Source organism: Chironomus tepperi, unplaced genomic scaffold (genome assembly GCF_022539635.2).
Source record: "Chironomus tepperi strain 1889 unplaced genomic scaffold, CSIRO-AGI_Ctep_v1 contig_68, whole genome shotgun sequence".
Classification (NCBI taxonomy): Eukaryota; Metazoa; Arthropoda; class Insecta; order Diptera; family Chironomidae; genus Chironomus; species Chironomus tepperi.
In genome coordinates this window covers 325,609-459,066 of record NW_027226190.1, presented here as the reverse complement: position 1 = coordinate 459,066, position 133,458 = coordinate 325,609, and the positions used below count along the sequence as shown (strand labels likewise).

Below are 133,458 nucleotides of genomic sequence, written 5' to 3'. Positions count from 1 at the left end.
TTGGGAGCAATCGATGAAAAGTTACAGGAAATTCGTCACTTTCAGGCAAGTTAAGTGTTTGATAGAAAATCACACTCAAGAATTTTAAATGCTCTAAAAAAGTAAATTGTGAGAATTCGAAAGATTTTGAAGAATTATTTTAGTAAAATGCAACATTGTTGTGTAATGGCTGCAAGGTAGACCATAAAAATTATGAATTGCTAAATTAAAGGCTGGATCCGAATGTACTGTTGGTCATAGTGGCGATAAAGTGTATACTTTATCGCCAAAGTACTGCTTAATTATGCAATCAGCCAAGGTAATTCTTAATTGAGCAATCGCTTATGTGGTATTGAAAAATACTCTTTAAACCTTAGGGTATTCACTTATTACGTTCTCTTTTGAGGGGGTCTATGATTTTGTTACAGTCTAATCCAAAATTTTTTTTTGCATGTACATTTTGTAACGTGGGGGAGGGGGTCTAGAAATTCGTTTTTTTGGGTAACGTAAAACGTAAACCCTCAATAAGGCCCCATTATGGTATTTATGTTTTTTATTCTTTAGTTTTATATCCCTTTAATTTTCATTTTAGATGTTCTTATTTTGAGTTTTCAAATAGAATGAAATTCTCTGAAATATTCCTCGTTTTAAAATTAAATTTCGTGCCAAAAATTACCGAAGTTCAATCTTGAACTTCCTTTTGAATTTTGAACTTCTGTTACTTTTTAAATTCTAAATGACCGATATTTTTTGGCTTTGAATTTCAATCTCGAGTGGACTAGTTTTAACAAGTTGATGGTTAGTTAATGTTAAGTTGATGACTTGTTCAACGTATTGCCCACTCAAGAATTCTCAACACATAGCCATATAAAATCAAAATGAGAAACCCTTGATCCTTGATCCTACATAGTATTTTTGATTGATAAATATTTCAAATAGGGATTATTATAATGTAGTTATACCTAAACAGTCTGATCGAAGAAACATACTTACAAGTCATTGGTTTGAGTTCAACTTGACTTATACTACCGAATAGCACAATGTGTTGGCTAAGACACTGTTTAGTTGCATAGATAACGTAAAGATACGAAGTTGCTCTGAAAGAAATTTGATTAAGACTTACTTTATCTTTCTTAGGAAACACAAGAGATGCTGAAAAAACAATATTGTTCTTGATTGAAAGCTTAGCTAGAGTGAGGGGGTTGGTGTCATCTACGAGAGATCATAAAGCTATATAACCAGTGAAGTAAAGACTTAATTCCTGAATTTATTCAAATGAATTAAGACAAGTTCATTGAAATCAATAAGATGTTCGTTGATTGCTGGGATTAAACACAAAAATAAAAATCATTTAACAAATCAATATTTTGTTCATTCTATTATGTGTTTAACATAGACAAAATGATCTTGTGTTGTGGTCTTAATGCTGAATGAAAATATCACTTCACAATGATCATTTTTCGAAAAAAAAAGAAAAAAAAATTGATGAGATTTTAAAACGAAATGAAGAATAATAAAAAGCATTCAAAAATGATCGAATCGAAAATGGAGAGAGCAAATTGGTTCTGAATGATGAAGAAGAAGGAATAAAGAGAAGTGAAAAGAAAAATTCTTCTTGAAAGCAATTTATTAAATATCGTTATACACCATACATTTGTTTTTTTAATTCTGAAAATATCTAATAATAAATTTTAAACGTTAATATTATATTTCTATAAGCGTATTTTCGTCATATTTTCAAAAAAAAAAAACTTATTTCATTTAAATCTCAGCTATTATCTAAGGTTCATTATCTCACAAAACTTAGTAAGAAAAATTAGCCAAAAATAATTTTAATTTTATTAAAAACCATTTGTTTATTATTTTAAACATTAATTACATAGAACTAAGTAATAATTTATATTAAATAAATTTAAGATTTTACAAACTTTTTTAATGATTTTTAACTCTTTTTTTTAAATTTTTTTCAGAATTTTCTTTTTTTTTCATTCAATAATATTTACATCTTTCGAACTTTTTTATTTTCTTTTTTTCTGTATCTGGAGTTGTTGCTTAATGTCTATCGAGCTTTATGTTCTTTTTCATTTAAACAGCGACAATATTGATCCCTTGGATGAATTTCGTCAGATTTTTACACAATTAGATTTTGAAGTTTGAAGATTTATTTTGAAGAGTTTAATTAGAACATTTTTAAATATTTTTAAACTAATTTAAACTATTGTTATAGAAAATTTAATTCATAATTAGGAACTTTTTTGTGGATAAGTATGAAATCAAGAGTATCTTTACATTTATTTCTGAAATTCATTTGTGATTATTCGTAAAGAAGTTATTGGAATTTTCAATTTCGGAATCGAGTTGAGTGCAAGATCCAGGTTCAATCCCAGTATCCTAAAACTTTTAGTCCGCAGGTTGAAAACTCTAGATGTGATGAATTTGAACTTCCAAAGCTTCATTTTTTATCTTGTTAAAATAAATTTTTTGAATTTCTTGAACTTTAAAACGACTCGAATTTTGTATGGAAAATTCAACTGGACTCCATATAAAATTTAGGACGAATTATTCTACTTATTGTTTTACCACCGTCATTTATTACTTTATTAGTTTTTGCAGCTTAGGATATGAACAGTTTTACATAAGTCCCTAACAGGCAAAGAGCATGATTTTATGGTAAATTAATACCTAAAAGCGTTCTCCCTGGCGTTCTCGATGCTTAATATGGATAGAAGCTTTTGGTTAAACACTGTGTGGCATAGAACATTTACTTAGAAACAATGTCTTAGACTTTAAGTCAATTATTATTATGGGTTAGCAAAAACGTCTTGATCTTGAGAATATTTGAAAATTTTAGTTTATTCTGAACTCGATCTTAACTAAAACTGATACAAAACTCTGTTTTTATATATAGGTCGGACTTCAAATGTATTAATATGGTATTAGTGTTTTCTAAATCTTTAAGATTCTGTTTGATTAATAGAGTTGAACCATGAACTCCAGACTTATATATTTCCTGCATTTTAGATGCGCAGGCCTGCAATTTTGGATAAAACCAAATTAACAACAGAAGTCAATGGGCAGAGTCCAGAGCTCAAAGGATTCTCGAAATGTTTGTGAGGAATCAAATCGAGTTGACCCTACTGCTTATCAAGCATTAGGAGGATTAATTTTGAGCCTTAAAGATCGAATTTGTCAAAAATTGATAATTTTTTAAAATTGAGAAAAATTTGTAATTTCTACGAAAGGATCTTGACTTAAATTATTCCTTCAAAATCAATAACTAACTTAAATTCTCAGTCATTCAACCTGATTTTAGATGGATTATTTCTGAAGATGCTTAGAGTTCATTTATGTTTTATAGCTTAATAAATCTCTCAAAAACTTTTAATCGTTTCAAAATCTGACATAACTCCACACAATGGATCATGTGTAAAATTGAATAATTATATTTTTTTATCATTTTTTATTTCTCAATTGCAGTCAATTGTTAAATGCTTTATGTAAACAATAATAATGATGATAAGTGTTATTATTATCAATTATAATATGATGAAGAAGGGGAAATTTTCTGCTTAGTATCATCTTTCCAAGTTTTTTTTTTTAAAAATTGAGATAGAGTGGAAATGTTTTTGAGATATTTCCTCCCTAAATATAAATTCTTTATGTCATTGTCTATGTGTCGGACATGTAAATTGAATTGAATGGCCAGTTTTTTTTAGTTTTTTATCAATTTTTTTTTTTTTCATAATTTTTTTAATAATTTTTTTTTTGTTTTTTTTTTTTTTGAAAGACAATTTTTTTTGTATCATTTTATATCGATTATAGCTAAGAGAAATAGAGAGAGAATGAGAAGGGAAAGAAACTCATTAACGCGGACTTGTACTGCTATTATTATCATTACTTTTAACTGTTCCTAACATATTACTACCATTGTTAGATTGTTGAATAATTTTTGATGGTGTAGATACATTTTGAAAATTTACAGATGACGTACCAATTTGTGGACGCATTACTTGCGTCTGTTGGGTAAATGGAGCAGTTTGAATTCGTTGTAAAGATTTATTATTTGAGATAACACTTATTGATTGCTGTTGTGCTTGTGTTGTTGCAATTGAAGAAATTTGCTTTGTCGGTATTTGATTCTGGGTTTGGGTGCTGTTCTTGTTGGCACCAGCTTGTTGAACAGGAATTATATTTGTCGGATAGATCTTATTCTTACTATATTTTGCATAGATTACATTCTTTTCTCCTGTACTCTCAATCAGCATATTCATCTTATTTTCCATCTTTACTCGATGTTGATTTGGCGCTTGAAGTTTTTGTTGTTGCTGATTCTGCTGTTGTTGTTGCTGCTGTACTTGAGGTTGAGATGTTGTCTGATTTGTTCCTATCATTTTATCCAATATAATACTTTGCGGACTTGAGGACGGTATGACGAGTTTACCATGAGTACTCATGTATAGTTGTGATGGTGTTACAATAATCTTATTTGTGGAATTGCCACCTGATGATTGCATAAATGTTGTTCCAGAGCCAGATGTTGATGCTCCCAATATTATTGGCTTTTGATGCAATAAGCTAAATTGTTGTGTGTTCGATTGCTGATTCATATTGTTCGAATTTGATAAATTTGAATTTAAAGACGAAACTAAAATATTTTGCTGGCCAATTGTAAGATCTGAGTATGATTTCTTTATCAAATTCGCATCGTTCAATGTTGCTATGCTCTTGGCCTTATCTTGCGATAAACCCACCATATAAACTTGTTTGAACTTATTTTGATTCACTTAAAAGAGATAGAAATAGATAAAGTTATGATTAGACTCAGATTATGAAATATTTCATGGTATATGCTTACATGATCTATCAGCTGGACCATTAAGTTGCTTCCTCGGTGCAGTTGTAGTCAAAACAAAGGTATTATTGTCATACACAATTGACTGCATCTTTTGTTGTGATGGTGATGAAATAATTGTATTTCCGGTATTTACAAATTGTTGCTGTATTACATTACCAGCATTTGAAGTGTTGGCAAATTTGGGTATGCTATTACATATCTCTGAATTATTATTTGCAACAACAGTAGCAGTAGCCGGTGTACCATATTGTAATACATAATTATGGGATTGTAATTCAGCAATTGGAGCAACGATAGATGTCGTGGAAGTATTGCTGCTTGAAATAACTTGATCGTTAAAGTCTGACATATCATTTTCTGTTTTTACAGTAATTGTATTTGTATCAACAGCATCAATTGGTAATGTCTCGAGTTCCTTCTCTAACTGCTGTTGAAGGTTGATTTTCTCATTGATTAATTTGAAGTTACTACAGCCTATTTTACTATTATTATCATTACATGATAGGTAGTCAAGATAATCTATACTATTTAATATGTTACTGAGCTTATTATTTTGACACTTTCCATCGTCATTGATGTTGTGAACCTCATCCTCTTTTGTCGTGTGCTTAAATTCTGCAGTATCATTAGTGTTAAAATCAAAATCTCGTTCAACTGGCTCTGTTTTGATATTTACAACATCTGAATTTATATTTTCACCTAAATTGTGAAGTTCTAAACTATTGTTGCGACAATTAAACGTCATCGGTTGGGTTAAATAAGTATTATCAATACAATTAGTATTTTCAGTCTCATTTTTGCTATCATCTAGCAGCTGAAGTTCACATGAAAACTTCTTTGTGTCATTAATTAAATCTGATTCGAATATAACATCATCCATTAATGATTGTGGTGGCATTGGTTGGAAGTGGAGCCACTCATTTCGAATTTCATCCATTAAATCCTTATATACATCCTGCTCCGTCTCCAATATATCCTCATTACTATGTTGATCATTACTATTACTATCATTAACCATATTACTATTATTTAAAGTCATTGATAGTGTATCTGACATGACGAGATTTGTGTCAACATCAACATGTTTTTGGCTCGTATTTGCATTATTACTGATCGAGCTATTTGTACTGCTGATACAATTATTCATAGTATCAGAATTATATGAATTAAGCACACTCACATTACTATTATTATTCTTATTAAATAATTCACTTGAACTTAAATTATTGGCGATAGTTTTTAAGTGAAAACCATCATTATTAATATCATTACTCTTTTTACACACTAAATTCTTATTAATTATATTGGAACTTGCGTTCGCACTATCCAGCAATTGTTCAAAATCGTCCAATTTCTGATTTATAGCATCCGATGATGTTGATGATGATGATGTTGAAGATGTTGTCTTATCAATTGACGGTTGTGACATTCTACTTGAGACAACTCCTGTCGTTGCTGTCGTCGTCGTCGTCGTCGTTTGATCGTCACTTGTGTCAATTATTTTGGAATTTTCACTCTTTATCACAATGTTATTATTATTATTAATTAAAGGTTCGTTTAGTGATTTCAGGCTCACATTTGAGCCATCTATCGACGTACTGATTGCTGGTTGATTTACTATGCAGGTATCTTTTTCTTTTAATTCTTGATCGATATCATCGAATGTCTTCTCATTGTCAAATATTGTGAAGTCTAGTTTCGACCAAATATCGTCATAACTTGATGATGCTCTATCTAATAATATACGACCGCCTCGTCCCACTCGCCTTCTCGCAAATCCGATGCATCGGGGTCTAAAAACGGAAGAGATCAAACATTCAATATTTGGTTAGGATTTGTTGATGATTTATGAGTAAATATTGAGTAACTTACCTAGGATGACATATTGATGTTAAAGCAAACCGATATTTGGAATCACATATCTCACTATTCTCTTGAGATTCCCATGGCCAACTTCCGAAACTCTCAACATACGGCTAAAAGTAAATAAAATGATTTTTTTATTAGTTCCTTGACCTCAAACTAAGTGCTAATTGAAAATAACAAGATTGATGGCAATGTTCGGACATGAATCTTGTTTGAACCAGTATATCCATTAGCAAATTCACCCAGATACTCACTTGATAGTAATTACAATTTCTATTTCTCCTAAATGGATATATGCCCTCATCCTCACTCTCCGAAGCACCCAATTGTGTACTGAGGTCTTCATCGTCTGACGAAAACATTCCATCATAAGGTTCTAAAAAAGGAACATAAAATTAATGGTAAGTGATATTTATCTTTAGTTGCAAGCACTAAAAATGAGCAACATATTGGTTGGGATCTTCGTACCTGACGGTTTAATGACTTCACGTTGTGTTTTATGTTTCCGCTTCTTATACTGTCTTTTCTCCTTACGACTGCTACTCGTACTCATTCCATCGAAATCTCTCTTATTTTGTAGATGATGATGATTCAAATGCATACTGGCGAAATTTTGAGAGGAATTCCATTGGTTATTTTGTGATACTAAGTTACTTGATGAATTATGGTGATAATATTGATTAGAATATAATGGAGCGAATGCAGGTCTGTAAAAGAATTAAGGAATGATAATTAACATTTTTAAGGTATGGATTAATGTGGTATCTTTTTGGGGAAATTCATTTGAGAAATGACTTTGTAACATTTACTGCGTATTTCTCGTAATAAAAGTGCGTATCAGCTTTTCTTCTTGGAAAAACAAAAATATGCGGATTAAGTATGTTTACTAAGGAACAAGTCCTCGAGAAATTTAAGATGATGTTATTTAGGAAAACAAGAAAGTTTTGTTTCTGTGGAATTTAGAAGGAATATGAGACATGATAACAAGTTATTTGCTTAAATATGATTTCTGTGGAAATGAGATAAATTTAGAAAATGTCACTGAAACAGGAAATCATGAAGATTGAATATATCTCGATGATCACATATGGGGAAATATTTAAGGAATTTTCATGCAAAACATTGTTTAGAAGCATATAACATATTTCATTTAGGATGTATGTCAGTAATATTCAATCTATGCTTCTACATACTACCCTGAACAGCACAGCGTGTTCTTTAGAGTATAATTGACGGGACCTTGAGAGTCCGGACTTTAATGGAGGCGTTTGCACTATTTTTGGGAAGCGTCTCCACATTGGAGTCTTGTCAACTCTTGACTAGAGTATCGCTACGTATCTGTATGAACGGTAACTATCCTGATGGTACCGTGAGGGCTGATATCAACCCTTATTTATAGCGAGAAATGCGATTCACCGCATTGTGCTGTTCGGATAGTGTGTCAGAAGCTTCAGGTGTATCGCGAAAGGTATACCAAATTTGCACTAGATATGTGGTTAGCTATACCATTTTCCGAATAGGAAACAAAATTTTGAGGTTTCCAAAATTCCTTTTGACTCGATTTTTGAAAAGCATATTTTAACTGCTAGCTACATACAATCGAGATAGTCAGCTTTAGGCGTCATTTAATGGAGCCCAATGTAGACCATTACAATTGGTCTGCACATTCAGCGAAGTAAGTAAGCTAACAGTCAATTAGACCGCTTTTAGATAAAATATACTCTTTACATGTTATGGGGACCTTTATAATCCGAACAAAATGAGGGTGGCCGAACATTTTTTGTTAGATTAAGCTGAATATCACGAAGCCGGGTCTAATTTAACATTAATAAATGTGTCAAAGACAAAGCCTTAACTGAGCCTTTTTCATTTGCTCATGTATGAAATGAACATTTAGAAGAAGACCGTACGAACTGAGATTGCATAGCATGTCAGTTTGTGCCTATAATTAATCTTAATTCCATAAATTTACTGATACATAGGAGTAAATAAATTGTTTAATCCTATTTATCCAAGAACTTTTGTTCATTCAACTAGCATGGCTTAATAAAATTCAAATGTTTAGGACTAGCTCAAGAAGAAATCACAGAAATTTCCCCTCGAGCTACGCAAAAGTTTACGAAAATCCGCCAATTAAGAATAAAAAGGATCAATACGTACCTTGATTTCGTTGTTGAAGCAGTATATTCTGCAAGAAGCTGTCCCGAGAAATCCTTAGCTTGGTATCGTTTCTCGTAGATATCTATGCTCATTTGTAGCTCATCCTTTTTCATCTTCTCTCGTCGCTTCACCATCTCTAATAATTTCACTGCTCTCGATAAGTCTCGCCTAAAGGATATAAGGAAACGATTATCCTCATTCAATGGTTTCAAATCGCTTAAAAATTGGACATACCTTAGCTTAAGCATCTTTTCATATGAGGTCTCATCGTTCTTGCGGTTTTTACGTGTTTGCATTTTCTCTGTACGCCTCCTAAATGCTATGTAGGGATTATTTGATGCTGTATTACCACGACAATCTGTTTTTACTGACAATATCAGTGGGTGTTTCTACAAATAATAAGTTGGATATAGTTTTGATGTTTATGATACTTAATTCCAAAGACAATTATGCTTACCGTTTTAAGTCGCTTTGATACCCAGTAATCAAATACATCCTGACTCACTTCATTCCTCTTAACTAATGCTTTAGCATCATCTAATGAGCACACAGTTATCTTCTCTAGTCTGTCCATCATTTGTTCAAATTTATAAGGTGTCAAGTCAGTTTTTGATTCCGATTGCAACCACTGCTCATCGGAACTATCCATATCATAATCTGGTATGTCTTGTTCCAGTGATAACGCTAAAAGTGATTTATATTAATTAAAGATATGAATGGATATAATAAAAATTAATTAAATAATTACGTTGCACATGAATGAGTTGTCTTGGCATTTTAAAGTCGGCAGGATACATTTTATTATAGAAATCATCATGTTTCAAACACGTCACTTCTGGCGTTGGGATTATTAAGCCTGCAATTATTGCTCTTTGTAGATGATGTTCCTAAAAAATATTAAAATAATTAATAAAAAATTGTTAAAAAAAATTGCAAAAAATAAAAAAATATTTTTTTGTAGCCAGTTTGTAAGGAGGGTGAGCGAAAAAAATGTTCATATGTAAATAATAGGAAAACGCGCGGTAAAAATTTTGTTCACATGGTATGAAAACATAAATTAACATAAAAAGTTGATAACAGTCACTAAAAAATTTCATTAAAATGCTAATAAATCATAATTGTAAGGAAAATGTTGAATAAAGTGCGAATAATGGAAAATTTTATTTTAATTTTTAAAAAATTTCAGTAGTCAGCCATAAGTATAAATTTGGATTTGTTACATTTTCAAACATGGCTTCACATTGAAAACTTACAGATTCTTCCTCTTTTTCCATGCCACTGGGCATTTGTGGCACGGCCCGATTTATCGCAGAATACTCATGCAGGTCCGGTAGCTCGTCCGCAAAGTATATTGGCATCGGCTTTGAGGGATCCAGGGCTCTAGCCCTAAATGAAAGTTTTGTCGACATTTTTTCTTTTCTTCCTTTTTGTTGATACGAAATTTATTATTTTTTGTTATGTTTTGACTTTCGAGACCGCTGGACGGTCCAGCGGAGACCGAAAAACCAATCCTTTTGTTGTCTAGTTCATTTTAATTACGGTCTTTTTACAGCACTTAGTCACAATTCTTGTTGAATTAACTTTGAAAAATTTTGCTTGAAGAAAATTTTGCTTTTTTAAAGGGGTATTAACTAGTGTCAAACATGTTCCTCTCTTGAGACAATTTATGTTGCTTTATGTGCGATTTTATAAAATTTTATTTTCTTGATAAATTTACACAATAATTAATTTTTAAGGTAGCAATTAACACTATGCAACCTGTTTACTTAAAATTCTTTCACAAAATGATAAAATTAAATCAATATTTTGAAAAAATTCACTTTTTTGTTTAGATTTGTCTTAACATCAGGGCATTCAAATATGCTATATCGAACTACCTCACCTATTTTCAAAGTTATATAAAAATACGTTATGTTCGAAATACAAGTTTCCGCCTTTAGTGCGCATTATGTTCGAGAAAATTCTCACTTTCAGGTAGATTGTTGCATGCGGTTTGGAACAACTTTTCTTTTGTTTTTGTGATTGTTTTCATTTTCATCTGAAAAAGTTAAAGATTTTATGGATGAGATGCAGGAATTACTTACCTAAAACTTTATTCAATACTATTTTCAGGTACTTAAGACTTGCTTGAGACACAAAAAAATTAAAAACTTATTCCTTTAAATTTTTCAAATTTTTATTGATGCATGATGATAATAAACAGCATGATTAATATTGTATATTTTGCAAGAATAAATGAGGAAATGCAAAATGAGAGTAAACACTAGGCAAGAATTTTTAAATTTTAAGGTATAATCAAGTATAACATTTTATAACATCACTTATTCATTTGAATAGCTTCACAAGAGTTGTTCCCATATAGAATCAAAATTTAAAATAGACTGTCCATGCTTTGAACGAGTGATATTGACGACAATGTATTATATGCAAAATTTTAAATTTACTTACAACGTCCAATAAAGATTTTTATTAGTTTGTGCACGTAATTTTGTGTAACTTAATGGACATTCTATGGAAAATTTTTGATTTTATGGGGTAGATATGTAAATGAAATCTTCAAATGATACAAAAAATTTACATAAGGTTTAAATTCACTGATCAAAGAGAGCAGAAAATTTGTAAAAAAAGAAATATTTTTTGAGTTTAAGCAATCTTTAGGAAATTTTGTCAAAATTTAAACATTTTTATGGAGATTTTTTGATCTTTAATTAATCAGAATGCAAATCTTTAACAGTTCCTTTACTAGTCCCAGAGAGAATCACGGGACAAAAAAATTTTCTAGCCAGAATCACACACAAAAATGATTTGAAATCTGTAGAAATTTGGTTATTTATTACAAATCTCACACAATGGAACTCCAATCGAGTTATTTAAATTATAAACTTCACTAACTAGAGCTGCAAGTCAACTCGAATTTCAAATGATATTGTGTCGATTTTCCCCTATAAAATCTTAGTTGAATTTGAACTCTGACACTTGTTAAATCATGAAATTTCTTCATTATGATTAGTCGACCATATAACTAGTTATTAATCAAACATAATATCAGGGTTCAAAACTGCATGAATGTGGATCTTATATGAAAACAATTCAAGCATGCAATTCTTAGCCAAACCTACCAAGTTACATGGGATTTCTTTTCAAAATCTACAAATTTCAAGTTTGTAACCCGGGCGACAAAATTGAAGAAATTCTCTCTAATTTTCAAACTAGACATACGGTCGACTTATCGTAATCTATTCCACTCGCGAAATTTTCACAAAATTTTCTAAAGATTGCTCTAATAATTTTTTGTCTTCCTAATTTAATACAATAAAGTCTTTTTTTTAAGAAATTCGAAAATTTGTTGTCTAAAAATCTTATGAAAAAATATAAAAAATATTTTGATTGCATCTCTTCTCTTTTGTGGATCATTCAACTCTTCTATGAAATTTTACTTGTATTCTATTGGATCAATTTTCGTTTAATGAATTAAAGAACATTAAACATACTGAATATTCAAATATTGTTAGAGACAAAAATGCATTTGGAATTGGTATTGGAAATTAGCAACTGATAGTCAGCTTCAAAAGCCATCTAATGAAGGCCATGAATCACAAACGTTTTCTATCTGCAGCAAGCCAATCAACCAAATATTCAAACTTTTAATCATTCAATTTCCAATTCAATAATTCCAAATTTCAGCGAAAAAAATTATGAATAGTCTTAATTGTTCCATTGTATGCTGTCAAAATAAGCAAAATATTTTATCAGCTAACGGAAATTCCAGAACAATTGAGTAAGCTTTATGATTATAAAAATTTGAATTCACATCTTTTATAAAACAAGCACATTCGGCACATTTTATGAGAACAGTAAGCATTCTCTACACAATAAAATCCATTCAGTATTGAATATTCCCAAAAAGAAAGTAGATGCATCACAGTCAATCAATATTGACCATTAACTAGCATGTAGTAATTGTAATATTGCATATGTCAATTTCTTTAAATATTAACGTAAACTTAATATTGCATTCAGTTACCATGATTTGATATCAAAAATATGAAAAAATTCTAAATTTCTTTAACTAATTAAGTTTAGACGACTATTTGTTTTTCTCAGCAACTTCTTCCACGGAATTATATTGTCATCCTCATTAATCTTTTGATTCTCATGTCCCGAATCATAATCTGGCGTAGACTTTTGTTTAGAGTCCATCGTATCGACATCGTAGCTTTGATTTTCAGTATTTTCAATATTGTCATTGAATGGCTTCATAATTGACGATGATGATGGGGATGATAAGAAATTTATATTATCGATACTCATCGAACGATGTGCTGTACGAATTTTCCACGTATCGTTCATGGGCTTTTGATCTTCATTCGGTTTTGTTTGCCTATAAAATACATGATATAAACATATTGTTAGGTTTACATAATAATTTTTTATGCATCAATTTACGTGTAGTTAATTAAGCATTAATCAGTTTATAAATAAGTAATAATTATCATGAAATGACCATTGGTAGGAGTGGATTGAGAACGCATTTAAAACAGTTAGGAATAATTATAGTATTTGTAATTTGATTCACGAGTCGTTAATTTATTGAAATGAGAAATGTACTTATTTTGCTTATTGTATGTTAGGAATGGATTCATGACCCATGTGAGGTCGACTTAGACAAATTCTTGAGTTTGAGACAATATTTGGTAAACTAACTAAAGCTCTAACTTAAGATCTAGATCAAAGTTGTTTAAACATTCTGATGTACTACTGCATACTTTTATGTAAAGCCTGGACCGAATGCTTACACGGCCTGCGGTTCATGTCATTAATAAGACAGCTTGGTAGTACAATAGTGTGCCACAATACATAGTTTAGACAGAACTGTTCTGGATTATATTTTAATCCTTCTTATAATTTGATGGATGTTTAGGCAAATAACATGGATTTAATTAATATAAACTTTTCCATCAGTTAAGACAGTGTTTCTCAACTTATTTCAAGATCGACAAAAGATCATAGATCTGGGGTTAATTTTTATTTCACCATAATTTTTGCGAGTCACTCGAAGGCTTTGGTAGAAGTATTGACATATAGTGAAGATTGACTAGTCAGTAATGAATCATATTCACATTGACTCAGTTAGCTTGGTGACAGAATGTTTAAGGTACCAATGTAGCGTCGACTTTACAAAGCTTAAAATACTTAAGATTGAGCTATTCGATCAAGTCGAGTTATAGCAAATCATCATTTTTGTATGGACGCTATACCGAATCGAAAATCAGTGATCCTTCTATTTGAAAATGAAAATAAATTCCACCTTAGCCTTAGCTTGGGTGCTTGGGAATCACAGTATTTGTTTAACTATGCTTATACTTTGAAGGAATTGAAGAATATTCATGAAAATATAGATTAAGCACCAAAAATTCTCAATTTATTTTTCCAAGACTGAATTATTTTGCAAAAATTATTCTTCCAAAATTCCAGCATAACTTAAGCCAAAATTTACTAGACTAGAAAGCTTCTCGAGTTAAGACATTTCAGAATCAACAAGTGGACATACAAAGTGAGAACAAGATAGCCCCCTTTAATTACAAATAGAATAATTTGCTAATAAAATAATGCAACTACTACTACCTTAATTTATGTTCAGCTTCTTCTTTACGGGCAATTAAATCCCTCTTCCATTTCGGTATCGCAGACAATCGTCGATCTTCCGCTTCGCGAGCAAGTCTATCCTCAAATTCTTTTTTAGCCTTTTCCGCTACTTTCTTAGCAAGCATTTGTCTCTTCCAATCAGGTATTATATTTCCAAATGTGTCACGATCGGGAATCTGAAATTAATTAATTAAATAGAAATGCATTTAATTCACGAAATGTACAATTTCCAATTGATGGAACATAATATGATTTTTTTTTATAACGTAGTGCTTTAAGTGCATTCATTCAATTAAGTGATGTGTGAATAAAGAAAGACTCTTGAATGCATTTACCGTATCAACAAAATTTTCTATTGTAAACTGATCAGAATATACCTCACTATTGCGTTCCATTTTAGCACGCTCAACCTTCATTTTTTTTATGCCTGTTATATCCTTTGACATCTTTAATTCAGCAATTAAATCAATTTTCATATTTTGTGATGTATATTGCTCATTTGTTGATGATAGGCACTGCATGCTAATTGAACGCGTGGGTGCTGAAAATGTTTTTGATAACATTTTGTTATCAGTACGACGTAGCTGTACACTGTTTAAATCTTGTATGGATATTGATGCTAATGGTTGGTGCTGTTTCTTAATGATTGTGTCTTGTGATGAGCTACTTTGATTACGATTGACGGTATTTGATGGAGGCAATGGTGGTGGAATCGGAATATTTGACTCAATCTTCAATAAAAAAGAACAATAAAATTAATTTAATTAAAATTTATTATGATTGAATGTCAATTGGCAATTACCTTGTTTTCAGTATTCGTATTCAATCCACTTTCGATTATACTTTCAGTTATGTCTTGATCCGTTGGATTTAATACTTTCTCATTAAATTTAATTGGCATATATTCTTCTATATCTGGAGACCTTTTAACCATAAATAAAAACAAATTATGCATTATTCAGCATAAATCACTAAGTCTAATAACTGCACTATAACTCACCTTTTCAAGCCTGTTCCAGATCTCTTATCAGTTGTAATACTTTTTAAATATTCAGATGGCTTAATTAAATGATTTGAGCTATTTGAGGCACTATTCGGGAATGTTATAATCGGAAGTACCAATTGCTTGTTGACTAATCGTGGTCCTTTTGAGTCAATCGATCCGTTATACAAACTTTCTTGATCTTGATTCGTGAATTGCTCAACATCAACTGGTGAATTTAATATATTTGCTCTAGTTTGTTGCTGATGAACTCTTCCACTATATTTACTATTGCTGGTGTTGGTGTTTACATGCTCATCACTTTGATGGTGTAGAGTTTTATTGTTAATAAGTTTGGATTTCTTGCTCGCTGTACCGAATAAAAACGATATAAATAATTTGTGCTTAAGCTGTATTGTAACATTTCTTTCCGATTTACTGTGCATTAATGAAAACATATACTGTGTATACGTACATATCTATATAGAAAAAAAATTTATCTTTCTTTTGTTTTTTCCTTCATTCCAACAAAAAGTTTTGGGTAAGAAGAAAAATGTTGAAGCAAAAGAAAAAATGATTTTCATCAAAAAAGCGCAGTTACGCGATTTAATTTCGATTAAAAATATTATATCTTTATAAAATTCATTATTGCATAGTGTCTTACGAATATGAGAAATGCTTTATATAAATCCCACCCCATTCATATCTCACCTGAAATCATCGATAAACTGCGATTATTATTGCCTCGTACTAATTCACTCGGACGTAATGTCGGCTCCTCAATCACTTCCAAACCAGAATCTGATTCTTGATCTGAAGGAGAAAATTTCTTATCAGCGGATCTACTTCAACATCAAAGGAAATACTTACCATTGACTTGGTCTGAATTTGCATGATCATCAAGTGAATCATCGCTGTTTCTATAATTTCTTTGCATTCTATTATTCATACCAGAATGATTCCATTGAGGCAAAGGAGGTGGCAATGGTGGTGCATCAACTTTCATTGTTGGCGATGTGCTACTCATCATCACCTGATGATGTGCTTTAATTTTATAAGTTTCCTCATCTGGCGGTTCTACACACTCGTATGTTGAGTCTATGTTAAGCATGCGATGATTTTGATTCATTTCGGATATTGATGATTTTGGCTTTTCATATCTAATTGTTTGATTTTGTTCTTCTTCTGTTGATTTCTGTGAATGAAAAGTTTTCTTTTGAACCAGATGTTACCAAAATTTAATGGGAATTGAGCATAACAAGGTAATAACTTACGATAATTTTCATATTAGTTTGTATAATGATTTCGTGGCTTCTAGTTGAACTTGTACTAGCTGATCGACTATGTGAGCCACTGTCTCTCGAGCGGCTTCTTCCGCATGTCACTTTTGCTATTTTCGCTTCCTCACGTACTAAATAGATATCCTCATAATCATGATTCGAATTTTGAAATGTTGCTATTTCATTCTCTTGATAGTTGTTGTTTTTATCGCATGCGGCATTTTTCGGAATCATTTCATGTGTATCATCATCACTCACTGTACCACTGCTACTCGAATGAATCTCAGCTTGCACCGTCATCGCATTATTTTTACCAATTGACTCCTCTCGTACGCTTGTATCTGATTCGAAAACATCTCTAACTCTATTATAAATAACCTCATGTGGATCATGTAAGAAAAAGCTTTCACTGCTCTCGGTACCACATGGACTTGGTGGCGAGAAATTATTTCTCATTGGATTTACAAAGATTCCATCATTTGGAAGTGCATTATAGTATGGTGAGCAACTAGTTGATTCATATGCTGGCTTAACTGACATCAAATCCTAATGAAATTGTTATAAAAAAAGAAATTTATTAACATTTGCTGTTTGTTTTTTATGTAATTAATAATTTTTCGAATGAACAACACATGTGCTGCACATCGTCAAAATATGACGGGAAATATAATAACATACAGGAAGTTCTTTGGAAGTTTCACTAATTTTTGATGTTCTCAATGAAAGTCGAAATATATTGACAAGCAAGCAATGAAAGTGAAAATTTATTGGACACGAAAGAATACCTGATTGACTTATCACGAAGAGCTTGCAGCTACTTAATGTGTTTAATCAAGCAGTGCTTGATAGCGATTTTACTGTTGCTTTGGTTTTACAATATATCATTATGAAAATTGGATTAAGTTAACAATTTTCAGATATTCTGATACAGAAAGTTAATCACTGATTTATCAAACCTGTTTGCAACTTGATTTATGGCCTAGTTTAATTGTAATTAAGAACTTTTCACGTAATTTCAATGATAACTTTGATATTTATTATTCTTTGAAGTTCAAAAACAAACTGATGCACATTAAATATTATTTAAATCTCAAATGAACGTTATACTCACTCTCATTTGTTTATTGCACGTTGGTGGATGAAGATAAAATGGTTCGGAATCAGAATTTGATGATGAACATTTCAGCAGGAAATTATTATTTGTTGCATACTTTTCTGATCCTCTTGTTTTAAATTTATTGCTAGTCGACGAAGACATTGCCAAATCACTGTGTTGGACAAGCAAGTTCAAGCACTCCGTCTGTTGATTTTCAGCTGCATCATTAATTGGACTCTTTCCGTATCTAAAAGTGTTAATGCATAAAATGTATTGACATAACGGAATTGTTATTTTAATTAAATTTCATACTTATCAACTGATAATTTAGCTCCGTGGCTGATCAACCATTTCACAACATTCATGTGTCCTAATAAGATGTAATCAGAGTGTTACGGTAATTTCGATTAATTAATACAATTATATCACCTCTCGAAGCTGCAAAATGTAGTGCTGTTGCACCATCGCCATCTCTAAGATTTGGATCAACTCCTTGCTCTTCCACCTAAATTTTTTTGAAATGATGTAAGGCATAATATATGTGTTAATAGTATCTATGATGCTGTAATAATTATCAGATGCGGTTGTAATTTTTGATGCATCATTATTTTACGGGTGAGATGAGATATGCAGAAAATTTTATGAATTATGCATTCAAGTGCGTTAATAACTAGATTTTGAAATTATGAGGAGTATTTGGGATGGTTATGTAGTTGTAATCAGTTAGAGACTAAACGATGAACAATCAAAATTTTTAATTGATTACGTGATAAATGCTGAAATTGCAACTACATCCAGAAATTGAATTAAAGGCATTAAAAATCAGTGAATTATTAGGAAGCTTTGTATAAGTCGCGTAAAGGCTTCGTTCAATTTTCTTGACTGCTTTGGTACGGACATTGAAATTTGAGCGAGGCATCAATGACTCGAGTATTGAGCTTGATTAAAATATTGATTCCTGTCTCTAAAGCAGAAGAGGCAACCTATATGCCGTAAAAAATGATTGCAAATGCCTTAAACCTTATGTCGTGCGCCGTTTTGATCGATGCTTATCATCAAGTTGTTCCGCAAAAAATAAATGGTTGTCCACCACTGCCCTAAGGCATATTCTGCAAAGATAATGAACAACCTATCTTGAAAACAGCGCAACCTGGCCTTGACGACCATATTAAGCATTAAAAATGACTGGTCGGTCAGTCACCTCAAAAAAAGTTTCAATTCTCAATTCAATGACCTCGAGAAATTCATCAAAAATCACAAATGAAAACGAATAAGTGATAAATGGCATGGGCGTATCGCATCCAGTCGATAAACCGAGTCAAATTTTCTTAAGTTTTAATTAAAGCTAAAATGTTAAATGGTTAATTTACCGGTTGACTTATACCGATTCTTGTAAAATAAAATCGAAAGTTTAGTATTGTTAAGATTGGAACTGAAGAAAAATTCCACGGTTGAAAAACTAATTAATTTTTCTTTTGTCATGCGGAAGTACTGAAAATTTTGCACAGAAAATTAATAAATTTTTTTTTTACATCATCTTTTATGGACAATTTTTAAAGCAGCTGCTTGCATATCAGCATGTATAATAGTATTATGGGATTTGCGAAAATATACAACTGATTATCACATCTATGTACATGCACTTAGGTTAAAGACGTCAACAATAAAGTCATTATGGATTTTCAGATGTTTAATTTCTCCCGAGCGACACAAAATGAAGGAAGACTCCATGTGGACGCCAAATGACAGTCATATGGATTGCAAATGGAGACCTGGATGCCAATTGCCAGCCATTGGATGGAGACAGCTTCAATTGAGTGTTCATAAAAGAGGTTTTAGGAAGCCTTTAAAACTCCGTGTCGGACTTGTGTCACTCGGGATCCTTAAGTGCAATAAAAAGTATCAAATGATATGTGCCATATGGAGATCGTGAATAGCTTTTTTTAGCAAATTTAATCTGCAATTTATTGAGATGTGAATTTTGCTGCCTTTTGTAGCAACAAAATTAGAGAATTGATGGCGAAATTACTGCAATCTGCATATAATTTTACAGGAAGTATCAATTAATTATTCGAATTGTGCTATAATTAATTTTAATGCATAGTACTCGAGTTCAAAGCTTACAACTACTCAATTTTCACACAGTTAGTTCAACAAACTTTACAGCATATTCATTAAATTCTTACCATCCACTTGAGAATTTCCAATCTGTTCATTTGACTGGCAGCATGTAAAGCTGTCATTCCGTCTTTCGCTCTAACATACAGTGAACCTCCCGATTCAACTAAGAGTTTTAGAACATCAAGATGCCCTTCCTGCAGAATCAAAATAGATTAAAATCAGAAAACAGATCTAATATTCAATTAACTTACTTGTGCGGCAAGATACACTGGCGTGACATCGTTATCCATTTGAGTATTTGCACTAGAAGTAAGCAATTTATATAAAGAAATTAAAGAAAAAGACACAAAGAAGAAAAGAAATATGCTGCTTGATGGTCGTATCATGAGTTTTTACATACTACGTCAGTGGTGGACAACCTGTGTGCCGCGGTACACTAGTGGAAATGCCAAGAACTGGATGTCTTGAGCAGTTTCAATCTAGGCTTATCACTAATGTGTGCCGCAAGAAATAAAAGGTTGCCCACCACTGTACTACATACTTTATGCTTGCATCTAACTAGAACAGATGTAGTGAAAGCTTGATATCTAGTTTTAATTGACGATATTGATAGATATTTATATATAATAAAATTAAATAGTTGCTTGGAATTATAATATGTCTCATTATTATTAGAGAGAAAGTTTTTCATATTGTTTTCTTAATAAGCATTACCGCAACAGCAACAGCAGCGATCAACGGATAGATTATAATTTAATCCTAAAAATATTTATCTTAATCGATAGTTGCCTAACAATTGATGGCATTAATGACATTTGAAATGGAAATGTTTGATGCTTGTAATGCATACATAAATGAGCAGCTTGTTACGTCTGCAAATCGTAAAAGAAGTGATGTTCTAATTCATGTAGAAATGAAAATGAAACTTTTTTCTTGTTTGTGCTGTTGACCGCTGTTGTTCTAGTTTTAATTTCAATAAACTGGATCCAATTGAGAACGCGGGAGATCTCTTAAAGGAATTTAATTTTCTATTTTTTTTATTGCCTTGTTCTGATGATGTTCACCTATTTTTTTCGTATTGGATGTTTGTTTTGTGAAAGTGGTTTTCCTTTCGATTTTTAGTGACGCATTGGGAAGCAATAGAGACTGGATTTATGTGAGAGGTGAGATTCTTAAGTTGAAGATGCAGTAGCTGAATGGTATTTTATACTCAAGTTTATCATGATTGGAACAGGTTGAGATTAGTCTAAGATTAGTCAACCGTATGTCTAGTTATAAACTTGATCTTTAAGTATCTTGCCATGAAATGTCAGGATTATAACTAGACATATAGTCGACTTATCGCAGCATGTTCCACTCGGGTATATTAAACATTTTAAGTACGTTCTAGAAAGGTCTTTAAGCTCTGGATAGATACAAATTGGCAATAAATAATATTGAGCTCTAGAAGCTAACAAACATGCATTCAAATGCTGTCCACGTGATTGTCAAGTTTTATAGTTTTATTAACTATGTTACTATAAACTGTATGCTTACTATAAACTTGTCTAAGGACTTGGTCAAGGTTAAGATATCGGTGAATTGGCAGACAGATGTCAAGTTGAAAGTTTGAGCACAAGCTATTGAGAACAGTCTAAGGAAGATCCTGGATAAATAAATTGATCTATACGATCTGAGATAAAATGCATGTTAATATTTCATGCCTCAGTACTAGGATTTAACTATCATTTATGCATACATGAAGTAAAAACTGTTTACAAGCTCATCAATAACTCATCGGAAATCAACAACGGAACATCAATTGAATTGCATTTATTTCTTACATATGTTAATGCAAGCTTTTACATCAGCAGATCTTTGACCTACGACAATATTTATGTAATCAGGAAGTGTCTGCAGAAGTGCAAATAATCACTCGAAAGCTATACAACAATTAATGAATCAAATAATTTATTTTATCGGAAGTATCCCGGATTTGGGGTTTGGTCACTGCTATAAATCATTAATTAACCAGTCATAAATAATTAATTTTTTTAATATAAAATGTGTGAATTAATCTCAATTTTATTGATGAGGCTTGGCTAGATTTGTTGTTGGTGTTTTTAGTATTGGATTTTAAATACTTCATATTAGCAGATTAATGAGATTTTAAGAGATTTAATTTTATGATTTCTCTAGATATGATCATTCATTTTCTTGTAATTATAGCAGGATAAAAGATTAATTTGTATTTATTGATGAAAGTGAAATGAAGATTCTGATTGAATAGTACAACATAGTCGCTAGTTAACCGTGTTAATCGCAAGACGTGAAGGTGACTTGAAGAAACTCTAGATGCTGCTTTTGGTCATTTTTTAACGAAAAAATGAAATTTGTTACATTTCATTGCTTGGGTTAGGGCTTTAAAAGAACCACCGTAACGCTTCGAAATACAAATTTAAGACTCTCTCCCTCCCTAAGCGTTACAAAATTTGCGAACGTGCCTCAAATTGTTCATCTTCAATTTTATGATTTCAACTAATAAAGTGCACAGTTAAAAAGTCAGTCAAATACCCAATTATTCCAAAGTGGACAAATCTTATTTGTCTTATTTGTAGTAGACATAGGTAGAATGCTACCTAGGAAATTGTTGTACTTATATAGCACTAGAGAACTGCTCACTATGCAGTTTCTGTTTGTGCTAAGCAATGGAGTTACCTATTTCTTAGGTGGCGTTCTGCCTATGTTTACTACATCTTCTTAAAACATGATAAAGCGTATCACGACACACAACTTAACTAGACGTACTGCAATAAATTTACTGCAAGGAAGACTTCTTTACTTGCATTAAGTATTTTGTTAAAGCACTATAAAATTAGGTTTTGAGCAGTTTTGAAGCTCAATCAATAATATCAAAATAAATTAAACAATTCAATGTTCGGATTTCATCACCTTTCGTTTTTCGCGTGCCTAAAAAATATTAATCCACTAATTTATCATTGTTATTAATCTTCAAATCTATCCAATAATTCATTTATCTTCAGTTTCAATGCACAATAATCAGTTCTCTTAAAATTTTTGTGTAGAAATTTTCTCGCTCACTCAATAAGAAAAATCCAAAACAAAAGCATTAAAGACATCAAAATAAAGCAGACATAGCTGATCTAATTTAGACAAAAGAAAATTGATAAATTTTGATGAAAATAAGCCACACTAAGTACACTTGAAAACAAAAGTGCTCTGCTGCTGTTTAAGCATCTTTTTCAATTTGCTGGAAAAAATGTGTCATGATCTGATTTTCCAGCACGTCTATTAACAGAATGTATGTGAATGCTTATGCCTAAATTCATGGCTAAGTGCATCTCACATAAAGAAGATGTTTAAAATTTTTACGAGACAGTCTAACAAGATTTTTTAGGAAATTTGGCATGAAAAATTGTAGATTTGCTGTTATTATGAAAATATCGCGAAATTTCTGAAATGGAACAGCAGTTTTTATTGGTGTAAAATTGATGTTCAAATTGCCAGAAAATGTGCTATTTTTCGAAAATGATGATATCAATCATGTAAGTTCATGATTGCTTATGGCAAGCTTTTACTGGTTATTAAGCTAAGTATGTATGAATCAAGTGTAAATGCAATCCTAGATTTATTAAGTCTAAATAGCATGATATCGTGATATCGCTTCAGGATAACTATAAGCAGAGTCAATCTTGGAATCGAGTCAGTCGACTTCAAGTCTAAGATTCTAACGAAGTTCATTAATCACAATTTAATTTTGTCGAACAACATGCTGATTGATAATAAGGATCATTCTTTTTGTCTTAATGAGATGCTATCTTCAGAGGAGAGAAAATCTTTCTTTTAATGTATCGAATACTTCGAGATTGATTCAAATTCGATGTGATAACATGAAACCTTTGAAGGTCGTTCATTCGAATTCTGTCATAATTTGTGCTGTCTGAGAAGTTTAGATTTTTAAATTGCTAAATGTCGGTTGGTTAGGAAATTGATTTGGTCAGTTTCAGAATCAGACCATAGCTTGTTCAATCCCGACAGTATTTGTATGAACCTAAGCTATTAGGAATACTTAGAAATATTGAATATATCCTCTTGTTAAATGCATACTCGTTTTGTTAAATCAACAAAGAAAATAAGTAGAATTAGGCTCTCTTGATCAATATGTCATCCAGATTCAAAGGGTTTAGTTGACCACTTATATTATGGGAGTATGTAATGATGGGAGGTGATAAAATCAATTTGTCATCAAAATATGGTCATCAAAATTTGACTCCAAATAACATTTTTTAGATCTAAATGTGATTTGAAAACAGTCAGTCAGAATCCAAAAATCAGGATAATCTACTTTAGTGACATCGACCGACAGTGTTTTAGAAATGGTGTCGTTCGATTTAAAAGGAAGTCTGAATAAATAATAATAACATCAATAAGCCTAAACATCATTTCATTGAACCTGTCAACATTACATCCATAAAATCAATCTTAGACACCTCCCACGCCTTCACAAAAACAGTCAATAATATTCCAATTATAAAAAGTGATTCCCAAATTTTCCACGAATTTTCCGTCACAAATAATTTTATTAGATAAGATAATAGATACGCTTAAAGCTTGCTAAAGAGAAATAAAATTTTACACTTTCAATTCGTATATCTTATTGAAAAGAAGTAAATTAATAAATTATATTTTTTGAGCGTATTTTTTTCGGTAGACATCAATAAATAAGCATTTTCTATTTTATCACGTTTTGCGGATTTTTCATCGATGTTTTGGATTTTTCACTCATTTCAATCAAAAATGAAAGTTAATCGTATCATTAAATTATTATTTGAAGCTCTAACGTGTCATGAGTATAGCAATAGCAATAATAATATGAGGAAATATCTGTTTTGTGTAATTTTCCGGAAGAATATGCAGTTAAATATGGTAAATGTTTTCAATTCCTTTGTTATTTTCAAAAAAATTTAAGGTATGCCTTAGTTCTAGTTAATATATGCGATTGCGATTATGATTACACAATCCTAATAATTAAAATTCAATTTCATTCATATATTTAATTCAATTACTAGGAAAGACGCGATTATGGTGTTTAATTGAAATGCTCGAAATCAGGCTCGAAATGCACATTTTGTTTACCCATTTAACCAAGTATCATAATAGTAATTATATATGTTCATATTGCAAAATTACTCGGACCATAGACCGAAAACAATAAACAACGAAATTGATCTTTAGATATGAAATTACACTTGTTATGTATATGCGCTTATAAGCTATGATTAAGAGGTGTTATTAGAGATTTATTGGTGACTTGGAAAAACATGCTCCATTAAGAAATTAGATTATCGTTCATAGCAATTAAATTAAAGATTGAGATAATAAAGGAGTATGTGATTGTGAATTTTCCACCGGATTTTCCGGATTAAATGCCTTCAAGGCATAATTGATAGCAATTGAGAAATTAATCGTTTTAATACTTTCTAGAGTATGTTACATTGTATGACAGTGACCAGATGCATATACTTATACATCTTAAGTTGTATGTAACCCGAGTGACATGTGCTGTGAACCACATTTTTGGCGGTAAAAATGGAATGAAATCAATTGTCACTGTAGCTGTCAAGGCAACTTAGTGTCTTGCCTTTAAAAATACGACTTATCGGTGTCCTAACGAACACTTTGAACTTTATTTGATGATTCTCTAATCTAAGTACTGCAATGAAGTTTATGAGGTATAATAAGTAATTTTATGTGCCTGCCATTTCTGAGTGGGCAGGTTTATATCTGATTAGTTTATACCAGTTTATACATTTAGTTCTATGGATGACAAATCGCATCTAGTTGTCACTTTAATTAGATGAACAACCTGTATGCCACGGCAGACTTGTATGTTGCCAAAAAGTTTTGGCAAAGCCATGAAGCGTATGCCGTATGGATTTGGTTCATGGTATCCCGCGGTTCAATGGTGTCCCAACCAAGATGTCCCGCGAAAAATAAAAGGCCCACCCACAAAAATTTGTCAATTCGAGATTGTTTAATTGACAGTTTAGCCTATTGAGGGTTCTGACATGTATGTCATCGCCTATAATAACTCTCTTATACACAGTAAGTTTCACTTTCAATCCCAATAGTCGCCAGAAACTACATGAAACACATTTATAAACCAAAATAATCAACAATCACCGAAAAACTTGAAAAGAATCAGATAATCTTGAACAAAATATTAAAATCCCATTTTCCAGCATGCTACACATTCTTCTTAACAAAATATTTGATGATTCCTAATCTCAGTTATCTCTATGCTTCCATACATTTCCATTAAGAAAACATTATTACAATTCAGTTATGCACAATACATTGATGTGATTGATATGAACAGATGATGAACCCATTAAGATTACACTTGGTCGTGATTCTTAGCTGTTTATGATTAGAACTAATTATTTTTAACAGTTTGTTGAGAGTTGCTTTAAAAGCTCATTATGTTTATGGATTTTGGAATGTGTTTACTCGAGCAAAAGGGGGAACTTTTGGAATGGCTTTGTGCTGGTTTTGAAAGGAATCACGATTTGCAGAAATTTCCTTCTTATCTCTCACGATTGATCACATAATTGTCAAATCACAGTCACTTGAGTAGCTTTAGTGCCACTTCCTAATTTCGAACATAATAAAGTAACAAGGAACTCACGATTAACAGAGACATAAATCAATCACGATAACTACACAAAAAATATGTCCTGCTGAAATATTCAGCAAGCAAGCAGTGAAAATGATTTAAAAGCCCGTAATTAAAATCATTAGATACCCCCAATAAATAAAAGATATTTTTTTGTAAAAAATGCACTAATTAAAAATTGTATGAAAGTCATTAACAAAACAGCGATTAATCACATATCATACCTAAGTTTCAAAGCTTCTAGTTTCTCGGTATCATTACTATTTGTATTACTATGTTGACGACTTGACTTTACAGCCTTTTCTGGCAAGACATTATATTTATAATTTAATTTCGATGAAAATTCATAATCCGATTCAGAGGAATCACTCTTTATTGTCGCTTGTGGTTCAACAATTTTACTTTTCTTTCGTCTCCGATTCACCAAGTTAGGCATTTCTGATTACGCTTATTTAACCTTTTTTGTGATTCTTTTATTATTATTGTTTTGTGAAAATATTTAAAAATAATATTTCATCAATTTTCAGCATAAAATTTTTAAATACAATTTTTATACAATTCACTTCACCCTAAAACTTTTCTTTTTTCTTCTTCTGTACACACCAAAAAAAAAAGTTTTTAAATGAAAGAAGAAATAAAAAAAAAAAACTAAACTAAACTATAGGAAACAGTTTGCAATGCTTTCTCGTTTGAAGGCAAATACTGAATGAATTGGTAAAATGAGAGTACGAAGAAATAACAGTTTTCAGCATGAAAAAATACATTGAAATCGTTCCATATTCGATATGATATGCTCAAACATTTCATTACTTTCTGTTCATATTTTCTTTTTGTCTCCGTGTGTTTACGCTGGAAGATATTATCGCGCATATCATTAAGGATATGTGCTGTAAATAAGCTTATTATCAATATTGTAATTGCTTTTATAATCATCTTTTTTTTGTTGAATATTTTAAAGAAAGTGGGGCTTGATTGAGATTTTAAGGAAGTTACATTCAACTGTCAAAAATAATTTGAAATTTATTCAATTTTTTAGTACAGAATTTTTTAAAAAAATATTTATGAATTCAGCATTTTCTCAATTTTTGTAATAATTAGCTATTTACTCATGCTTCTAATCTATTAAGAAGATCAAGAATTACAGTCGGCATACTTCTATTAGCTTTTCTACTCATTAGTTGGTGATTTTGAGCTATTTTTGAGTAATTTAAATTTCATTGTTTTAGTAAACAATCAGAAAACATTGAACTTTTTTTAGGTTCAAAAATTCAAATTTTTGAAAAACGTTGAAAATTTTAAATATTTGAAAACCGTTGAAATTTTAAAACGTTCTCAAATTGATTTAGAGTTAAGTAAATTAGCCAATTCATTGATGAAGATCTTAAGAAGTGAAAATAAGAATGATTGGATGTAAAAGAAGTAGAAAGCTTCTAGCTTAATTTAGCAATTTAAAGAACATTTCCTCAATAAAAAGCAATTTTCAGTAGAAAATTGAATATCATGATTATTAACAATGAAAATCCTTTCGCCAATTCCCATTAATTGAATACTTCATGCATCTATCAAGTATTTGTCGTAATATTGTGTTTTAAAACCAGATACATTAGAAGTATGTTAGTAAGTAAGTATTCTATCACTCATGTCTCATCTTGCATGCACATCGTCATTATTCCCTCTTCTTATTTTTCTCATTTATTTATCGGTCAGTTGATGAAAGAAAATGAAATGGTATGTGCATGTTGGCAATGAAATTTCGCTTCTTGTTTACCTTATATCCCGTGACGATTCCAATATCATTTCGACACATTCTATACAGCCTCGAGCCGCAGCATAATGAAGTCCTAAACTTCTATCATGTGCATATGAATCTGCTGAATCGGCAATTGGTAATATCATCATCCCGGACTGATTGAAGGATTTTGAATGGTCATGATAAATTTTCCTTCTGTCAGCCAGATTTCTGGAATTAGAAACTTCACTTCACCAAATTTTCCAATTTTTTTTTGAACTTTTTTTAATTAATTAAAATCGCTTATTTAGAAGTAATCTGCACTATTAGACAAGAGAAAGTGTTTATAAATGCAATATATCCAAAGTGAAACTGTTTGTTTTGTATTATCTCAATTGAATTAAACAATAACAAGTATTTGATAATTAATTAAGAGATTCTTCTTATAAACTTTTTCGAGTATTCCACGTCTCACGAAAGATCTAGAGGCACTGCAATTCTTTTATTATGCACCACTTACAATTTGGTTAAAAATAAATTTTTTGGGAAACCGCAAATGCTTCTGAGACACGTCTTTAAAAAATGATCAGACGAACGAAACTAATTTTTTACTCTTGACTTAAAAAAGTTAACTTGAGCTCTCTAAAAAGCAGCGGTATAGCTTATTAAATCTCTCTCTCACGTGTTTTAACACTCAGATAACGCTTTTTGCTGTTTTGGTATGCATTGTTATTATTTTCTTTTACTTTTTTTTTCTCTTACTTTATAGCTACAGTTTTCAATTTTACTGAATTTTTACGAAAAAAAAGGCATAGAAAGAAACACTAAAGAATCATGATTTGACTATAGTTTTTCCATCCATCCGAACGTATAATCTTATTGAGAGAGAAACGATGGAAAAGAAATAAAGTTAATTGCCATTAATGCCATTCAATTGATTCGCGAACCTATAAAAGATGTATTGGGATTCATAATTCTTTTCAATTATCATTGAAATTAGCAAATATATTTCAACATTAGACTAATGAGTCTCAATAACCATTTACAAATAGATTTGTGTGTTAATAAAGTTGATCTTTTTTTTTGTGGGTAACTGTCACATGTTGAAGATGCATGGAGATAAAAACCAGTAAATAACGGATTTTTTAAATTTAAACTTTTGTGCAATCTGCTTTTTAACGAAACCTCTGTAAGAATTTGAAATAATTTTACCGTTGATTGTTGAAAAATAGTTCGTCCAATGTACTTGAGAATAGCCAGAAGCAACATAAGATCAAATAAAGTCTATGCTGTGCAAATATTTGATAAATATTAAGAATTCAGCGAGAAAAAAACATCTGTTTTTCATAACGGTCGAAAAAAATTCAAATTTATTTACATTCATAAAGTGTCCAACCCTTGAATAGAAAAAACACTGAAAAATTCTGTGAAACCATCATTTTATTAATTTTTTTAATTTTGACAATTTAGTCACAGAAAAAAGAATGTATTAAGGCGTTAATCATCCATTTGTGTACTTTCCAATAATCCTGCCATAATTGAAGCTTAAAATTTTTTATCAGTAGTGAAAAAAATGTTCTCAAATTCCTGTAATTTAAATTTCCATTGTCTTGCACCAAAAGATTCTGGCAGTGAAGAACTGCTTCCGACGTCATTAACTCATCGAGAACCTGTTATTTTAAATGTTTATGATATGGTGAATTGAAATTTTAATACAATATGGAAAAAATCCATTAAAAGTGAATTTTTTTTTCATCAACAAACTTTTCTTAATTCATTTTAGTATTGGATTAATGAATATACAACGAGTATAGGTATTGGAGTTTATCATTCAGGAGTTGAAATTTATGGATCAGGTGAGAAAAGCTAATCCAGCAATGTAATTTAATTAAATATTAATGAAAATTTATTTTTCATTTATAGAATGGAGTTACGGTGGACATCCATATAATTTTTCGTAAGTATTACATTGCATATTATCAAGTTGTAGATAAAATTAATAATCATACTTAATTCGTTTTCAGAGGCATATTTGAGATATCACCAAGAGAACATGAAGAGCTAGGAGAACAATTTAGATTTAGGTCTGTTCATTTTATTGTCTTTAGAATTCTCATTCATGCTTACAAAATCTATGATGAGACAAAAGAAAACGACTGCCTTTTGTCATTTGAGAGCTTCCTTTATTAAATTTCCTCATTCTATTTTTTTCTTTCCATTGTTCCATTACTGGATCTTTTCATATATGCAGACAAAGTATTCAAATAGGATCGACAGAATTTTCAGCGGAGGATATAAGGAGGATAATTGAAGAAATAGGAAATCAGTTTCGAGGCGATAAATATCATTTGATGAACAATAATTGCAATCATTTCTCATCTGCGCTTACGCAAATCTTATGTGGACGAGAAATCCCTAGTTGGGTAAATAGACTTGCTCACTTCTCATCGTGTGTTCCCTTTCTACAGCGATGTCTTCCAAAGTACGTATATCAATCAAATTTTTTATTAGTGGTAACAGTGGCTTTCCTTCTGATGGATGTGATAACGGATTTTTAAAATTTGAAAAAATTGAACTGAACGAAAATGAACTCTGTTTTACTGAACAATTTCGAACACATTTTGAAATTCACAAAACCGCTAAAAGTCGTAAATTTTACTAAAGAAATATACAAGTCGGTTTTACGCAGAATGTGCTTTCATCGTTCAGACAAAAAATAATGTAAACATGAATACTTTATGTATGTTTTACACGCGCGTACAACAGAAGCGGTTCCATAAAAAGAGTAAAAATGCATTTTTATAATCCAAAAGTTTGAACTCCACTGACCACGAAAAAATCATGTCAAAAATAATAATATCAGTAATATGACTTAACAGGGAATGGCTCACACCGAACGCCTTACAATGTTCAATCACGGCGATAAGAGAGACACATGATTCGGACAATAGTCCTCTTTGATTCATGAAAAGATATTTAAATGCTAATTAATAACAACTCAACATGAAACTTTCTATCCTCTTCATCTTAAATTAAATTAAATTAAATTAAACTAAAGTATATCTATCAATTAACTTTATAAATAAATAATAATAATAATAATAATACTGATTAACATTGAGTAATTAATAATATAATTAAATGAAAAATTGTGAGAGAAAAAAAAACATTTTTTTGCTTGTTGAAAAAAATAGTAGTTTATAGTTTAACGCACATTTTTGATGTGTATTAACGACGTAAATGAAATGATAAGATTTAAAAATTTAAAGAATTTTAATATATATTTAAAGAAAAATAACAAGAAAAAAATGAAAGTTTAATTGACGAAGAAAAAAAAACATTAAAAAATACGAAAAAAAAAATATAAAAAATTCAAAGAAAAATAATAAAAGTTAAGTGATCCATTAAAGAGAACATTCTTGCGTTTTAATTTAGTTAGATTATCTCCGTTAAATCAACAAATTTACAAACGCATGATTGTGTTGTCTTATGAATCATATTCCATTCATCTACATCCCAAACCCCAGTTTGTTGATCATTCAGAATATAGAATTTAATTAGTGCGGTCTCTCTACTGTCTCTTTTTTTTCTTTTTATTGTCTGGGGTCAAGTGTTTGATAGAATATAAGAATATAAATTGTGAAATATTCTGTATTTCATTTTTTTATGCTTAAACAAAGTTAATCATTTTTTTTTGTGTAAGTAGTTTAGTGTTTGTACAAAAGTAAACGATAGCGGACGGGACTGAATATTTATTCGCGTTAGTTTTCATATATGCTGTGACTCACATGGTGGAATTTCATAAAAGCGACTAGTTCAATAACACAGAGTTATTAGTTTTGTGCATATTTAGATAAAAAATGAATCATAATCATCTGTAAAATACTACATACGTGAGTTAATCACAGCAATGTTTAATTCCAAGGTTTTTAGTGATAGTGAGAATCAAAACATTGTGGAATTTAATAGTGATGATCACATTTACGAGAATGTTACAACGAAATATAACAAGTATGGAATATTGAATGGAATTCTCAGTGGATTTACGTCGAAAGCAAAAGATTTCAATTTATTACCGAGAAAACGTGACAAATACACTGAAATAATCAATGAATGTCCATCGCCAATGAATGAATTTAACTTTGCACAGTTTAGTGACGACATGTCTATATTTGAGAGGAATTTTGAATATCAAATGGATTATCAGAACTCATATACATCGTGCGAGGATGATAACATTTATGAGAATCTCGAATTCTTTTGCGATGAGAATTTTAACAACAGTTCATTAAATAATTGGATGTTGAATCTCACAATGGAAGTTGAGGAATATGATAGTGAAAATATTATGTTTGTTAAAAGCATCCCAAGTGTGTTTAGTGTAAAGAGAAAAACACTTGATTTTCATCGTAAACTCAACAGAAATCAAATCACATTAAATTTTCTCAAAATCCTTTGGAATCGAGAGAATAATGTTGATATAATGAGCTTATTACTACAAACATTTGCAAACCTACTGAGAGATCAAAATAAACAGTCATCGGTTAAATGTAATAGCACAGATTGTTCATCACTTGTGACTAAAATATCGACGGAAAAGGTTTCGTTAAAAAAGCTTAAAAAATCGAAAAAGAAAATTGATAAAAATAAAATTTATCAACAAAAGTTTGAGAATGTTATCTTATCTTCGTCATTAAATATATTAGTGATAACTTACAATAAGTCTCAAAAGTTTTACTTTTTACTCGCCTATAGTGAAATACTCTTCAAACTGCCAACAGGTGTCAAATTAAACCAAATTATTTATGCCATAAAAAATAACTATAAATTTAATTTCCGAACATATTTTGAGGAAATAGAGTTCTTTAAATATTTACGACGATTGTTGAATCACAAACTCAAACAGATACAATTGAACAATAACGTCGTCGACGACAGTGAGGAGGCAATAGAAAATAATAGCGAAAATATTTATCAGCAAATTTGGACGTGTCAATCAATATCAAATGATGATGATAAGCCAGTTATAATTAATAGTGAAAATATATATTCATCATTAGATTATGCACGCGTCGATGATGACAATGAGTGGGAGGTAGATCATGAATTTTCATTTATGAATGCTAAAGTTCTTATGACTGATGATAAAATGATGAATCAAAATAATTATTACAAGACTATATGGGTGTATTACAACGAAGAGAATCCTGATTATAACAGAATATTTTATGACTCGTTGGATACGAATTCAATTCATACTCTTAAAAAAGAAGACATTAAGAGAAATGATATCATAGATGAAGAGAGTATATATAGTGATGCTATAAGTTTATCCAATGACGTTGTCGAAGAGGATTTATTTAGTCAAGTTTATCGTAATTTACCAAATGACGTCAAGAAATGTGAAATTACTCAGAGTCTGTCTGAGTCTGTGGATGCATGGAAAGCTTTAATTCGAGCACCAAACTACTGTGAAGACGAAGAAGACTTTGTAAGAACTAAAATGGCATTTAGTGCAGTGTAAAAAATTGATGTTAATTAAAAGTAATTAAATTTTACAGTTCGTCAATGAATCGATCCTAAGTTCAAACTTTTCATATTATACCGATGTAGAGAATGATAACAGTCAGAGTGTAAGATGAGTTTTATTATTTGTTCCAATAATTTTTATTAATAAACATAATTGGATATAGGTCAATGTTCACAGTTCAAACTTTTCTCTACAATTAGGTAAATTAGTAAATTGTTTTATGGGGGTTGTACACAAATGACGTCATTTAAAAATTGGGTATTTCCATCTCCATATTCTTCACTCGAGTGGGACAATACCGCGAACTGCAGTTTTACCATAGAAATGAGTCGTTAGGATGTAATTTTGGCAACTTCGCGTCTTACCGTTAATTTGGTGATGCAGCGGTCGTTTAACGGGTCAATTGCCTAAATTTGTTCCATTAACTTCTGTCTTCCTATCAAATCAATTAACGACGTCATTTGTGAACACCTCCCTAATGAAATTCAATCATAACTGAGTATATTTGTAGATGATTCTCCTCCGGCAACCAAGCCTTCAAGACAAGAGAGCTATAGAAGTCTAACCGAAGAATATGAAGTCGTAGATAAGCCAGTAAGTCCACCTAAAACACCAAGAGAAAGAGGATTCCGTGATAGAGTAAAATCAAAGCTTAAGATTAAGTCTGGTAAAGCAGAAATCAATAAAACGTCCATTGAGTCCTTAGCATCAATCACTGAAGATGAACTTGTTATTTTCGGTGGAAATCTTGAGAAAGTCGAGAAAGACAATTATCATAAAAATGTGCCAAAGATTATCGTTGATTGTATAAGCATTTTAGAATTAGACGTAAATATAAAGACTCCAGGCATTTATAGAATATCCGGAAATAAAAATACAATCGATGCAATAAAGAAAAAGTTCAACGAGAAAAAGCAATCAAAAAAGGAATCACGACATGCGATGTTGCAAGATCAAGATGTACACACATTAACCGGTCTATTAAAAATGTTTTTCCGCGAACTGAAGCCTCCGCTGATGACAAAGCAAATATTTACACAATGTACTTCAGGTCTGTATAATTGAAGCTGATTAAAACAACAACATTTAATGTTCATATTTGAAAATGATAATTTTTTTTTTATTTATAGAGAAACATTCAGCAAGTCAAATGTGGAAAATTATAAGAGAGATGCCGATTCAAAATTATGCTACATTAAAGTATTTATTTAGGCATTTTAAGACGATTGAAAAATATCAAAATGAGAATCTAATGAATTCTGGTAAGCAATTTAAGGGTTGGTCGCTTATTATATAACGCTCTTAGGGAGGCGTGTTTCTCCTCTTAAAGAGGAGGGAGGAGGAGGGATCGCGGATCAAAGGTTGATTTTTCGCGTTACGTAATAAGAGAACAGACCCTTAATTTAATTCAAATTGCCGAAATTTTCTTTATTTTGACGAAATTTAAGTTTAATCCTAAACAGAGCTCGAAGTCGATTCAATCTTTATATGGAGTCGAATCGACATATCCATACAATATCCGAGTCGACTTAAAGCACTGATTTTAAGGCTTTTCTTTATAACAAATTTTGGTGTTGTTTACAATAATTTTTTTAACTAAATTTATCTTATCATTTCTTTCAGGTAATCTAGCGATATGCTTAGGATTATGCCTATTTTCAAATAGCTTTGGGGAAGTACCCAATCCTTACGATAATGATATATCAAAGTGCAATATGCTTTGTAAATATTTAATTGACAATTATAATGACGTTTTTGAAAGCTTTGAAGAGGCGAGTTAGGATAAGATTCATACAAAATGTGCCATACAAAAAAATATATAAGAGATTCTATTTCCATTTTTATGTATATTGAGATTTTATAAATTATAATTAATCCATCACTTAATTTCAAATTTGAGTCTTAGGCACCTTCACTACACATTTACTTTACAATATTTTAAAGTCTTTGATCATTCATATTTCTCCTCAATTAACTCAATTTATTGCTTAATTTAAAACTTAATGCATTCCTTCTTTTTGATATATGATTTATTGGTCATATTACAACTAGATTTACTAGACTAACTAAATTCTGATTGTTAAAAATAGGTTTTATTTTTAGAACAAAATGTTATTGTATTTAAGGTGGATATGAACTTTTGGACAAAATTTGATGAATTTTAGAGCAAAATCTGGGATTTTTCAACTGAAAGTCATGCTTTAATCACGCTTAGATAGTCATTGCGAATTATATGACTATTGACTTAACTGACCTATATTGACATTTTTTTATCTTATACCAAAGAACATACAATGAATGTGACAGATATTGGTCATCGTAAAATCATGACTAATCAAATATGTAATCTAATGTCCTTGACACAGTCTTGTACATGTTTGATATGAAATATAAGTTCACAAGAGTTCAGAGTGGACAAAAATACGTAAGAACTAGTCACCGACTGGACATTAATTTGTCATGAATTAGTTATGACGTATTTTTGTTCGCTCGGGAGATGTAAACTCAAGAGATGAAAAGTGGATATTGAATTGGCGAGACTCCGTGGAGAGGCACTTCCAATGGAGTCTGAACGCTAGTGGAGACGCTTTTTGGACTCTTGGTATTCGGAAACCCAAACTCTTCTTAACTCTCATATGTTACTAAAATGTACCTTATGTATTAGATTACCGTTCTTTAAGAACATCAATCTAATACAGATGGAACATTTTGGTTACAGTGTTTGGGTGGAACAATCTAGCATGAATAATAAAACATCTTCAATTTATTATTCTGTCACTAAATCAACTGCTCTTGGATTGAAAATCGGAAAGTGATACTAAGAAATCAAGTCAAAGTATGTCTAGACATGGCGTGTTTAAACATTACTTTGTTTGTTTAGGAACATTGTTTGATCAATCCGAGTAGCACAAATCGGTAAATCGATCCAAATTATTGTAATTTGGAATGACTCTGAAGGATCTGAGCCTGACAATTTAGAATCACTCTGGATATATTTTTGATTGCTTAATCGAGTACTTTCCGGGCTAGAGCATAAATTCAGCTTTATGAAATTTCAAAATCTCGCAATGTTGATATCCGAATCCATTCTACCAATTTAGAATCACGTCGACCTCCGGATATATTTTTGATTGCTTAATCGAATTGTACTTTCCGGGCTAGAGCAATAAATTCAATTTCACAACGGAAATTTCAAAATCTCGCAATGTTGATATTGAAAGAGTCTTCATTCTTTCAGATTTAGTAGTCAATATTTGATATTAAGTCAATATTTTTTTTAAGACAAATTTATTATTCTACGAATTTAGTCCCACACGCATAGATTGAAACCGTCTTGAATTATTTTGGATTCGTTAAAAATGATTCAAATTTGCAGTCGACTAAGTCGACTAAAACCGGCTAAAGCCGACTAAAGCCGCGACTAAGATCGACTAAAATGAAATTCTTACACTTGTGAAGTATATGGAATTTCATATAAAAATTCCTTTTTTTTTAATTTCCAACAAGCTTAAGTTCGAATCTCATAATATTTTTTGAATATATTTTCAAAATTTATCACTTTATAATTTCAGAGAAGTCTAATTTTCTTATCCTAAGATGAAAAACTCGCAAAAAAGCCGATTTTGCATAGATTTTCTTTTTAAAACGTGAAAAATTCACGAAAAATCCGACTTTTGCCTCAAATTTCCAATTATTGGATAAAAAACAATAGGAAATAATGAATTTTGCTTCAAATCTTCTTAATTAGTGAGAAAGCCGATACAAAACTTGGCTTTCCTGTGTAGTTTTTCACCCCAAATACAATAATTCATGCAAAACTTCAATTTTTTGAGAGTTTTTCATCCAAAAATTAGAAATTCGAGGTAAAATTTAGACTTTTCGTGAATTTTTCTTTTAATAAGAAAATCTATGCAAAATTTTTTTGGGAGTTTTTCATCCTAGGATAAGAAAATTAGACTTTTCGGAAATTATAAAGTTTAAAAATTGAAAAAATATTCAAAATCATTATGAGATTCGAACTTAAGCTTGTTGGAAATTAAAAAAAAAAGGAATTTTTATATGAAATTCCATATACTTCAGGTAAGAATTTCATTTTAATCGATCTTAGTCGCGGCTTTAGTCGGCTTTAGCCGGTTTTAGTCGACTATAGTCGATAAGAAAATTCAGAAATTTTTTAGTCGGCTTTAGTCGACTAAACAAACTTTAGTCGACTATAGTCGACTAACACCGACTTCGACCTCTGGTCAGGTGGAAAGTGTGGCCAGTTCGATAAAAAGTGTTTTGTAATAACTTAGGCTCCAAGTCGGAACATGGTTCCAGCAAGTAAGTAAGTAAGTATGGTGCTGAAGGTAACACTTTGTCCTGCTCGAAATAAAACCAGAGTTGCAATCTGTGTGTTGTCTGTGACAGAAACTGCTTGTGAACAGGCAACTTGTATTTGCCTGCGAACAGGCAATGCCTGTGACAGATCTGTTGCCCTTGCCTGTCACAAGCACCTAATTTTGCAACTCTTAATAAAACCAATTCAGCTCAAAAATTCATCAAATTTTGTTCCAAACAATTCTACACCTCACAATTGTATCTTAATTAAAAGACAGATATTAATCTTAATTTTTGTTATGAAATAAACTAATTCTATAGAACACGCTAATTCGTTGTGGTGTTTTTACCTTTTTTTATATAAAAAATATTTAAAATTTGTAAAAATTTCTAAATTTTCTACAAATTGTTTTTCAGTCAATTCATTTAAGTAGTACCCAAAGTAATTTTTGGACATTAAATAGCAAAAATTAATTAAAATTTTGGAAAGTAAATTCTAATACTAAAGCGTTAAAAAGGATTTTAAGTAAGTAAGCACTTAATGTTTTTAAATATCACAAATTTACATGAATTATGACAAAAAATTCTTTAATTTAATTCCTAAACAAATGATGAGAATCCTGGCAACGGTGCTCGACTTCTAGCCATATTATTCATAATAATCTGCCCTCCATTTAAACTCATAACAGTACTTCCTTCAGGCTCTGAGTCTGTGTAGCTTGAATATTGCGTCTTTATATGCTGACGCTTCCATGACTGACGTAATGTATTATTAATATTAGCATAATGATTCACGAATGAGTGAACATCGGAATGTATGCTTTCATTTTCGCTTTCAGAGTGCTGGAACGAGATTTTATTTTAGTGATTAAGTAATGTGAATGAATGAGATGGGAATGAGTTTCGAGTTGGTAATTAATTTTTACAGCAGCTTCTTGGAAATTAATCGTGTCATTTCTGTTTTGTAAATCTGGGCATTTATCATACACATAATGAGCTCAAGACTTGAGGCATCGTAAATTATCACCCAAGGAGACAAAGAGAGCAGTTTTAGGTATCGTTGTGGTATTACTGTACCATGAAAGCATGCTCATTGTCTGTTAGGGTCAAATTGTATGTCTTGTCAAGTCAACTATACTTGAGTGATCTTCGAGCGGCACACTGCGGCAAATTTTCAATTGTCAACATCAAAAAGAGCCAAAAACAGACTTCAAGGTACCGTCCACGTAATTTTTAGTTAATAAGGTAAATAAACGTGACCCTAATGATCTACATGTGCCGCTCGGGATCCAAAAAATGTCTGGTGTTTCTGGAAAGATCCACAAAATCCACAATAATCAGCTCAAATTTTGTAACCGAGACTTGATTAGGTCAGGCATCTGCTTTATTTTTCTAGGGACGCTGCTGTACTTTTCTACCTTGCTGCTGTGTCCCGGAACCTCAAAATGTCCCGATATTTTGCGTAAATCCTCTTGCCACCCTTGACTTGATCGCCCGAGTGACACAATGAGGCGAATCGCATTTTTTGCTTTAAAAAAAGATCAAAATTAGCTATCACGATGCTGACATGGCCTCATTGCATCTTATCATTAGAATGGCGACGTTGCGGTGCCCCATTGAACACTTTATGCTGTACAGGTCAAGACTATTCTGTACTCATTTCGAATTGTTATTACAGCTGCTGTCTATTAATTGCCAACCCTAATTTACTATTCATTTAAATCTTACCTGTGACTCTGAACTACTAATCTCCGATGGCTTTTCAGTCACACTACTATCCTCTTCCTCATAGCACTTCAGACTCTCCTCATCGCTATGATATGCCACAGAAGCTGGCGATGGTCGAGGCGGACTTCTACCCAACGTAGCTGAATTACTTGATGATGATTTCTTTGTTATTGCACCTCCTTTACTTCTACCTATTGTACCAATTGTATTTGTATTAGCTGCTGCATTTGTTAGTCCATGACGTGATCTATACAATTCTAAAGCAAGTTCTTGTCGTTCATCTACAGACATTGCAATCGATTCCTCGAGAGTTTTTTGTGCTTCTTCTGAAATTTTAAATTTCTTACTTAATAAGCTAATTAAGTTCATGAAATCTCCCATAACTTACGTTTGTAATGCTCGCTCTTACTCTTTACACATAAAACAGCTATAACCATTATAATTACGATCGTTCCTACACATGCGATTGACATACTGCAATACAAAGATTACAAAATGTGTTAAAAATTCTCGGAATTTCCAAAAACCTTAAAAATCTTACCTGAACCATTGTTGACGATAAAAAGGTGTTTGTTGAAGATATCCATATTCTAAGTAAAGCTTTGATGGCGTCAATACAGGCTCGTCTGAGTATGTCGGCAATGAGATTCCAAAACGATTGTATGAACTTATTCTAAATTTATATACAGTTGATGGCAGGAGGGTTTGGAAGCTAACAGTCAAGTCTTCGGTATGTCCGTTATTGGATTTCATGACTACAGACCATTTTTTGTCGTCACGTTTCTGAGATTCAATTATATAGCCTTTAATTGGACCACGTCCAGATGGGCCATTTATCCATCGTAAATTAATATATGCAATACTTTTTGATAGCATAAGATCGGTGGGACTTAACGGACTTCCTTCTTGTGGGCCGGTTGTGATGTTGCCAATAATTGGCAAACCATAGTCAATAGTCTGAGCACGTACGGTGAATGTATATGTGACTTCTTCTTCCAAATTCTGAACAAGCAATTGAGTGTCTGTGACTTTTTGCTTGACTTGCTTGCTAAATTTCTCATTGTCTTCCGTCGTCTCATAAGTTACGATATATCCGATAATCTCTCCATTTCTATATTGTGGTGGATTCCAACTTACAACTAAACTATTCATCGTAATGTCGCTAAATGTTAAATTTGTCGGTGCCGTTGGCAATCCTTGAAGTGTTCTTACATTTATTGTATTTGAACGTGGACCATCACCGGCTGGATTAAATGCTAAGATTTGTATTTTATATTCTGTATATTTATCAAGGAATACTAAACTATGGGAACTGTATGATGCAGGAACAACTTCAATTTCCTCTTCATATTTAAGACCTTCTTCTAATGGCTGTGGTGAATTGATGACTGTATAAAATATTTTATATCCTAATAAATCTCCGTTCTGTTCATTGAGATTCGGTGCTTTCCATTTTAATCGTACTTCTGTACTTGATACAGCAACGGCTTCAAAATTTAATGGCTCGCCAGTTGGAACTGCTTCTCCGACATAAACGGTCAATGGTGGACTTCCGGGACCTAATCCTTGCTTATTGTATGGATAGATCACAATCTCATAATTCACATCCTGCGTTAAATCCTTTAGAACTGTAACATTTCTTTCAATTCCAGTCACGTCTAATTTTGGAATGTCATTTAATACTTTTGATCCAATAAAGTCAATTGGCTGATAAACAATCTTATATCCACCATCTGAATCTCCATTCCACATTGACCGATCTAATGGAACCCACTCGACTCGAACACTATTTGTAGTTATTGGAGTCAATACAACTCCAGTGGCAGCAACGGCTGGTGCAGCAGGTAAAGTTCTTACATCTATGCTTTCCTTACTATATGGTGATGGTCCAATGTCATTAATTGCTCTTATTCTAAATTGATATAGAGTATAAGGTTTAAGGTTTGTTATCGTGTATGAGGTACTGAATGGATCGATTCGTTCATTAAGTGTTGACCAGATTGCTTCATTTTCCTTAAATTGTACTGTATAGTAACGAAGTGGAGCAAATCCATCTCTGCCTGGAGTCCAGCTGAATGTGACTGCAATGATAGTTTGATATTTAGTAAGGATATTTGTGTATTTAAGGGAATGCTGTATTTGGCATGGCCGAAACAATGCATAGTGTTCCGACACAGTCCATGGTGTGCCTACACAGTCCATACTGTGCCGACACAGAGCATGATGTGCCGACACAGTGCATGGTGTGCCGACATAGCGCATGGTGTGCCAACACAGTGCATGATGTGCCTACACAGTGCATGGTGTTCCGACACAGCGCATGGTGTGCCAACACAGTGCATGATGTGCCTACACAGTGCATATGTAGTGTATCGTAGACCAAATATTGAGAAGCACTGGATTAACCATCACTACAAGATACTTACTCTGATTAGCCTGAATTTGACTCCTTGAAATTTGCGGCATCGACGGTGCTTGGGGCAGCTCTCGATTATTTGTCGTAAAGACTAAGGCACTTGCAGTTACGCCCCATCCAACTCTCGTTTGAGCAGTCACAGTGAAAGTATAATAATGCTCACTTAGCAAATTCGTTGCCCTAAATGTTCTGTCTAATGGTGAGAATTCTCGACTGAATTCAAGCTTATTTGACTCATTCATCATGTATGTGACTTTATATGCCAATATTTCACCATTACTTTCTTCTGGCGTGTCCCAGATGATTCTAGCCGTTGTGTAGGTGACGTCTGGGAATGAGACATTTGATGGCTTACCGGGAGTGTCTTCATAAGTTTGTGCTCGAACAGGTGGATAACTTAAAGTTCCGTCGCCAAGTCGCGTGTATGCTAATATTTGTATGTGATACTCGACAAACTGCATTTAAGGAAAAAGAAGTCAATGAGTTAATAAGAAAGAATGTCGACAAAAATTGCAAAGGTATGCGTGTTGTAAGACACGATGAGTCAGTCACATATTCTGAGAATATATTTACCTTTTTCAGTTCCGTAAGCGTTGCAGTAAATGTTTTATTATTCGGTATAGTTTTCTGCATTACTGGTATTGTGGAATAACCTGGTGCCCCGTAGAATACTTTATAGCCCTCAATTTGACCATTTTGTGCATTCTTTGGAATTTCACTCCATTGTACAACAATTGTTGTTGAAGATGTAGCATTTGCTTGTACATTTAGCGGACCGGATGATGGAACGGCTTCTCGTGTCTTTTCCAGTGCTACATTACTTTCAGAAGATTGTCCGACTTCATTAACAGCAGCAACGACAATTTCGTACAACGAAAATTCCTCTAAATTCTTAAGAATGTAGGAATTGGATGTTGGATCTTCAATCAACACGCTCGTTGCTTTGCCTTCCATGTCTTTTTCAATTAACTGATATGTCACATTGTAACCTTTTGGATTCCCAAACCATTCTGTAATTTGCAATGGAATCCATCGGACTCTTAATTCTGTCGCACTCATTGCACGAACTGTCACATTATATGGAGCATGTTTAGGTATAGCCTGAATAGTTTGGAAATCTTTTGTCGGCTCACTTGGCTTACTACGTCCAGCGACATTAACAGATATAACTCTTAATTTATATTGCGTGTATGGAAGTAAGCCTTTAACAGTTATTGTCGTGGCATCTGGATCTGATATTTCATCAATTTGTGTCCATAAGTCATTTCGTGCTGTTTGTGCCTCAACAATCCAATTGATGATTGACGAGTTTCCATCAAATCCAGGATTGAACTGGATGACTACAGAAAATGCTTCAATATTTGATAAAGCTAGTGCCTTCGGTGGATCAGGATTTACAGGTTCAATTCCAGATTGAATAACAGCAGTTCTTGGAACTCCTTTGCCTTTCGATGTCCAAGCTCTAACTTCAAACCAATAATGTGTCATAGCCTTAAGTTGTGAGACATGAAGTCTCTTTTCATGTGCTGTTAAGTTCACTTGCTTCATGTCTGTTGAGTCTTTAATCTTATACCTAACTTGATAGCCTTTAATGATTCCATTTTGTTCCTTTGGTTCACTCCATTTAAGAGTCAATTCTCTGTCTGAAACTCCTTCAAATTGCATATTTGAGACTTCTCCAGGAACGTCTTCTTCTGTCCTCAAAAGTATTGGACTGCTTTTAACACCATCACCAGGATTTGTGAAGCATAAGACAGTTATGTTGTAGTATGTGTAAGGTACCAGACCAGCTACAGTACAATTTTGTTCTTCTAATGGATTTATTAAATTTGGTGCTACTTTAATTGTTTTAACTGCTACTTCCTTCATAACATCACCGACCATTTCATTTTGCCATGCCTGAATCTTATATCCTTGATTTATTCCATTAATATGTTGCGGACTTGGTGGCTTCCATTTAACAAAAATTGCAGTTGAATTAATAACTTCAATTCTTACATTTGATGGTGGATCTTCAGGCACAGACTCTTTTGTCTTTACGCGTATGCCTTCCGAGTATATACCAACTCCCATATTATTATATGCAGCTATTTGTATGATGTAATCTTTCCATGTAATGAGATCTTGAATTAGATAACTTCTTTGTGCTTCGTTGGTTACATTTTGGTATGTCCATGGACTATCTCTATAGCCATTCAATTTGTATCTTAATATATAACCCAAAATCAAACCATTTCGATGTTCTTCAGGCACTGGCTGCCATTGTGTGATAATTTCTGATGATGATCTTGCTGATCCAACAATTGAGCTTGGCGGTGATGATGGAACTTCTTGTGGCAATAAGAGTGTATTGCTAGGCTCTGATGGATATCCTTCACCGACTTTATTGACAGCACTGACTCGGAATTGATAGTTTGTTGCAGCTTTGAGGTTTAAGATTTGAGCAGATGACTCACTTGCCGATACATTGCTTAATTCCGTTATCCAGTTTTGAAGATTATCAGGAAGTGGACCGGTATTTTCTGTTGTGGAATATAGTTTATTAATATTGATAATAAGTAGCAGTAAGCCGCTAATTTACATACCTAATTCCAATACTTCTCGTCGTTGAATTATATACTTCAATATTGGACTATTTCCATCAAATCCTGGCGTCCATGAGATATTTACTGTACGCAAGTCAGGCTCACTAATACGTATAGCTCTAACATTCGTGGGTGCAAATGGCAATTCAACGATATTAAGCTTCGCTGATCTCGATTCATTGCCAGCTGCCGAATCAACAAGACATGTGTATAATCCCACGTCGGATGCTCTCACTGCTGTAATTTCAAGCGTGCCATCTTCCTTCATTGAAAATCTTGAATTACTCGTGACTGGCTGAGACTGACGATCTCGGAACCAATTAATTGTATAATTTACATTTTTGTCGCTCGAGACTTTACATTGCAATGTGGCAGTAAGTCCTAACAAGACTGTCGTATCTACAGGCGGTTGAGTAATCTGAGTACGGACTGTAAATGATTTAATCAATTAAATATGCAAATTATGTCCAATAAAGTTTTAATTTAATTTACCCAAGACGCCCAGGAATGCTTCACCAGTTACACTTCCAGCCTCATTTGATCGTGTACATTTATAAGAACCTGTATCACTTTCCTGCACATTAGAGATGAATAAATTCCCATTTTCATGTATTTGTAGACGATTAGTTGATTGGATGATGATTGTATCTGTGAAATCGGAAATATCTCATGCATGAATCATCTGTGAATGTCGAGAAATTGACCAAAATTTACCATTATACATCCACTGTGTGTCAGGTGATGGAGCGCCGACTGCCTTACATTGAAATGTTACATCTTTACCGTCGAGAGTCGTAATATTTTGCGGATAAATTTCCATAATCGGTGACGATGCTAATAAAGGAAGGAAAAAGTGATTAATTTCCTCATTATAATCACTTAAAATAGCTTTTTTGGTTGTCTAATGCTCTAAGGCAGTGGTGCGCAACCTTTTTTGTGTCATGGCACACTTTGGTATGTTACACTCGAAATCGCACGTGGCACACGGTTCATGGCATTTGTAAGAATTTTTGGTATATTAGGGTGCCGCGACACGCAGGTTGCCCACCACTGCTCCAAGATTATGAAATGGATAATAAGCAAAATTCATAGTACAGCAATAACTCATGGAGATAATCGATTTTTTTCTAAGAAAAGTGCGATAAGTGGAAAATAAAATTCGTGACTATATACTCTATATAAAAATAAACCATAGCTAGAGTGCATCTATAAAATGTTCAGTACACGTGTTTAAGAAGCCTTTTTAATGAAATTTGTCACATCTCTTAGCAGCATAAAAATACATATGGTAATGGAATAGGTGTCGATAATATGCTCTAGAGGGTGCTTATTTAGCATATAAATTAACGATAGCAAGGCAAATTGTAATTACAACATCTACTTAATTCTACATTGTTTATGCTCAATTTAATTGATATAAAACATACTTTCAATTGCGAAAGGGTCCAAAAAAGAGAATTGAGAAGATATTAATGGGTGTTAACGTATATACAGCATTAATTACAGTTTATCGGGGTTTTGACTTTTGATTCAAATGATCGCATTTTTTTCGGCTATTTTGGCTAGATACTTTAATTAGGAAATTGGTGGATGAGAAATATTAGAGCCTGTACATGTTGTGACTTAGTTGTGACCTTGTTTAGTGGCAAAACTAAGTAGCAGGAATGTTCCTAAATGATCTAAAATTTAAGTATATCAAGTGGAACTGCCTTGAAATCAAATGCATGAATATCTATGCTAGTAAAGATTATTTGCTTAATATTTCCCGAGTAGCACATTACTGTAAGTGGAGTTTCCTTGAATTTTATTGGGAAACTCCTGGAAGGAAGCTGGTCAATAGAGACTGTATTGCATTTTGTATTGGCAATTGACAGATCGAAACCAGTGAAAGAGCCAGCTTTAAGCGTCATCTGAGGGAGGCCATTGATCACAATTGATCTTTATGGCCAGCAAAGTAAATAAGTCTAAGTAGCTGTCTAAGCAAGTAATATCAGATCAATATCAAATGACGTAAGCCTATTGAAACCAGCTAGACAATAGCGATGGAAATCAACTGTCACCGATATTTGAAGAGATATTCGTTGGTAAGTTAGAACTAGTTCGGTATAGGAATCAAAAATACGTTATAACTTGTATAAAGACAAGATTATATTTTGTTAATGACTTTATCTAGCGACATTTTGACCACTCGGGTTGATGCTCGTAGATGTTTCTAGGAATGTCTATTAAATAGTGACTACAAAACAAGGAATCCACATCTGATTTTTAGAGAAATGATCCACTTGAAGTATGTTATATGGGGATTTTCAATCAAAGAACTTCTTGATTATCAAAATCATTTCCGAGACACTTAAAATCGGGAGAGAAAGTTGCAATGCTGCACTGTCTACACCAATATGGCTGATTTTGAACAATTTTTATGTCAAAAAATGCGATTTTTCGCATTGAGCCGCTCGCGTTTATTACTTCTTTTGAGAAAAAATTGCTTCTAATCTCATCAAACTAGATAAAAATAGTTGAATAATCTCTAATTTCATAGTAATGCTATACTCGGGTATGAATAGACTGAATCTATTCAACTCTAAATTTGCTTAAAATGTCAAGTGCCTCTATTCACAAAATAAAATAAAACTAGTGCCGTCAAAAACGCTAAGTGATTTAATAAAGATAATTCCCAAAAATTATGTATATGCACACACAAACACACCCTATCACCTTCCATAAATCTACCACATCATTTTTTGTGCTGCTCACTCTTAAATAAGATCCGTGACATTATTTTTTCTTACAATTCTTTATATCATCAATGAATCCATTTAAATTTGCTGAATCCGAACCGATTATCCGAGGCTGTGCAAGACGTTTAAATCTTCTTGCCTCAGCATTAATGGAATTAATAATGAAACTTTCATCAACCGCTAGAGATAACATTGAAAATCAAAATTTATATATATATTTTTGTGTGTGAAATTTATGTTATTTCATACTGACTGAATCTGAGCTGTATACATACTTTTCACTTTAATCCAAACATATGATGATTTCTCGCCAGCATCATTTACTGCTAAACATTGCCACATTGCTGAATCAATTAAGTTTACTTTTTCGATTACCAACGTGTTATCATCCTTCATATGATATTCATTTGAGTTAAAGACATTGATTTCATCAGAATTTCGGAACCATTTAACGACTGGTGTTGGTATGCCGCTGACATCACATGGAATTTCTAATTGTGATCCATAATCTGTGACGATGTCGGTTTGCATTTGAGCATTAAAAGTTGGTGGCTCAATTACATTCAGCATTGCTTTTGAGATTTGGCTTTTATAATCTCCAGTCTTCATTTGAACTTTACATGAATATTCTCCAGCATAATCGATGTCCACAGAACGGAGGATAAGTGTCCGATTCCTCCATCCTAAGTCAAAAATTATATTTGCATTCTCAATTGGAATTTTATCTTTAAACCATAGCGTATCCATTAAATAAAGTGGCCTTGCATTTGCTACACACTCAAAGACTGATTCTTTGCCTTTAATTGCTGTTTTATCTTCTAATGGAATAATGATTTCAGGTTCGACATCAACATTCGGATCACCCGATATACTTAAATATGTAATTGGACTTAATTCATTTGTACCAAGTTGTGCATTAATTGCAAGAGCTCGAAATCCTTTACCATTATCGGAATCATCGACTGAGAAGACGACTAATTGATTTTTACTAGTTTTATAATATTTAACATCATTACTAGTGCTTCCATCAAGCAATTCCCAACTGACAGTTGGCTTTGGAACGGACTCAATTTCCTCTAAATCTAAGATAACGGCGTGGCCCGACTCGACATTTATTGTGCGATGTTGGTTACTCTTAAATTTTCCCATATCTGTATGTTACAAAATATTAAGTTAGGCTATATGAATGAAATTAAAGATGTTTATCTTGTCTTACATGCTATGACGACTTCACTTTTCTCACTGAAGATCGTTCCCGCATCATTTCGTGCCAGACATTGATAAAATCCAGAATCGTCTTTCTTTGCATTTGATATCTTATAAATTTCCTCATCTCTAAATTCTGTTAATGCTTTTCCATTTTTAAGCCATTGATATTGTGGCTTTGGACGACCTGATTATGTTAATTAAAATTTAAATTTTATTAAAATCTTGGATTTCCACATCATATTATTTTAGTTCATACCACTCGCTTTACAATGCAAAATTTTCGTTCCCTTTAAATGGGCTATTGTGCTCGATGTTGACGGCTGTATGTCAAAAACTGGTGGCCGTATTAAAGAATTATCTGAATTTGGAATTTGAATAAAAAATAAATAAATTAATTATGCATGTGAACATGTGAAAACGATGAGATAAGAATATTGTTGCTTTGTATGAATAATGTAGAAAAGTTCATTGTGCATGTGTTTAACACATTTTACATTTTAAATACATTAGTATAGAAAGTTGACGTTATGGATGATTAGAACGCTGTTTAATGCCGTAGCAGTATAAAGGGTTTTGATTGTTATTTTAATCATTTATTTTTAGCTGAATTTAGAACGTTTTGTTTCATTTACAAACCCTTTTAATGGTCTGTGGATTTTAGGAATGCGTTCATGTAAGCTCATGGCTTTCTAAGATGAATTTCAACCTAAATTTTTATTTAATTTCATCAAAAATTCATTTTCATTCAAATAACGCACAAAAAAGATTTGAAAATTCTTTCGTTAAATTTTGAACTTTGATTTTTGTAAGGTTTTGAACTTCAGAATTTGTAAGGTTCTAAAATGTTAATTTCTAACTTTCTTTTGTTAAATTCAAACAATAATCATAAAAAACTAACAAAAGGAACATAAATCGATGAATTAAGACAAGTTAAAATGTTAAAAGAGTCAGTGAGATGTAAGAAGTAATCAAAGAGATTAAATAATTAAAGCATTCATTGGATTTATTGAAGATTATAGAAGTTGACAGAAGAAAACTTGAAAAAAGTCATAAGAAATTTTTTAATAAAGAGAAAATGAACGAGATCAAAAGGTAAATCCAATTAAAAAAGAATGAAAGAATAAGAAAACTTGTTTCTTTTGTTTCAACACGTATTTCGGTCTCAAGGAATCATACATAAAAATTGATATAAAATCCATAAAACGCGGGAAGCTTAAATTTTTATTGAATTTTAAATGTTTAAAATTTCATAAGTCATAAAAAGAGCATTGCCAATTATTTCGAAATATAATCAATGGTTTGTTTAGATAAGATTCTATCCTAAATTTTCATCTAAAACATTAATTTAACAGTCAAAATGATCGAGAAGATCATTTCATCACCCACAAAAATAAACGAAAGAATAAAAAATTATATTTTGTCGATTGATGATTTTATGCAGCAGTTCATTTGACTCTTAATATCCATTTGCATTATCGGGCTTCCGTCTTGATCTAAATATAAATCTTTCACATCTGTTTAGTTGAAATTTCAGTTGTGAGAGAGACAGAGAGCGAGTACATTTACAAGAACCAAGAATGCAATGCAATAGAATAGAATACATGTAGCATGAAGGGAAGGAATAAAACTTCAATATTTTTAAAACATGTTTTACGTTTTCTCACCTATACAAATGCAACGCCTTTTAAAACTAAATGGTACGTATATATTCTTACATGATGCATTGCATATTCACACTAACTCCAAAAAGGAAAATAAAATTAATGTGAGTAACAAATTTTATTGTACGTTAGAGACTCAAAATTTATTTATGTCTGGGCATGAGAAAATTTTTTTGTTTACTAATAGCAACGACAGAATAATTGGATTGTTTTGGCTTCTCTTCTTGTAATTTACTATTTCTTTCATTTATTTTGGGGAGAAGTTTATAAAAAAAAGGGAATACAAAAATAGCAATAGCTTTAAACAATCTACATGCACGGTGTTGTAAGTTAATTTAATTATCATTCTATTTGTGAAGCAATAAAAGAAATATGTTAACACATACCTAGAGCATTTACACTAATTAATAATCCAAAAAGTAAGACAATACTGATTTCTCGTAGAGACTTCATTCTGTCTATCGATCTATATATTTTCCGATGTGCATTACTAAACTTTGAACTATTTTGATACACTTTCATCTTTATAATACTTTGTTGTGTTACTCAATAGTGATTATTATATTGTTAACAGCATAATTTTTCATTTTTTTAATCAATTCGATACTCAATAAACATTTTTTCTTCTGATCGGATAGACACCAAAACTAAATTGTAATATTTTAAGCAATTTCCTTATTTTTATTTATGTTTATTTCTCTTGCTGTTTCATTATTCTACTGTTTCTCAAGACTTAACACTAATATTGATGAAGATCACCACGACACACATAAATGACTCAATTAACGTTCGAAACAAATACACCTGAACATTTTTGTCGAAGAATTTCTGTTTAAATTCTTAAATTTTTAACTTTTTCATCAATTTTTTCAACTTTTAACTATTCCACAAATCATGTCTAATGCTTCTCTAATGATTATTATTAACTTTATGGTGAAAATAACTAAAATAATAATAATTTCATTCACGAACTAAAAAATGAACGATCTTAATAGTTTGAGAAGCTAGAGTAAACTGAGCTGGAATGGAATTGAAACACGATCTACCTTAATGTTTGTTTCATTTTCTCTTCTTGCATGTTTTGCAAGCTTTTCTTACTTCTCTTGACCATTTACTCTCTTTCCTCTCTCTCGTTCATGTACTGAACTTATTCCATGATATGATCCATATGTAAACATATGAGAAGTGTTGTTTTTGTTATAAATCTGGTCTAGTGCCTCATGTTGCGAATTTTATATTCGCACTGCTGATTTTAGATTCTTGCGAATTCCTTAAAATTTAATTTTTAAATCGTGAATTGACATAGACCATCCTTAATTAAATTGATCTTATGTTGATCCCTTGAAAGAATAAATGATAATTTGTAAAGCACGACAAAATTAATTCAAGGTCACTTTGATTAACATTGACCTAGTAGAAACACAAACTGATAATAATCAATGTATTAATAAAAAAATGTCTATCCGCTAAACATTTGACAGTCATTAAATAATGGTATATTTTTAAATTAAACTAATACTTTGAATTTTTGCTTAAAAATAGCTTAGGTTCCGTCATTTCATAATAATCATGTCGAGCAACATTAAACATTCTTCAGAAACATTTAGGTGTTTATAAAAAGAAGATATGAAGCTAAAAGTAGGATAAAAGGAGGATCCGATTTTGTATAGTACCTAGAGCAGTGGTCTTATGACTATTCTCCGAGATACACTCATATGTAGCGTTATGATCTTAGGTGGCGACGCAAATACTTTGGAATGTACATACGTAACGGCAGATTGGAGAAGACGAAGTCTGACTCTGTAGCTGACAAAAATTCAATTGCTTACCTTTTCTTGGTATCCTCTATTTACTGGTCTTTGCTGATCTTACAAATCAATTGTGACACATGACGTCCGATAGATCTCGTCTGAAGCTCATGTCAGATGTAACACTATCTCTATCAAGAGCTTCCTTCCAAGAATTTTTTTTTGTCCACTAGCTCTTTTACTTTCTAGAATGCCGGATTTATCGAGGCTAAAATCAGATTATCCTCTGTTACCGCTAAATGAACCGATGGCTTTCGAACTCTGTGATATGATAGTCGGGATATGTCCTCTATAGGATAGATTTAATGCCTATCCAAACGACCTTGATTAATTGATGATATTCTCACAATGATACTGTGTGAGCAACGATAAAAAATTTTGGGAATTAGAAACTGGCAGAAGATATCAAAATACAGATTCAGCTTCCAACGAACTCTAAATGCGGAAATGGGCCCTCGTGCGCCTTTCCCAAAGAAATAGCGAAAGTATCCCCACAATCAGGACAGTAATGGAAATATTTACAAATTTCCAAACCAAACATAAGCCACAGAATGCAACAGTCCTGCTTGCTAACAACGGCGACAGAATCTAAACGAACAAACAATATCCCCCAAATCTGATATCCGATTCGACTTCGAGTTTTGTTTCAAACTCTTTTCTGGTTAACACGGAAACCAAAACTCCCTTACAGGCAAAGAGTATGCTTTCATATTCCAGAAAGACCTAAGGTATCTAAATGCTTTCTCTTTGCCTGTTAGAGCTGTGACAAAAAAATTATTGGTGTCTGAAATACCAAGTGTAATGCTGTCCATAAAATTGAGCCACATTGTGCCACTCGTTTTTGGAACTGGGATGAGAAAAAGTTTAATAACCCATTTTCAGATAAGCTTCATTGTTAAGCAGTAATTAACATATTAAATGAAAATATTGTTAAACATCCACTAAATCCACAATTTACATTACTAAATGTTTGGGCAAAAAAAAAGTTTTCGGATATACAAACAAAAATGATTGTTTGTCAAAAAAAGAATAAGATGAACAAAGAGGATTCCTTTATGTCTTTCTGTATCATTTTTGATATTCTTCTTTTTTATTGATTGCTTAAGTGAAAAAGAATTTGTGGCAATAAATAATGTGAAATTTATTAAAATAAAAATTACAGGTTTTATACTTGAGAAAGAAGGAAATAGAGTTTATTAAGAAGCATACATTCGTTTGATTTCTTCCTTGTATCGTTCTTGGATGACTTTACGTTTAATCTTAAAAGCAGCAGTCACATATCCACCCTCTGTTGTCCATGTCTCCTTGCAGAGTGTTATAACTGCTGGTATTTCAAACTTTTCCAATTTGCATTTCTTTGCATGCTCAAAAAGCTCTCTAGCGACTTTCTTTTCAATTATTGGCGATGAGCATAGCTTCTCAAAGCTTAAATTATGAATATTTAAATTCTCGGCCATTTCAAATAGCATCTTTTCATTGGGTACAACTAAAGCGACACAATAATGTTTCGATGGATCACAATAAACACAAATATTTTCTACAATTGGACATGTCTTCATTTCAGCCTCAACTCTGCCTAATGAAACGTATTCACCGGCTTGTAATTTTACTAAATCTTTTTTGCGATCTACGGAATGGAAGAATGGTAAGTGTTAATTAAGTATTTTAAATAATTAGTCAAGGTAAGTAGATATTCTCATACAGCATAGGCTGGATCATTTGGAATTTTACATGCTAATAATGTAAACAATTAAATTTTGTCGCAAATATCAAAGGAAATATTATATTTTTGCTTTAGCTTGATAGATTTGGATATAATAAAGCACTTGCAATGCTTCTGGATCAACAAAATTCAACTTAAAGTAGAAAATTTCGTAAATTAAATTTTGGCAATTTTCCTTCAAAGTGTTAGTGTTTGCGAAAAATTCAAATTTGACCGTTGATAAATTCAAATTTTTGACCGTTAAAAATGACAATATTTCTGTATGAAAATTTCTAAATATCAGAGATCGAAGTCGACTTAGATTTTGTATGGATTTATCGACTAAACTTATTAATTGACAGACGGATGCTAGCGACAGAGCCAGCTTTATGCGTCATCTGAGGAAGCCATTGATCACAGTTGTTTTGTATGTCCAACGAAGTAAGTAGGTAATTAGTCCGATCAAATCCATTCAAAATCAAAGTCGACTTCGAGCTCTGCCTATACATCCTGTAATTTCCTTACCAATTATTTTTAATACTCCATCAGCGTGCATCTCTCCAACATCACCAGTCTTGAACCAGCGTCTGCCATTTTCTTCAAAGAAATTCTCCTTAGTCAGTTCAGAATTCTTATAATAGCCAGCGGCAACGCTTTCCGATCCGATAACAATTTCACCCTGAGGATAAGGTTTATTGGTAACTCGATAATTTCCCTCTTCCCAATTAACTAAACGTAAATCAACCATTGATGATGGTGCACCAACACGAGCATATGACATATCGTAACGTTCCATGACACATGATGCAGCAGTTGTCTCTGTCAATCCGTATCCTTGACAAACCTCAACACATAAGCATAAACGAATTTGTTCATGAGTCTCGGCAGATAATGGAGCGCCTATAAATTGAATAATTTTTATTTTATCATCAGTTTAAAGCATGAATGCGACGATAAATAAATGTGTAAATTTGTATATGTACACATAGACTTTGATCTTACCTCCAGATATAATAAGTCGTATTTTTCCGCCCAACAATCTATTAATCTTTCTGAATACGAAATAGTCGGCGATTGGAGAATCATATCCACGTCTATCCCATTTACACTTATAATCATAGGAATATCTAAACATAGCTTTCTGTAGAGGAGATCCCTTATTGACCTTATCAGTTATTCCCTTACAAATTCTATCTAAAATTAATGGAACTGCAGTAATACAGGTTGGCCGCAAAACTGATGCGTCTCCTTTTGTTCCTTTCATAATCTTAGTGCTGCTATCGATGAGAGTATTTGGTGATGAATATCCAATTGGAACACCCGTAAGGAGACCAACACTTTCAGCTAGTAATTCAAAAACATGAGCCAATGGCAAGAATCCTAATAGTACGTCGTCGGTGAAAATATCAACAACATCGCAGAAACATTTCAATGTGGATATACAATTGTTGTGTGTAATCAAAACACCCTGTATGTGTATAATTAAGAGTAATGAATTAGTGATTACTGATTGGATATAATGTGGGAGTTGTTCATATATGACGGCCATGAGATTTACATTCATTGTCATAATCTCTGAGCAGTACAATGCAGTCGGTACGTCTTCGAGTTGATGACAAGACGTGTAGTTGCTCTGATGGCACTGGGACTGCTGCTTCTTGCTTTCAAATGTGATTTTCCGTTAAAAAATCTCAAATTCCTGACCCTGATTTTTTCAAGGACGTCATATGCAAACAACCCCTAATTATCATCTTACCTTCGGAATTCCAGTACTTCCTGATGTGTACATGATAATGGCTACATCATTTTTAGTTGGTGGAACTGGGGCTGTAATTTATGATGTTATTTTAAGTTTAATGAGCATATTAAATGGCATTTAATCATTAATCAGGCGACTAATTTGCTATGCTGATTGATAAAGCTTCAGTTTACACAAATTAAGGCTGATATTCATCTTAACTTTCTCCAATTAGGAAGGTAATCATGTCCAGAAGCTTGTCAGCCTGGATAGCAAATTAGAATCATTAAGAACTTACCGATTGGATTCTTTATGCCTTGCTCAATGACATCAGAGTATGAAAAGGTGCGAATACGTTCAAATCCTTTCAAATCTGTTTTGACAAGTTGATCCTCGAAGTAGATGATGGTTGAGACTTTTGGTAATTTATCCAAAATGCATTTTAATTTTGGCATCAGTTCGTGAGATGTAATAACTGTAGATACTTCTGTTTCATTAACGCCATGTATAATACCTTCATCACCGAGAGTTGCGTAAATGGTAACAATTGAGCAGCTATGCTTGACTATAAAAGATTAAAAGATGTATGAAGCTTAAATTGGGCTAAATTCGCAAAAAAATATTTTCTTACATAAGCCATGTGCGGCAATCATCCATTCAGCTCTAGTTTCCGAAAAAATAACAACATTATCTTTTGGTTGGACACCCAATTTACGAATTCCATATCCAAAATTGCACGCTTCCTTTTCTACATCGACGTAACTCCTCCATGTATATTCACCCATCTTATATTTCTTAAACATCCGTCCATTCGGCTGCAATTCATCCTCCTCACTTAGTACTTGACGTGTGCCTAAACAATTCTTGTCCTTGTGTGTCTCGGCTATGTACTTCAATACCTTCTCTAATGTGTCAATATCAGCTTGAACCATTTTCAAATGCATTTCTCTTGGTGGATCAGTTGTTCGATATGTTATTTGAGTACTGTCGGAACTTATTGGTTTTGCCTATATACAAAGAAGGTCATTAAATGAAAAACAAAGCAAACAAAGGAAGGAAAAATTGAATTTTCCACAAGCTTAATAATTGACTTACCTTAACTCTTTGTGACCTATTTCGTCTTGCCCATGGTCGCTGGATCAAAAAGTATACAGGAAATGTGATGATATCGTAAAAGACACCAGCATATGATAATGCCTTAATAACACACTGAATCCAAAAGTTATTCATACTGTGCGGCATGAATGAAAAAGCGAAAATGAATTAGGTATGAATAATATTCACGTGAACGAAGCTCAAAGCTTATAACTCACTTATTATCTTTTTCAATGAACATTTTGAATACTATTTAATGTTGCTTTGATTAAAAGTAGTAGAAGCTTTAAAATCTATCTGAAAAATAAACATGTAACAGTAAATAAAAATAGAATTATTCAACACTTGAGTAAGGAAAAATAGATACAAGGAGGCCTTGAGTCTCAAATTTTTTTTCATCTCACGAAAAACTTTTCTCTTGTTATTGATTAAGAGACAGACAAAAATATTGACAAGTGGGAATCAATTGTGGCACTAAATAGTGAATTAAGTCACTGTCAAGTCACACAGGCATCCTTTGAGTAATGACATAGAAATTTACCTTTTAAATTAATTTTTTTTGCGTACAAGTCGTTAAAAATTACTTCCTACACATGAATTAGAGTGACTAGATCAATTAATTTGCTAAATCTACTGAGAGATTACGATAGTACGGTCACTTATGAGACAATTAATGAATTATTTATCATTAAATACTCTTATTTTAACTAATTTTATCTTAAATTATAATATAATAGAAATTCCTGCTTAACACTGAACTTTGTATTTTCTACTATGACGTCATATATCAGGCCACTATGCGAGCCAATCACAAATCGCGTCTTGAGCGCATCATTTAAAGATTCTGTCTCATAAAATAATAATAATACAATTTTGTCCCTGACCTACAGACTTAATTTATAGCGCTTATAGTGTCTGTTGATAACAAATACAATTAAAATGTATATCAAATAAGTCATCAATTTTATGACGAAATCGAGGATTTACATTATTTTTAAATGCTGTACATAAAGCGTCGCCTTAATATCATCCGATATCTAAATTGAGGGGGAAATTAGATATACGGATATTATCATTGCTTATTGACAAATATTGAATAATTCAAGTAGGCTTGGATTTATTTTAAAATCATTAATTAAACATTATCAATTGATAATTTTTTATCAATTTGCACGATAAAAAGTTGTGATGTCATTGGAGATTCCCTCGCAACTTCCACACCTTTAACGGCTTATGAATTTTTCAAATATAGCAGACAACCCCCTAAGCTAAAAATTCAAATTTTAGCATAACGGACATTTTGTATCGGATGGATTAAAAATTAATCAATGAGTTTGTATCGTGTGTAGTTTTCATGCGTCGCAATTAACGATAAAATATCATGAGATATTGATTACCTGTCAATTACATTAATTATTGGCATTACACATAGACATAATTGGCATTACACCATTAAGTCATTCATACTGGTTGGGGTGATAACAAATATTTAAAGATATATTTTTTTAAGGCACAAATAATTGATTGAATAACGATGACAGTTCAGAAATTATGAATATCTATGGATTGAATAACAATTTTTTCAGATACTTCCCAGATTATATCAGATTGAAAGATTTATCGCCAATTTATGCGTAGGATATAAAAGAAATAACAATTTATGTAAATTGACGACAATGACGACGTCGACATTGATGAAAAGGAACAAATTTTGATAGCCTAGAGGAGAGGCTTTACACGAGGATGATGATGAGTAAGCTATTAGAGAGAATTTTCATAAACAATTAGCCCAATTTGTGTCCACGAAAAAAAAAGGTGGTTTTGCTGTACGACTATTTAGGTCAGGATCACGTTATCAGGTGCAATGCATAGTAAAATCATCTGTATTGTTTGGATTGTGTAAATTTTGTTGTAGTGGATGAGCAACAGGAGAGAAAATTTTCCGAATTTCCCCTCTAAGCATTTTCGAACTTTCCCCAGTCATATACAACAATTGTTTTTTTTTTGATATCATCGCTTGGAAAATGTGCAATTTTTTAGTCTGAATATGATTTTAGGGGAATAAACAAGTGAATGAACAAAAAAATGGAAAAATTTCAATTTGCACCAAAAAATTTTTAGAAGAAATTTTAATTTTTAAAATATAATTAATAAGTGAAATTGTAGTTTAAAGTTGTGTGAAAATTGAAAGTGAAATAATTAGTTCCAAAAATTGAAAGGGTTGAAAAAGTTTTTTTTAAGAGACTCACCAAATTCATCAAATTCATTAAAAAATAGAAGCAAGAAAAAAAAAAGTTGAAAAAGAGAGAAAATTAAAATGAATTTTTAACGAGTTCACGCAACGAGGATAATGCACGATTTTGAGAAATGATTTAAAAATTGTAGCTCCATAGACGCTTGAGCTCGCATGAGGTTGTTGCCATCGAACATAAAAAAAAACTTTGAAAACAATTCCTCAAAGCTACTCTCACTTCTTCAAGTAGCAAGTCAGTCAGTGAAAATTTTTTTGGCAATGACTAGATGGTGAAGTTGTGAGCTTTTGTGTGTGGAAATAAAAAAAATAAGAAAAAGCTTTATTCGAATAATCTCTGTGGAATTTGTTATATTATCAATATATCATTTTAATTATATCTACCTATACACGCATAAAAAAGTATAGCTACACAAAAAAAAAGGGAAAAAAAAAATCTTATGTTCACTACACTCTATTGATTATCGATATCATGTATATTGAAAGAAGATAAAATGGATATGAATGAATCCCATTCAGACGTTAAACAAAATTGATTAATCTCTATCTTTTTTTTCCGTCACTTTTTAATCATCTATGCTATCCTCTTTTTATGTATCAAACAAGATGTTTGCAAAATTTAAGAGCGCAAACCAAACAAATATCAGTCCAATTGATAACAATCCAATTACACAATTTTTCGAGGTTGGAAAGTTAACTGCATGTGCAGGACCTGAATTAGTGTGGAAAATACATGAATCATTTCGTAAGAGCGATGGAAAGGTGAATAGTAATTATTCTTACTTTACTAACGACGATATGAGCATTAGAAAAAAGTTTTTTGTTTTAATTAACTTTTTCCTTGCATGCTATCGCCTGCATATATGCTACATGCTCACAGTCTTAATATGAAAATTCATATTAGTTTATTTTTTAAAAAGCTTCATAACATAGTTTTCATAATGAAATTGTGGTTTCTAGCGATATGAGCTTCATATATTCAGTTTACACTTCAAATATCCATAACATTAATATTTAATCAGCTCAAATGTAATTCAAATGTGTCTCTGCTAATCTCTATGCTTCCATCGAATTTATCATCAATTTAATAATGTATAAATTATCATTTCATATCAATCTACATAGATTGAATATATTTGAATAGGAATTATAGGATGATGATAATATTGGATGTTATTATTTCTGCTGTATTCAATTACCAAATTTAATTTTTGTCATAATCTTGAATAATATTTTTTTCTTATCGCGCTCCCGTCTACATCTTTAGGAATGCTCAGTATTTCTTTTTGAGAAACGTATTGCTGATAAGTTGCACAAACCAAAGCGCAAAGAGACGGTAACAGAATTGCTTAAAGCATCCGTTAAGCAACTGGAAAGGTTTCGACATCCAAAAGTAATATATGCTAATAATTATAGCCTATGGTGTGCGAATTGATTAGATTTTTTTTTGTTGTTGTTTTCTTAGTTCTGTGAAAGTTTTATGAAGGTTCAGATGGTTGCTTTACTTTTTTTTTGTTAATCGAAGTTTTTGCATCAACTTTTATGAATAATGAGATAAAATATTTCGCATCTTTTTATAGCGAGAGTGTTTTCTTTGTGTATTAAATTTTTGAGGACTTTAATGACGCAAAGTAATTTTGCATAAATTTTATAGACTAAATTATAGCGATGCGAAATATTCTGCATCAAATTTTTGATCATATTTGAGAGGCAAAATATTTTGCATCAAATTTTTGAATAAATTAGAAATAAATTAGTGATATTCTGCATCAATTTTTGGAAAATGAGGCAAAATATTCTGCATCAAATTTTTTGGATCAAATTAGTGAACAAAACATTCTGCATCAATTTTCTGATTGAGTTGATGAAACAATATATTCTGAATCAATTTTCTGATCAAATTAGTGATGCAATTCATTCTGGATTAATTATTTTTTGTAACGGATCGTGAAGCAAAATTTTTACGATTTTTCATATCCATTTTACGATTGAATTTGGGATGCAAAACGTTTAGCATCAATTTTATGACTAAATCGGTGATGCGAAATCTTTTGTTGTTAAGGAAATGAAATTTTGAAGAAATTAAAGACAGAAAAGTGATGAAAGTTAGACTTTTTTGAACGAATTTGTATGGATATATATTTTTGCATCATTTTTTAGATCAAATTAGTGACGTTAAATTATTTACGTTAAGCTTCGACCTGAAGATTTTTTCATTTATTCATCATTCCTCTCATAAATTGTGCAACAGTGTTTCTAGAATCTTAAAGTGATTTAATAAAAGATAGATTAGTTTATTATTTTTGCATCATTTTTGCTCCTAAATCAATGTTGCAAAATATTTCAAAAGAAGCAAAAGTTTAAAAAACATTAATTTTTCCAAAGCAACCTTGTGATTTTGTCGGATTTGACACAATTTTTCTCTAAACAAGTCGTCTTTAATTTCCTAATCATACCTAAAACTTTTAAAGTCAAATGTGGTTAAAATTATTCATTGAGCCACCTAATAATCAAAAATAATTTCCATAAAAAATCTTCATCAACCATGCTTCAGTAGTAATCTGTTCAGTAATAAAATTCTCATTATCCTTTGATCTCACCACAAATTATATTAAAAATTCATTTAATATTATATAAAAAAAGGTCGATTGGCACACCATCCTCACTATAATAAAATTAAATCACGCTAAAATGATCAATTTTCGATTCTATAACCCCATAAGATTCTTCAAATAATACATACTGTAGAAGAATGCTCCGAAACTTTAGCATTCGCAACAGAGCCAGTTTATGCGAGTCTTGCAAACGTCTTGGCATTTCAAGTAAGACAGGATCACGATACTGTGCTTTCATGGTTCATTAATTACAATGAAAAATTATTTTCTTAGGACTCTTCATCATCAGTCCCACAAACACCACCGATACAGAGAAATACGACGTTTATGAAGGAATACAATTTCTTGGATATTGAACTCAAATACGGTGTATTACAGGTACGGCATGACATTAATGAAATTATATAGATAATTTCTGACACCCACCCGTCTCTCTTTTTTTGTGTATGTAAAATATTACAGATTATAGAAGCATTATCATTTCTTCATTATTCCGGCCAAGTGATTCATAGAAATGTCTGTCCATCGTCTATATTAATTACGAAACGAGGGACATGGAAATTAGCTGGATTTGAATTTATAGGTACAGACAATTAAGTTCACAGCATTTAATTACGACAATTTTTATTCAATTTTATATTCATGATATAGAAAAATGTCATGAGACAGACGCCGTAGAGCCAATAATGTGTCCACCATGGAGTACGCGTATATCGAAAATGGCCCAGCCAAACCTCGACTTTACAGGTATCAAAATGAAATTGTTCAATTGAATTAGAGTAATGGCAATTAATTGGCTCAATCAAGTCTAAATGGAAACGTGTGTATATTGAGCTTTATAGCTTGAGAAAATATATTACCATTTCTTCCTCGTTCGTCCCTAGACTATTCTATCTATCTTTTGTGTGTTTGAAAATGTGAAGAAAATGGAAAATGTATCGATTTTCTTTCCTTTTTTTTGTTACATTGTTTCCATTTAATCTTGTTTTAAGCATGACTTGAATATTTAAAAACATGACAAAATTTCACTTTCTGACCTGATGGAAAATTTTTATCTTATTTTTTACGATTCTAGCACCGGAGATCCAAACGAGTTCTAACTGTAGCATATTAAGTGATATGTTCTCATTAGGAATGGTTGTATGTGCAATATTTAACAATGGAAAGCCATTGATTCAGGCTCAAAATACCCCATCACAGTATTTAAAGCAGTTGGAAACGGTAAATATATACTTTATCCTTCAACTTTCTTGTTTATCCTAATAATTTGTCTGATAAATATATGCAAATTTCATTATTATAATAATAAACATCAAGCTGATTTCATAACTACGTTTTGGAAATTAAATTTGACATAGTTAGTTCATTCTTGCCCATCGTAAAATGTTTTGATAGTAAACATAGATTTTGGGATAAATTTTTAAACTTTTCCATAGTTTTTTGGGGATTTAGAAACAAATTACTGAACTCATTCAGGATGCAAAGAATTTCGCATCAATTTTTAATAAACTCATTTAAGATGCAAAACATTCTGCATCAATTTTACTGAATACATTCAAGATGCAAAACATTCTGCATCAATTTTTACTGAATACATTCAAGATGCAAAACATTCTGCATCAATTTTTACTGAATACATTCAAGATGCAAAACATTCTGCATCAATTTTTACTGAATACATTCAAGATGCAAAACATTCTGCATTAATTTTTACTGAATACATTCAGGATGCAAAACATTCTGCATCAATTTTTACTGAATACATTCAAGATGCAAAACGTTCTGCATCAATTCTTACTGAATACATTTAGGATGCAAATTTCGCGTCAATTTTTTACTGAATACTGTTCCAAAACTTTTGGAACAACTTTCAACTTCCTAATCCAATATTGACTAAAACAAATCAAAACTAATTCCAATAATCTCATTTTCAGTTGGAAGAAAGTGTGCAACAATTACTAACAAAAATTCCAGCACCATTGCACGAAGCAACAACACGCTTGATGTCTAAACAACCCGGACCACGTCCAACAGCACAACTTTTGCAATTAATAAAATACTTTAGGTACTTAAATTCAATTAAATTGAGGATATTAAGATGGAATTTTTAAGGGGAAAAAAATATTTCAAAACTTTAGCGATCCAGCCGTTCATGCTCTTCAATTTCTCGATGTAATCAATATGAAGGATCCAACACAAAAAGCTCACTTTTATCGTAGCACATTAAAGGACGCACTTCCATTCATTCCACGAGTAAGTCATTTCATTCTTTTCGTCCCCTTTTTTGGAAAGATACTCGTAAGAAGCTTAAGATATATAATTTTTGTCATAGAAACTTTGGTGGCAACACGTTTGGCCCTTTTTACAACAAGAGATGAAGGGTTCGGAAGTACTTGCTGCAGTTCTACAGCCAGCATTAGCAATGGTACAGGAGTCAACAGCTAATGAATACGAGGAATTCATATTACCAACATTTAGGTACGATCTTATTTGTTTTTTGTGCCAAGTCATGTGTCTAGAGAATAATTACTGTAATTTTTAATTAATGTCCATATATATACACAGGGTTGTGTTTGCTGCGCCTAAATCAATACAAGCCACCGTAACATTACTAGAGAATTTACATATAATACTTGAAAAGACACCACCAGGCGACATTCGTTCCGAAATATTGCCGCTTTTGTTCAATTCATTCGAAAGCAATACAATGCAAATACAAAGTGCTGCACTGCTCGCAGTAGCTAACGTCTACGAGTATGTCGATGAGATTTCCATAAGACGAATGGTCTTGCCAAAAATCAAAACCGTTTTTGAGAAGAATCAAAGTGATTTAAAAATTATGGCAAATGTATTGCAATGTGTCGAGCGTGTCCTCGACAAATTGGAAAAATCTCAAATAATCGATGAAGTACTCCCCATGCTTTATGAAATTCGTTTTTCCGATCCCGAAATAATTTTACGTATAGTTCGTGAGTAAAATTTTAATTGACTCATTTGTAATGATGGTCATGTACATTTTTATGGATGTGATGTATACACATGTTTATGTTCGCTTGATGAACATCTTTCATGAGTAATGAGCTGATTGATCGTTAATGATAAAATGCATTTCTATTCCTCTTTTTTATTACATTTAGATATATATCGAATAATGTTAAGCGATAAAAAGTATGGATTATCTGTAAACATGATGGCAACCCGTGTTATGCCTTCATTATTACCGCAAACCGTTAATCCATCATTGAATCTTGAGCAATTTATGATATTACTTGAAGTAAGTCCTCTATCCATTTTATGCTAACTAATGGAAATTAAATAAATTACACTTCTGCACAATTAGGTACTCCAAGAAATGTTGGACTGCATCGATCGTCAACAACGTAACAAATTGAAATTAGATAATTTATCATTGCCATCACCAGAGAGACATCGACCATTAAGACATCAATTCTCATCTGATAATATGCACGTTCCGCCATTTAATATTCCTAATCTGAGGATTGACCAAAGAAAAACTTCTAGTGCGGAAGACATGGCAAGAAAGAATTCAACTGGATCTATTCGTGAGTATTTACTTGTGCTTATCATTGTTTGCTTCGTTTGGGGATTTCTCTTTCCTGTCTTGCTTCTTCTCGGTCTTTTTTTTGAAAATAAATGATATATTTTCCTTGACATGAGAATACCACTCAAGGAGTTCAATTCGGAGAATGTTTTACTTTTGTGAAATACATTTCCGCTTTCATTTCCCCCCTCAGAAAAATGAAATCACTGGCATACTCCTTGACATTTTCATCAAAAATCCAATTTATACATTAAATTTAAGACTAACTTTAAAAACTCATAATAATTAATAGGTTCCGGAATGTTGGGAAGTTGGTGGTTCGGTGGTCCATCATCACCAGATAGCAATTATTTACGCGTAGCAAATGCAGCATTTCCAAATCGTCGTCTTTCAGATAATACTTTAATGACACCAAAAATTCGTATTGCACCGTCATGTGCTTCATCACCAGGTAATGAAATCATTTATTTTTTTTTTTTGAAATAGTATCATGAATAATTCATTCATAATCTAGGTGGAACTCCAGGAGGAGCATTGCCTATTCGAAGGTAAACAGAACTTTTTTTCCCCTTTTTTATGCTTCCTCACGTTCTTATTTTCTCTTCTCAATTCTTTTTTTCTCATAAATTTTTAATCTTTATAGACACTCGAGCATCGGTCCTCAAGAAAGGAGATCATCTGCAATTAATTTATCTCCACCGACTGTAAGTACAATTTACATATATCCGAAAAAAGAGGAGAATACATGTCGAATCCTTAATTTACCTTCTTAAATCATCTTTTTTTTGGGATTATGTGCTTTGCTTGGGTGTTGAGTTAAATTAACTCAATTAGCATTGTAACAATTAAATGTCGCCCTTTTTGGCTAATGAATTTGAAGTCACTAAGTCCCCCCTTTTCTAATTTTTCTCTTCTGCTCTTTTCTAATTTTTTTTACTCTTCTTCTTCTTGTTTCCAAATTTTGTCTCATCTTGTTTAATAGCTGGCTCGAAACATGATTGTAAGTATCAACAACGATAAGGGGTCGTTCGGATATTATGTAACGCTTTGGGGAGTAAGAGAATAAGTTAAGAATTACTGCAATACAATGGTCGTTGACACTTTAAAAACGTCGTGACAGTTGAGATTGCGTAGCAACACACAAATTGCGTTGCGACACATCAGTTTGCATTGCGACACATAACACGACACTCATCACACAGATCTCGTCGCAACACATTTTAAATCATGTTGCGACACATTTGAGATTTCATCGAAGCACATTTAAGATTGGATCGCGACACACATGAGATTGTGTTGCGACACTTCAGATTGAAACGCGACACACATGAGATCACGTTGGAACACAATTGTAATTGTGTCGCGATACATTTAACATAGCGTCACAACTCACATGACATTGTCTCGCAACATATTTAAGAATGCATCGCGACACATTTGACGCTTGAGTTGTGTCTAGCCGAGCTTATTTAAAGCTTTATATGTGTAATTATTTTGAAATTTAATTCAGTGTCACATAATACCGAAATGACCCCCAAAAAAAGGAAAAAAAGCAATTATTTTTTAAACAACAAAATGTCTTATTCAATTTTTTTCTTCTCTTTTTAATCCGCAAATTAGGGTGGATCTATGCCAAATACGTCGAGCACAAGTGTTCCATTTTTATTATCATCGAGTATGCAATCAATTCGTTCACGTCGTACATCAACTGTGTTATCGTCTGGACCACTTGGATCAGGCTCTGGTTTATTATCACAATTGGGATCTGGAGTGGTAAGAATTCCTTTTAATGCCCCAACTTCCGGTAGCGCAAGTCCTGTTCACCAATACAATGGGACTAGAAGCTTTGTACGCAAATGCCCCTCACTTAATATCACATTCAGTAACTGAAACTAATGAAAATACTAACCGAACTCTCTTTATTTCACCTTTAAAACGATCAGAAAATATATATTAAAAAAAATAATTAAATTCAAAAAGATTCACATTGTTAATATACACATGCCTAACGAATTATCAAAAAAATACAATAATTTTTATTATGATATATACCTAAAATGAATTACATTTGAAGATAGATATTTTAAATAATTGTAAATAATTTTCAAAAATCATGGAAAATTAGTAAGAGAGAAAACACTAAAATTTTAACTGAAATCTACTCGTTGAGAGACTAGAATAATCATGAAATAAGACATTGGGCAGAGTTCGATTATTTTTGTTCTGCCATGCCAAAAAAAAAGTAGGTAAAATTTTAGATTAAATGAAGAATATATAAAACAATTATTGAAAAAAAATCGTAGATATTTATCAAAATGTTATGACAGAAATCCGTTAGTTTATTTTTTGAAACCACACATACACGCATATATAAAAAATATGATAAAATGACTAACTATAGGGCAAAAAGTAATCATAAAACATGCCTTATAATTCTACAGAAACATATTTTTCGTTTTAAATATATGTCGAGCCTGAAACATAATCTTTTACTTCTCCTACATACTTCAACATTTATTTTATTCTCTCCGTCCTTTCCATTACTAACTCTGCAAATACAACACATAAACAACACTAATGATGAAAATAGTTTTCATTACGTCTAAAAAAAGGATATATAGATTTATATGACATACATATATATTTTTGGCATCTATTTATTACGTAATACTAGAGATGAAGTAAGAAATGAATTCATATACATTAAAATAATGGAGTGTTTCTATAAATATATATAGACGAAAATATAAAAGAAAAGAGATAAATAAACTCAGAGCTTGAAAAACAAAAAAAAAATGTTTAATGATGATGATGAGAATGACGATAATGACGACTTTATCTACCTATGTGGGTAGATAATAGTAGCTTAAAAGTTCAAGTAAATCTTGTTAAAATCTTATGAAATTTATAAGACAAACAAGTATTTTAATCAAATTTAAAATTTGAAATATTATAAACAGATGGAAATATTGATTTAAGAAGATTATAAATACCTAAAATACTATTTCAATTATGAAAGAAAAAATTGTTCTATCAAAGTGAGATATATCTACATGTTGTTTTAAATAGTGATACACGAATAGAATTGACAAATTTTAGAGAATGAATTTTTAAATAAAAATTGGTTGATTTTGAGTGTATTTTTGTACATTTCTAATTAAGCTTTAATGCTTGCTTTATGAGTAATAACTTCTTTATTGTTCGGAGAATACGTTTAAGTATGTTGAACTGAGCTTTTACCTGATTTAAGACGTAAATAGGATAATAATTGAGTTTTAGTCAATTCAAACTTTTATTGTTGAAAATTGTCGAAAAATTTAAATTTCAAAAATTCGTTAAATATTATTTGACTCAAATTGAGTCGATTTCATACACAAAAATGCACTCTAGTCAACCAACCAACGGTGATTTAGCTAAAATTAATCTTATTGTTGTATGTTGCAAATTAAAAACATAAATCATACATCTAGAAACTTACTAATTAACATACTAACTACGAGTGAAGGCGAAAAAAAACTTTTTTACACCTCTTTGCATTATCTCTCCTATATATGATGTGTCGAGGTCTATGAACTTCACTATCGTACTAACTCATAAATGATAAAAACAAAACAGAAAAGTTTGTTGATGAACAAAAAATGTGATTTAATTATTTTCTATTATGTTTCTAGTTTTACTTTAAATTAAGCATATATACAAAAGAAAAATTTATCATTGTTAATGTATATCGTTACTAAAGGTTTTTGGATGTACTCTTAACAAAACAAAAAAATTGAATTATGACTGTGTGTAAGATTATGAAAGCGAGTAATATCTTTATTATATATTCGACATAGCCGTTTTCATGTTTTTGCCAAAAAAATGAAGGAATTAAGGAACTTATTAATATATTTCTACGTTTTTTCCATTTAACTTTTCATCTTATTTTAAAGATAAACATTTCATATTCAGAGAGAATCAACTTATGTACGTACATTCATCAAATTTATGAATTTTTCAATTCATTTGAAGAAGAACAAGAAGGAAATTCTTCTATGTTTATCATACTTTTTTCAAGCAAATATTGATTTTTCTTACTCGTTTGTGAAAGTCTCATTTTTTTTGTTATCTTGGGGGAGGATTTCTCGGTGGTACCGTTGACATTACCCATGGTTTTTGTGTCCTTTGAAAGGAATATACTTATATATTATATCTCTTTAAAATCCAATAAATTTAAGGATCCTTTTATATTTTCATACGTGAATAGGATAGAGTTGGGTATTTCCGTTATTTGTTGAGGTTATCCGGTATTTACCGATAACTGTTCATTAAAATTGGTTGCGTATAAAAATTTTGTTAAACAACATCAATATCCGGTAGTTTTATTCACTTTTGAGGAGCACAAAAAAAGGTAGAGGTACTTCAGAATAAATCATGAGATATGAGAAAGATGCTTAAGATGTAAAGAAAAAAAGGAACAAATGATGTTCAAATAACAGAGGATAATTCTTGAAAATTTCAAACGAGAAAAATGAAAATATTTTTTTTTTTAATATTTGAACCTTTTATAATAACTCAGGAGTCATGAACTTGAATTAGGTCTACTTTATTGGTGCTTAATATATATTGGAATTTAAATTTCTTTGTGAAGCTTAGAATTTTTCTCATCAAAATTTCCTGAAAGAATGGTGGATCAGGACTACATCCAATTGTTCTTTTCAAACTAAATTATACCCAAATTCAAAGAATTTGAGAAAGCCCAATTTACAATTTCACTGTTAATCAATAATGAAGATTTCAATGTCAGAAAATTGAGTCAGAGCAGTGCTTTTCAAATTATATTTCGCGATACACTTTCATGTCACCAATGTCTTTAAATGTATCATTTAAGAGAAAAGTATCTCGTCAAATTCACTAGATATATGATTACAGTGTCATGCACAAAAGATAATAAGACACTGTGATACCCATGCAAGTTATAGATGATGTTGTGAATATCTTAAATTTTTAATTTATTATCACAAATCTTATGAAATGCAACTTTGCAACAATTTTTATATCAAAAATTCGGAGAAATTGATTTTTACTCTAATGTCTATGTTTACTAAGGAAGAGGTAGAAATAGCTGTATACTAAGAAACTGACCTTTGATCAAGATATAAATCACCCCCTCTATGAGATCAAACAATTCAAAGTTTCAATAACCACAAATAAGAGTCAATTTCAAGCTTGGTCATTACATTGAAAAACTCTATTTACGTCACCAGATTATCTGGTCAAAGTAAATTCCAATACTACTTCATTAGTTTTCAAATGATGTAAAGCTAGTTTAATCTTCATCAATCCTTCATTCGTCTAATTTTGTCCAAACAAGCCTTTTGTTCATATGACAGTATGAATAGTTTGTAGACTATGACTTCAGAAGAGATAACTCAGATAAAAGTCCACACCAATTACCTCTGTTTTTCCATTTTAATGATTTGTAGAATAAATAATGAGTAAAGCTAGACGTGTGCGAAGGGATAATTGTGTTGACTTTTCATTAGATACGTCTTAATCTTAATTCATCTCAATATGCTGAATGTATTCTTCTACTTAATGCGAGATTCTTTTCAAATACAAAATAAAATCAATAGACTGAGAAGATTAAGGCTTCATTGAATTGCTTAATGATCCGATATAATACAAGAGTAGTTAGTTACATGTAAGACTGGATATAATATAGGAAATTAAAAAATGGTATCACCGAGCAGCCCATCCCCCTTGATTTAAAAATCTTGTCTTATTTGCATCGTCGATTTGTCTTAATATTTTAATGATCGTGTGTATAACATGCATGTACGGGACATAAGCATGAATAAAAAAAAAGTTTTGTTTCACTTTTCTTTGTTAAGTATCTAAACATATATGCGCAACATATTATTTCTCATTATTTATTTATTTTCTCTCTGTACGTTCGTGTGTGTACGTGTGTGTGATAATTTTTTTCATTTTCCTTTTTATCATATATAAAAAAAAAAACAATAAGATTTTCATCCTTTGTGTAACAATAAGAGGATTAATAAGTGATATAAACTGATAATTAAAACTAATTGATTCAATATCAAATTTAAGTTACTTATAAAGTATAAAATGCTCTCTCTCTTCTCATTCTCTCTATCTTTTAGCTTTTTTCTTCATTTACTTACTATATCATATCACATCCTGTGTCTAGTTTGCTCTAAAAAAAATAATAAGAAGTTTTGTCTCAAAAACTTAATAATTTTATATATTTTTTTATCTTGAGCATGAGAATATACATTAATTCCATAGAGCATTTTTTTCTGTATTTGAATATTTAAGTCGATTAATTTATTTTAGCATTTAGTTATAAGCAAGAAACCAAAACAACAAAAAAATAATCTATATATATTGTATTAAAATTTATAACATCTCATAATCATAAATTATGATATATCGAGCTCTGCCCAATCATGCTTTTTCATCATAAGGAAAAAAAAACTAATAAGTACAAGTAGAATAGATAAAAAATTAATAAGTTTTCATCTATAAAAAACCGATGACACAAATTGACATTTTCCAAACACTTGTTTTTTATTATCATTTTACTCTTTTTTTTATATCCTGAACAGCATTATCTGCAATTTTTTCATTATAAAAAAAGTTTGCTAACGAGTTATGCTTCACACTCTCACCCATTTCTATATATTTTGTGATTGAAATTTTCAATATAGATAGATGTGTGTTTTCATGTGAATAGAGTTGTGGCTGTTTTTTTTAGAAAAGTCACTGAACGGACTTTTATATGTGATAAAAAAAAGTTTTGTGGTTACAAATTTTTAATGGATTTTAACGTTAAGAGTGCAATACGGTGATTGAATTGTTAAAGCGCAATTCAATACGTGACAGCTTTGCATTGTGTGAATAATTGAAATGTTTAATTCCGTACTATCAAGTGCTTTTCGAGTCAATTGTATGGTATGGTCTGAGCACAACAATTTAGTACAATCAACCGTCATTCATGAATTTTTAGCAGATTTTTCTGGAAAATTTTGCCAGTGCTACGTGGAATCAAACATTTCTGTACTATGTTGGCCACTTGTGCGGATGTCAGTATTTATTTATAGCTACTGGATGTCATTTTTTGATTAATTGTCTCAAATTCATCACTTTTTGATGAACAATATAACTGACAATAGCTTAAGACTTATGTCTTTTACGAACAAATTTAAAAGTGGACGTCATCAGTAGAACAAATTACTTCAGAGATCAATTGTGATACATGACGTCCAAAAGATGCTGACTGAAGTTAGCTCTATCGATTTATACTGTCCCCAACTGGCAAAGAGCATGAATTCAAGGTACCACTTCGGAATCCAAAAGCTGTCTCTCTTCCCGTTCGAATGCTCTGCTAATTCCCAATACTAAGTTCAATCCTATCTCTATAGACAGTTAAAATTTCCCCAAGTCTCAGTTTCGAGAACACTTAAAGCTATTCAGCAACTGATCTCTTATCATCTATAAAATCACACTTATGATTTCAACGGGGTTTTATATGAATTTTTATACGGGTGTTGAAATGCTCAGACATGCTTAAAAATCATCTTTAGAGTATCTCCTATAACAAAGTTATGTTAGATAAAACAAGAACCATCAAGTGTTCAGATCTTACATGCCATATAGGGGTGTCAAACCAAATCCAAGAAGCGTACCTCAGTTCCTAAACAAATTGATACTTAATTAATCTAGAAATAAATTGAATGATGCAGAAATGTTAAATTTCTTGTAGAAAATCACTTCCATAAGAGCTGTGCCGAGCTGTTGCAATTTAACGAACCAAATACCTTATATCCTAATTCCTGACATTTCTGCATCATTCGATTTATTTCTATATTAATTAGATCCCAATTTTCTTTGGGAATTGGGTTTGACAACCCTAATATGTGATGCATATTCATATACACGTAGATTGAAGAATGAGTGCTTGCTGTGCTAACCCACTCATGACAAGACAAACAATTTAAAATTGGGATCACGTCCATTCTACGACATTTTTTGCTTTTAACCTTTATGATTTTGCATATGATTCAACAAGACTTTGTTTTTTGATTTTCTAAGTATACGCAATTGTGGAACAAGCTAATTATTGCGTCACGTAAAAGTTATGACTAGTTACGCCCCTACAGCTTACAGACTAGACTGTACAATTCAAAAATCATCATAAAATTTAGTAGTTTTCAGAACAATTAAGCACCATTTAGCTAGAATTTAGATCCATTTACCACAATTTAGCTTTTTATTGAGTTCCTTTTCCAACTCATCACGCTCAAATGAAAATCCATTAAAAATTTTGTTGTAATAAAACCACAACAATTTTTCCATTTAATTCGGACTATAAGGACACGTATAAGTCCTGACAGCACAGATATATTGAAAATTTCATACAAAATTGAGTTTTATTGTTATCTTCACTCTATTATGATTTGCTTTTTTCACTCTCCTTATACACAATGGATGGATAGATAGAAATTCCTTCTTTTTATTATTTCTCATCATTGCAACTGATTGAACATTGACACATCAATGAAAATATATATATATATATACTTATAATATTATTAAGTGTTGATCAATTGTGTTCTGCATTCTACGCTTGATTAAATTGCTTAATGATCCAAAACTCTCATGCCTTAAATGTTACAGATATTTTTTTATTTACTTATCTTTTCTCTTTTTTTCTAATAAAATCTAGTATCAGCTGTTCTCTGGAAAATCGTAAGTTGATTTAACGTAAACCATTTAATATTCATCAACGTCAAAAAAAAAAGTATAAAATGGAAATATATACAACGTTTATGACAAAAAATTATAACTATTATACACAAAAAAAAGCATTCTATTATCACTACCACTGTATACGTGTTACGTAAACGATGAAAATGAATAATATGGTAACAGAAATAACAAATCTTATAACTATTTAAAGGAAATGCACATAAACATTTATACAATTTTTTTGATATGTTCAATTATTTATCATCTTTTTATAGCTATACATTATTAAAATTATATTAAAAGTGATTCTATTCATGACAATGTCCATCAATTTAGTAAAAAGGGACAAGGATAATCAAAATGAATATTATATGATTGAAATATATTATATATCAATAATGCATGATTTTTTTTTAATTTTGGAAACTTGGAATCAAAAATAATTAACAAAAAGTAAAGATTTATTCTTATCGAAAGCAATTAACGACAACTATGAATTTAAAATTTAAACTTTTTTCGTTGCTTATTAACATTTAATAGAGTGGGATGATGAATTTGTTTTGAAAGGTTCTCGCTTTTGAGAAGTAAAATTAGTGAAGCGGTCACTGTTGAACAGATGACTATGGTGAGTTTTTGTACGTCAGCAATCGGTAAATTAATCATAATAAGACGGAGATTTAAAGTACTGTAAAATTTAAAGATATTAATGGAACCATGTTTTGCAGTATCTGTCGAGTTTGGAGCATGTATGTGAAATCAAGCTTTATGAATGAAAATCTGCTTAATCAAGAGTTAAGCCGCTATAGCCTAGTGTATCAGAAACAGAGAGGCAATCTCTAATCCTCCTTCAGTAAAAACGTGGGTTCAAAACCTACACGAAATCAAACGTTTAATCATTGCATAGAGTATTATCGATATGACAAGGGTTTTATTTGTTGTTCATAAAGTGGAAAGCATGATTAGCTATTGTTGCTTCAATATTGCGATTTATTTGTGAATTTAGACATTTTTTGGGTGGGTCGTAGCTAGAGCAAAATTTATATATATAATGCTTGAAGGACCCAGCTAGATGCCCTTATTCGCTAGAGGTACTGTGACATAAATCTGTTGTACCACAACTACTAGAATTTTGTATAGAGTTAGTCAACTTTGATCAGCTAATACAAGTCAAATTATAGTCAACTTTTAGCTGTGTTTAAGGCTTTCTAGAATAGCACAAATCGATCAATGGATCAAAAATGCTACCCCTGGCTGGCGTAAGTCTGGTGCCAAATTTGGTTTAAATCCAGAATCCCATGCCAGAGCCACGCCGATCCTAACCTCAGATCGGCAATCTGATCTTAATCACTTAGTCTTTCCTTGACCTGGGTGAAGCATCACAGGGTAAATATTGTTTATTCTCGATCCAATCCGATAGATTGTGAATTTATAAATATTTATGTGCCGTAGCAAAAAGAAGCAATTGTTGCTTTGCTTCAAAGCGACTCCAAAAAATATTGAATTTTTGAATAAATGGACACAATATATTGTCTCGAGTATTGTCTACCATAAATGTACTCGCAGGATGTGGAGATGTAAAGAAAATGTGGAAATTTCTATGCATAAAAATGTAAATTTTGGATTCCATTCGAAGCCCACAAAAGCCCATGCTACGCCACTCCTGAAGGGAACCAAGTTTAAAAATATTTCTTTTAGTTTTGTGGATCCCTTGTAGCTTCAAACTTTCATCCCCAAAACTTATATTGACTTTCTCTTCAAACTCCTACAACAGTAATCATTTCTGATAAGAAAAAGACTTTATATTCCCTTAAGTGAAGCCTAATGTTTCTATTCTCACCCAGAAATAACTGATGAGAAAAAAATTCAATTTTCAATATACAGCAAGATAAGGCATATCTAGCTGTATACAAAATATACATTCTTGCTTATATTGAAGCACTTTAGTACTTGAATCGTCCTTGAACTGCCACTCATGTTATGGGCTATAAAACATAACTCATTCACTGATAATTTATAGCTCCACAGCTCCAGATACATAAAGCATTTACTTTTTTTTGTTGTTGCAAAAACTCACCATAAAAGTTAAGCATTGAAATATGTTAAAAAATGAATTTTTAGAAGCAAAAAATTCTCAAAAAAAGGAACGATGTAGGCATTTACATATATTAGAAATAACTGTTCAAAATTTTTAATACTGATGAAACTTCACTCAAAAATTTATTAGAAAAAAAATGAAAACTTTATGAATTGTATCATCTGCTTTTATTACTTATGTGATGTCCTTTGATTTTTATCTGTGCATACATAAAAAAAAATACCTAATGGAAAAAGTTTTTTATATCAGAAATACTTGGACAGTGTATGTTTGAATATTAAATTTTCAACAGTACGCTTTTCATAGATTTTTCCTTATTTTCTTATGTTTTCCCTCCGTCAATTCAATTATATTATTGAACTATGTACTTTTTTCTTAATATTTTAAACAAACAACCGTATTGATATTATTCAAACGACAGTTGACGTTGCGGAATGTTCTGTGAAAATAACTTATAAATATATACTTTTTTTATATTCATCTTTTCTTTTCTTTTCATTATGCTTTTATACCATTTGATTGCATGTATAATTTAGTTCCATTTAATTTCTCTCTCGTTTTTCTCGTTCGTCATACTTTTCATTACCTCAAAATGTGCAAACAAACTAATTGTGTTATTCGATATGAACAGAAATGCCCGAGCGATGCAGATTAAGAAGGCTCTGCTAGGGAGCTTTTGAGGTTCCGCTGTACAATTGCAGAACAGGCACCTGTGACAGGCAAAAATCATTCAAATTCTTGATAATTTGTAAGAATCATACAAATTATAAATAATTCCCTTAGATTTGTAAATTGTGATGCCTGTTTTGCAACTCTTCTGCACTTAACCTCTTTTATTAACATTAGAACTCGAAGCCGAATTTTTGATGTAGTCGAGTCAATTCAAGTCGACTTTTCAATACAAAATCTGAGTCGACTTCAAACTCTAATTAACATAAAATGAAAGCCGTCTCCTTTTGGCGTCCATATGACTGTCAAAAATAGACGGCTTCCATAATAAGGCTGTCAAAAGTAGACAGCTTCCATTATTAAGCCTATTTTTGACAGCCATACGGACGCCAAACGGAGACGGCTTCCATTTGGTGTTAATAAAAGAGGATCAACAGAGTCTTAAAAGCTCCGAGTCAGAGCATTCTTCACTTGTGTCACTCGGGAGCAATGATTCACCAAAAAAATGACATCTATTTTATGTTTTTGCCGCACGAAAATTTTTTTGTGAATGTCCTCTTTATCATAAATTTTTATATTTTTTCGTAAATCATTTTTTATTGTTTTGCTTATTTGAAGTGAAAATTTCGTTTTGTATAAAACTGCTCATACCTTTTTTTATATAGCAAATTATACTTATTTTGTCCTTTTATCAGAAATAATGTGGCAAAAACATGACAAACGTTTAATAATTCTCATTTTTGTTTGTGTCTAAAACAAATCATAAATTGTTATGCTTATAACATTGAAGCGTACAATTTTACATAAGCTGAGAAAAGCACATCTTAGTTATGTCAACAATCGGTGACGTAATTTTATGAAATTTTATGTTATTTCCTTAAATTCAGGAAACTCGCTTTAAATTTTCTTCTTTGTCTTTTCTTGGTATTGAAATACTAAATTTGCATCAATTTATGTTAATGTAATATTACTTTTGCAGCATAAATTTTAAGCTTTATGAATATTCATGCGTACGCACATAAGTATTTCTTCAAGTCTTAATCATTCCTCTTTATATGTATGTATAATGATGATATTGATAAATTAACAATTGCAGGATATACTTCCGAGTGTTTTCCTCATTTTATTTTCAATTTTAATCTGGCAAAATCCTTTTTCTCATGGTTTGTTGACTTTGGAAAGTTTGAGATGATTTTTTTTTCGTGCCGTTCTGATAGATTTAATGGATTAGAAAATTTATGGAATATCTAAGGAATATTGGGATTGCTTAAAGCAACAAACGGTACCATTATCGATGTTCTGTTGTATAATTTAAGTCAATGGAAATACAGAAACATCCAGAAAAGTCTTAAATTTATTTTATTCTCATTTAAAGTTACATGTTATAATTTTCACGTGATAAACATATCAATCTTGACTAGCTTCTGTTTCTTACCTTAATTATTGTGAACTTATGAATAATTAACACTTTACAGCACTTGTTTACGCTTATTTACACGAAAATTTAATTTTACACAATTTAATTCAGATTTTTGTAAACACAAAGGGGTTTAAACTACGCATGAAAAAATACCCATGCTTTTTTGAATATTTTATAACGGTTAAAAGTAAAAATTTAATTAAATTTAAAATTAAAGTCAAAACTCAGCGATCTGTATTCCTGAAATTTAAATAACTCTTATGGAAACATCAAAAAGAAAAAATCATCAAAGCATTTTCAAAGTCAACAACAACCTTGTCATTCTGATTAAATATTGAAAAATTCTTTATGTCGAAAATCATTGCATATCAGTTCCAAAATCATGTATAATTAAAGTGGACCAAATATATTTAGTAGCGTATCGGAAAAAAAATAATAAGCGATCCAAAAAAAAGAAAAATTTTTAGTGACAAAGCTCCAATTTTAAAGAATAAACATAGAAAAAAAAATATGAGAAAAAAAAAGTCAATCTTATGGAGAATTCTCACGTACTTATGTACACCATTTCCTTAAGCCTTTATCCGAACTTATTTTACTTTAAGAGGAAATAAACATTGAAATTAATATCAAAAAAGTGAATAAAAAAAATTAATATTAAAAAAAAAACTAAATGTTAACAAAGAAATATTACAATCAATCATTAGATAGAAAATGCCCAATGACAATCAAGTGTTTCTCCAAAAAAAGTTATAAATGTAAAACGTTTAAAAAGTCAGTAAAACAAGTGGAAAGACAAAAAAAAATTGGACAAAAAAGAATGCTTTAAAAAAGCAAATAGAACAGTGGTGGACAACCTGTGTGTAGTGGCACACTAGTGTGAAACGTATTTTGTCGAGGCTTATAAACATGATGCCCCGCAGGAACCCTTAGATCGAGGCTTACCATAAAGTTGTTCCTCGGCACAATTTAGTCGAGGTTCACCATCAAGATGTGCCTCGACATCCTTTGAATGAGGCTTACCATCAAGTTGTTCCATGGCACATTTTGGTCGAGGCTTACCATCAAGTTGTTCCGCGGAACACTTTGGTCCAGACTTATGGAAGGTGTACCACGACCCACTTTGGTCGAAGCTTATCACCAAGTCGTTCCACGATATACTTTGGTCGAAAATTATCATCAAGGTGTTCCTTGGTACACTTTGGTCGAGGCTTATCATCAAGGTGTGCTGCGGCACTCTTTGGTCAAGGTTTATCATCAAGGTGTGCTGCGGCACAATTTCCTCGAGGCTAATCATCAAGGTTGTTCCGTGGTACACTTTGGTCGAGACTTGCCCTCTAAGGTGTTCATGTCGCAGCGCAGCACATTTTGGTCGAGGCTTACCACTAAGATATACGTATGCCGCGAATAATAAACAGTTGTCCACCACTGATATAGACCTAAATCTTTCAAGTTTTAATGTGATGTTTAAAGGAAATAATATTTAACACAAGTAAAGCATTCACTTACACACACTCAATTTTACATAGACGCTTTATCTATTAAAATCGGAAGCAAAAGAATATAAAAATAAGGAATGAAATTTGTGAAACATCGTTTGAATCAATTTTGTGGCCTTTTTTTTTTATTTGTTGAAAGCAGTTAATCTGCCATTCTGTATCTCATAAAACTTTTTAATCCTACCCCTGCCACAAATTACTGTTTTTTTTTTATTGGTTGCAACAGCTTGGTACGATAAAGTTAAAGAGAGCAAGTCTCTTAAAGTTGACAGTGCTTACTGAATTTTAATGAATGGATGGATGGAACTTCAACATAAATTTACGGATTTTCTCGCTTAAAACATCACACAGACGTGTCAATTGTCAAAATTCATTATCATTTAATTTGGAACAGATTGAATTTGAAATGATCTGCTTTTGATGACTGACGATGATAATAGAGACCTTTCATGCCTCACATAAAATTCTACTGAATTGCTTATGGCTTTTTACTTTTTTTTGGGAATTTCTGTTACAATGGAATTTTAAGAATAATATTAACACACATGTGGCTCCTCTCTATGTGTTGACTTTTTCTATAGTTCAGCATGTAGCCATAGGAATGTATTTTAAAGGTTAAAGGTAGTTATTACAGAATTCCGTCTTTTATTCACTTCTATAGTTACATTAATATGTCCCATTTCATAAATCGACATCGATACGTGCAAAATATTCCCAATAGAAGTGATATTGTTCAATTCTGTTCGTGATGCTATTATGCTTGGCGGGACAATAAACTCGAACAAGTTATAACATTCATTTTCTATAGCTGTCTGGATGGTATGGAACTATATATTCACTTAACTATATAAAGATAACTTCAAGGAATCAATTTACCAGTTTGTCTAGTCACTGTTGCTTCATTATGCTGAACAGGTGGAAAATTTGACAGTGTTCAATTATTTTTTTCCGCTGAGTCATCATGATATTGCTTTTGTAGCTTTCTGACGGAAGTTGATTGCTATATTTTCCTGAATAATTTTACGGAATTATTAATGCAGTTCTGAGTAATATGATCCTGAAGTCTACAAGAAAATAGCATTCATGAATTGATTCTTAAAATATTAATTTCTGGACTTGATTATTTGAGGACTTAATGACTTACTTAGTTAATCCTGTCTAATCATCATGCTGAAAAGCATTAGTATCGAACAACTCAAAGTATTTGATAGAGCACCGCTCTTTTACAATGTTAAAGGTATCCTGCCTGAACAAACAAGAAGCATGATATCAAAATTAAGCATGCAGACTTATATTGATTGAGCATACACATGAGCAGGCTTAATTAGGTGAGTTTGTCTCCCAAGAATGCATGTTCATCTTGCCCGATTGGCACATATTGAAATGTTGCCACCACGGCGACGAGTCGGTCGTATACTTAAAGCCAAGAGGCTGCCACTTGGCGAAAACAACCGGTTCAGCAAATTCGGTTGTTTTCGCCAAGTGGCAGCTACTTGGCTTTAAGTATACGACCGAGTCGTCGCCGTGGTGGCAACATTTCAATTTGTGCCGATCGGGTTGCCTGCTAGGAAGACATATTGACCTGAATGAACCTGCTCATGAGTATGCTCATTGTCACCCTAACAGGCAAAGGGCATGCTCTCGAGAGTTTGCTAGACTTAGTGAGCCATCTTTAGTCTTCTATAGCGTTGCTTTCAGTGACGAAACGGAAAATTCAACGAACTTTGTCTCTCGGTCGATTATGTTAGTTTCAAGGTTGTCTTACGGCATACCAGACACATTGTGTAATCCAGGATTAAACTTTGAACAGAAAAGTTTTAAAAACTAATAAAATATGCTTGAAAATCTATAGAGTTTAGGTAAAAACCTCAAAAATCTAAGAAAAGAAGACAAAAGGTACGAAATTCGTATTGAAAATCGGAAGTTAAAGCATGAATATAAACTTCTTCCATGATATCAACTGGATCATTAGTTTTGAAAGAAAATATCAAGCACAAGGATTTATAAAAAATTTATGAATGGAATAAATTAAGGCAAAAAATCTTAAGTGAAATTTAGTAACATTTATATTTCGTAAATCCCAAGTTTATATGCAAAGGCTGATGATTTTATGTGAGACGAACAGAAAAGGGACATATTTAGGAACGTAAAAGGTAGTTTAAATAAAAAGCACTAAAGAATATCATTAAGATACAGAAAAATATTGCGACTAAAGTTGAATACATAAAGCTGTTGAGTAGATCCTTAACGACATGAAAAATTCCGTGCTTCTCATGGACATCTAAAGCAATTCCCTTACTGCAAATAATAAAAACGAATCTGTAATAAAGTATGCGAGCATCATTTGGGGAATTAAAGTCGTACGTGTGGCATGAAATCATGGACTGACTGCAGTGGTGGGCAACCTTTGTGTCGCGGTGCATTCGAGTTTTGCCAAGGATTTTTAAAAATTCCATGAATGCATGCCGTGTGAGGTTTCGGTACCGAGGTGTGCCGCGAAAACCAAAAGGTTGTCCACCACTGGATTAACTGCATTCAACAGGAAAATTGGCCATAAAGAAGAATAAAAAACTATTGCATGAAATTTGGAGATTAAAGATATATTAAAAACACTTAATTCCTAATGTGAAGCTTGTCACTTCCAATTAAAAAAGATTTAAAACTTTTCTCAGTCGTCAATAAAAATGAAAATTCTTCCACAATTCTTAAAAACTAAATGTAGTTAATCATAAACATAAAATAACATTAAAAATTGTAGATGTTTTAAACCCAAAAAAAAAGCTATATTTAATTTCATTTACACAATATAAATCGCAGCAGTAGAATTTTTTCCATATTTAGTGTTCATTAATGTAATTCTAGACATGAGAAAAAGAGATGATAAAAATATAATGAAATATGTAGGCGGCAAATTTCTATTTTAAGAGAAGATTATATACTTTATATACACTGCAATAGGCATGACATTATTAATTTGTTAGTACGGAGGATGATGCGTATACAAATGAGTCAATGATTCTTATGATAAACATAAAACCGACAATTACAAATCATAGATAATTTTATCAAGAAAAAAATAGACTTTTATTTATTTTTAACACACGCTTTTTAAAGACACAAATGTTCAATCTATATACAGAAAATATTTTTAATACGTTAGAAAAAGTTTTTGAATTTTTAAAAAGCATTTTGAGAATTTTAACTGAGAGAAAGGGGTGTCAACTTATGCAAAAATATCGGAAATGTTTGAAAATGTCAAGAAGTCAAATTTGTTCAAAATTAACGGAAATATTCAAAAAGTTTAATATAAGGGGTGCCAACTTATGCCATATTAACGGAAATATTTGAAAATGTCACATCAAAATTAACGGAAATATTCGAAAGTTTGAAAATTAGGGTTGTTAATGTATGCAAAAATATTGGGAATATTCGATAAATTTCGTATCAGGGGTGTCAAGCAAAATCAACGGAAATTTATCAAAATTTAAGCATCAAGGGTACCAACTTATCCAAATAAACTGAAATTTGAGCCTCTATGGTGTGAAATTATGCAAAATTAACGGAACTATCAAAAAATTTGAATATAAGGGATGTCAAATTATGCAAAATTAGTAAAAATATTTCAAAATTTGAGTTTAACTCTCGGCAACTTTGCAAAATTAACGGATATATTTGAAAATTTAAGATTCAAGGGTGCCAACTTGTGCAAATTCAACCAAAATATTTGAAATTCAAGCTTGTTCTTTCATCGAACAAAAAATGTCTTTAAATTCTTCTTTCCTTTAAAGTTATTGGAGAAATATCTTCAATATTTCACTCTTTAAACGAAAAAATTGTCAATTTTGTCAATTCACAAGAACAAAAAGGCATTTTGAAATTTTTTTATTTGTTTCTGCTGACGAAAAATTCTCAGAACAAATAATCGTAAAAATATTTAATAAGAATTTACGATTTGAGCATAAAGTTCAAAAATTTTCGTGGAAATAGCGTAATTTTATGAGATTTTGAAGATTTGCCTGGAAATAAGCATGAGCAACAGCTTTTTATATGGAAATAGCATACAATGTAACAGATTTTATACGAATGTACCCACATGAGAGATATTATCAATAGATTTTTACGTTGGAAGACATCAGATGTGCTGATGGACATTTAATGGATAATTTTAATTATATCGATATTTGCTTAAGGTGAACTTGGGGTATAAATTCTAATTTAAATGTCTGATACGTAATTTCTGATTTGTGAACTGAAATAAATTAATAGCGGCAGTGGTTTGATGCTTCAGAATGTGAGAATTAAGAGGATGCATTTGTATGTTATCGTTGGTTTGAGACTGACATAGTAACTAAACTGCTGAGCTTGAATTCATCTTGAATTTTGGATACAGTCGAGTAGCCTCGAGTCAATTTCGAGCACTGATACTCCTATAGTATGGTACAGTTGTATACCTGGTATGGCAAAGTGGTATGACTAGGCCGTACGATTAGTGTACAACTACTGTACCATCGTACATCCATACCGATGTATCATTGGAACAGTACAGACTACAGACCACTTTGCCATGCGAGGTGTACCACTGTACCAAGCCAGCTCAGTGGGTGCACTTTTACCGTATAGAATCAGAAATCGGCCTCTGCTATCCAAGACTATGCAGTTCACAACTTTTCCTTAAAGGTGAATAGAATCATCACAGCATTTTAAATTCTATTACCATCGAGCATTATGCAAAGCATTTGAAAAACCGAGCTGAGCTTAGATCTAAAATAAATTGATTTTTTCATGAGCATCCACAAAATTCAAAATTCACAGAATTTTGAGAGGAAAAATATCAAAAACTACTGTATTAGGTAGAAAGCTAATGTGAATATATTCACAGCGTACCATAAAAATGTTTCGAGGGTAGGCTAAGCTTCGCTTGGTTTATGTTTTAGAGATCAAGATTCGCTTGGTATATAATTAAGAGACCAAGCTGTGGGTACCCCAGCTTCACTTGCAAATTTTGGAGGGATCAAGCTTCAATTGGTTTACGTTTGATAGACAAAGCTAGGCGAGTAAGCCGAGCTACGCTTGACATATGCGTGCTTGAGGGATCATGCTCGGTAGGTAGGTCAAGCATCACTTGTCATATATTTGAGATGCCAAGCTCAGTGGTTAGGCGAAGCATCACTTGAGACATATTTGAGGGATCAAGCTCAACGGATAGGCTAAGCTTCGCTTGGAATATATTTGAGGATCAAAATCAGTTTTGAGTAGGTCAAGATTCTCTTTGCATAGACTTACGAGATCAATATCGGCGGGTAGGTCAAGTTTTGATTGGCATATGTTTTAGGGAACAAGCTTTGCATGTGCTTCAGAAATCAAGCTCAATGAGTATGCCAAGCTTGGCTTCATTTGAATATTCACGGTGTGAATATAAAGAAATCTATCAAGGCTGAAAATTTTGTTGAATTATTCAGAATCGTAAGTACCTATCTGTTCAAGGTTATTCTGAAGTAAATCTTAACATTGAATCTTGCGAGTTTATACAATATTTTAATATAATACTATTCTGGCTAAAAATAAACACCCCAATATTTTTGCAAAAGCTAATCCCCCTCTCAAATAAAGTAGCGAAAAAAAAAAAATGGAAACAAAAAAGATTTTTGATAAAAAAAAATAATTTTACTTAAATAAATTTTTTACAAGACAATCAATTTGACAAATAGTGGAAGTGAAAAAAAAAATTAATTTTAATAGAAATTTGAAACGTTCTTAATGAAATGTTGTAACAAGACTGTATTCAGCGCTCAATTTCATTTTCATGACAATCAAGTACCTTTCTATTGAAACTATCAATCTATCCATCAATCAATCTATTGACTATCAAAATCTTTTTATATGAAGTAAAAAATATGTAATGGAAATTAGTTTGGAGATGAAGACTTTCCCATCCTAGATATGAAGGAATTATGTAAAATGTATCTCTATGGGTATCTCTGCCTTTATTTTCTCATTTTACAATTGATGAGATTTTCTTATAGATAATAATGAGGTGTCAGATACTAGATTTAAATTATAACCCGTGAATAATCCCTAAAGGTATGGATGTAATCGGGTGTGTTGCATAGCATAGAATTCTGATACACAGTTGTGTATTCTGATACACAGTTGTATGTTGTGAATTCTGTAGAACTCCGAAATACAATTCCGTTGAATCCCGAGTGGTGTAAATTACGTTATAACTAGGGAAAGGCAAGCTAATGTCTTGCTAATGACTAGTTCTAATGATTTTTTTGAATACTCGGGAGTAATTCTATCTATGTATCCTATGCAACAGATGCGATGTGGTCTATATATCAGTGGTTCTATGGCACACTAATGGAGCTTATCACATAGAATGTAACGCAATTAATGTCTTTAGATCATCTTTTATTACGTAATAAGTGAATGACCCTTGGACTATGACTTAACGAATAGAGTAGGATGTGGTAAGTCGACTTAATGTCTGCTTTAAAATTGACATTTAGGGAACTTGCCATTATATGTAAAGCTTATAACTAGACTTACGGTCGACCAATTGCAGCTTTTTTCTTTTGGGATAAAGTCTTTAATGGTAAACAGACGCACTGCATGCCCTCCAAAATGAGCATAATCTTGAGTATTTCAATCAGCATAATATTTTGAGCATGTTTATTTCTAAGAACATACTCAACCCGAGCAGACAAGGAGTTCATGAGTTCATGAGTATGTTCATAAAATTGACCATACTTAACTACTTACTTCGCTGGCCGTACAGATCAAGTGTGATCCATGGCCTCCCTCAGTCGGTTCCTGAAGCTGGCTTTATCGCTGGCTACCGCTTCCAGTTGGATTTAAATACCTTTACCAATGGAGCATCCACAGGCCTTCTGATAACGTTGGACACCTAAGTCGATTTACATTAATACTTCTCACAATATCAGCTTCATGGAAAAGCCGATACAATTTTTCATTGCTCCTACTCTTTTTGGTCCAAATATTGACCATACTCAATTATATTGATTAAGTATACTCATGAACACGCTCATTTAAGTGTGTTTGATCGTTGTTTTGTTAGGTCATGAGCATGCTCATTGTCTGTTAGTACAGACATGCCACAAAATTCCAAATTGAGCTATTAGTTTGCTACAATATTACAAAAATTCTGAGAATCACTGCTATCTATAAGAGTTTGCAGCATAAATTATCAGAATTGTAAAGACAGAGATACCTATCAATACCAATTAAATTCCAAAAACCTTAAATCTAAATAAATATATCTATTAACGTCCTATAAAAGAAAAAAAATTGTGAATGATAATCCTTTAAATCAAAAAATCAGGATTTTATATTCAGGTGCGATTTATATTGTGTAATTTGAATAGCAAAAAACAGAAAAAATTAAGCATGTAAGTCAAGAATTGAAAATTTATCAATTTTAACATTAACTAAGAAATAAAAATAAAAATCATCGTAAAATTAAAGAACAATTTTTTTGTGTGTCAATTTTTTTTATTGCTGCATGAAATTTTTATGATCAATTTCTGACGGAAAATATGGAAATGATCATGTATAATTAAGATTTGGATACATTTTTTATGTGAAATTGTTGAAAATTTTTTTGTTGGATTTCCATAAAATAACCTTTTTTTAATTTCTAGGTATTTGAAACATAATTTACAAAGTATGAAGCTACAAAGTATGAATTGTGTGTTCATCCAAAGGTTATTGGCTGAAAAAGAGTCAAATTATATTCATTTGACTACTAAGGCGTCATTTTCTCTCCATTTAAATCATTTTTTCACTTTTGCTGATGTAAATGAGTTGACCTTAACCCAAATTCTATCCATTTCAGTCAATTTACCCACCAACGATCGCTGCAGTTGCTGCTAAAAGATTCACGGCTGTTCAATAACGTGTTAAACATCATGAAACACTCTTAACACTCAATTTTATACCCAAATGGCTGGAAAATCATTATTTATTCATGACCTAAAATTCCCTAATCTGATCTGAAATAAAATAAAAAGTCAGAAATGCATCGAGAATATAAATGAACAAAAGTCCATGCAATAAAACTAAACAACATCATAAAAGTGTAGTGCACTTATGAACAAGTACATTCTTTGCCTTAAAGATATTTTTCCATAAACTTGTTGCTTTATTCCGTACGAAACAGTTTGTTGCAATCTCTATGCTTTTTAAAAGTTTTTATGCTGTAAATTAGCAAAATATTCTTTTGACATGAATGAGAAGTTTAATTGAAAGGTTTATGAAATTATGCTATCAGCGGTTGTGCTTAAAATGGTGAGCAGAGAATGTTAGCAACTTGATGCTGAATGGCGTTGCAAAACCGCAAAAAATTTTAAACCAAAAACCGAGGATTTTGTGTCACATTGTTTTATGGGCATGACTTTAAAATGTATTAGAGGATTGAGACTGGCTTATTGGGTGTGAGATGCATTGCATTGCTGCACTCTTAGAAATAATTCTAAAATTTTAGTTTTAGAATAAATTTTTTTTTAGTTTAAAAATTTAATCTTTAATTTTAATACTTAATTTTAAAATACTAAAACTTAATTTTAGATTCTAAAATTTTAACTTTTAAAATCTAAAACCCGAATTTTTAAATTCTAAAACTAATATTTTAGAAAAATTTTTCTCATAAAACTTCACAAGCGCATGCAGAAATCACTTGATGAAGTATGTGCCAACTTTGTATGAAAAATTTAGAAAAAGTTGTTATAAAATTAGCAACTTATGAAGCATGTTTCCCCCTCTTTACTCACTTGTGTGAGCTATTAGTCATAAAAAATGGCTACTTTGAATTTTTTCTGGTCCTTATAAAAGGAAATAAAAATCAAAAATCTAAAATTTAATTTTTAATTCTAAAATTTAGTTTTTAACATAGCACCTAAAACTTTATTTTAGATTTTAATACTAAAATTTTTGAATTTTAAAATTTTAATTTTTAATTTTAAAACTTTAATTTTAGTTTTTGTAAGGAAAATTTTTAAAATTAAAATTTTAAAATTAAAAATTTAAGTTTTTAAATTTTAAAATTTTAGTTTTAAAATCTAAAATAAAGTTTTAGGTGCTATGTTAAAAACTAAATTTTAGATTTTTTCATACAAATCAAAAATTTAATTTTAGAATTTTTCTAAGAGTGTGGATCAAATTATTACAATTTTAAAGTTTTATGAGGTTAGTCATTTAGGTTTCTATGGGATGTGTATCGTTGACACATCAAGCTGTCTGGTTGACTTCACTCAACTTGACTTGAGTCTGTGTCTAACAGGCAATGATCATTTTCACCTAAATGAGCGTCCTCAAGAATATTTTCAATCAATATAATTTAGCATGCTCAATTTTGTGAGCATACTCATGAATTGCTTTTGCGATCAAGCAATAATCTGTCTAGTTTTGGTCTAGTTATCAGCTTGGTATGAGGAGTATGGTATTAGACTAATTGCAGGACATTCAGCTTGGGATATAGTGTTGTACTTTATATTGATAATGGACATGTAGTGAGTCGAAGTGGCTAGGTAGCAAAATGGCTTAGAACTTCGGTACTTCCTTCTTGTAATCCCTAAGATCATGGATTCGAGACTTGGCAGGAGAAATTTTTAAACTGCTCTTTTTTGAATCATTTGAAATAGAAACTCAACTAGCAACCTTCCTTTGTCGACAATTGACAGTAATATCATCAAAGGAGTGGCTTTAATCCCACTATAAACTGTTGGTCTAATGAGTGCAATGGTCTGGCACACCCTCACTTGTTAAACAATCATTAGCTAGCATTAAACAATCATCAGCTAGCAGACAAAGAGCGTACTTGTGACGGAAAGGGTACAGTGACTCCAATACGGTACCTAGAAGCATCCACTTTATATGTTAAGGCAGTCGCGAAACGCTCTGACGCAGCTCTGGATCTCAATGATCTGAATAGCTACCGGGATTATTTTAATGGGCAAGCTCTACGCAACTAAAAAGCCACCCTCAGGATCTGTTAATGGAAGGTCATTATTCATAATTGATCTGTAAAGCTACTGAAATCTAGCTATATATAATCCATATAATCCGAAACACGAGTTTTCTATCCCATAACTTTGATTTTGAATCCCGACTTCAATTAAATCGAATAAAAATCCCATCACATTAAAGATATAGCTTTGAGAAATGGACACAAAAAAGGTAATGAAATTTTTTTTTATGTTGACAATATGTTCCCCTGGAGATAAAACTGTACAATTTTTGTAGGCGGACAGACCGGATGCACCCAAATTGTTTGGGACATTGTTTAAAACTCCTTCATATTGACGTCATTTACATGAAAATAATATAGTTCACAGAATTAGGTACAATATAAAAATGATATTGGACTGAGGCAGTGGTGGGCAACCTGTGGGACGCGGGGCATTAATGTGTAGTCTTGAAGATTAATGGGAAATGTCACCGTGTGTGATTTTGATTGACATAAGCAAGGTGTTCCGCAAAAAATAAAAGGTTGCTCACCACTGGATTAAGGAATAAAGCACATAAAAGATTGATACATACTCAAGCATTTAACATAAACAAGCAAACAGCATTTCAATCAAATCTCAAATCCAATCATACCTTAAAATGTATTCCATAGAATGAAATGCTATGATAGGCAATTTATATCAATTTTATATGCAAAATATCCAAATTAACCCAACTTCATACCTTTGCCTTTTGCTGAGGAGGAGGATGAATCACAAGAAGAAGACATTTCAACCCCTGACTGACTTCAACATTTCCTATTCCAAAATATAAAAATCTCAAAGCTTTTTTTCTTTTTTTTTCCTCACACTCTTTTAACATTAACACTCCATAAATGTCAAAAATACCTCGGTGCGAAAAAGGAATGCTACCTAAAAGAATTCAGCAACGTTACAGAAACTGAATAAAATTTCCATCTAATTATACACATACGTAGCATATACCCCAAAAAAATTGTTGAGGTTGTCTACACATTATTTTTCAAAACTTACTGGAATTATTGGAATAATTTGTTCAGTTCCTTTTATGGGATAGGATATGAAAAGGATGCCATGAAATACGAGAAGATACAAATAAATAAACAGTAACTTTTCATCCGTGCTGAGATGAAATAAAAAAAAAAATTTCAAGTTTCTGTTGATTTGGAGCAAAAAATATTATTTTTATCAATGAAACGCCTCCGCTTATGAACCTTGTTTTGCATGTAAAAGGCACAAGTATACACTAGAAAAAAATTATTGCTAAAAATAATTTTTCTTGATGTTGTGTATGATATGGCATATCCACTCTATACCAGTAAAAAATTTCTTCATAAATACATTCAAAAATGAGAGTAAAAAAAAGAACGTCTACATGTGTATAGATGTAGAGATAGACAAAGCTGATGAATCCTTAAAGCGCAACAGATTATACCGAAATTTGTTGCTATTATTGCTATTTATACAATTTCTGTATCCCAGATGTTTATTTCACGTGTAATAAGAGAGAAAAAAAAAACGGTCATGAAATTTGTCGACCTGTTGAATAGACTGTGTGGTGGGGATGAGACTCAGCACATGCGTAGATGGTATTTTCGAAAAGATGCATTCAGGTCAGAGAAATGGAGAAGAAAAAAAGTCAGTAGCTACAAAATTTTCTTTCTTCAGTTTGTTGGGGTAATTTAAAAGAAAAAAAATCAATTTTCGTATTTAAAATCAGAGTTCCGTATACATTTCAATTTATGAACCCGAGTATACAAAGAGCGTGCTCAGTTTTGTGAGCACGCTTCTGAGCATGCTCAAATTCATCGTTTTACGTGCTCACCTTAGCATGCTCAACTGAGCACGCTCATGAGCACACTCTGAATGTGCTCTCGAAAAATATAAAATTTTTTTGAGCGTGCTCAGGTGAGCACGTTCAACTGAGCATGCTCATGAGCATACTCAAAATCAAAATGTTGATGTACTCACCTGAGCACACTACTGAGCATGCTCTTGAGCACATCTTAAGCATGCTCATGCAAAATGGCATTTTAAGTATTAGCATGCTCATCTGAGCATACTCTTGAGCATGCTCCTGAGCATATCTTGAGCATGCTCGTGTATTATGTCAAATTTAATTTTAACATGCTCACCTGAGCACATCGTTGAGCATGCTCATGAGCACATTCTGAGCATGCTCATGCATTATGTCAAATTTAATTTTAACATGCTCACCTGAGCACATCGTTGAGCATGCTCATGAGCACATTCTGAGCATGCTCATGCATTATGTCAAATTTAATTTTAACATGCTCACCTGAGCACATCGTTGAGCATGCTCTTGAGCACATTCTGAGCATGCTCATGCATTATGTCAAATTTAATTTTAACATGCTCACCTGAGCACATCGTTGAGCATGCTCATGAGCACATTCTGAGCATGCTCATGCATTATGTCAAATTTAATTTTAACATGCTCACCTGAGCACATCGTTGAGCATGCTCAAGAGCACATCCTGAGCACAACGAGAAAATGTGGTTTATGAAATTTCAGCGTGCTCACCTGAGCACATCGTTGAGCATGCTCAAGAGCACATCCTGAGCACAACGAGAAATGTGGTCTATGAAATTTCAGCGTGCTCACCTGAGCACATCGTTGAGCATGCTCAAGAGCACATCCTGAGCACAACGAGAAAATGTGGTTTATGAAATTTTAACATGCTCACCTGAGCACATCGTTGAGCATGCTCAAGAGCACATCCTGAGCACAACAAGAAAATGTGGTTTATGAAATTTTAACATGCTCATCTGAGCACATCGTTGAGCATGCTCAAGAGCACATCCTGAGCACAGCGTGGAAATGTAGTTTATGAAATTTTAACATGCTCACCTGAGCACATCGTTGAGCATGCTCAAGAGCACATCCTGAGCACAACGTGGAAATGTAGTTTATGAAATTTTAACATGCTCACCTGAGCACATCGTTGAGCATGCTCAAGAGCACATCCTGAGCACAACGTGGAAATGTGGTTTATGAAATTTTAACATGCTCACCTGAGCACATCGTTGAGCATGCTCAAGAGCACATCCTGAGCACAACAAGAAAATGTGGTTTATGAAATTTTAACATGCTCATCTGAGCACATCGTTGAGCATGCTCAAGAGCACATCCTGAGCACAGCGTGGAAATGTAGTTTATGAAATTTTAACATGCTCACCTGAGCACATCGTTGAGCATGCTCAAGAGCACATCCTGAGCACAACGTGAAAATGTAGTTTATGAAATTTTAACATGCTCACCTGAGCACATCGTTGAGCATGCTCAAGAGCACATCCTGAGCACAACGTGGAAATGTGGTTTATGAAATTTTAACATGCTCACCTGAGCACATCGTTGAGCATGCTCAAGAGCACATCCTGAGCACAACAAGAAAATGTGGAAAATCTTGGAAAAATCTATGAAAATTATCCACCTGAAAATACAGTGAAACACCGAAAAAAATAACCAAAAAACTTTTAAAATTAATCAGTAAAATACATAACATTTATATATGGTTTTTGCCATATATAAATTATTAGGTAAAATACAGCGGTGGCGTAATGGTTAAGGCGATGGTCTCATATAGCAACGAAGCGGTCTCAGGTTCGAATCCAGGTAAAAGCGAAATTTTCTAACTTTGGTTTTTTCAGATTATTAATTAAACAGAATTTATTACAAACACATTTTCTAATAGAACTAATATTATATGATTAAAAAAGTACATTCTCTCTCTCTCTTCCATAAGTGAAAAATTAATTAATTTTTTTTAAATTTTGCATATTTATGCATGCTTAGTGAGCACGCTCTAGAGCATACTCAGTGAGTGTGCTCATTGAGCATGCTCCTAAGTATGCTCTGAGCATGCTCAACTTTATGTCACATGACACTTTTCAAAAAATGTCTCATGTCACACCACATTCCAGAGCATGCTCACGATGTGCTCTGAGCACGTTAAAAGAGCATGCTCTCTGAGCGTGCTCAGAAGCGTAAAGTAGTGACATCAGGTTTTGTATGAAAGAGCATGCTCACACTAGCGTGCTCAGCGAAAATTTGAGCATGCTCTTAGCGTGCTCTTTGTACACTCGGGGAATAGAGAGAAGATTCCTTCTCCTCCATTAACCTGATTAAAAAATTATTTTTTTGTGCTACGTCCTATATAATCATTTACTATAAACAGGCAGGCCTTTTTTCCGGGTCAAGGACATAGTAAAGTAACATATTCATCATATTATTCGCAATAATACTATTATGTCACTCGGTTTGATTGACTGTTTTTTTATTTGTGAGAATCAAGATATTTCAATATAAATTATCATCTCTCACTCTCTCTTCCTTGTTATGTGACAGAAAAAAAAGGAAATCTGAATAAATATTTATCAAATATTCACGATATTTTATTAGTTTTGGGTTCTTTCTTTGCTTATGCTTTCTTCGTAAATATTTTGAAATGTATTCTTGGAAATATGTTTACATCCATTGTCATATTTGCTACCTAAAACTGCTACGGTAGACTTATTTTACAGCTCAATTGCGATTTTGATTTCTGATAGGTATTAAAAATTTGATGGTGGAAATTTCAATTAAATTCACACAATTTGAGGGATTTGGTTCACTGATGATAATAATAATGAGGAAGGGATCCAGCTGATCGGTATGTCCTGATCGGTAGAAAACGGTTAACAGCATTAATTGACGCAAAAATGAGTCGTGATGAGGCGTCACGGTGTCTTCAGGGCAACTTTGTATCTTACCGTTAATACGATGACGCATCTGTATCCTTGCGAACACGTTGTGCTGTTTGAATGTGTTTCTATATGAAGCGAAGAGCAGAAGCACTGTTAGTCTGATCAACTTGGTTTGATATTCCAATTGTGATACAGTTACTAGCAATTAAAGCTCCTAGTAATTTATTTACATCCCGGTACCATCTTAATCAGAGATTTATTCTGATTTGGTGCTGAATTTGGCCTACATTCATCATTTTGGTATAGTTACAACGACCTGATGCTGGATTTCGAATCGATCAAAGTAACTAGCAATATAAAGTCATCCCGTGAGAATCTTGATCAATGTTATTTGGTTGGCTCAGATTTTGTGCTGGATTTAGCTTAAATTCATTTTTATGTTATAATCATAACAACCTGATGCTGGATTTTGGATCGATTGATCAACTTGTGCTATTCGAGCTGTTCTTCAAACTCTACCTGGAATCATTGCAATCTCGACATGAAAAAACATCAGGAACCTATATTAGCCATCTCAAAAGAGCTGGTCATAGCCTTGAAAGGAGCATAAACATCATGAGGATTCCGATTGTACAATTTATGTTGACATCCTTTAAGAAAATATTTCGAATGGTCAACAGTTGTGGAATCCGACAATTGTACCGTAAAATGATTGTAGCGGACGTAAATATAGGTCAGCATAACAAACAAAATCCTTTGCATCACACCTGTTTGATACGTGGTGGTCTACCCCGAAAGGCAATTGCTTTGATCCTGTGTCTGATCCTTCTGAAAAAGCATATGGCTAGATATGCCAAAAAATTCGCGTGACATCTAGCCTATAGTCAGATGTGGTGAAATCCGGTTGTAAGCCAGACTCATGCTAGACTGGTCCACATTTTTCACTTTTTTACTCGATGTAGCTCCCAGTCACAGATTGAGGCTGATTAAAAAACGAATCACATCTTCAAAGTTTCTAGATCACCGAAAACTTCGTCATAAAATCACCAAAAATCAATCCAGAGAAAAATGTCAAGATGAAAAGCTCCTCCACCTTAATTTCCCCCACCACTCATCAACATTTTTCTTAATAACCTGTTGCTATAGGTGCAATGACTGAATAGTTGTGTGAACTAATACTCTTCCACAAAAAAAATTATTACCTTCACAGCTTTGTGTCGCATGAAATGATATTTAATTTTCAGGCTTCAATTAATGTAAGGAAAAGTGATAGCTTTAAAGTCTTTTTCGCTTGAAATTTTCTAGTAGCGATTCTACCTCAGCAACTTATTAAATAATTATAGTGTCATCTGAATATTTTATTGAGGATTTTTTAGCGCATTTTTGAAATTTTTTTCAAAAAGGTAGCTTAATAAGACACTTTGTTCGTTCGTTCGTTCGTTCGTTCGGCTGATACTAAAAACTTTTTAACTAGACATCGTAGAGAGCTCGGACTGGTTTTAAAAGATCAGTTCCATAAAGTTATTGCGGCGCCGGGCATTTAAAAGTTTCAAATCAAAGCATAAATACTATAATTAGCAATTTTTCATTTTCATAACAACAAAAGCACGTTTTTTCGTTGTTTTACAGTGTTTTTCAATGTTCCTAAAATTTTTAACAGTGTACAAAATTTAAATTTGTCATAACCGTTATGTGGTTTTATAAATTATAAAAATCCGTTAAATTATATGGAAGTGACATGGATCCTACTGGATCTTGTTTTGTTGATCTGGAAGTGACCTGGATCCTACTGGATCTTGTTTTGTGGGTTTGGAAGTGACCTGGATCCTACTGGATCTTGTTTTGTAGATCTGGAAGTGACCTGGATCCTACTGGATCTTGTTTTGTAGATCTGGAAGTGACCTGGATCCTCCTGGATCTCGTTTTATAGATCTAGAAGTGACTTATTAATCAATTACTGATCGCTGGGACAAAAATGCGCTTAAGTCCCTCGATCAATAATACGAGGACTTTTGTAATTTTTTTGTAATTAAGAAACTTTTTTGTCAACTATTCGAAACAATTTCTCTGTAATTAGCGAAGGTGCTTAATTGTTGGTAAGTCAAGATTTTGATTCAATTGGTATTTAAGGACGTAAAGCGTAAAGCTTTTGAAAGATTTAATGGATTTTGAATTTGATTTGCTTTTTTGACAGTTAACAACTAAGGAACACAAAAAAATGATTTTTCAGATCCAGCTCTTCCCTTGTGACTAGAAAATTTTGGAGGTCTAGCTCTTACTTACTTCTTACTTCATTGGCAAAAGCGCACGAGTGCTCGTTGTCGTATTTAGAGTTCGCCGGAACCTGGATCTGTCTTTAGATAGGGTGTCGGTGAGGATTTTCGCAAAATATCGGAACATTTTTAAGTTTGGCACTATTGGGGTGCTTTTAGACTATTTTGAGTCTTAGTACAGCATCGTCTCGACAAAAATACAGCAGATGGCCGCCCTATCTTTAGATAACTTCTGTCTGTTTCTAATTTCCATCACTTATGCATCGTTGCTCACACTATAATCCCATGAGCTCTTTGGTCTACCTTGAGATCTCTTTCCATCCAGAAAGTCACCAGTTGTCCATTCAAATATTGAGGCTTTATCTGGTTTTCTATTGACATGATTTTAACTGTTTTTTTATTGGTCTGATTATGACTTACTTACTTACTTCGCTGGTCGTACAGATCAATTGTGATTCATGACCTCCCACAGGACCTCCCACAGAACCTCTCACAGGTCTACTTATGAACTGAACATTATATCAAGCTATCCACTCGGGTATGTTCTTTGATAAATAGCTTATCACAAACATAGATAGACAAATTGATTGCCGTTACTTCTGTAAAATGAGTCTTAATTTGTTGAATCTAAGTATCTACTCAAACCACAATATACAAAAGAGCTTCATCAGATTTGAAGCATTTAGCTATGGCACACCATTTATGTCCGGATGCATGAGTTGCCTACTAATTATGTTTCAGAAAAACAAGCTTTTTACTAAAATGAACAGTCGAATTTCCACAAATTTCTGTTGAATGAATGGAATATACCCTCCTCACTCCTCCCATCCCTGAACGTAACAAATGAACAGCTCCCTTAATGTAATTACCAAGAATTCAACAAAAAGATCGTTATTCCATAATGTATTACACAAATAAACGACGTCATAACATAAAATAATTTACAAACACTTTTCAGAAACCAAGCATCGGCAAGCATCAAGCCATACAAAAAAATATCATGTAAAGAAAAAAATTCCACATTCATTTTCTCCTGAAACATATTTTTATGAGCAAATCCAGACACAGTCATTTTTATAGCATATACAGCATGTCTTTTTTTCTACATAAACATCAAAGCTCGTACACAAACTGTAAGGTAAGCTAGACTTGAATAGTTCATCCTGTAAACAAAGTTTTTCTTTTCAAAGCTAATTGCTTTTGAGCCTATGCTTTATGTTTGCTCATTAGTCTGTCTACAGCACACGGCTATTAAACTTAATCACATGCTTGCCAGACATCCTTACAACAAACTATCCTCATTCAAATACTTCCGATTTCATTTAGTGATGACTATCACTTATCAAAATATACAGGCACATTAAGTCAGGGATAATGATCTGTAATTTCCTAAGGATGCAATCAATTCAAAAGAGAAAGAGAAGGAAGACATCTCGAAATAAAATAACATACCGTGAGCTTAGTGGTTGATAAAAATGTACGATACGAAAGTTTTTCAAGTTATTTCTGACAAACAATTCACATGAAAGTCAAGATATCATTTTGAAAGATATAAAAACAGCTTTGTCCTGAAAGTTTTTTAAGTTGTACTTGACAATATCTCAAAAAAAACGTAAGTGGATTTCAAATATTCTTATTATAGTCGCACCGTGGGAGACAGTGGTGGGTAGCCTGTGTGTTGAGGTACCAAAAATATTTAGAAATGCTGTGTGCGGCTTCGGTCGATGCTTACCATGAAGGTGTGTCGTGAAGAATAAAATGTTGCGTACCAGTAATTGGTAATCATGTAGACTTATTTACTAACTGGAACCGAACTCCGACTTAGAGCCTAGGATGCTACAAAATGCTTTCTATCTGACTCATTTGCTGGCCGCATCACAAAGCTTGTACAAATTCTCAGTTTTGACATTTAAATGGCATTCCTTCATTACCGTCTTACTCTATGTTGCTCTTGGATCACCAGGACGCTTTATCCCTTCTGGATTTCAACCAAGGGTAGTTTAGCAAGCTTATGTCTTCCCTCCAGCTGTGGACTAGACTGAATGTCAATATTCATATTCAAGATCCAGTCAATGCAGCACTTGATCTACTCATGTGAACTAGACTGAATGTCGATTTTCATCATTAAAATCCAGCTATTGCACCACTTCACATACCTAAATGGAACTGGAACTGTAATTTGTCAACCTCATGTCTAGTTATAAAATTGACATTTGTAGAATTTGCCATAAAATTTCAAGTTTATAGTCCGACATACTTACTTACTAACTTACTTCGCTGGCCGTCAATTTTGATCCGTTACCTCCCTCAGATTGCTCTTAAAGCTTACTTTATCGCTGGCTTCCGTCTGCCAATTATCAATTACTCACTTACTTATTTCCATGGCTGCGGCGCATGGAGGACCCTTGCCGCGTTTAGGAACGTCTGTAGGAAGCTCAATCTTTTGCTAACTTCTACCAGTTCGGGATATTGAGAACTCTAGCGTCCTCATCTACATCCAATCTTTTGCCGACACATACATTCTACTAATCGAAGCCATTGACCTTCAATTTAAACACACCTTCTAAACATCCTGTGCATCATATTCTATCCATTCCATATACCACACATTCTACATACCCATATAACAAACCCCCAAAATCCTTTAATGTGACTCTAAAACACTTCCAATAATCCTTTAAATGCCATCATGTGTTTTAAAACTCTTCAGCCATAAAGAAATATTGAATTTTATGTGAGGGTCGACTATCCTTTGGAATCTGTAAAACACATAACAATCTGTCCATAGTATTATCATAAAAAATTTATTTACACAAGGCTGAAATCCTGTTTAACAAGCAAAAACAGTCGAATGCTTTTTAACAAGGATTCAGTGTTGGTTGGTTTGTGTCTTGGCTAAATTCCCGGATAACAAGGAAATGATGAAAGTTGATGTGAAATTTATGTTTGGATGTTTTAGAGGATGTTTGGTGACATTTTATGGATTTGGGGTTTTGTGGATGTAAACTAATCAGATTATGGATGAAAATACTGAAAATATTCAAAAATCCAGCACAGCAGCAAAGTCTCATCCTCCCACATCGACAAGTTCTTTTAGACTCATACACAAATAACATCGGCATGCGCACATGCCGTAAAATATTGACAAAAATTTCTAATTTTTATTCTTCTTGTCCTTTTTTTGTTGTTTTTGATGTGGGCTCTCGTGTATGGATACACAAAAAAGAGATCTTGACGCTACAAAAACACTTTTAGTTTAAATCTGATTTTAATTACAGAATAGTGACATCTTAAAGAGTAAAAACGTGTAGATTAAGGGAAAGCTGTAAAAGAGCATTTAAGGAATATTGATGGGTGTGAATTCTTACACTTTTAAGGATGTACAAAAAGGTGCTGGAGTTGACGATTTTATTGAATTTTAATTGATAGTTTTTTTTTTGGGTAGTTTGTGATGAAAATTGGCAAATTTAATTATTTGGAAGTTTTGACAGAATGGAATGACTTGTCAGTTTTAAAGGAATTAAGAGTCAGAAGAGTTGAAGTGAATTTTATTGGAAATTTTGAATTTTGAGATATTTTTGACTCAAAAGTTTGACAAATTTTGTTCATTTTTGCAAGAAAATTGGAGTTTTTGGAATTAAAAATCAATATTTGGAATCAAATGGCAGTGACACAAATGAAGAGGGTCTGCCACGGAACTCTAAAGGCTTTGATTAACATCTTTTAAAAAACTTATTGATATCCGCTGTATTTCTGTCAAATTAAGGCGACTTCTATTTTGTATTGATAAAAAAGGATTATTGGAGAGTTTGAAGCTCCGTGACGCAGCCTTCTTCATTTGTATCACTCAGGTTAAAATTGGATTCAAAGAATTTAACCAGTTTTAATCAAGTTTCTTTTAAGAATTTCATCTCTAAATCCCAAAAACCCTGCCAAAACCTTTTCAATTATTCAAAATTTCTTCAACAAATTTCAACAATCGAACAATCGAAATTTCAAACAAATTGAAAGGTCAAATACACAAAGACAAATGAATTTCAATTGATATTCATGTTTTCATGACATTAACCTCCTCTTGATTAGCATTAAGTTTGGTGAATTTTAATTAGCGTAGATATCATACTTCCTTTAAATGTCCCGCATTTAAATTTTCTTTAAAGATTTTTCTTTGTCTTTAAAATTATTTGATAAGATATTTCTGATGAATATATGGGGACCTGGATAGGGACTTTTGCTTGAATGATTTCAAGATTGAATTGTGTTTGGAGAAAATTTGCATTAAGATGTGATGTTTTTGAGATGTTTTTTGACCCTTTTCTTAGAAATTTAAATTATTTTACGCAACATACAATGATTCTTAGTGTATAGAATGGGATTAAAGTATATAAGTGAATGTAACATAAAGACATTTTGTAGATTAGTTTAGAGATCAATATTATGAATACTGACAAATTTGAAGTTTAGTTTGAATTTTAAACATTTTCAGAGTTCCAGACTTTTTGTTATAATATTAATATAAAAGGAATTAGCTGTTTTATGGATACATTTATTAATGCCAAATAGAGCCTTACATGGATGTGTATCTGAGACGAACCTTTTTCATTTGCGGCACTCGGAATTTTCTATTTTTGACAAATTTCAATTCAAATTAACCCTCATTTTTAAAAATCATCAATAAATTGTCCTTTAAATTCCCAGAAGATTTACAATTCTAATGTATCAATCATATCCACATGAATTTCAGGTCATTGCTCTTAAAACCTTACGTTTAGGGTGTTTGCCACCAGTGATATTTAGAGTATTTAAGTTCTAAATCTCTGGGTATTGTATTTTCACACTTAAGAACCTTATTTCTATTTTTTGAATGTTGAAAATCCCAAAACAGACATTCATATGCATTTTGTAGAGAATTTGGGATGGTACAACAGATCATCGATCGCAGTGCCGTTGCTATAAGCAAACCCTACATTATATTCTATTCTTTCCCAAAACTAGAATGCATACGCTTAGTTACTAAGCACCCGATTGGCACAAATCCATTACATCCTTCGTCAAAACGAGCTAACATCAATTTGGAATTAATTAAAGAGGTTTAGCTGAGCCATTAAACTTCCGTGGAACGAAGATTTATTCATTTGTGTCACAGTCAAAAGAATTATCCTAAGTGCCATTAAGTCGTTTCTGTTAGAGCCACGAAGCGAATTGCAGATCAGATCTCAAAGCCCACCCAAATTTTGCATGAATTCGATTTGACTCAACTTAAACTTTTCCATATAAATTGTTTGAAATTAAGTGTTGAATTGGAGATTCCTCTAGTATGCAAAGAGCATAGTGAACTGATTCAAGCTGCTCACGAGAGCATACTCTTTGTCTATTAGAGTCTGCAACAGATTAATTACTCTTATAATCCTGCAATAATCCTCAAAATTACTAAAATCAAATTATAAGCTATTAATATTCGCACTAAACGTAATTACACTTACACTGTTGGCAACAAAATCTCTTAAAATCCAAACATCATTGAATCATCAAAAGTCTTCCTGTAAAACCACCTCAAACATAAACAAACCTCATTAATTATCCAAAAACATAATATTCTAATGAAATATATTGGTAATTAAACCAATTAGTTGCCTATTCAAATGTAAAAAAGTATCGAAATAAGCAAGATAATAAGTTAAACTATTAATGCGAAGCTAATAATTTCAAACTTTTTCCTTCCATTTATTTTAAATTTTAAATCTATCTAAATAATAATAATAATGATAATGCAAAAAAGTATGAAAATATTCATTAGAATGAGCAATGAAAATAATTCTTGCCCCACAAAAAATCATATTCACATGAATATGAGCATAAAATCTTAATATAAAAACCTATAACCTACCTATTTAGTAAAATTAGCAAAGACTGTGAAATTTAACTATAGCTGTAGTTCTATATATTTTATATAATACCGCAACATTCATTATTAAACAACGGTTTTCCATAAGACTTTTCTACAGAATATAATGGGCAATAATGTAAAGTCTCGGAGAATATAATAAAATTGAATAAATTATCTTCAAATAAATGCAAAATAAATGCTTTAGCGCTTAACCCCTTATATGTGTGTGTCTTTATAGCATGGCATAAAAATCTTCTTATTCATTTTCAGTGGTGAAAGATTACAGGAGATAACCAGAATAGAAAATATGATGCTTAAAGACTCTTTCTCTCATTCTTTATATTTTTTCACTCTGAATGCGAAGATACAGTCTTATAATTTATTATTTTCAGCAACGGGTAAATAAAATTATCTTCAGGAATATTCAAATTAAGTTAAATTACTGAGTAGGAAAATTTTACCGAAAAATATTAAAGTGGTAATTTTTGTTGAAAAGAAAATTATATTTTAGCACAGTTTTTTGCAAAGGAGGTAGAAGTATTGTCTTTAAATTTGCTGATTCTAGCGGCTTTACACTGTAATTTGGATGATTGAAGGATTCGTCTTCTTCTTATATTTGATGTTTGTTGATCAAAAGACATCATAAATGGTTATAGAATATTGTTTTTTGATAGATTCTATCTTTATCTTTTGAAGATTTCCTAGTTTAGTGAATATTCGTTATAAAATTTTTCAAATTGGGTCGAAGTTCAAAAGTTTGAATTAGAAAAATCAGTTGTACCTCAGATTGACTCGAAGTTCAAAAGATATTCAACAATTTTAATTTGAAAAATCAGTTGAATCTCAAATTGAATCGAAAATCAAAAAAAGTTCAATATTTTAAATTTGAAAATTCAGTTAAAATTCAAATTGAATCGAAGTTCAAAGGAAGTTCAATAATTTGAATTTGAGCAATCAGTTAAAACTCAAATCGAATCTAAATTCAAATAAGGTTCAATAATTTAAATTTGAAAAGTCAGTTAAAACTCAAATTGAATCGAAGTTCAATAATTTGAATTTGAAAAAATCAGTTAAAAGTCAAATTGCATCAAAATTCAAAATAAGTTCAATAATTTGAATATGAAAAATCCGTGAAATTTTAAAATAATATTAATTCTTCTTCAAAACTAAACTCATCAACAAAACCCAAACAAAATTGCGTTTCATTCACCCATATTTTTTGAAACTTTTACATAATTCTTCTTTATTTTCCATTTCAACATCCATATTCCATGAGGAGAAAATAGAATTTCCTGTCTAGTAAGTTTTTGTCTTCACGCTTAAGCACGAAAAATAAAAATTTATTTAAAGTCGATGCTAATTTTTTTAATATGTTCACCAACACTAAATGATTCATTAGCAGTGAAAACTATACACAGTACGAACATTAAAATGTTGATAATTTAAAAAGTTATAAACACCCTCACCCCTTACTATCACGTCTTGCCTCCGTTTGTCTTATGTATCTACATAAATTATTGATTTTTTCTACTCTTAATTTTTTTTTTTTTTCAAAATAAAGTAGCAGGAAGGCAGGAACCGCAAAAAACGACGTTAAAATTTAAAACAAAAAAAGAATCCACTAAGCTCATTTTTAATGTGAAAATTTCATTTTCGTCGTGAAAAGTCTTGAAAATTTGATAATTCTGCATGAGTGGCTTTAAGTCTGAGAACAACTGTGTGTCATTAAATAACAAAAAAAAAAGTATCGCAAAGGTCCACAATAATTCTTTTTTGAAAATCGAATTAAATTTAATTAATGAAAGATTGTCCACGATAACAATGGCCAAAATGGAAATGGAAATGAAAATTGTCTAGGAATTTAAAAAATATTTACCTTAATGGCATAAAGACGTAAGAAGAAAATCTTCTTTTCCTTCTTTTGTGTCATGAAAATTGCCAATTACAATTTTCCATCCAAAGCCGACGGGAAAATTTATATGAAAAACATTCCATTCTCATATTTGGTTCCTGTTGCGATGCATTCATTCCTAAAATATGTTTTGTAGGGCTTTAAAGTTAGAAAAAATCCTTAAAATATTTAACATTTTTTTATCGTTCTTTATTGTATTTTTAAATCACGTTTTTTGGTCACTTGAAAACATTAAAGTCATTAACATTTCAAACGGAATCGTGATTTTTTTTACTTCCCTTCTTCTTTTTTTGGATAATCTGGAATTTTTTATGAGGTAGAAAATGATATTTAATTAAATAATTGGACAGAGAGGTATCTGATGAAACCTTTTTTATGGCTGCTACATTTGATTTTTATTTTAATTGTGATGTCCTGTCGTTTAAGATCTTTTGATTTCCTTCTTTTTATTGTGGTTTTTCTTATTATATATCTTGTGAACTGTTGTTTTATGAGCTGACAACTGGGAGTTTGAATGAATTTTTAATGTTGACTTTTTGACATGAAGTTGACTTCAAATGTTATTTTAACGGTCAATAGTTATTTGAATGTTATTTAGTTTAGTTTTCTGCATCAATTGATGATCCGGATAAGATTCAATTTAAAATTATTTCTGCTACTGTTGATGCCACATTAATATCAATCGGGAAGTTAGCTACTGATTCAAATTTTTGCATCTTTGGATCAAATGATGCGAAAAGAATCAATGTGAAGTTGGTTACTTTTGAAAATATTCAATATTTTTTAGGGTTTGACAAATAGGCGTATATGGATCCATACATGCGTATACAGTACAAATATACGCGCATACATGTGCATTTATACATTTTAATTTGCGTCTTTTGATGCGAAAACATTAAGCGTGAATTTAGCTACAATTTTTAATTGTCTTATTTTGGGTATGTTCTCTATTGATGCGAAAAAATCTAGTTTGAAGTTAACTGCAATTTATTAATAATTAAGATTGCTTGAATTTTCCAAACTAGTTATATTTTTACATCTAATGACGCGATTCAATATGTATCCAAAGTTAATTTGACTTGGCAATTTAAATTTACATTTTAGAAGATGTGAATGATGGTGATTTTTTGCATCAACTGATGCAAAATTAGTCTTATGTGGTCAGCATCAATTGATGCAAAATGAGTCTGATATTGGCTGCAAATTTTTCTGCATCAATGTATATGAAATGATTCAGTCTGATGTTAATTGCAGAATTTTCAGCATTCAAAAGCAAGTTTTGCTTAATTTTTTAGGTTATGGTTATTTGCATCAATTGATGCGAAATCATTCAATCTGAAGTTGACCGCAAATTTTACAACGTTCAAAAAATTATTGAAGCATTTCAAATATTGTAGTTTTCTGCGTCGATTGATGCAAAATGAAATCTAATTTTTCAAGCTATCTTATAACGACTTTAAATTGCTAAACTAGATATTTTTAAAATTGTCAATATTGATGGTTCCATTACTCAAAATAATGAAAATCAAATAAATTTAAATAACAAATAGCACAAAAATCAATAAAGTATCAATTTATATTTGCAATAATCTTACCAATTTAACAGCAATTGTAAATTTTATGATAATAATTCATCAAAATTCAACGTTCAATCTGAAATATCAACACAAAGATTGAATCCATCTACTCGAATTTAAAATTTAGATGAAGATACATGCAGCATCAGCGCGAAAAATTCTCAAACAAAGATAAACAAGAATTCCCTTGGCAATAAAATCAGTGCAAAATTACTCACCTTTAAATTAGCAATGAAAATTCAGTTTGCATATTTTTTTAAATCTGCTTCCCCTCATCTCCCCCACTCCAGAATTGCTGAAAATTTAGATAAAAAAAATCCCTTTAAATTTAAAACCATTAAAACCTCGAGATTTTTTTTTTTGTATTTTCAGATGTGATAAACGAGAGTCACGTACGTATGACATGAACTCTTAATAGTTGTCACTGAACCGTCAAATACACTTTGTCACATGAATTTCAACATTCCCTAAAGACAGAAATCAGTAGACCTTTAGACGAAATTATGATAGCAAAAATAACATTCAACACAAGAACATTAATCACAAGCTAAATATTGCAAACGGAAGTATTTCCATGGCAAAATAAAAAATCTATTTAGGGAAATTATTCAATGCATCAAAATTTGAGATTTATATGAATCGTACGATAATTTTTTTATATTCCATTGGGTTAATTCCTACATAACATTAATATTTTCCGCTATTCCTCGTTCATTTATGTCATTTATTATTTTTTTAATGTTCAACAAGTGCATTTATTTTATTTTAATCTTGACATTTTGTCAAGTCTTAAATAATGATGCAATTTTTCACAATAACTTCAATTTTTTTTTCTTCTTTTATTTTTTCTGCTCCCGAAATAATAAATGAGGACCAATTATTTTGCACTCATGACAGACCCGATCGGCATACATTTGGATGTTGCTACAATGGCGTTAAGATGACAATTAAGCACTGTACGTGCAGCGAATAGTATTTGATTAATAAATAACTATAAGTCTATTAACCAGTGTTCGAAGGCTATTCGAATCGACCATTTCATTCAAAATCCAAACCAACTTTATGTTCAGCCATTTAGAAATAAAGATTTTGCAATTTACCGGTTTTTAAGAATTCAAAATTTTAATTTAGTTTGAAGTTTAAAAGTAGAAAAGTTCAAAAATTGAACCTGAAAAACACATGTTTTGATTATTAAATGAAATAGATCATATGATTACAAACAAAATTAAAGGCATTTGTTATGGTGATTGGCAACGAACAGCTAGCTTCACAAGTCAAATAAAAGAGGCCATGGATCACAATTGATCTGTTCGGACGGCTAATCAAGTAGGTTAATGAAATAAAATTAATCAATGTGTTTAGAGCAGTTGCGTCTGGAGACTAATCAATACCTGAAAAATTAAATTCGATAATATAGAGATAATGCTTCTAACCAGATCATTCTGAGTGTGGTGTCTGAACAGAGTTGACTCTAGAGTATCAATCCATATATAAGCGAATTTTCCAGTGAAAGGATAAGGCCTCTGTAGCCGAGTGGTTAGGCAACAGATCTGAAATCTGTCTTACTAAATTATACGTTTTCGTGGGTTCGATATCCATCAAAGACAGATTTCTCAATTATTATATATAGTGCCGTCGATATGACAAGGATTCGCATAATGCTCACGACATTCCATTGCAATATTTGGTTCTAAGAATGCCGCTCCTCACCTAGACTAAGTATATCATCTTTTCTAAAGCCGATACATTGCCGAGCCTATTCATTTCTAATTATTTGCTTTTTGCTAATTGATTGTCACTTGACTCCAATTGTAGTACAATTTGACTCTAACTATACAAGTATCACGGCGCCGTTTCAACAACATTCTAATGCGTGCCGATCGGGACATAAAAGCCAAAACAAGGAAGGCGAGAGTAAAGGATAAAAATCGGTCGTAACGACACCGCATATAGATGATGTAAAACATTATTTAATTTTTATGAAAGAGAAAATATTTTTCATTCTTTATCAAGTCTCTCTTGAAAAAAAAAAAGAAGAAGAAAATAAAGAATGTGCTTTTGCTGATTATTCTGATTTTGTTAACGACACACAATTTTCATATTCCTTATTTCCCATCTCTTTAGCTATTCTCTATTCCTTCATTGTAATATAAAAACAGGTGCAAGAGATTTACGAAACATCTTTTGTATGCATTAAATTTCCCATTGAATAAATATATATGAGGGGTTCGGGTTTTTAGAGACGAGAGAGATAGAAGGAAGAATAGAATAGCATAGTCGAGGGATGGTTAGGGATAGTCATCTTTTAATGTATGAAAATCACAATGAAATTTGCACGTTTTCTTCCACTTCTCTTATGTCTTGTGTCTTGAGGATTCTTTTGTCCTTTGGGCTAAAGACAATATATCCATACATACATCCATTGGGGTTGTGCTTGTGGAGAACATTAAACATCTTAATTGTGATTTTCATCCATTCATTTATTATCATATTTAAGGATGACAATTTCTCTTCCAGAAAGATCAACATCCATATGATAAAAAAGTGGATATAATATAATCATTGTAAGAAAGTGTGTGCAAACAGTGATGGCAACAGGGTGGCATTGAGAGATAAAATTTTATTGCCACCTTAAAGTTCATAAATGCTTGAACCTCCTCCAACCAAATCTACATTTTTTTATATATTTTTTTCCTCTTGTTAAACATTCATACGTACACACAAATGTGTGTATTTGCTGCTTCATAAAAAAAAAGAGAAGCATGATATGTAATTGTATAAATTGTGTGCAAATTTCTCTCCATTTGAATATTTTATGGAGTTTAAAGATCAACGATAATGATATGCATTTAGTGCCCCTCTCTCTATGCTATGTATGTTAATATCCTCCTTCACATCACTTCTGGTTTTATTGAATTATTGCAGTTAACTGCATATTATATTCTTTTGATGATGTTTTATTATTTAAAATAAAGCTTTACTTTACTGTACTTTATTAGGTTATGCTTTATTGTTTACATATAAAATTAGATCTTATCGTTAATAATATGAAATCAATATAGACACTAAACGTAATTGATTTTAAATAACCTTTTGATTGATATATCAAGTATTACTTTTTTTATGAATCAATAATCAACATGAATAATGCATGTTGCCGCTCAAATCAATTGGAAATAACAAACTGACGTACGTCACGGAGTTGATGTAATCCTTAAAAAATAATTTCATTAAAAATGTCATACGGGTGGGAGGAAGAATGTAAGTTACAAGGAATATATTTTCGGGAAATGATTTACCTTTAGGTGATTTGAATCAGTGGTGGGTAACCTGTATGTCGCGGTGCACTTACTTACTTACTTTCTTGGATGAGGCGTACATAGAGTCTAAAGCTGTTAAATGATTTAACTTTGGGTGATTTAAGTCAGTCCCAGTGGTGGGTAACCTGTGTGCTGCGGTATGCTTACTTACTTATTTCCTTGGATGATGCGCAACCTTTGTGCCTTGTAACTTTTCTTACTTACTTCCTTAGATGAAGTCCAACCTGTGTGCCGCGGTACGTTTACTTAGTTACTTTCTTGGATGGCTTACACGTGGATTCATTGCCACGTGGAGAGAACGTCTAAAGCCGGCTCTATCCTTCGAGAACTTCTGCCAATTCAGAATGTTACCTGCCATCCAATCCAGGAATTCCTTAGACATCAAATCCGTCCAAAGCACACTAATGTGCCGCCAAACAAATTTGGAATTGACATGAACCGTATGCCAAGTACAATGTGCTGGTCTTGTCAATAGAAGACCAAATGATGCTTCAATAAGTATTAAAAGTGACAACTGGTGACTTTCTGGATGGAATGAGATCTCGAGGATGACCATTAAAGGAACTATGAAAACTTTGTGGATGGCAAGAGATCGCACGGAGGACCGAGGAATTACTGGCTTAGATCTGATGAATAGGAGTCTTTAATATCCCGAACTGGCAGAAGGTTTCGTGCATCCCGGCCAAGGAAGGAAGTACGTAAGAAGTTATCTAAAGACAGAACCAGCTTCCGACGAACTCTGAATGTGGCAATGGGCCCTCGTAAGCCTTCGCCAAGGAAGAAAGTAAGTAAGTATGCCAAATGCGGTCTCAAACGTGGCTTACCATCAAGAAATGCCGCGAAGAACAAAGGTTGCCCACCACTGCCTTAAACAGAACAAGCCCTCGTTCAGATGATTTATTTAAATTTAAAATTATGACATTTCAATTTTAATGAGATTAAAATTTATACCAAACTTTTAAAAGACTGTCTCTGTCTGCACACTAACAGTTTAGAAATGGGGACGATAGTAAAGTAAAAATTTAAATTTTAATAGTAATGAGTGAATTTTGGGGACACGTTATTGCCAAAAAGGAGCAACAGATATTTTGGTATATGAAGGAGCATGCAATCAATATTATTTAAATATTTAGTAGCCTTACTGACTTGTCTAATAAACTTGTTGGACAATTTATTATGATTCAGTATATGTAGAGACAAATTTTAATATGACTTTGAACTTTTTACTCATATTTGATCAAAATTATTTGTTTAAAAGTATTTTTGTCATTAAAGATTTTACATATGTAGGTTTGAATATTTATGTATGTAGGCATGTGGGTGTGTAGACTTTGAGGGTAGTAATCATGCTTTTTAGGATGGCTACTGAAGGTTGTGATCAAAGATTGTAAATCAGTAATACTCAGTGTTCGTAGTTTGTTTTCGACATGCTTTATTGGATAAGAAATGCATTCCAAGCTGGTTACCACGATACTGCTAGCTGAACAATTAAACTAGCTATTCAATGCGTAATACTTACTTACTTCTACTTCCTTGGCTGAGGCGCACGGGGGCCCATTGCTGCGTTTAAAGAATGTCTGTAGACAGCTCTATCTTTCGATAACTTCTGCCAATTAGGGATATTGAGAACTCTAGCGTCCTTATCCACACAACCAATCCAGGACATTCTCGGTCTTCCTCTTGATCTTTTGCCATCCATAAAGTCTGCAAAGGTTACTCTATATACTGGGGCATCCTGTAGTCCTAATAAAGGCTTAGATAATTCTATGAAGTAATTAGCTTGTCTTGACGGTTTGAATCTTGATATTTACCAACTTGTGATAGTTCAGAAGTTTGGATACTTAATCTGCTATTGCTAATGAGGCTAAAGCAAAGTTAGTACATGAAATAACGAAAACAATTCGGTCGGAGCTGCAAGAATTAAAAATAAATAAACACCATCAATGCGGCTACCATTGCTTGAATTACCATTGCTTACTTACTGTATCCATGTTCCTTTGCAGAGTTTAGGTCGCAACAAAACAGCCTTCTTTCTGACCTAAATCCATCTGATGACTAATTTAAGATACCCAAACTTTTAGACTAATTGATATAAAACAATCATCACAAACAAACAATATCAAAGATACTTCCTCATCACACCACCAGCATAAGTAACAAACTGTATCAAAAAAATCCATTTAAATTTAAAATGTTTATTGAAACCTTATCAGAGGTTATATCAATACATCAATAATGCATACCTAAAATACACATCTCTCATTTCTTTTTTTTCCGCCAAGAACAAACAGTTGTGTTTGAAGTGTAAACACATGAACATAAGTCTCGAGGCCACGAATTCTTCCTTGCTATTTTTTTATACATTTTTATTGAAATCATTACACATCTTGTAAATATTTATTTCTTTCCAAAAAATGTTCTTATTCCTGACATGCGATATAAAAAATGTGAAATTGATATGAAAATTGAATAAAAATTGATAAATTGAAATAAATCTGTTATTAATATCCCATGAAATCATCAGTCAAGTACAATTCACCCTTTTTTTATGTTTGTGGAAGCTCTTATGTACTTTTAACAGTGTTCCGTTACCCGTTATAAATATCAACATGAATACAGCATGTTGTGAAATAAGTGAATGAAGCATCACGTGAAGAAGTCTCGTCTTTTTTTATTTTTTTGGTAACAAAATCTCTTGATTTCAAGTAATGTGAATCTAATAGAAGAAATTTCGATCTTAGTAATCTAATAACAAACATTTTTTCAGCCTTTATTGACATTTAAATGCCTTTCTTGACTTTCTATGTCTTCCATTCAGTATGGATTACTTTTTCAATAATTTAGACATTTTGGCGGGAAAAAATTGTAAACAAAAACATTTCTCATATCGAATTTTTATCCGCGAAATTTGGTTTTATTTGAGGCTTATTTTCAATTTAGGTAATTGAAAAGGGTTGCTTTGATCAGAGCAAAGATTTATTCACTGCTACCTTTGAGCTTCTTAGCCTAAAAATGCCATTTTAGTCAATTTTAAATTTGTCAAAATTTTAACCCCAAAACTTCAAAATAACGTAAATCCTTGCAATCCACACTAATTGTTCCATCTCCATCCATCCACTCCTCTATGAATCACAAGTAGCTCAAATCTTAAAGTTAACGACATAGAGAAGAATTTAATCACTAAAGAACTTATTTTCTTTTTCAACTTGACTGCTTGCTATGTTAAGATGTTAAAGTTTGTCATTAAAAACCCCACCGTCGTCGGAACACAAAAAAAGAAAATAGTATCGAACTATAGAAATATCACTGAAGTAGAACACATTCCGATCAATAAAAAGAAATATTGAAACATCTTCATGGATGGAGCAGCAATAAAGCAATAAAAATAAGAAAGAAAAAAAGAAATAGATTATATTATATGTCGTTTGATTGTTTATTTTTCTACAGATTATTTATCAAAGGGACAATGCTATAGCTATCTTTTTTATGGATTTTTATCGACAGTTTATATTCGAATCATACATTCTTCTCGCATGAAGAGGAGATACACAAAAAGTTTTTTTTTTTTCTTCTGTGAGTTTTGCTATAGCAGTTAAAGTTATTGTCTTTATTTTGTCAGACTTGCTTAATAATGGTAATTTATTTGAATGTTCATTTATTGGCTCCATACATGAATCTTTGATGTTGATTAAGGTATAAGATTTAACCTTCTATTATCCATGTCTGACTTTCCCAAGAGGACAAAAATACATTATAAATAGTTAATGTCCAGTTGATATCTAGTTCTATATAATGTAATGTTTGAAGGGCCCAGACTCATGAGCTGAAGGTCCTGACATTAACAATCTGTTGTACCACACCCTTTAGTCCTACAGTTTATAGTGAGATCAAATCATGTGCAAGCTCTACACATTGCAAAGACAAGAGTACGTCGTAAGACCTGAGGTACCTTGCAATATACCCAGTTACAAATCGTGTGCTTTAGATTTAGTAAAGAAAATCGTCCAGATACTAGTATGTCCTTATATACCTAGCAGTGATGACGCATTATATGCCAATGTAAGAATAAAGTGGATCTAGATTACTAAATTTGATTACTAGATTTCAAATAATTTGAAGTGAAATGAAAACTCGATTGGAACATGTTATCATGTTGCCATCGTGGAGAAGAGGTAGCAGTATATATAAAACTAAGTCAATTTGCTTTGTCAATTATCAAATGTCAATTGATTGCCTCCTTTCTGTTTCGAGGAACCCAAATAATAAGGCCACATGCCTGGCTTGAACATGGACACCCATGGACAAATTTATTTGGAAGCTATAAACGAGACGAATTCCATTTGTCGTTGAATAAGATCTTTAAATCTTATTTTGTAGATTGCAAAAGATCACTCGGAGAGTCAAAGATAGTTTATCTGTTTTAGATGTTAGGCCGGAATTCTAAACACTACGCCACTGCTGGCTGCATCGCTTGCATAGTTCAATACTTAATAATGAGCTTATCCCAAATAAAAAAGTCTTCTAGGAATTTGTCTGTTCAAATCTAGATCCCATGATTTTTTGACCTTTCCAAACTGAGAACAAAAATGCGCTTATGTTAGCACAGCACATAATAAACTTTAATATGTTTTATTCGTCTTATGTTATATTACGCATCGTTTAGTATTTGCTGCAATTCTCTATGCAAAATGTATGATGTTTTCTTCTATTATTTCGACACCCTCAAATTTACTCACTTTACGGCAAACGAAAAGACATAGAGGATTTTCCAACAACATAAAAGTCATTCTTGTTGAGTACTTCATAGCAATTTATAATAATTTGTTAGAGACGGAAAAATAATTGTTTCTACTGCTACTGATGTTGCTGCTTGCTCATATTTATTATTATATATTTTTTTGCTACTCTCTTATATTGAATCCTTACATCTGAACCGTCTGATAACTTTAAGTCCTCATCATTAATGCTTGTTATTTTGAAAGAAAAAAAGGCAAAATGTCCAATGGATGAAAATTATTAATGAATTTTATATAGAAAAAATATTCAACAATAAAAATCGAAAATGTTCAGTTCCTTTTCATAAGAGTTGCCAAAAATAGTAGTAAAAAGTGTCATTTAAATTTATTCTGTGACAGCTTGAGGACAAAATACCTTAACAAAAAAAAACTGAATCTTTTGTATATATTTTCTTTCACCCTTCTCGATTAATGGTATTGAATATTCGGGAAAGAGCATGAATATTTGATGAATAAAATGAGTTTCTATCCACAAGAAAGCTTGAACGTATATTTCAAAATTATGGAAATTTGATAAAAAAAAATATAAAATTTGTGTTTACATATGAGGGTCATTTTTTTAAATTTTGTTTTATTCTTTCCAGCAATGTGCACAAAATAACTATTGTTCGTAATAAAATTTCATTCGATAGGTTCATAAAAACACATTTCTTATTTCTTATTTGCCTTTTTTTTTCTTCTTTTTTGGGTCTTGCCGAGAAATGGTAATGCGTCAATAACATAAAAAGTTTTACACAATTTTATTAGTGAATTTTTTGATTGATAACATCATAATATTTTATTTGTGGTTTGTAATGACTTATTAGGATGATGATTTTGGTTTGCAAATTTTGTTTGACAGGAATTGATGAATATTTTTGGTAGAGGCCAAGTAGAGACAATTGAATGTTTGAATGACTTTCTTTAGTAATCTGTAATACAATATAGATATATTGATAATCAATTCTACATCTAATCCGTGCTCCATTTGGTATTTCAGAGTCCATTTGGAGTCTATATCTGAGTGGATTATGTTCAGTTGACGTCGAATTCTAACGTGTTTTTGTCCACTAGGGTATGGTCTTCTACTCCTATTATGTGCAATTTATATACATAACACACTTAAATGACGATAATCTAAGGGAAGAAGCTGAAATCCAAAAGTAGACTCAGCTGGGTTCTAAGTGTATGATCAGCTCAATATAAGCTAGGGTTTCGAACCGCAAGCCTAGTTTCCTGCATATTAGATGCGTACGCATGTGGTTTTCGACCATAATTTGAAGCTCGTCCAAGGTTTCAAGACTGTATGTATTTTTCGATAGACATACCCTTTTGGACGAACTCTAGTCTGTAAAATATTCGAGTCAACATCGAACACCACTTAGTGCCGAAAAGGAAGTTATTTAGACAATTAATTCTTGTACACTCAAACATTGAAAATGCACATCTAAATTGCAGGAAATTAAAGCCTGGGGTTCTTGCAGTTCCATAGTTTTCAATAAATTAAATCCTTATTTACATACTGAGAAACATGGTTGCAGTTAGTAAGTTTTCACTTTCGTATGTGGAGTATAGGTTACAACAAAAGGCTTTTTATCTGATTCTGTTGCTGGCTTTGCCACCTAATCAGCCCTAAATTCAGCCTAGTACTTAAAACAGTGGTTCTCAAACTGTAAAAGAATCAAAGTCATAAATGTCAATTGTTCTCTACCTAGATAATTCTAAATCCTTTTTATATATATAGATTAAACGTATTTTTATCCACTCGGGGTGGTTAATGTCTAACCCTCTCTATAAATAAACCTCAGAACCTTAATCAAGTAAGAAACAAATTTCAAATGAACAAAAAATTGCCAAAAAACTCAAAACTTGATTCACAAATTTCAAAAATTCTTACATTTTAAATTCCCTACTTATTTCGTCCTAACCCCTTCTTTATTTTACATAATATTTCTGTGGTGGATATCCGAAATCTTTAATATGGATTCAAAAAATAACTTTTTTCAAGAGAAGAGAAAATAAGAGCACAAAAAATATTAAATCAGTTTGAATAATTTTTCATCTCGATGGCAAAATCCGTCGGCAAAAAATGTAATTTTGGTTCATACTTATACATAGTAGGGCTTCTTCTTCATCATCATCATCAACAATCTCTCCCTCTTATTCTTACTCTCATGTACATTACATTTGCAGAAGAATTTTATTTCATATTTTTTTTTTGTTTATCAAGCTGAAGCACCATGAGATGAAAATTTACTTATTTCTAGTTCTGTCAGTATCAATCATACTTTTATATATCCGAAAATGAAATAATTAATAATCTCAAGATTCTGAGTAAATTAAAGGAAAAGTGCTCAGTTATTGAAAATATAATCCATAAAAATTTACCCATAAAAATGCATAAACATGCTGAGTGTAGAGGAGATGAATGTTATCTTACTTTAAATATACATTAGTTTTATGTTGGTAAACATAAATGTTGAGATAAGTTTTTGCTGCCTCTTGCACAATTATTGGACATCATGATAATTATTTTTAGATTAAATTGAAGGAGACAAGAAATTATGTGAATGATTATCAAGATAAATATTATTCCTATATGGTGAGTTCAGAAGGGCTTTTTTTGCACAATTACTCTGTATTTTTATTGATAATTAATATTGAACTGCTCGTATAATCAAATTTCGCTGCATCATGTTCATTTCTCTCCTTTTTGTTGTAATTGTAATTGCTCTTTCAAAATCAGCCCTTAATCGTGAGGAATTAAGTTTGAATATTTCTGTTATTAGGTGCTCATGTGTGCAAATAATCATTATTGCATGTAAGTTTGTCAGGAACACTGATGATTAAGGCGTGATTGTAATATTTTTGGATTAAATGTATTAACATCAATTTTTTGCAAATTTACATTAGTTTTCACGTGTCATTCCTTGAATAATGGTCAATATGATAGTTTACTTACTATGATCTGACTTACGATTGAGTATTGATTGATCTGTCTCTCAAAATTGTTAGTTAAATTAGTTAATAAAATTTTAAATTGCTTGCAAAGCTTTTCGTGGACTCTCTCGTTCAAAATTGGTTAGAAAACTAAATGTAAACACGGGGTATGTAACTATGAATGACGAATTCTGATGAAATTTGAATTTCAAATGTTCGCTAAATTTTAAAATGTAAGGAATCGTTATCTAAATTCAATTAATTAAGAGTTTTGCATTACATTTAATATATCATGATAATTAGTATGTAGATCAATGCAGGGCAACCTTTGTGCCCTTATTAGTAAGAAATACAATCTAGAGAAATGTTCAAATTCTCGGAAATATACCAGAAATGCACAATTTGGTTAATCAATCTTAAATCCGGCCACAGGCTGATGTAACTCTGCATTGATCCCGAATCCAATTTACATCGATTTGTGCTATTCAGTATACTCCAAGAAATCTTAAATTTGAAATTTAGTTTACATTTAAACTCGAGCAATAGTCAAATGGACAGTGGCTTTCAAATGACTGCTAAAGATAGTCTTGCGTCCCATGTGTAATCATTCTTGATCTCTACAATTACAGTTTTCAAATTGCAAAGTCACACAATTATGTGAGAATCTATTTTATGAGGTCAACGTGAGTAAACTCCTTACTTACTTCCAAAAATGTCAACTTCTTCCCTTATAACAATCTTATAATGCAAACATATAATTCATTCTTTAACAGCTTCCTTAAAATAACATTTTTACATCCATAAAATGTGCTTAAAAATCAAATCTCCAGACAAACACACCCAATATCCAGCATTTTGACAACACTTAACCTGGGAAAATCTTTTCCCATTCATGCCACTCAGCAAAACAGCATACTTATGGAATTAACTTTTTCTATTCCTTTGAAAATCACACTGTAAAATGATACCAGCTACACCAACCCTAAAATAAAAAAAAAATCTCAAGAATAATCCGTACAGTTTATGATACGGTGTCTGAGACTGAAAATTTATGTGCATTTCTGTAAATAAAAATGTCAAAAATTGAAATTCCAATATGTGTGCATTAAAGTTTCTTATTTTTTTTTTTTGCCTTTTTTAAAATATCAGCAAATAAGAAATCTTTGAGTAAGGAACTCAATCATGCAAAATACAGAAGTAGCAACCGAGCGACACCAATGAAGAAGTGTCCGCCAATGGTCCTTAAAACCTCTTTTATTACCACTAAATGACTTCTCTAAAGTGGTGAATGCGGAATACATGTAACCTAGTGCTACAGTCAGCTTAACACCACTAAGTACCAACCCCGCCTTCTCCTGATTAGAGGCCGCTAATTGTGCCAAGCCACATTGTGCAACGGAGACGAACGAGATTCTTGTTAATACAGATTGCGCTGACCTAGTAAGCCGACATTCTTGACCAAATGCTACGAAACCCAAAGGAAGGAATACCGGACTGGATTTAACAATGACGACCAATGCTAAACGAAAACGGATTAAAGGTTTGAAACTCAGCAGTTGCAATGTGGAATCACACTTGATCTGTACGGTCAGCAAAGTAAGTTTTACCACCAAATGGAAGCCGCTTCCGTTTGGCGTCCATATGACTAACATTGGAGAATTGGAGAAGCCTAAGCCTGAATCCGAAGCTGACCAAATGTCAGGTGCATACCTTCTCGTGATATTTCCTTTAACCAACCATTAAATGCACCTCTGACGACCGAGGCCTGTATTGGGATATGTACTTAAAAGGATAGATTAAAATGGATGGTTAAAAACCTATCCAAACGATGACGAAACGGCAAAATCCAAACCCTGCCTGAAATCCCAAAATCAGGATAGGAATGGTAAAGTTTGCAACCTATCCGAACCCAATATGTACTAAGAAAGCAACATTGCATTATGTAAAGGACTAGATGACTAATATGAAGCTCCAAGAAGCTCCATGACGAAGCCTTCTTCACTTGTTCCGCTCGGGGTAGAAGAAGTAACCTTTCGACTTTCTTGATTAATTTATGAAAATATAAATAAATAAATAACAATATTGAGTCATTGGTAAAAATTTCATGATAAAATCTCAATAAGAAATTGGAAAGAGAAGTCGGTGAAGTCATCTCCAGTCTTCAATAACAACAAAATTCGGTAAATATTGCTCATTTTTCATAATATTCAACATTATTACATTACGAGTAGGATGGAATAAAAATGAAAATATTTTTTCTTCATTCCTCTCACTGCACATCACTCATGAAACGTTCAATAGCCCTAATGAATGCTACTTCAAACTCATTTTTTTCCTAATTAACCATGAATGGTTCGGATCAAAAGGAAATTTTTTTCATTGCAAAAACAACATTTTCTACTACATAATTAAGATAAAATTCTATTGCAGTACAATTCCTATATTCCCCAGATAATATTAAGACAGTCACGTATTTTTGACTAAAGATTTCTTTATCTCAAATCAAATGAAAATATCTTCAAACTTTCTTCTTCTTCTCAGCTACTTTTCAAATTTTCACATTGTTTTTATGATGATACGTTGATTTAATATATTCCTTTGCCTATCCACATCGTCCTCATATCAGAATCGAATCTTGTAAGGAATATCTATCTTATTATCGGTGTATAGACGCATTTTCTGATTGTATGTGAACTAACAGGCAAATAGATCGCTTTGAGGTACCGTAGTGATATTCCTGCATTATGAAAGCATGCTCTTAGTCTGTTCGGGGTAGGGTTTTCAATACCAGTATCTAAATGAATGTTATACCGATATTGAATACCGGTGTTGTGTCTATAGCAGATTGGCAAGCCTCTCGAAATCCTAAATTAGACTGACCAGTTGAATTGTGTGGCAATTTTGAGCGGCATGCTTCAAATCTTCTAGAAACTTTAGACGGCCACAAGCCTCAACTAAATACTGAACCTGTAAATACAAAAACTTCTTGAGTTTGATGCTTTGATAAAGAAAGCGAAGCCAATCACATTTTAATGATTTTCAACTGAGATTCGAACCTAGAAGTTCAAGTTCAACACCAACTTTCGCGACCCATACCTTGTCAAATGAACTATCTTAGCATCTTTAGGTACTTCCAGAGTTGACAAATTGCAGGTTTTATCGATTACTAGTTCATCTTCTGCAGGTTGCCTCTTCTGCATATCGCAATCTTAAGTCTCTTTCGAAGACAATCGGCGAAAGGGGACACAAGCAGAAGGTTTGCAACATCCGCCCATAGTCCTTTCCACAAAGTATTGGAAGGTGACTTGTGAAGGGGTCCTATTCGAAAATTGGGAACCTTCGTGACCAGTGTTTCTATCAAGTCTATCTTCTTGTATATCAAATTGTGTACTGAAGCAGACTTGTATGTATGCTGCCGAATTATTTTAGAAATGCCATAAACCGCATACTATGTACGGTTTCGATCTTAAAATACTACCAAGAAGTGTTATGGTACAAAAGAGTTTGGACAACATTATTCCACATACATTAAAGACATTTCGAGAAGCATTCATAACTAAGAAGAAAGTGGTCCCAATAGCGCATTAAGAACACAGCTCACAAAATGTGCTAAAAAGAAAATAATAGGAAAAGCTGAAGAAAATTTAAATTTTTTTTTCTTATTCTCATCATTTCCTCCCCATCCATCCACATTGCAACTGCCGATGATGTTGTTGTTGTGGTTAGGTAAAGTGAAGTTTGGCTATCTATTTTAAGACAAGAGAAAAAAAAAAATAAGAACAAAGAAGGTAAAGGAGGAATGAGAAGGAAAACCTTAAAACCTGTCAAAAAGGAAAATAAGAAGAAAAAAATATAGAAATCCAGCTGGGAAACCTCTAAAAGATTACACTCAATTTTTTTTCTTGGGATACACACAAAAATTCATGAATAAATAATTTTTTCTCGTAAATATCGATTTTTGGCGGTGCCATATTGCTAAAGATCTTATACGCATTTTAAAAAAAATACATTTTTTATTAAAAAATTGAGTCATAATTTTTGTAATTTATATGCAAAGCAGCATTAAAGTTTATTTTTTAAGATGTTATTTTTTTCTATGCTATTTTACATCTTTGAAGGCTACATAATTTAGAGCAGTTGTGGGCAACCTTTTATATTTCGCGGCACATCTCGGTGTAGACACAGCATACGGTTCATACTATATTACTTCCTTCTCTGGTCGTACAGTTCAATTGCGATTCATAATCTCACTTAGACGTCTACTAAACCTTAACAGGCAAAGAGCATGGTCTCGAAAGCTTGTCCACCTTAAATACACTAGATGAGCATGTTCATAAGCGTTACTTTCAGCTTACTCTTGAGAATACTCTCCTTTCTTGCTAGGTAAAGTTGGCTTCCATCGCTGGCTTCCATCTGTCAATTACCAGATTACCAGATTATCAATACCAAATGACATGTCATCTCTATCAACTGCTTCTCTCCATGGGTTGTTGGACCTTCCTCGCGTTCTTTTTGCCACCAGCAACATTTGACTTAAAGACCTCATTTAATGGAACTTCCACATGTCTCTTAACAACATATCCTGACCAATGGTACCTGGTCACCTTAGTTCTTCTGACGATATTTTACTACATTACTGCTTAAGTTGCTCTCTTTGCTCAAGCTGATTTCAGAAATGGACGGTTGTAAGCCTTACCATCCCTAACTTGTGGGGATTTTCCATGAATTGTGGGGCTGCCTTCCTTCAGACATGGTGCTTTACTTACTTACTACTTACTTCCTTGGTTGGGGCGCACGAGGGCCCATTGCCGCGCGTAGGAATGTCTGAAGACAGCTCTATCCTTCGAAACCTTCTGCATGGTGCTTTGGATAGGCTTTTACTCTATTCTTTAATGTACTTATTCAAGCACATAGCTCGGTCGCCAGTAGAGTATTTAATGATATCAGGGAATACCACGAGAAGGTATACACTTGCCATTTGGTCAGCATCGGAGTCAAAATTCTGCTTCACCAATTCCCCTTCTGACGACAGCAGCTTCCCTAAATAATTGATATATTTATTCGTTAAGTGTAGTCCTTAAATGTAGGAGATTTATAAAGGTCTAATTCCTTCATTGCTATTCAATTCATGGCATTTCCAAAAAAATTGACAATACAAAAATATGTCGCATCACACAGGTTGCCCACCACTAAATGTTAGACACACGGAACTGAAACAGCACAACAAAATTAAATTCATTAAAATCGATATACTTTAAATATGTAAGTAAGTAGGATCCTGAATATCCCATAAAAAATGTAAAACAAAACAACACAAAAAAAAATAATAGAAATCCTCTAATAAAATAAAATGAGATGGAAGTATCCTCATCAGTTGTGCTGTTGATGTAGAATTAAAAAAAATAAAAATTATATCCATGAATGAATGTTAAGTCAGAGAAAGCAAAGCAGCAACAAAAAAAAAGAATAACAGAAATGTTGGATGGGAAGTGAGGAGATGGACATTTCCATGATGTGATATATAAAAAAAAGGGGATTTATGTGTTGAATGTTGAAAGGGCTGGCTTAGAGGCAATGAGAACTAACTATGTGATACATCGACAAAAAGGCACAGAGAGAGAGAAAAAAGATTTGTGTAATAAACATTAAATCTATCATCACTTGTTTAAGCTTTTTAACAAATTAATTTCTTCTTCTTTTGTTCCTTACTGCAGCTTCCTTTTTATTATTTTTATTTCTTTTAATGGTTTAACAACATTTGTTTCTCTTTTTAAAAATAACGGCAGTTCCTTTTATTACATCATTCAAAAAAAATTTCTTACATCCTCACTCCCATCCATCCAATTTCAATTCTATTCCGTCATTGTTGCCTTTTTTCCTCATTTGCTAAGAAAATGAAAAACAGCGGAAGAAAGAGAAAGCAACCCTTCTGGATTAACGTACTTAATTATACTTATTCCGCGCTTCAATTTAATTTTCGGGACATAGCAAATTTGTGAATTTAATAGCCGTCTTTAAAAAGTTAATGCCATGCCCATTTATCAATATAATCGATCCTTATTTTTAATTTCAGGAACTGCAGTGATTGCAGTCAATTAGACATGATTCCGAGGGTATCTATGTCTTGTTCTCTAGAATAAGACATTACTGGAGGCTCAATAAATAATCTGACAATTTATGCAGCTATAAATAATAAATTTATTCTATTAATTAATTCATGAGCCTTATCCGGAATTGCTTGCATTTAATTATTCTCTATTATCTTATGAAGCATATGGTGTGATGAATTCTATCGATAATAAGACTAAGGATTCTTTGAGTTTTGGTGTATGGATTGCGAGGATTCGCTCTAGGATTCATGACTATATTGAGTAGTTTTAGTTTGTAAGTGATTTGTATAATTTATTAGTGATATTCCAGAGAAAGGCTTGATTTAAAGAGAACCAGACACAACCCCGTATTTTGACATACATCCTTGAATTCGGTGATGCACAGTTAATGCTCACCAGAACCACCTAGAGCTATTTTCGTGAATCATGCAAATCATACTGGATATTTACTAATATCTCTCCACCCTACTTTAAATAAATGCTGCGTTCTATGTCCACAGTATCTTAGGATTCAAATACATAACATGCTCACTTATTGAGTTTCGAAATCATTATCAGTTATATCAGTTTTACATTTGTCAATAGTCGGATGACTAGATGACTAATCCCTATCCGAACATGATCTCAAGAGCTTGTTATTATATACTAGTTGGGATATTCATTGTCTGATATGGAATGATAAGACCATAGAATTCTAAATAAAGGACCAATTAAACACCTTAAGCCACAACTAAAATAACTTTGAAGGAATCAGAAACCTGAAGTCTGACCAACCGAGTTACAAGCTGGAAATTGGACATTAAAGAATAAATTGAAAATCTATCTGAACCTTTTCATCTGGAGAGTAGCATCTAGAATTCGAAATCTACCTGAACAAAAAAAGCAGCATGAGGGCATTGCATGCTGAGAAACAGAATAAGTCATGCGGTATTTTAATTAAAAGCCTGCAAAAAACAGCAATGTAAATCATCGAAGAGTCTTAATCCGAACGGCACAATGCGGCACTTATCGTGGTAAAAAGAAGCCAAAATCAGCCTTTAAGGTGCCGGTAGAGCAACTTTGCGTCTTGCCGTCAAAACATCGACGTAATGGTACCCTAGCAAACACGTTGTGCTGTTCGAGTAATTAAAATACGCACAAAATTTCCCATCTATACAATCTTGGTTCCTTCTTTGGATATATCAAATTAAATTCTATGCTACTGCCGAGCATCTCATTCTCTTGCTGCTTTTTTTTAATTTCTTCTTTTTTTTCTCGCGCATTTCTTTAATTAACAGAGTGAGAACGATTGATTTAATTTCTCCACGCTGCTTTGCTTTTTTTTCTGAGAATACACAACAAAAAAAATTCTAACAATTTGCCTTTTTTTTCTCGTCGTCATCCATACCACCCCCATCCACTGCCAACAAAACCCGCCGCTTTATGCCCATCAATATTTTAATTTTTAGTCTTAAAGGACTTGGTGACTCTTGAGATCAATTTTACTTTTTTTTAAAGAAATATCTTTAAACCCAAATATGCTTGCTTTAAGATATAGAGTACAGCAATAGCGGGAAGCACAGCAAAAAAACAAAAGCAGTAGATATTTTATTTATGAGAAGGGATTTTGCTTATAAGGGTATCAACCCTCTTATTTTTTTGCACGATATTCACCCATAATTTTTATAGCACAAACTGTGTTTTAAGGTTTCATGATTTAATCGATAGTCTTTCTCCCCTTCTTCAATTCCTTACTTCCACTGTGTATTGTCGAGATTTTTTCCCGCATATAAGGAAAAAGTCTTTACTTTACTTTTACTTTACTTACTTACTTTCATTTATATTTCTCTAAGCAATGTACATAACATAACGATAATAACAACAAGAATAGCATCAAGGAACATCGACATGAATGAGTGGAATGAAGAGAATATTGTGGTTTAAATTTTAGAAATTTTTCTGTAAAATTTCAAAACTGAAAAAGCAATTAAAATAAATTCAAGAGATTTCTATTATTTTTATTCTTACCCAAAATAATATTAGAGTCTGCTGTACTCGTGCATTTCTCCTTCATGCTTTAAATGTCTTGTATGGGGTGAGTTCGTTTATTACGTAACGATCTAAGGGAGGAAGAGAGTTTGGCCTCAAACCAGAGTTGGCAAAAGATGGGTTTTGTCGCTTACTATCGCTTACCATCAGTGGAACATGGCCAACAGCGAAATGGGAACATCGATGGAGTTGGCAACCTAAGGGAGGGACCATTGGTGGAGGATGACAAACCTGCGAAAGAGATCACCGATGGAAAGTGGTAGCCTGTTTAAGGGGCCATCGGCGGAAGGAGGCAACTTCTGTAAAGGACCTTCGATGGAAAGAGACAGCCTACGAATCAGATTATCGACTGGAGTTGGCATCCTGCAGAAAGGTCCATCAAAGTATAGTAACAACTTGCAGAATGTGCCATCAATGGAAGATAGCATCCTGAGATAAGGGACCATGGGCAAAAAGAGGCAACCCGTGGAAGGGGCCATCAGTGGAAAGTGACAATTTGCGAAATGAGCCATTGCTGGAAAGTGACAAACTGCAGAAGTGATTATCGGTAGAAGATGCCAACAGTCCAAGAAGCAATCCTGCGTAAGAGATCATCGGTGGAACGCGGAAGCCTACTGAAGGAGTCATTGATGGAAAGTAGCATCCAGCAGAAGAGGCTATGAGCGGAAGGTGGCAACCTACGAAGATGTCAACTTGAGGAAAGGACCATTGGCGGAAGGCAACTACTTAAGAGCCACCTATGGAAATATAGATTCTGTAGCCCATTGTCGATTGTATCTACCTCAGGATCTTCTTGTGTGCCAACTCTGTCCCAAAAAATGAAAATTTTCTCATGAATGCGGGAGGTTCAGGAAGTCGATTCCTCGCGTTACGTAATTAGCAAACAACCCCCTAAAAGAGGAATAAGATTTAAATTGTAATAATCTGTGGGTGAACACTCAACAGCGAAAAATGAAAATTATCAAAAAAATATACAATAATAATTTCATTTTCTTAGACAAAAGCAGTTTCCATTCACAACGACAATGATGATGATGAAAAAAAACTGAATGGAAGTATTACAACGGCAATAATAATAATAAGGAGGAAATAGTTAATCTGTTCAATGTGATAACAACATACATTTTACATTTAAAAGACTCCCTTGTTATCAGACACAGAAGATGAAAATAAAAATAGGAAAGGAATAAAATCACATGATATACTGCCATGCCTCTCATTTTATTCCATTTAGAAAATAACAGCAACAACACATAAAAAATGTCTGAGAAAAAAAAAATAGGAAGACAAGATTTTTTAAATGTTTTAACTTACTTAGACATATCGATGGATATAGATGGAGAATCAGCAAATTTTGGGAAATTCTTTGTTGGTTATGGAACGGATGGGGCGCATTTTTTATCAAAAAAGCATAATATTCACTCCACATGGTTCTAATAATGATGAGTCAAAAGGATGTTTGATATCGATGTCGAATTTTATAAGTGACTGGATGTTCAAAAGAATAGAAATAATGCTTGTTCACTTCCAGCTGTGACTCTAATCTCTTAACTGTTAGATCGTTTACACACAAATGTGCCCAAGTAAATGCTTAGCTTCAAAGCATTTACAAGTAAATTCTGCAATGTCTTTTTGAGATTCTTAGAACAAAATTCATAGTGCTACTTCCGAAAATTAGGTACATTAAGGCATATTGATTAAATTTTAAATTATTATTTAAATCTCCCTGCCTTTACACTAAGTAATGTACATATAGAAAGAGGGGGCTTAATCATTTCATACATCACATATTGCACAGGCATGAACGTGTGATTTTGAACATACTGTTAAGCATATGGGACTTTCAGGTTATGTAAGGATTTAAATTACTTTCAACATTACTTTCTCCCTTCATTTGGTGACTGTGAGCTTCATTATCAGCTGTTTTATGATTTCTAGGTAATGTCATCCGCAGTAAGTGACATAAATTGAGATAAGAACACACATAAATGTTGTCCTCGGGGTAGTTACGTGGACAGTAATTAGAACCAAATAACGTTACTAGCAGTACCTTCCAAGAGACTGTGACAGTATCTCCCATGTGACTGTGACAGTATCAACCATGTGACTGTGACACAATCTTCCAAGTGACTGTGACAGTATCATCCATGTGACTGTGACAGTATCTTCCAAGTTCTAAGATATTTTCACAGTCACTTGGAAGATATTGCACAATAGACGTAACTTATTATACCGTCCGCTTAACTATCATGCCGACAACACTTGATTGTATGCCCATTGCAGGCCCATTGACCTGCATTTACAGACATTGTAAATCCAATAAATTAACTTTTTTAAGATCGCTCTCCCCAAAACCTACCAACAGAATTGACCAATTTGTTTCAATATGCGCCCTCAATCAGACAGACAAATCATGATCAAATACTTCCGTTGTACCATAAAAATTCACTTAAAAAGGGAAATCTTATGAAATAAAAATAAGTTAAGGGATTTCTTTCTTTGCCTTTTCTTTTAAATCTCCTTTTTTTATACATTTTAAGTATAGGAACTATCTATCTATTGTATAATCGAATAAGATTTATTTTACAAATGGCATCAAAATTTCACAAACTATCTCAAAGCATATAAAACATTTTTTTTCCCATCCACATAAAAAGAAGCAAGTAGACAGGAAAGACGAGGAATAGATAAAAAAAAATTATTGATGATGTATCATGCATAATATTTGTACATCCATAAATATATTATGACTCAAATTCAATTTGTTATGGACAAATTTTTCCTATGGAGAGGCAATGCTTCATAATTTGTAAGATGTTTGTAGATATGCCTTTTTTATGTGTGTACCTTTGTGACCGTTATTAATATTATGTCTATTTTTAGTTCAATTATAAAAATTGAATGAAAAATTCAAAAGCTGGAAAGTGAATGTGAAGGAAGTTTAACCCTTTTGAACTTGTTCATTATTGAAAAAGACTTGACATAAATACAAACATGCTATGCCATATTCAATATTTTATTAAAACAATGTTTGATAATTGGATAATGAGCTTTGAAAGACCAGCAATTTGTTGAGTTCAAAGATCAGAACTCAAAAGACTGGTTTGTTGTTTGTAAAGAAATTTTAATTGGAGACAAGTGGATGAAAGTTTTTTAAGGATTTAAAAGTTGGTGACTATAGCGATGTCGAATGGTAATTGAATGGTAAACTTAAATTGTGATGTAAGAGTCGTTCTTCCAGTTCAATTCATTCGTTTAAATCAGTGATGTTCAACCAACAAATTCGGAAATTCCAAAAATAATTCAAATTATTAGTTTTGTAGCAATTTTAGATTTAAAACACAAAGAAACTAAACTTAAACTGTTGGAATTGCTTCACTGTAACTTGTAAACGTAGGAACTTACAAGTAATCAACTAAAAAATATCTAGAATATTGATAAATATATAAATAAGATGTTTATTCTCAGAAATTCAAATACAAACTGAATGTTTATAAAAAGGGGACTAACAACCATAAAAAGGGGAAATTCACTAATTGTAGTTGCATATAGTTTGAATTTAAAATAAACGTTAGCCTCTTCTCAATAAATATAATTTTAAATATAATTACTTTCTGGAGTAGCATTGAATGTTTTTGATAGAGACAGTGTAGCACTTAGTATTGGTAGTCAGCTTAAGATAGGCAGCGATTTAGACGCCAAGAGAGACTTTGTATCAGAGTTCATTTACGACCAGCAAAGTAAGTTTATATACAATATTTCTGCTGGTAAATGCTGATCAACAATAAAAATTTCAGTATCATAAAGTGCCGCGGCTGTAAAAGAATTGGTCACTTTTAGCCTTAATGGTCAATTTCCCGAAAAGCACAAGCCGAATTTGGTTTAAGTTCTGCACTAGCTAAGATTAAATCGTTCTTAATTTTGGATCGATTAACCAATTTGTGTTATTCGGGTTTGTAAACGTAACTACCAATTACACTCTCTGATGATGACTACAAAGTGGCTGTAAGGCTCAATACAATGTCAAATCGTTCTTTCTTAGCAACACTCCCGATCGGCACATATGGAAATGTTGCCACCATGGCGACGACTTGGCTTTAAGTATACTTGGCTTTAAGTATACGATCGAGGTGTCGCCGTGGTGGCAACATTTCAATTTGTGCCGAGCGGGACTTCAACGTCAATTCGTCTATCTTAACAGTGATTGTTCAATCAAAATCAAAATAAGATTCCGTCACAGATGTCGCTCGGGTTGCCCCACTCGGGAACGATTTTCACAAAGACATAAAAAATAAATTGCCTCAATAATGCTTGTCCATTAAATATTTCCCAATTGTCTCAAAAAAAAAAGAAAATTTTTCAATCACAGTTTTTAATTCCACCTCGAGCAAAACATTTGTCTCCAGGCTTAAATTCCATTCCTTTGTAAGAAGAAATTCCTCCTTCTTGTCCATCACCGGAGAGGAATTTTGTCACTTAACAATTGGAGTCAACAGACATCATCTAACATCACTAGGGCAAAATTTACTTTCCTTACTTTTTTGTGTATGAGAATCAGAGGACAAGAAAATCTAATTTAGAATCATTTTAACTTGGATATCCCTTGAGAATATTTTGAGCATTTTTTTTCTATGCTTGACAATGGGACTCATCTAGAAATTAGGAGTTATGAATTTGTCCATTTTATTATGTGACATAAAAATAGATGTGGGGTTTAAATTTTTCATTTCTATTTGGGATAATTCTGGAAAAAAATGGTCATAGTCAAGAGTTATTGTTACTTAATGCTCTACATAGTCATATGTATGACATTCATGGTCATTAAGAATTTAATGGGGGGTATTCATGGTTTAGTATGTAATGTTCTGAAATAATAAAGGATAAAAACTATGAGATTTTAATGCAATAGGTATACAAGCTTTAATTTTTCAATTTTGGGGTTTGCTTTTTTAGGGGATAATGTGCTATGAACAAGGCTTGAATCAGTGATTCTCAAAATTTTTAGCAAGAGACACATAACAATTGATGGCTTGGCAATGATGTCCATTTTTTGATGGCAATGTAGGTAAAATTTAGAATTTTGAATTTTCAGAGCTGATACTTACTTACTTCCTTGGCGAATGCGAAAGGGGCATTAAGAATTCGTCGAAAGCTGGATCTGATATGAACTGATACATTCATGGAAAGAAGCTGTTGACAGAGCCAGCATTGCATTTTGGTATTGGAAATTGGCAAAATCCAGTTTCAGGCGGCATCTGAGGAAAGCCATGGATTACAATTGATCTGTAAGTCCAGCGAAGTAAGTTAATAAGTTAGTGTGAGGTGATACAAACTTAACATAAAATGATGCAGTAATCTATTCCGGAGCAGAGTTCGAGTAAAGCTAGCTCAACTTTCTGATGAGTGTCTATTTTAGTGTTGTTCAAACTGTGTGTCACGAGATCAAAGTCGCTTGCTACCATAGTGTGCTATCGCTCAAAACAGTATAAACAGTACTACTCTTTGCTTTGGTTAATAACGAGAATCCATTAATGAAAAATTCGAAGGCATACACTCTATCTCTAATGCAGCTCTGGATATCAATGATCTGAATAGCTGAATGTTGTTTTATACATCCTGTCCTAACTAAAGTAGAAGAAATCAGAGTTAAAAAGTTTCATAATGGCAATGAATATCGAAAATACAGGCATGGTGGGATTTTTACACCCAAACAGCTCAACATGGTCCATAGAGGACCGCTAAGTGGCCGCGCAAACGATAAGATGCTAAGTTACCTTGAAGATACAGCAGTGGCTGATTTTTAACCATTTTCATTCCGCATTGTGCTGCTCAAGGAATTCCTTTGTCAATTCCTCTACCAACACAATATAGCCATCCAGTCGACTAAGCTGTACTATTTTCTGCATGAACTAAACGACTTGACTGCAATAACAATAATATTCAGCTCTTATTGCCGCTCATGTCACTGGAATCGCCACATAATTCATATTCATCTTTAAAAAACATCTCCACGCCACCCTCAACAACAGCAATAAACCGAAATATGTTGTAAAAATTCAAAATCATGTCACCCAGTTATAAAACTGCTATGAAAATTGCATCATTTATCTTCATTCTATTCTCATTGTGCTGTTTTTCTCATCGTACATCCAACAAAAAAATGAATACAATTTAATACGCTATCAGCAAATTTACCAACGAATACTAGAAAATATGTCAGCACTCAACCTGAAATCATATGAATTTATTCTACTTCATATATTTTAAACAATCTGTTCCTCTAACAAATTTGCATCTGATCCATATTGATAATAAAAAAAATCGCAGAAATATGCTTCACGTTGTTTAAATTCATTCATTTGATTAAATATTGTTTTTTTGAAAAAAATCAGCGATTTATTAAAGCTAATACTTGACGTAAGGGTTATTAATGCCTTTTTGTTGATTGTAAAAAATGATTTTTCATTGAATAAAGAAAATTCTCTGTTTTTTACCATAAATAAATAGCGTAAATGAAAAGAAGGGAAAAAGAACAATCAATTTCATTTCATTTAGATTTTTTTTTTTTCTGAAGCACACGTGGTTCCAATTGTTTTAGTCAAAAAAAAAAAAAATATAAGTAAAGAAAGGAAATATGAATAACACAACAGCAGAGTTTAATTTTGTTCAGCTTTTATTGTTCTGTGGGACAGAGTTGGGAGTGCTGATGACAGATTGTGGTAAGTAATTTTCGAGATGCATGATGAAAAATGACTTTCTGATACATCCACTTAACATGCAAAGAGCGTGCACTCAAGAGCAGAGCAAGATGAGAGCAACGCTCATGAGCATGTCCATCTTTCATATTTAAAGTGAGCAGCTCTCGAGAGCAAGCTGTTTGACTATTAGGGATCTGAACAGCAAGATTGAGCAAATAAAAATTCTCGTCGTGAAATTGAGTCAAAATTGGTCGTAACGTAACTTTTAGGGCACCCTCACGTCCTGGCTACTAAAGTGTACTGCTCGAGATATTTGCAATCAGTTCCATAATATATTAAGGAAAGCTTAATCTATTCCAAATAGACAGATTCCAAAATCGCTTCAAGTACCATGTACGCATTTTCATTGTCTATTAGGAATTACTAGTTATGTATTAGTGAGTCGTGGTGGCATGGTGGCGGAATGACTTCGTACTTCATTACCTAATTATTGTGACACAAAGAAAGCGGTCATGGGTTCGAGACTCGACATTGGAAACTTTTAACCTGTCCTTTTTGGAATCTTATGCAGTGGAAAGGAGGCCTACATCCTCTCCTTAAATTCAACCAAGTTATATCCTAGTTTCTAGGGTGCTACTTCATTGTCGATTGTAAGACGTAAAGTTGCCCTGACGACTACGTGACAAGTAATTTCGAATTATGGCGATAATTCAAATTTGTACATAGAAGGTTGACGCTTTAAGGTACCGAAGTGGTATTTCTGTACATTGAAAGTATAATCTTTGTCTGTTAGGGGTTGTTACAAAATTACTTACTTACTTCGCTGATCGTTCAGATTAATTATGATCCATGGTCTTTTTTTGACAAAGTAAATTGCTAAAATAACTTTTAAACGGTCTAGTAAAAGGGGAGAACTCCTGTGTCATAAATGAAGATGACTCCCTTAGCCTGGTATGTAGATTCACATTTGGAATTTTGAGATTTGGCTCTATTATATAAGGTTGATATGAAATTGCTTGATACTGTAGGTGGACAACAAGATGACTTGCTATATAAATTACAAGAACAACTGTCTAATGGTAAGTAACAGTAAGTAATGAGCGTACAAATGAGAGAGTACAAATGAGCTAATTGTCAACTAAGGCACGATATAAATACCACGATTCCAACCATGGCTTTGTGTTGTCAAAAAAAAATTTCTGCAATTGTTTCAAGAATGTAAAATCCCAATATGCAAAAAACAAAAATGACTTTAAGCATTCATGACTGAAACAAGTACACAAAAAGGAAGCAAAGAATGAAAATTTTTTGAAAATCTATAAATTTTTATTGTTTTCTTTTTTATTATTAAATACAGAAGGAAGCGGTGACATTGGGTGAAATTTTATCAAACCATTATCGAGCAGCAGTCAACGGGGAGAAATGAAGAATAATTATAAACTTTTAAT

At 32.2% G+C, this 133,458-nt stretch overlaps 7 protein-coding genes across 10 annotated transcripts; 3 read left to right on the top strand and 4 right to left on the bottom strand.

Annotated features, from left to right (window-relative positions):
* Window positions 1-2,260: 2,260 nt before the first annotated feature.
* LOC139100734 (putative uncharacterized protein DDB_G0289263) lies at window positions 2,261-10,497 on the bottom strand. The gene is made up of 10 exons (XM_070653441.1): window positions 10,114-10,497; window positions 9,609-9,747; window positions 9,318-9,544; window positions 9,095-9,249; window positions 8,861-9,028; window positions 7,169-7,407; window positions 6,955-7,076; window positions 6,707-6,810; window positions 4,835-6,627; window positions 2,261-4,762 (listed from the first exon to the last, which is right to left on the bottom strand). Exons 1-10 carry the CDS (start codon window positions 10,267-10,269, stop codon window positions 3,843-3,845), a joined length of 4,023 nt encoding a protein of 1,340 aa, XP_070509542.1. The 5' UTR covers window positions 10,270-10,497; the 3' UTR covers window positions 2,261-3,842.
* Window positions 10,498-12,570: 2,073 nt separating this feature from the next.
* On the bottom strand, window positions 12,571-28,966 carry f (espin protein forked). The gene is made up of 15 exons (XM_070653326.1): window positions 28,911-28,966; window positions 28,430-28,621; window positions 20,237-20,288; window positions 20,051-20,179; window positions 18,294-18,369; window positions 18,177-18,234; window positions 17,880-18,111; window positions 16,763-17,314; window positions 16,359-16,701; window positions 16,200-16,301; window positions 15,507-15,858; window positions 15,309-15,429; window positions 14,884-15,237; window positions 14,486-14,682; window positions 12,571-13,241 (listed from the first exon to the last, which is right to left on the bottom strand). Exons 2-15 carry the CDS (start codon window positions 28,558-28,560, stop codon window positions 12,926-12,928), a joined length of 3,015 nt encoding a protein of 1,004 aa, XP_070509427.1. The 5' UTR covers window positions 28,561-28,621; window positions 28,911-28,966; the 3' UTR covers window positions 12,571-12,925.
* An 823-nt stretch (window positions 28,967-29,789) lies between these two features.
* LOC139100742 (deubiquitinase DESI2) lies at window positions 29,790-31,601 on the top strand. 2 transcript variants are annotated; one of them, XM_070653452.1, is made up of 6 exons: window positions 29,790-30,086; window positions 30,174-30,246; window positions 30,314-30,347; window positions 30,415-30,474; window positions 30,642-30,872; window positions 31,254-31,601. In XM_070653452.1, exons 1-6 carry the CDS (start codon window positions 29,964-29,966, stop codon window positions 31,264-31,266), a joined length of 534 nt encoding a protein of 177 aa, XP_070509553.1. In that variant the 5' UTR covers window positions 29,790-29,963; the 3' UTR covers window positions 31,267-31,601. The 2 variants fall into 2 exon arrangements, with proteins under 2 accessions (XP_070509553.1, XP_070509552.1); XM_070653451.1 differs by having other exon boundaries at window positions 31,270-31,587.
* Window positions 31,602-31,839: 238 nt separating this feature from the next.
* LOC139100741 (rho GTPase-activating protein gacH-like) lies at window positions 31,840-36,838 on the top strand. Its single transcript, XM_070653450.1, has 6 exons — window positions 31,840-33,881; window positions 33,952-34,023; window positions 34,084-34,120; window positions 34,432-34,971; window positions 35,051-35,182; window positions 35,544-36,838. The coding sequence occupies exons 1-6, from the start codon at window positions 32,301-32,303 to the stop codon at window positions 35,699-35,701; spliced, it is 2,520 nt and encodes an 839-aa protein (XP_070509551.1). The 5' UTR covers window positions 31,840-32,300; the 3' UTR covers window positions 35,702-36,838.
* A 1,251-nt stretch (window positions 36,839-38,089) lies between these two features.
* Window positions 38,090-51,550, bottom strand: sdk (sidekick cell adhesion molecule). Of its 2 annotated transcripts, XM_070653438.1 has the most exons (13): window positions 50,964-51,550; window positions 49,173-49,274; window positions 48,924-49,100; window positions 47,983-48,858; window positions 45,684-45,803; window positions 45,462-45,617; window positions 44,970-45,398; window positions 42,958-44,906; window positions 42,395-42,839; window positions 40,510-42,049; window positions 40,357-40,442; window positions 39,969-40,294; window positions 38,090-39,083 (listed from the first exon to the last, which is right to left on the bottom strand). In XM_070653438.1, the coding sequence occupies exons 1-13, from the start codon at window positions 51,097-51,099 to the stop codon at window positions 38,841-38,843; spliced, it is 6,585 nt and encodes a 2,194-aa protein (XP_070509539.1). In that variant the 5' UTR covers window positions 51,100-51,550; the 3' UTR covers window positions 38,090-38,840. The 2 variants fall into 2 exon arrangements, with proteins under 2 accessions (XP_070509539.1, XP_070509540.1); XM_070653439.1 differs by lacking the exons at window positions 47,983-48,858; window positions 48,924-49,100; window positions 49,173-49,274; window positions 50,964-51,550 and adding an exon at window positions 47,759-47,952.
* A 1,895-nt stretch (window positions 51,551-53,445) lies between these two features.
* Acsl (Acyl-CoA synthetase long-chain) lies at window positions 53,446-57,695 on the bottom strand. Of its 2 annotated transcripts, none has more exons than XM_070653543.1 (9): window positions 57,462-57,695; window positions 57,139-57,217; window positions 56,921-57,056; window positions 56,457-56,832; window positions 56,124-56,390; window positions 55,844-55,914; window positions 55,090-55,555; window positions 54,613-54,987; window positions 53,446-54,012 (listed from the first exon to the last, which is right to left on the bottom strand). In XM_070653543.1, the coding sequence occupies exons 2-9, from the start codon at window positions 57,159-57,161 to the stop codon at window positions 53,582-53,584; spliced, it is 2,145 nt and encodes a 714-aa protein (XP_070509644.1). In that variant the 5' UTR covers window positions 57,162-57,217; window positions 57,462-57,695; the 3' UTR covers window positions 53,446-53,581. The 2 variants fall into 2 exon arrangements, with proteins under 2 accessions (XP_070509644.1, XP_070509645.1); XM_070653544.1 differs by having other exon boundaries at window positions 57,139-57,213.
* Window positions 57,696-59,554: 1,859 nt separating this feature from the next.
* Window positions 59,555-74,271, top strand: bma (SCY1-like protein bma). Its single transcript, XM_070653571.1, has 19 exons — window positions 59,555-59,933; window positions 60,439-60,564; window positions 61,895-61,993; window positions 62,060-62,164; window positions 62,249-62,369; window positions 62,438-62,533; window positions 62,862-63,007; window positions 63,721-63,851; window positions 63,925-64,039; window positions 64,119-64,264; window positions 64,352-64,755; window positions 64,924-65,060; window positions 65,127-65,349; window positions 65,641-65,799; window positions 65,863-65,896; window positions 65,992-66,052; window positions 66,331-66,348; window positions 66,969-67,121; window positions 74,080-74,271. Exons 1-19 carry the CDS (start codon window positions 59,748-59,750, stop codon window positions 74,104-74,106), a joined length of 2,487 nt encoding a protein of 828 aa, XP_070509672.1. The 5' UTR covers window positions 59,555-59,747; the 3' UTR covers window positions 74,107-74,271.
* Window positions 74,272-133,458: the final 59,187 nt, after the last annotated feature.

Bases quoted from the DNA above. Each gene is read 5' to 3' on its own strand.
- LOC139100734 (XM_070653441.1), bottom strand. From the start codon at position 10,269: ATGTCGACAAAACTTTCATTTAGGGCTAGAGCCCTGGATCCCTCAAAG. The intron at 9,545-9,608 runs GTAATTATTTAA...AATCACTTTTAG, and splicing joins ACAACTCATTCATGTGCAAC to CGTTATCACTGGAACAAGAC. The intron at 7,408-8,860 runs GTACGTATTGAT...ATTCTTTTACAG, and splicing joins GCTTCAACAACGAAATCAAG to ACCTGCATTCGCTCCATTAT.
- f (XM_070653326.1), bottom strand. From the start codon at position 28,560: ATGATGATATTACCAATTGCCGATTCAGCAGATTCATATGCACATGAT. The intron at 16,302-16,358 runs GTAAGTATTTCC...TTTCTCCTTCAG, and splicing joins AAATTCAGACCAAGTCAATG to ATCAAGAATCAGATTCTGGT. The intron at 13,242-14,485 runs GTAGTAGTAGTT...TGTATTTTATAG, and splicing joins GAAGCTGAACATAAATTAAG to GCAAACAAAACCGAATGAAG.
- LOC139100742 (XM_070653451.1), top strand. From the start codon at position 29,964: ATGTTCTCAAATTCCTGTAATTTAAATTTCCATTGTCTTGCACCAAAA. The intron at 30,348-30,414 runs GTAAGTATTACA...ATTCGTTTTCAG, and splicing joins GGACATCCATATAATTTTTC to AGGCATATTTGAGATATCAC. The intron at 30,873-31,269 runs GTACGTATATCA...ATGACTTAACAG, and splicing joins CTACAGCGATGTCTTCCAAA to GGAATGGCTCACACCGAACG.
- LOC139100741 (XM_070653450.1), top strand. From the start codon at position 32,301: ATGTTTAATTCCAAGGTTTTTAGTGATAGTGAGAATCAAAACATTGTG. The intron at 34,121-34,431 runs GTAAATTAGTAA...GTATATTTGTAG, and splicing joins AAACTTTTCTCTACAATTAG to ATGATTCTCCTCCGGCAACC. The intron at 35,183-35,543 runs GTAAGCAATTTA...CATTTCTTTCAG, and splicing joins TGAGAATCTAATGAATTCTG to GTAATCTAGCGATATGCTTA.
- sdk (XM_070653438.1), bottom strand. From the start codon at position 51,099: ATGAAAGTGTATCAAAATAGTTCAAAGTTTAGTAATGCACATCGGAAA. The intron at 45,618-45,683 runs GTAAATTTTGGT...CCGATTTCACAG, and splicing joins CACACAGTGGATGTATAATG to ATACAATCATCATCCAATCA. The intron at 42,840-42,957 runs GTAAATATATTC...CCTTAAATGCAG, and splicing joins CGCTTACGGAACTGAAAAAG to TTTGTCGAGTATCACATACA.
- Acsl (XM_070653543.1), bottom strand. From the start codon at position 57,161: ATGTTCATTGAAAAAGATAATAA. The intron at 55,915-56,123 runs GTAAGTTCTTAA...CATAAATTACAG, and splicing joins AGGCATAAAGAATCCAATCG to CCCCAGTTCCACCAACTAAA. The intron at 55,556-55,843 runs GTAAGATGATAA...ATACACATACAG, and splicing joins GAAGTACTGGAATTCCGAAG to GGTGTTTTGATTACACACAA.
- bma (XM_070653571.1), top strand. From the start codon at position 59,748: ATGCTATCCTCTTTTTATGTATCAAACAAGATGTTTGCAAAATTTAAG. The intron at 64,265-64,351 runs GTACGATCTTAT...ATATATACACAG, and splicing joins TTCATATTACCAACATTTAG to GGTTGTGTTTGCTGCGCCTA. The intron at 64,756-64,923 runs GTGAGTAAAATT...TATTACATTTAG, and splicing joins AATAATTTTACGTATAGTTC to ATATATATCGAATAATGTTA.